The sequence below is a fragment of the Equus przewalskii genome, chromosome 23 (genome assembly GCF_037783145.1).
Source record: "Equus przewalskii isolate Varuska chromosome 23, EquPr2, whole genome shotgun sequence".
NCBI classification, from domain to species: Eukaryota; Metazoa; Chordata; class Mammalia; order Perissodactyla; family Equidae; genus Equus; species Equus przewalskii.
In genome coordinates this window covers 15,762,600-15,906,778 of record NC_091853.1, presented here as the reverse complement: position 1 = coordinate 15,906,778, position 144,179 = coordinate 15,762,600, and the positions used below count along the sequence as shown (strand labels likewise).

At 42.6% G+C, this 144,179-nt stretch overlaps 4 protein-coding genes and 1 pseudogene across 7 annotated transcripts in view; 3 read left to right on the top strand and 2 right to left on the bottom strand.

Annotated features, from left to right (window-relative positions):
• RNASEL (ribonuclease L) overlaps positions 1-8,827 on the top strand; it is a 16,856-nt gene extending 8,029 nt beyond the window's left edge. For both annotated transcript variants that reach the window (XM_008521579.2, XM_070590889.1), the window contains 5 exons: positions 1-76; positions 1,263-1,468; positions 2,234-2,366; positions 5,577-5,710; positions 6,647-8,827. The exon at positions 1-76 is cut by the window's left edge and continues 10 nt beyond it. In XM_008521579.2, coding sequence (XP_008519801.2) covers positions 1-76; positions 1,263-1,468; positions 2,234-2,366; positions 5,577-5,710; positions 6,647-6,776 — 679 coding nt within the window. In that variant the 3' untranslated portion in view covers positions 6,777-8,827. The remainder of the gene's footprint in view (positions 77-1,262; positions 1,469-2,233; positions 2,367-5,576; positions 5,711-6,646) is intronic.
• A 16,777-nt stretch (positions 8,828-25,604) lies between these two features.
• Positions 25,605-92,401, bottom strand: RGSL1 (regulator of G protein signaling like 1). 3 transcript variants are annotated; one of them, XM_070590887.1, is made up of 23 exons: positions 92,139-92,401; positions 88,981-89,063; positions 85,686-85,760; positions 84,329-84,458; positions 82,721-82,825; positions 81,585-81,746; positions 79,294-80,261; positions 65,576-65,638; positions 64,934-65,156; positions 62,053-62,160; positions 51,615-51,720; positions 46,870-47,063; positions 45,367-45,484; positions 44,821-44,935; positions 42,826-42,955; positions 39,266-39,440; positions 36,113-36,251; positions 35,744-35,868; positions 33,399-33,508; positions 31,260-31,352; positions 30,121-30,187; positions 29,000-29,190; positions 25,605-25,910 (listed from the first exon to the last, which is right to left on the bottom strand). In XM_070590887.1, exons 1-22 carry the CDS (start codon positions 92,149-92,151, stop codon positions 29,154-29,156), a joined length of 3,339 nt encoding a protein of 1,112 aa, XP_070446988.1. In that variant the 5' UTR covers positions 92,152-92,401; the 3' UTR covers positions 25,605-25,910; positions 29,000-29,153. The 3 variants fall into 3 exon arrangements, with proteins under 3 accessions (XP_070446988.1, XP_070446987.1, XP_070446989.1); XM_070590886.1 differs by having other exon boundaries at positions 85,686-85,863; positions 92,139-92,212; XM_070590888.1 differs by having other exon boundaries at positions 85,686-85,773; positions 92,139-92,212.
• A 9,904-nt stretch (positions 92,402-102,305) lies between these two features.
• Positions 102,306-103,294, bottom strand: LOC103552108 (transmembrane epididymal protein 1-like). The gene has a single exon (XM_070590890.1). It carries the CDS (start codon positions 103,208-103,210, stop codon positions 102,437-102,439), a length of 774 nt encoding a protein of 257 aa, XP_070446991.1. The 5' UTR covers positions 103,211-103,294; the 3' UTR covers positions 102,306-102,436.
• A 20,145-nt stretch (positions 103,295-123,439) lies between these two features.
• Positions 123,440-131,488, top strand: LOC103552101 (transmembrane epididymal protein 1A-like; annotated as a pseudogene).
• Positions 131,489-134,570: 3,082 nt separating this feature from the next.
• LOC139078821 (transmembrane epididymal protein 1A-like) lies at positions 134,571-135,972 on the top strand. Its single transcript, XM_070590885.1, has one exon. The coding sequence runs from the start codon at positions 134,673-134,675 to the stop codon at positions 135,576-135,578; it is 906 nt and encodes a 301-aa protein (XP_070446986.1). The 5' UTR covers positions 134,571-134,672; the 3' UTR covers positions 135,579-135,972.
• Positions 135,973-144,179: the final 8,207 nt, after the last annotated feature.

Here is a 144,179-nt window from a genome sequence, read left to right as displayed (position 1 = left end):
AGCTGTTTGCCTGGCAGATTTTGATAAAAGTATCAAGCTGTCTGGAGAGCCACAGGAAATCAAGAGAGATCTGGAGGTAATTTCTACAGTCAATGGACTTTTCCGTTTTCCTGCTTCCTTACGTTTTCGTTACCTTATTTGCTATGGCCAATGAGAGGCTGCTCCTATTTTATCTAGGAAGGAAAGACCTCTCAAGGCCTTCCCCTGGTCTTGCTCACGGACCTCCTTCCCTTGCAGACAATGGTGATTCTCTGGGTTGGTGTGGAGTTGCTTGTCGCTGTGGCTCCTTTCTGTGTCTCTTTGGATTTCTTCCTTCCAAATAAATTGCGCATGCTGCACCTCTTCTAGAATCACCTCCAAGAGGTATCTCCAAAATACCTCCAAAATTCCTGCGGGAGGTATTTTCTGCTTAATGACAAGGTAAATGAGACTTTTTTCGCCCACTCCATTCAAACTCTGAAGAGGGCAGACACTAAGCCCTCTGAGACACCTGGGAGGGATGGGCTCGATCCATAGCTCCAAAGAGACTAAGCCTGGTCCAAAAGGTTAAGACCCTGAAATAACTGTTTCTCCTGGGAAGAGACAGAGCCTGGCCTCTGCAGCCAAAGCTCCCAGAGCGGTTCCGACCCTGGGGGAGCAGATCTCTCTGGAGAGTTCCCCAGGCTGTTGAACTTTCAACCCAGTGAGCAAGAGCTCTGCATCCCTGTCCAAGCTTTGTGGTTCCACGGCTCCCGATTTCAGCTCCTTCCCTGACTGGTGTCTTGCGTGGTACAGGAGTTCCTATGTTGGCCTCCTTCTCAGCCTTTCCTCCCTGCCGTGGCCTACCTCCTGGGGCCGTTACTGTGTCCCGCTGGACCTGAACTGGCTGCTTTATCTGCTACCTGTCATATCCCCCACCCAAAGTCCCCATTCCCAGCCAGATTCCTGGCATTCCCCTTGTGTTTCAAAAAACGTTTTCCCTTTTCCCAGTTTATCTAAATTCTATCTATACTTTAAGGTCCATCTCGAAAACTTCTTCCTCTAAGCAGTCTTTCCTGCCAAGTTTGGCCCAGAATTATCTTTTGCTCCTTATAAACCGAAACTGTGGGGATCACGTATTGCCTTGAAGAGTTCTCAATGCACAAACCTATGTCTTTTCTTCCCCTGTGGACTCCTCGAGATTCCTCCCATTTTCCATTTGCTCGTAGCCTGCACCACACCCTCTAAGGTCACCCAGATAGAGTGGGTAAGCACCTTTGGCTTCATTTGTGGCTTTTGTGCAGGCCCTTGGACTGCTGGTCCTATATGTGGTAAGGAAGGGAGACACCCCTTTTGAGAAGCTGAAGACTAAGAGTAATGAAGAGGTGATTCAACTTTCTCCAGATGAGGATGCTCGGGACCTCATTTGTCAACTGTTGGACCCTGGGAAAAATGTGAAGGACCATCTGAGTGGCCTGCTGGGTCATCCCTTCTTTTGGAGTTGGGAGAGGTAAGTAAAACTTGAGTGCACCTTAGGGGCCTCCAGAATGGAGACAGTGAGTGTATTAGTCAGGGTTCTTATGTATTGATATTTATTATGAGGAAATGGCTCATGCAGTATTGAGGCTGAGAAGTTCCGCGATCTACCGTGCGCAAGCTGGAGACCCGGGAAAGGCAATGGTGTAATTTAGTCCAAATCAAAAGGCCTGAGACCCAGGGGAGCTGATGATGCAGATTCTAGTGAGGGTCTGAAGGCCTGAGAAGCAGGAGAGCTGAGGTCCAGAGAAGACTGATGGCCCAGCTGAAGCCGTCAGGCAGGAAGGGGCCAATTCCACCTTTTGTTCTACTCAGGCCCTCAATGATTGCCTGCCGCCCACTCGCGTCAGGCTTTGCTGAGTCAGCTGATTCAAATGCTAAGGACATCTGGTAACACGCTCACAGACACACCCAGAATAATGTTTAATCTGCGGCCAGTCAAGTTAACACACAACATTAACCGTCAGGGGGAGGTGGTGTGGGCAGGGGCATCAGCAGACCCAGGCTTTCCTCTCAGCTTGGCATTTCCTGGCTGTGTGTCCTTGGAGTGGTGACTTAACCTCTCTGGATTCTGGTTTTCTCTTCTGAAGAATAGAAAAAGAGAGAAGAGAAACCTGCTCCTCCCATCATGCAGAATTTTTAGAGAAGTGGTTTTACTACTTTTATCAAAACCCAAAATCTAACTGTTTTCTTTTTCTGGAAAGAGTGGGAATGACCATGTTAATTCTCTCATCTTCAGCCGCTATAGGACTCTTAGGAATATAGGAAATGAATCCGACATCAAAACGCGAAAAGCTAAGAGTAACATCCTCCAACTACTCGAACTTGGAAAGTCTGAACATTCCAGAAGTTTTGTCCAGTGGACTAGTAAGGTATGAACAATTCCTCTGCTCTGGGAGTTATTCCAGGGATAAGAATCTGTGTAATGTGGTAGGTTTTCTAACTTCTCAAATTCTATTGGCCTGGCCCTACCAAGAGGTGAGAGAGGGGGTTTTCCTTCGCTTCCTTCCCATCCCTGAACTTTTGGGTCTCTGCTCTCTCTTTCAGAAGCCAGGTCCTCCGAACAGCCTCTCATCTAGTCTCCTCTTTAGGGTGGCTTTGTCCCGTCCCATAAGCTTTTTCCTTTTCTCTGGCTCTTTCCCTCAAACCTTGTTTTCTGAGAGCGGCGTGGCTAATAATCCTATTACCATTGTGACAAGAGCAGCTGATTAAATAGAGCTTTTAACCCAAAGGAGGCACTCCGCTGTGAGGTGTTTCAGTCCGGGCAGAGACTCGCTGTCTCCGCTGCCTGTGAACAGCCCAGCTCCGAGGATCCACGTACACTCCTACATTCTGCCTGAGAAAACAGACTACACAAAAAGATCATCCTTCAAATTCCTCTTCTTCAAGGAAAGGTCCACTTAACTTGAACTAAATATGGTGGAAGATAAAAAATGAACCACCATCTAGATCTAGTCAGTACTATCACAACTTTTCGTTATTATCAATTGGCAGACATGTATTAACTACCAGTTATGTGCTAGGCCCATGCGAGGCCATGGATATACAAAGCAGAGTACGGCATGGTCCATATGGGGCCCAGAGACCCACAGAAACGATGGCTGTGTGATACCTGCTGGGCGCCCCAGAGACGCATGCAAAGCACTATGGGAGAATCTGTAATCTTCAGGTCTTTGAGACCAACAGCTTCCCTCTCTTAGGCCTGATTTAGGACTGTGCTTCTCCCATACCTTTTTGTTTCTGGGTCTCATTTTGTTTTCCTTCTTTCACTTGTCTCTAGACTACACGTCAAACTCACAATTGTTGGCTTAATGTCTTTCTTGCTACCCTGTAAGTTCCATGAGGGTAGAGACCATCCCTTCTCTGGTTTGTTATTGTATTCCTGGCATGGAGTAGGTGTGCCATGACTCTTTGCTAAATGAATGTCTATAAAACTTCAGCTTAAACTTAAATTTGTAGAATCAGAGAAATTTGAAACCAGAGCAGATGATAGTAATCGCTAATGATTATGTAGTGCTGACTATATGGCCTCTATAGTTCTCAAGACTTAGGTGAGGTACCACACTTAATCCTTGAAACAACGTCTGAGGCCATTATCTCCATTTTGCAGATGGGCAAAATGAGGCACAGGCAAATAATTTTTCGAAAGACACAGAACCAGGAAGGGTTGAGGCAGGATTTGAAGCTGGGCAGTCTGGCTGAAGAGGCCATGTGCTAAAGCCACTCACTGCGAAAAGCTATGATGCCCTCAAGTCCACCATCTCGTTTAATTGCTGAGGAAATTGAGGCTCAAGAGGTGGAACCCGAAATAGTCAGAACTGGAAAGTCGGAGATTGGCAGAGCTGGGAAGAGAATTCTGTTCTTTCGTTTCCCAATTCAGTGATTCTTCATTGACTTATGTTGAATTTTGATTGACTTTAATTCTTATGTTTTAGTTTCCATTTTAGGCTTGGTTTTCCTGTTGATTTTAGTGACTGGCCCATGTTCACAGCTGTACTACTGTTACCGAACCTGGAGTGAGTTCACTCACCCGTTGCACAGCAAGCCAAGCTCTGACACCGGGTGTAGTGGAAGAAAGTAGGAACTTTATTTTTGCACAGCGCTGAGCAAGGAGAGAGGGCAGCTAACACTCAAATCCCAAACTCCTTGAAAAGCTAAAAGGAAGGGTTTTTATTTGGGGTTTTAGCTGGTCGGAGCTTTCCCACCAGCCTGTCTTTGGCCTTGAGACACTTGCAGAGAGGAGGAAGCCTGTGACCTTGCTGGTCAGCAGCTTTTCCCCAGCCCATATCTCTTTGCGGGAGGAAATAGTCCAGGTGCTTGTCCTTGACAGTGTCTGTCTCCATGGAGAATAGTGGATTCTGGAGCCAGGAAGCCAGAGAGTAAGCCGGGAATGAGTGTTTTGGTTTTAACCCCATGTATGCTGGGTTTAATGTGGGGAAACTGATATCAGGGTCGGTATCACTACCAGCTTTTGGCAGCACAGGTCCAGAGCCCAAGTTCTCCAGCGTATACTCCTGCCTTCTCTCCATCAGCTGCCCCGTCCTGCCACGTGTGCGTTGCTCGGCATTTCTCACACGTGCTCTGCACAGCGTACACTCAGGCAGGCTCAGCAGGTCTTCACTAGTGTTGGTCTTGTCACCAGTTACTCTTCCTAAGGGACCCTTTGGCTTCATGGTTGTAGCATTTTGTTCTTTTACACTAAACTCTTACTAACTATGAGAGCCATCTACAAGGGTACACGCACAAAGAAGAAGGCACTCACATGAGAGAAGTTGCCCTGGGACACCTGGAGGCAACAAGAGACATGTAACCTTTGGAGGTATAATTAAAAACAAAATAAAACAAAAAACAACCAGCTCACTTTGGCAATGGCTACCAGGCCTGGTTTCAGTTTGGACAACCATCTTTGAGGAGGAAATGCAGGGGCTGGCCCTGTGGCTCAGTGGTTAAGTTCACACACTCTGCCTCTGTGGCCAGGGGTTTCACTGGTTTGGATCCTGGGCACGGACATGGCACAGCTCATCAGGCCATGCTGAGGTGGCGTCCCACATAGCACAGCCAGAAGGACCTACAGCTAGAATATACAACTATATACTGGGGGGCTTTAGGGAGAAGAAGAAGAAAAAACAAAAAAAAAGAGGAAGATTGGCAACAGATGTTAGCTCAGGTGCCAATCTTAAAAGAAAATTTTAAAAAAAGGATGAAATCAATCAAGTACGAGTTTGGAAGGGTGGCCATGAGGATAAAAATACTGTATATTACAATAAGCAAATTTCCTAGTATAGTAGCCAAAGATTTTCTAAACCATGTTTTAATATATTTAATTTCTTATAAAAACAATTCTCTTGGGAAACAGATACACAAATTTAAAGTTATTTATAATCCCACATCCATACACAACTACGGTTAGCAGTTTGGTGTATCGTCTTCACTTCCAGTCTTTTCTTTCTATTAATTTGTTTTATTAATTGGTGGTAATTTTAGCATATATTCAAATTTGTATTTTGCCTTTTTGCAGTAACATTCCATCAGGATTTATTTTGTGTTGCTCCTACATTTTTGCGTAATGTTTTGCTTTTTAGATTGACAGCTGTGTTATGCGACAGATGAATAAATTTTATGAAAAAAATGGCAATTTCTATCAGAACACAGTGGGTGATCTGCTAAAGTTCATCCGGAATTTGGGAGAACACATTGATGAGGAAAAGAATAAAGAGTAAGTATTGTTTTCGTTCCTGTAAGTTATATATGAGATGAGAATGATTTTAAAAATCCAATTCTAAATTTATATCTGCTATTTGATGGGAAGAACAAAATTTATTCTGATGAAAGAAAAGTAATTCCTCCCCTTTGTTCAGAAAAGGACCATCACAAGGGTCTTACAATGAACCATGGACACGCTCAGCAGGGTCTCATCTTCCTTTTTTCTTTTTTTTAAGATTGGCCCTGAGCTAACATCTGTTGCCAATCTTCCTCTTTTTCTTCTTCTCCCCAAAGCTCCCCAGTGCACAGTTGTATATTCTAGTTGTAGGTCCTTCTAGTTCTTCTATGTGGGACGCCACCTCAGCATGGCTTGATGAGCAGTGCTAGGTCTGCACCCAGGATCTGAACCGGTGAACCCCGGGCCGCCAAAGTGGAGTATGCAAACTTAACCACTTGGCCACAGGGCCGGCCCCTCATCTTCCTTTTTAGCTTATCCTGAGCCCCCTGTGAACAGAATGTTAGTGACTCCCTTGTGTGAAGAAACACAGAGGACTGGGCAGCTGGGTGAAGTGAATATAGCATTATAAAAGTCTAGACGTAGCCCCATGTTAGTTAAATCAGCTTTTGTTGCCAAAAATGTTAGGTGCAAATTCACAAAAAACTTGGTTTCCAGGGCTCTTTTGGATTTTGGAATTGTGGATGAGGGATTGTGGAATTGTATTATCTCCATTTTATGGGTGATAAAACCAAGGTTCACAAAAATTAAGTTGCCAAAGTTTGCATCGTTAGTTGAAGAGTCAGGCGATGAACCTTGCTCTCAGATTCCAAAGTCCGTATTCGTTTTGCCGTAGAAACCAGGGGGCAAAGAGATCTCTGGAACCGGGTGCTGTGGGGTGTGGGGGGAGAAGAATTTGAGGCAAGCATGCCAAAATATTTATGTTCCTTTCAGGATGAAGTCGAAAATTGGAATACCTTCCCAGTATTTTCAGAAGAAGTTTCCTGATCTGGTCATCTATGTCTATACAAAACTACAGAACACAGAATACAGAAAGCATTTTCCAAACACACAATCCAAATAAGCCTTGGTGTGATGGAGGCAGAGGTGTCCAGCACCTGAGTGTGGCTGAGTGCTGACCGAGCCTTGTATAATCCTGGGCAATTCACAACTCTCTGGGCCTCTTAACTAACCTGGTTGCTTGTAAGGAATGAGTTGAATGGCTGATATGTCAGTTCCTGGTACAATGGTTGGCGTTTCCCACATGTTTATGACAAAAAAAGTATATGCTCCAATTACTCTAGTTCTTTTTAAGGGTAAAACTTAGTGGCGGGAGCTGGAAGTGCATTCTGCCGATTCCTCTTGTCAATTGCACCAAAGGAGTGGGTGCCTAGACCTCTAAGGCTATATGTTTCACATCAGTTATCTCATGTAATTCTCACAATGACCGTGCAAGATAGGGTTGATGTCCCCGTATAAGAACTGACAAACCTGAGACTCAGAGAGTTTGAACTACTTGCCCAAGATCATACAACCTGTACAGAGCACTGTGTAAAGGGATGTGGTGGTATTGTTACCTCTTACTTGGGCACCTTAAAACTTAGTTACTATCCCAGGGCTCTTCTGGATGAGACCCAAAAGGAATGCCAAAGGGGCTCTGGGTGGCTCATTCATTTATTCATTCAATATTTGTTGAGCATGTAATACTTGTATGAATTCCATTCCTTCTAGAACCACTTGCACTGGTTTTCTATGACCTTAAGGCAATAGTTCTTAACTGTGGGCAGTTTTGCCCCTCAGGGCCATTTGGTAGTGTCTGGAGATGTTTCTGGTTGTCAAAGCTGGGAGGTAGGGGGTTGTTACTGGCATCTAGTAGGTAGAGGTCAGGGATGCTGCCAAACATTCTACAATGCCCAGGATAGCACATACCCTGCACCTCCCGAATTATCCAGCCTAAAATATCAGTGGTACTGAGGTTGAGAAACTCTGCCTTGAGAGGCTGGGACTCTTTTGAACTGGCTTGGGGCCCGGGACCCTGGAGTGTGCGGACCATCTCATGGAGGAGTGACTCAGATTTGTTTTCTTGCTTTTGGATCTGTAGTGAGACAGTTCCAGTGTCACCTCCTCAGGAATTGATCTGACCACTCTCACTTTCCACACCCCAGTGTGAGTCCTCTTTCTGGCTCCCTAGCACCCCTAGCCACATCAGAGCACGCCTCTCTCCACCTTGAGTGTGCTTTTTTCCCACTGGAATCTAAGCTCCTGAGGGCCAATAATATATATTTTTTTGATTTGTGTCATTACTGCCTAGTAAATTGTCTGCCCCACGGTAATGTTCAATAAATATTCATTGAATAATAAATGAACCATCTTCATAGATGAGTAATAATGGTACCTTATATTTTCATGGTCATTTATAATTTATAAATTACACCTGCGTATCTCTTTTAGTTTTAAAAACAATCCCGTAAGGTGTGTGTCATCATCCTCATTTTGCAGATGAGGAAACTAAGGTTAGAGACATGTTGGTTGACTCTAATACATAACTAGGAGGTGTCACTCTCTTGATTTGAACAGATTTTTTGGGCTTAAGTCTAATGTTCTTTCCATTACCCTCACTGTGGTGGTTAAGGTGGAGCTTTGTAATGGGAAGAGCTGGGAAAAAACCGTATCTTAGGCATTCCTGAAGAAGAGGTAGTCTAAAGTGGATGTTACGGAATGAAGTTAAGAAGTACTGGAAGAAACAAGCTTAAGGGTTTTCTTTAAGGGGCTGGCCCCGTGGCCGAGTGGTTAAGTTTGCGCGCTCCGCTGCAGGCGGCCCAGTGTTTCGTTAGTTCGAATCCTGGGCGCGGACATGGCACTGCTCATCAGACCACGCTGAGGCAGCGTCCCACATGCCACAACTAGAAGAACCCACAACGAAGAATACACAACTATGTACCGGGGGGCTTTGGGGAGAAAAAGGAAAAAATAAAATCTTTAAAAAAAAAAAAAAAAAGATTTTGGGAGCAGCAGGATTGATTTAGGTTTTAACATTAAGCTTTGGTTTTATGATTTGTAGTGAGTACCTGGATATGTCAATCAAAATGCCTATTTGTAAAGCATAGTCAATAAAACTTTGAATCATCTTATAAAGTCTGATTTTCTCCAAGTGATATTTCCGCTTTTGAGAGCAAAAGTAGATATAGTGATATCTGCTATAGAAAATGTTCAATGAGTAATTACTCAGTAAGTTTTAAGAAAGGGCATCCTTCTCAAGGCCATGGCTCTTGTGGTCCCCTCTGCCTGGAGTTTTATTCTGCCAATCTTTGCATGGCAGTTCCTTTTCATCTTTTAGGCTCAGCTACAGTGTTCATCCTTTGATGGCCTTCCTTATCCAAAATGTTTCACAGCTATCATTTTTTATAACATCAAGGCACCAATCACTATATGAAATTATCAGATTTATTGTTCACATTAAAAAAAGTCTGTTTCTTCCTCATGATGATGGGAACATAAGCTCCATGATAGAAAGGATGTGGTCTGTCTTATTCACCATTATAATCCATCTCCAATATCTAGCATGGTGCCTGGAACAAAGCAGATTCCAATAAATACTTATTGAGTGGGAAAATAAATGCTTCTATGATTGCAGTATCTCACTGAGTTATAATTATGTAATTAAAAGCCTTTCTTTAAAATATGAGCATCTAGAAGGCCAGGATATTTTTCTTCTTTGTTGTGCTTGGCATTGAATAGCTGCTCAATAAAATCTGTTGCATTTGGTTAATCCTCCCCCTCCTAGGGGGCTCTATCGTGTTAATATGGGTCTTTCAATGAATGAAGAGGCTTTAGGCCCTAATAAAATATAACTAAAAGGTGGGACTGCAGGTGTCATGGTGGGAGGTAGGGAAGGACACTTGGATGCTTTCTGGTGTCTCTCAAATTATTTCAAGGTGTTTGCCCATAAGAGAAGCAGCCCTTAGGTCCTTAACTCCCCCTGACCTGTAGAACATCCAAGAAGTCATATAGTCAGGCTCGTGGACTCACAGTCCATGGTTCCTCCCACCAGCCCAGCTCCCTCTGAAGTTTCAGTTTCCAGACGAAACTTTCTTTGGTGCCAGCTTGCTCACACTTAAGGCAACAGCTCTGCTCTATTCAGTGGTGGGTGGCGTTTACACCTGTTTCTGTCTGAGCCTCACACAGTGCCTGGCATGTTCTAGGTGCACAGGATATGCTTCTTGAATTCACTCGAATTGAGCAGAGCTTTCCAAATTGGATTTTTGGGGGGGTTCCTCCTAGACCTGCAGCGTGGGAGAGCATGCAGTCTTAGCGCTGACTCCTAGGGCAGCTTCTTCCTGTTCCGTGCTCCACTTTAGGAGACAGTGAGATTTCAAGAAGCTTGGGTAAAGCACAGCAGAACCTCGCTCCAAAGGAGATCCTGGGGGATCCATCTTTTCCTTTTTCTTTCTGGGGGGCTCTCAGGATTGCCAAAGTGCCCAGCACTGTGCCTGGCATACCGTGTCAGTTGTTGCTGCTGTTAATCACCCAGCACAGATGAGGCTTGCCGTAAATGTCTTATGCTCCTTCTCTCTCCTCCTACTACAGGAAACAAATATCAAAGAAAAAAAAGGATGGTGCAAAGTCTTATGTCCCCCATAGTGATTTTTACTGTGCCATGCTTTAATTGCTTTATCGCTTGTTTGCTTAGCTTAAGAACAAGAGAGGGTAATAACAAAAGGAGAGAAGTGGGTGGGAAACAATATGGGATTGGGTTTTTTGAGGCTCAGTGAACCATTAACAGGATTAGGTGTTAATAATATTTATTTTTATTGTTTTTGAGGAATCGTATGTGCACATCACTTTGTTTATCACTAATAGTGGCTTACGAAAATTGAATACAACAATCTTGAAATGATTTCATGTCCTCAGAAGGAATAGACCCAATCAGTGAAAAATACCCACCCAGAGATTTTTATTCTTTCTTCCTCCTGAAAATACTCTCTCAACCTGGAGTATTAGGTGGGATTTTGTTTTTGAGATTCTGTAAAATTGAGATAACCAGGTGGAGTTTTACTTAGTAGCTCTTTTAACAAAGACCAAATGAAAGTGACTTCGGCAAGATAAAAGTTTGGTGTTTCTTTCATGTTAAATCTTGCGCAGACCAGCAGTCCAGGACGGAGGCAGTTCCGCCCCACCAGTCACGTAGAGAACAGCGGTTTCCTGTCCAGGGCGATCAAACCACTAGAAATACTACAGTGAGCAAACCAGCTCAAGATCCCTGTCCTCGTGGGGCATTCAGGGAGGAGGGAGATGGAAATAAGCATCAATAAAGACATAGTGCACTGAATGGTGACAATAACGAGGCAGAAAAGTGAAGCAGGGTAAGGAGATCGGAAGTCAGGGAGGGTCAGTGAAGTTTAAATAGGGTGGTCAGGTGGACCTCATCAAGAGGGAGACGATTAAGCAAAGACTAGAAGGAAGTAAGAGAGTAAGCTTTGGGGATATCTGAGGGAAAGCAAGCAGAGGGAAGAGGGGGCTCAAAGGCCCTGAGGCAGGATCATGCGCAGCATGTTTGAGAATTAGAAACAGGGCAGCTATGTCATACACAGAGTGAGTGGGAGAGGAAGGAGGAAGGAAGACAGGAAGAAACAGGAAACCAGTCTGGGAGGGCCCTAAGGCAAATGTGAGGCCTTGGGTTTTTACTCTGAGTGAAATGGAAAGCCCCTAGTGGACTGTGGGCAGAGGAGTGACATGATGTGACTTAAATTTTAGGAGACTCATTCTGCCTTCTCTGTGGAGAAGAGGCTACGGGGGAGGGGAGCGTAAAGGCAGGGAGACCAGTTAGGACCTTGTGAAAGACTGGTGGCTTTGCGTTTAAGAGCATTAGGTGGACTGCAGGTAGTCGGACTGTGGACATGTTTTGAAGGTAGAGGCGACAGGACTTGCTGACCGAGTGAGTTGGGGTGTGAGGGAAAGAGAGGGGTCCAGGATGACTGTGAGCATTTTGGCCTCAGTGACTGGAGGAATGAGGCTGCCATTAACAGAGAAGAGCAGATTTAGAGGGAAAACCAGACGTGTAGTTTGGACACACTAAAAGCGGGATTGTTTTGACACATTTAAAGGAAGACATCATATCTGGTTAGATAGAAGTATCAGGAAGGAGTGCAGGGTGATACTGGCTGCAGATGACTTTGTGTGTCAGCTGATGACAATACTAAAAGCCCTGAGAGGGAGTATAGGTAGAAAGGAGAAGTGGCTGTGAAACTACTGGGGAGAAAAAATCTAAACTATTTAAGAGTCTAAATGTGCTAATAAGTTTCTCTTTCTGAGAACAGGAGAGTTTCCTTGTGGTTCTGCTAGCTCCTCTGTGAGAGAAACCTGGAGTGCACGCCCAGAGGGGCGGAGATCAGCCTGGGGGTGGGAGGTGGGGGGATGGGGGGAGGTCCTCCAGGCGCTCTCCAAGTGATGCGTTCATCTGGATTTGCCCACCAAGAGCTGCAGCAAGTGACGTCCTCATAGATTTATCTTCCCCTATTTCCTGCTGTTTAAATGTATTTGCAATGACTAAGAGAATTTAGAAAATAATGTCAACACCAATTGCAAATTCCAGCCCATGACTGTGTCTTAGCCCAGCATGTCTGTTTTCAGTTCTTAAAGCCTTTACCAGACTAGTGGCAGGACTATAGCTTTGAGAGGAACCAGAGTCCCAAGATCTGGGGTGGGGATGGGATGGGATAGGATGGGACTGTCTTGGATGTGGAACAAAGTGTGAGGATCTAAAGGCAGTTCAGGGGCTACTAGGTGTCTAAACCAAGCACTGACTCAAAAGGGACACAGAAAAGTGATGAAAAAGTGGCCTGAAGCTTTGGGTCTGAAGGTTTTTTTTTTAAGAAAAACCAAAAGAATTAGGCCAAAAAGGATAATACTCTGTATCTGCAGATGGGGATGGTATCTGTAAGGCACATCTATGTGAGTTGGATGGAGATGTCCCTTCCATTAAGCAGATGCAGTTCCTGAATCAGAGCTCACAATAGGACACCACTTGCACAAATGGACATAGTGCCCTGACCAAATAGGCCCCGCATTCCTCTGTTCCCTGACAACATAGAGGGCTTCAGTTGGCTGTTATAATAAATATCTTCCTCTTGGGCAGATCCCAGGAACAAAGTTGTCTTGGTTGACTGTGATGAGAACTGTGAGTTGGGGGACAATGGGACACTGATCATAGAGGACCTGAAGGCATCGCTATCTGTCCCAGAATGTTTTGTCACTGTGGTGAAAACCCTAGTCCTTCAAGTTGCCAGTTCCTCCCTCTCCTGATCCTTGAGGTTACCTCATTTCCTGTGGGTTTCCTTTCAACCTCAAGGCCGTGGCTGAGGGCTCCTTCTCAGTTTCTGGGAGCCCTGAGCAGACCCAAGTCCCTTCTTTTGGGCTTTAGGTTGAAGCTTTTTCTTTATTGCCCCCCAAGCCAGTGACATTCTTGAACCAGGCTTCCCCTGGTTTGGCAGACTCAGAGTCCTAGGTCTTCTGAGCAGGATATCCATTTCCATCACCATATCCGAGTGTCCCTCAGTTCCCTCTTCTCTTTCTGATCTCATGGGCCCCCAAGGAACCCCCAGATCCTTCACTTACCTGCTCTCCCCTCCATCACCACTCACCTGCCCAACCAGGAGCAGTCTTTGCAACCCCGGCATATGGCACAGTGCCTCCTTGCTCTCCCAGAGGCCTGGGGGCTGGGTCTGCCTTCAGAAACAGGGGCCTATGGAGAGGGGATCTTTTCAGGTTAGAAGATTGTGGCAATACCTCGGTGGAAGCAGTCCTCCTCAAGGAAAGAAATTGAGCCGCTGGCCCTGTACTCCCCTGAAGAGGCCCCGCTGGTCCCCTGGGGCCAGCCAGAGAACCCAGGGTCAATGTGTTGTCTTCTATCTGGTAGCCTTTTTAATGTGGAATCCCCACTTAGGGCAATGAGGAGGGCCTGAAAGAGGATGACAAATGCCTGTTTTCCTGAGGAATTGGAGAATGTGTCATAATCTATCTGATCCACAATATCTGCAACCGATCATGGAGGGACTTGCATACTCGCTGTCCTATAATTAACTGTGGGGAAGAGGTCTGACCTAAGTGCACACAGATTTTTTAGTTACATTCATGATATAACAACTAGTGTTTTTTGAGCCATCATTATGTGGCAGGCATTGTTCTAGACATTTAAAACACATATTTTCTTTTATTCTTGGCTCTCTGTGAGACAGATACCATCATTCTAGTTTTGCATATGGGGAAACTGAGGCTCAAAGAGGTGAAATGCACACCTGTGCTCACACAACTAAGGAAAGGGCAGAGTGGGGATTTTATCTTTGCTTCAAAGCCTGAGCCTGAGATCGACAGGCCTGTTGGGCACAAGCCAGGCCAAATGTTCATTATTGATCAGCAACAGGGCCCTGAGTATCTTGGGTTTTGGAGGGTACTGGTTAGGACTGCCCCAGTGTCCTGTCCATGTCACGGGCAGGAGTGTCTTGGGCCCAATACCTCACCTTTGTTTCTCTGCCTCTGAGCTGTTGGCTCTTTGTTGGCAGCATGTTCACCTGCCTTTTAGACCAGATGTAGAAAGTGATGTAGAAATGTAGATGCATGGTGTAGACAGTGATGAGTCTGGAAGTGATGTAAGGACAATCTCATTTGTTATGGCGCTTGCAAGGCTTGTCCTTCATGTGGCCACAAAAGGAAAGATTCCTTTTGTGGAAATCTTGGCTAAGATTGAGCATGACATGACATCAGATCGTCCGGGGGAAATGACTTTTGTCAGACTCAGGATCTCATCAAAATGTTAATCTTCCTTCCAAGAAGGTTAAACAAATGGTGGTCTCCCAGGTGAAGCTCTTCTAGCCCCAAGGTGAGAAGAGCACCCATCCTGCCCTTGCCCCCAAGTGAGGTGCTGTAATGCTCATCCAACAGATGCAACGCAGACTCAGACGTGTTCAGTACTTTGCCCAATGCCACACAGCCAGCAGCAAGGCAGGTCAAGGCCAGAGGCTTTCCACTCCTCAGCCTAGATTCTTGTCTGTTCTTAGAGGGGAAGTGAATCAAAATCAAAACAAGACACACTGGGTGACATGTTTTTAAAAATATTTATTTATAAATGAGGTGGCGTAAAAATAACCAGAATCAAAATAAACTTGAACTTTAAGACATAAACCAGACCTACAACTAGAATACACATCTATGTACTGGGGGCTTTTGAGGAGAAGAATTAAAAAGAAAAAAAGAGCATTGGCAACAGGTGTTAGCTCAGGTACCAATCTAAAAAAAAAAAAAAAAGATGTAAACCAATTTTTAAATAAGAGTAATCAAATTTATTATAAGAAGATTAATAGTAGTGTCTTGCGAGAAATTTAATTTGTATTGTAATTCGTATTATTTGATAAGTAATACCATGAGAGTATCAGAAATAAAAAAACACCCACACTCCCATTACAATAACAAACTATTTTAATTTTCTGCGTTCCTTCTCAGACTTTGCTTACACACATGGGACGGTTTTGTGTAATTGACACCCTAGTGTATTATTCCATTCTGAAGCCATTTTTGACTTAATATGTTACAAACATAATGTCATATTGATTTATAATTATTATTTTAAATGACCGCATAATTCTTTATCAAGTTAGAGTATTAAAGATTGTTTGAACATTTCCTTTTGGCTTGTTCTTAGTTTTCTTCCTCTTATTAATATGAATGACACTCCAATGAGCTACTTAAAGCATATAGCTTCATATAACTTTTAAAAATAAAAAATTATATTTGTAATTTGAAAGACGTGAGTTACGTGTGTATTGTGTGTGTGTGTGTGTTTAACTCTAGTTTGTTGCATGAAAGTTAATTTCAGAAGAGAAGAAAGAAAATAAATACCACCTTGTAATTCCAATACCTAGAATAATTACTGTTAAACCTCTGGTATTTTAAAGATGCATATTCATTATATAATTATCTTAATAATAATTGGGACTCATATATATATATATACACTATTAATAATAGCTTGGGTCATAGCATAATACTGCTTCTGCATCCACCTCCATTCATGAATATTTTCTTATGTCATTAAATATTTGTTTGTAACATGCATCATGATTTATTTAATTGCATCCCCCTTGCCAGACATTTAGTGTTTTCTATTCACTACAGTTAACAGCACTATAATTAATTTGAAATCAGTCTTTGCACCTACCTCTGATTAGTTCCTTAGAGTTAAATTTCTGGAACTGATTTAAGCATTTTCATATTTTTGAGTTTGATATATATTGCTATATTGCTTTCCAGAAGGGTTGTGTCATTTAAACTTCTTTCTCTGTATGAAAGTGCCTGTTTTCCTTCATACTTAAAAAGAGGCTGTCTCTTTACTTAAAAAGAAAAAAAAGAAGAAAAGCCTAAAAAAAAACTCTATCAGTTTGATAAGTAAAAAATGTGATTCTCTTGTTTAATTTTAGATTTCTATGACTACTTCTGATGCCAAATATTTACATCCTCTATTGGTGAATAGTATTTTTGTGTGAATGTTCATATTCTTTCTCCATTTAAAAAAATATTGAGGTGTTCGCTTTTTGTAATTTTTAAAAGCTCTTTACAGACTAATATTAATTCCCTTATCAAATATGTTCCATGTATTCTTTCTTTTTAAATTATACTTTTAATTTTATTTATGGAAAATATTGTTGAATAGAAACTTTAGATATTTAGGTATTATATTAGTATTTTTCTTCAATTTTATTCATCTTTGTGTTATGCTTAGAAAGTCTTCCCCCTTTCCAAGATTACGTCTTCATCTTGAATTTCTTTATTCTATTTTTTAAAAACATTCATTTCCTTAATTTAACTGAAATACTTTCGGTACATGGCCATGCTTCATTTTAAATTGTATGTGTGGGTTGAAGGTGGCTAAGAGTTTCCATGGAAATTTGTTAATGTCCGTTGTAAAAAAATGATTTGACCAAAATGTATGTGATTATATATGCCTGAGTATATATTTTAAATATATATGTATATATATGCTTATGCATGCTTATATATAAATGAAATGAATGACAGAAATGATACAAAGGGACAGGAGGGAAGAATTAGAATTATTTTATTATTATAAAGTACTCACAATACCCATGAAGTAATACAGTGTTATGTGAAAGTAAACTTGGATTAGGTGTAAATGTATATTGCAAACTCTGGGGCAACCACTAAAACAAAGATTTAAAAAGAAGTATAACTGATATGCTAAGAAAGGAGAGAAAATAAAATCATATAAAATGCTCAATTAAAATCACAAAAGGCAGAAAAAGAGTGGAAGACAAAAATAGGAATAAAGAACAAGGGCAACAAATAGAAAACAGAAACAAATATGGTAGAAATTAATCCAACTATATCAATAATCACTTTGAACATCAATGATCTAATGCATCAATTAGAAGACAGAGATTGTCAGAATGGGTCAAAAACCAAGACCCCACTAACTATATGTTGTCTATATGAAAGACACTTTAAATATAAAAACGCATATAGATTATATGAATGGAGAAAAATATACTATAGTAACACTAATCAAAAGAAAGCAGGAGTAACTACATTAATTCCAGACAGAACAGACTTCAAAGAAAGGAAAGTTATCAGGGATAAAGAAGGGAATTACATAATGATAAAAGAGATAATTTCCCTAGAGGATATAACAATCCTTAACATGCATGCACCTAACAACAGAGAGTCAGACTATATGAGTGGAAACTGAAAAACTCATAGAACTGCAAGAAGAAATAGATGAATCCACGCTCATGGTTGGAGACTTCAACACCCCTCCATCAGAAATGGTCAGATCCAGCAGGCAGAAAATCAGTAAGCACCTAGCTGAACTCAACTACACCATCAATCAACTGGGTATAATGGAAATCTATAGACTACTTCACATTCTATAGACTAAAATGCATTCTGCTCAAGCTCACATAGAACATTTGGCAAGACAGACCACACTCTGGATCATAAAACACACCTTAACAAATTTAAAAGAATAGAAATCATGCAGTGTCCACTCTCAGACCACAATGCAATTAAACCAGAAATCAATAATAGAAAGATAATTGGAAAATCCCAAAATATTTGGAGATTAAACAACACACTTCTAACAACACATGGGTCAAAGAAGAAATCTGAAAAATACTTAAAAATATTTGAACTAAGTAAAAATGAAAACACAGCTTATCAAAATTTGTGAGATAGAGTGAAAGCAGCACTTACCATTGAAAGCATATATTAGAAAAGAAGAAAGACCTAAAATCAATAACCTAAGTTTCCACCTTAGGAAACTAGAAAAAGAAGAGCAAATTAAATCCAAAGTAAGCAGAAAAAAAGAAATAATCAAAGTCAGAGCAGAAATCAATGAAGTTGAACAGGAAATCAACAGAGAAAAAACAATGAAACCAAAAGCTAGTTCTTTGAAAAGATCAATAATATTGATTAGCCTCTAGTCAGGCTACTAAGAAAAATAGAGAAAGGACACAAATTATTAATATCAGAAATGAAAAAAAGGACATCCCCACAGATCCTATGGACATTAAAAGGATAATAAAAGAATACTAACGAACATCTCTATGCCACAAATTTAATAATCTAGACGAAATGGACCAATTCCTTGAAAGACACAATTTGCCAATACTCACATAAGAGGAAATGGACAATCTAAATAGGCCTATATCCACAAAAGAAATTGTATCAATAATTAATAACTTTCCAAAACAAAAAGCAGCAAGCCCAGATGGATTGACTTTGAATTCTACTAAATATTTAGAGAAGAAATCATGCTAGTTCACTACAATCTCTTTCAGAGGATAGAAGCAGACAGAATACATCTTAATTCTGTGAGGCTAGCATTACCCTAATAGCAACACTGGACAAAGGTACTACAATAGAAGAAAACCATATTCGAATATCTCTCATGCACACAGATGCAAAAATCTTCAAAAACATACAGACATACCTTGGAGATATTGTGGGTTTGGTTCCAGACCATTGCAATAAAGTGAATAACATAATAAAACAAGTCAACCAAACGAAAATTTTTTGGTTTCCCAGTGCATATAAAAGTTACGTTTACACTATTCTGTAGTCTATTAAATGTGCAATAGCATTATATCTAAAAAAATGTACACACTTTAATCAATTAAAAAATACTTTATTACTAAGCCTGAGCCATCAGCAAGTTGTAATCTTTTTGCTGGTAGAAGATCTTGTAAAAAATGCAATATCAGTGAAGTGCAATAAAGCAAAGCACAATAAAATGAGGTATTCCTGTATTAGCAAATCTAATTAAACAGTATATAAAAAGTATTATGTACCACAACCAAGTGGAATTTATCCCAGGTGTACAAGGTTGGTTCAACATTTGAAAAAGAATTAATGTAATCAATCTCATCAACTGACTAAAAAAGAAAAACCACATGATTATATCAATAGATGCAGAAAAAGAGTTTGCAAAATCCAATACCCATTCATAATAAAAATTCTCAGTAAACTAGGAATAGAAGAGAACTTTCTCAGCTTCATAAAGGATAGGATACAGTCATGCATTGCTTAGTGATGGAGATAAGTTCTGAGAAATGCATCGTTGGGTGATTTTGTTGTTGTGTGACCATCATAGAGTGTATTTACACAAACCTAGTTGGTACAGCCTACCACATACCTAGGCTATATAGTACTAATCTTACGGGACCACTGTCATATATGCGGCTCATCATTGACCAAAATGTTGCTATGCAGTGCATGACTGTATCTACAAAAAATCTACTGCTAACATCACACTTGGTAGTAAGAAACTTAAGCTTTCCCACTAAGATCAAGTACAAGATAAGAATATTCCCTCTCACCGCTCCTTTTCAACGTCATACTGAAAGTTCTAGCTAATCCAATAAGAAAAGAAAAGGTATATAGATTGGGAAGGAACAAATAAAACTGTCTTTGTTCACAGATGACATGATTGTCTATGTAGAAAATCTGAAAGAATCAACAAAAAAACCTCCTGGAACTAATAAGCAATTATAGCAAGGTTGCAGGATACAAGGTTAATATACAAATATACAAACATCAATCATTTTCCCAAATACCAGCAATGAACAAGTGGAATTTGAAATTAAAAACACAGTACCATTTACATTAGCACCCCCCCTAAATGAACTGCTTAAGTATAAATTAAAAAAAATGTAGAACATCAATATGAGGAAAGCTAAAAAGCTCTGTTGAATGAAATCAGAGAAAAAAGTAAGTGGAGAGATAGTCTGTGTTCATGGATAGGAAAACTCAATATTATCAAGATGTCAGTTATTCCCAACTTGATCTTTAGATTAAACACAATCTCAATTAAGATCCCAGCAAGTTATTTTGTGGATATCAACAAACTTATTCTAAAGTTTATATGGAGAGGCAAAAGACTCAGAATAGGCAAAACAATATTGAAGGAGAACAAAGTTAGAGAACTGACACTACCCAACTTCAAGAATTATTATATCGGGGCCGGCCCGGTGGCACAGCAGTTAAGTTCGCACATTCCGCTTCTCAGCGGCACGGGGTTCGCTGGTTTGGATCCCAGGTGTGGACATGGCACCGCTTGGCGAAAGCCATGCTGTGGTAGGCATCCCACATATAAAGTAGAGGAAGATGGGCACCGATGTTAGCTCAGGGCCAATCTTCCTCAGCAAAAAGAGGAGGATTGGTAGCAGATGTTAGCTCAGGGCTAATCTTCCCCCCAAAAACAGAAGAATTATTATAAAGCAAAAGAAATCAAGACAATGTGATATTGGTGAAAGAACAGATAAATAGATCAATGGAACAGGCAAATTGATCAATAGAACAGTACACAAATAGATTAATTCTAAGAATAGAGAGCCCAGAAATAGACCCACATAAATATAGTCAACTGATATTTGACAAAGGAGCAATGGCAATACAATAGAGCAAAGATAGTCTTTTCAACAAATGGTATTAGAACAATTGGACATCCACAAGCAAAAAAAATGGATGTGGACACAGACCTTACACCATTCACAAAAATTAGCTCAGAATGGTCTACAGACCTAAATGTCAAATGCAAAACTATAAAGCTCCTAAAAGATAACATAGATGATCTTGGGTATGAAAATAACTTTAGATACAACCACAAAGGCATGATACATGAAAGAAAATTTGATAAGCTGGACCTCATTTAAATTAAACATTTCTGCTTTGTGAAAGACGATGTCATGAGAATGAGAAGATAAACCACAAACTAGGAGAATATATTTGCAAAAACACATTTGATAAAGGACTGTTATCTAAAATATACAAAGAACTCTTAATAATAAGAAAACAAATAACTCAGTTAAAAAATGGGCCAAAGACATTAACAGTCAACTCACCAAAGAAGATATACAGATGGCAAAAAGCATATGAAAAGATGTTCCATATTACATGTCCTCAGGGAAGTTCAAATTAAAATAAGAATGAGATATCATTAGACACCTATTAGAATGGCCAAAATCCTGATCACTGACAACACCAAATGCTGGTGAGGATGTGGAGCAACAGGAACTCTCATTCACTGCTAGTGGGAATGAAAAATGGCACAGCCACTTTGGAAGACAGTTTGGTGGTTTCTGATAAAACTAAACACACCCTTACCATATGATCCAGCATTCCTGTTCTTTGGTACTTACTCAAAGGAGCTGAAAACTTATGACCATATGCAAACCTGCACACAGATATTTATATCACCTTTATTCATAATCACCAAAACTTGGAAACAACCAAGATGTCCCTCAGTAGGTGAATGAATAAACAAACTGTACACATCCAGACAATGAACTATTATTCAGCAGTAAAATGAAATGAGCTGTCAAGCCATGAAAAGACATGGAGGAAACTTAAATGCATATTACTAAGTGAAAGAAGCCAACCTGAAAAGGCTACATATGATTTGATTCCAATTATATGACTTCTGGAAAAGGCAATACTATGGAAACAGTGAAAAGATCAATGGTTACTAGGGGTTGTGGGGGAAGGAGGGATGAACAGGCAGAGCGTGGAGGCAGTGAAAATACTCTGTGTGATACCATATTGATGGATACATATCATTATACATTTGTCTGAACCCGGAGAATGTACAACACCAAGAGTGAACTCTAATGTAAACTATGACTTTGGGAGATTATTATGTGTCAATGTAGGTTCATCAATTGTAACAAATGTACCGCTCTGGTAGGGGATATTGATAAGGGAGAAGGCTATCCGTGTGTAGGGGCAGGGAGTATACAGGCAACCTCTGTACCTTCCTCTCAACTTTGCTGTGACTCTAAAACTGCTCTAAGAATATATTCTTAGTTAAGAAAATAATTTTATAGAAAAAGTGAATTTTTATTCAACTATTAACAATTCAGCTGTTATACAAAGCAAAACATACCTATAATGCTGACCTCAATTTTAAGATTGTATAAGTTTCAGTGTTACAGTACTAAATGGAAAGACATTTTGCATTCATGGATCGGGAGACCTAGTAATATTAAGATGGCATTACTCCCCAAGATGAATCATAGATTAGTAAAAGTGTTCCAAAAGTAATTTGTATTGCTGACTGCCCAACACTATGAATATACTAAAAGAACATAAAGTTCTATGAATCTCACATGAACATCCCCTTTAATAATACTCAAAGAACCGGATCTAGCCCAGAGAAGGATGACGAGAGTGACCAAGAGGACAAAGTCCTCTGTGCTCATTCTCATTGTCTACCTCTCTCCTTGTTCAGCAGTAAAGTGTGTGTGGCACCTATCAGTAGTTCTCTACCCTGACTGTATGTAAGAAACACTTGGCTCCTCCTTGACCAATTAAGTCAGAACCCTGGTAGGGTCAAGGCTCAAGCCTTTTTCTTTTTTATGCTGAGGAAGATTTGCCCTGAGCTAACATCTGTTGCCAATCTTCCTCTTTTTTTGCTTGAGAAAGATTGTCCCTGAGCTAACATCTGTGCCAATCCTCCTCTATTTTGTATGTGGGTCATTGCCACAGCATGGCTGACGAGTGGTGTAGGTCTGTGCCCAGGATCTGAACCTGTGAACCCGGGCCGCTGAAGCAGAGCGTGCTGAACTTAACCACTACGCCATGGGGCTGGCCCCAGGCTCAAGCTTTTAAAAAATCTCCTTGAGACTTTGGGTTTCTGATCCAGCATGTAAGGAGCTTGGAAGTCATCATTCTGTCCTAACGATACGTACAAAGGTAAACAAACTGAAAAATCAACAACTCTTCTTAGATCTGTAAGAGAAGTGAAGTCACAGGGCAAACTGATGCTCCCCAAACGAGAGGGGCAGACAGGCGAATACAGAGAATCACAGCTTACCAAAGCAGAAACGTGCCTCAGTGAGAACCTGTACTGGGGTAGGAAAACCTAAACTGTACCTGGCAAATTGCTAGAGGCTCAGTGTGAACAAGTCTGAGAGATAAAAAACCCAGGGAGACCTAGTCACAGCAGGGCCCTCACACTCATGTGAGTTTTATCTACAGGAACTCTACCAGGTTCTCACAGTAAAGATCAGAGAAAAATCCCTTTGGGCTTCCAGCAGGGGAAGGGAGAAAGTAACCATTTTGAAATATACCAGAGCATTCTGAAAAAGGCCTGCCCAGGAAAGAAACTATTTTAACAGACCTAACATACTGGGGTCTCATCAGAGTCTAACCAAGCTAGGGGAAGGGAAATAATGAACTCCAGCCTCTCTAGCTTTCCATATGGGGGAAAGGAAATACTCAACCATGGTTCCCTCTAGCCTTCCAAGTGGAAGAAGGCAGATACCCAACTCCAGCCCCCTCTGGCCATCCTGTACCACCTAAAGGGGTGAAAAAAAGGAACAACCGAGAAGCACTTGTGAAGTTGACAGCCCAGCAGCACAGACTCACTGAAAGCCTAGGACCTAATCATAACACCATAGACTGCTCTGCTCCTCTCACACCTCAGCACTACGTTACAAAAGGCCAATGTATTTCCCCCAGTTCCTTTTACCAAGTGCATCACGTCTGGCTTTGAAGAAAAAATTACAAGGCATACTAAAAGGCGAAAAACACAGTTTGAAGAGAAAGAACAAGCACCAGAACCAGCTATGTCAAGGATGTTGGAATCATCGGACCTTGAATTTAAAACCACTATGATGTAAGGAGTGTAATGGAAAAAGTAGACAGCACGCAAGAACAGATGGGTAAAGTAAGCAGAGAGATGGGAATTCTAAGAAAGAATCAAAAAGAAATGTTAGAGATAAAAATAACTATAACAGAAATGAAGAACTTTGATGGACATATTAGTAGACTGGACATGGCTGAGGAAAGAACCATGAGCTTGAGAATGTGTCAATAGGAACCTCTAAAATTGAAAGTTAAAGAGAAAAAAGACTGGAAAAGAGAGAAAAGAATATCCAAGAACTGTGAGGTAATTACAAAAGGTGTAACGTACATGTAATGGGAAAACCAGAAGGAGAAGAAAGGAACAAAATAAATATTTGAAGCAATATTGACTGAGAATTTCCTGAAATTAAAGGTAGACACCAGACCACAGATGCAGGAAGCTTAGAGAAGACCAGGAAGAGTAACTGCCAGACAACTACATTCAGGAGCATCATCTTCAAACTGCAGACTATCAAAGATAAAGAAAAAATCTTGAAAGAAGCCAGAGTAATAAAACACCTTACCTATAGAAGAGCAAAGATAAGAACTACATCTGACTTCTCATCAGAAACCATGCAGCAAGAAGCAAGAAGAGACCTCTTCTCTCTATACCTCCATTAGCTTGCCTGTGAAGTAAGTCTTATGATTTCTATCCCTGCTGTCACATAGTAGGTGCTCAATAAAAGTCGTGAATATTTTAAATTATCTTTTAGCGGCTCAGGGTGTGCGTGTAGAGGGCACAGGAGGAAATCTTTTTACCTCCCATTAATAGTTAATATATAACATATGGAAATCCTCCAAATGACTACATACACGTTAGGAATTAAACAGTCTTATAATGTCCTGGCCACTCAACCCCCATGGATTATGTATCTTGTTGAAGGAAATGCATTCAAAATTTCCTCAGGAGTTAACTCTTCAACTATGCCACTCCTGATCAATCACTTCCTTCATGTTCTGGGAAGTTGAGAGAAAAGGTGGAAAGAGGGGCAGCAACTAATGTCCCTGCCCCCAACTCTGTGACTGGCCACATGCTGTGCACTTGGCCCACAAGATCTCAAGTTAGACCCCAAACAACTCTCTGAGGCAGACATTATCATCTCCATTTCACACGCAAAGGTGTTGGGACACACTAGGTTAAGTAATTTGATGATGATCACAAAATTACTAAGGAGAGATGGGATTTAAAACCAGCCTGCTCATGGAAGAACTTGAGCTCTGAAGGAATGGCAGCAGGGCCTTTAGGCCTGGGCTCTGTTGGTCAGGGGAGGGCCCATGTGTCAGAGCCACTGGAGGAGACCCGCTGGCCCATGGTCTTTTTTTTTCTTTTTTTTTTAAAGATTGGCACCTGAGCTAACAACTGTTGCCAATCTTTCTTTTTTTCTGCTTTATCTCCCCAACTCCCCTCCCCGCTGCCCCCGTACATAGTTGTATATCTTAGTTGCAGGTCCTTCTAGTTGTGGCTCATGGGACGCTGCCTCAACGTGGCCTGACGAGCGGCGCCACGTCCGCGCCCAGGATCCGAACCCTGGGCCGCCGCAGCGTAGCACGCAAACTTAACCACTTGGCTACAGAGCCGGCCCCTGGCCCATGGTCTTGATTCAGGATGGGAAGTAGTATTTCTGCTAATCTCTTGAATTGGAAATGACCTTGGGAGCCCTCTGGGGAGCAACATATTGTTTCCCTGTGCCCCTTCCTTTAAGAAGAGGCTGGGAGGCCCACGGATTGTGAATATGGACATCCTTTATTCTGGCTAATGACCTGCAGCCCTGGTTGAGGCACAGGGGTGAGGGCTGGCACCCCAAGGTGCTGCAAACATGAGCCTCCCCCTCCTCCGTGGCGACACTTGGGTCAGTTGGAGGCACTTAAGAAGAGGCACAGACGTCTTTTCATACTTCTGTAGAAAGAGGAGAGATTTCGTGTCGCTCCCTGACACACGTAGCTGAAAGGGCTCCTGGAAGTGGAAGGCAGGTCTCTCTTCTCTGCCTCTTTCTGTTGCTCTTTAGTCTGAATGGGTTGTGTGAGCTTCCTAAAAAAACAAAAAGTTCTTAAAGCATCAGGGTCTGTTGGAACATAAAAAATTTTGCAAAGAAAGCAGCACTTGATGTTTCTTCTTGACTGTGCTCGTCACAACTGTAATTGATTTCTGATTTGATTTTCTGATAAATAGCACTGTCTGCTCTAATCGACTGTAAGGTCAGTGCCCCAGAAAACTGCACGTTCTGTTTTCTTCACTACATTCCCAGCACCCGGCACGGTTCGTTTACTCAGGCATTCAATGCCTATTTATGGGGCAACTATTATCTGCATGTCACTGTGGTAGGTGTGGGAGGCACAAAGCAAAAGGAGACATGGTCTATGCCTACAAAAGTATATCCTAGTAGGTGAGGCACATACATGAACAAGCATCTCCAAAGAGGAAGAAAAGTGCGCCACAGAAACAAAGAGGAGAGGAGAGAGGAGAAAGCCAGCTGTCACCATTGTGGTGTCTTTTATCACCAGGTGGAGAAGAAAGGGAGGACGTTTTAGACAATTGTTGCTGGAGGGTGGAATGCACAAGGGGAAGAGGCAAGAGATAAACCTGGAAACCTTGACTGGGGTCAGCTTGTCCATGGTCTTGCATATGCCACTAAGGAGTTGAGGCTTTTTCAATCAGGCAAAGAAAGGCTGACAGTCAGCAAGGAAACAAGACCTCAGAGCTACAGCCGTGAGGAATAAATTCTGCCAACAACCTAAAGGGGCAGGAAATGGATCCACTCCTAGAACTTCCAGAAAGGAATGCAGTCCTTTATCTTGACATTAGCCTGATGAGTCTCAGGCCAGACTTCTCACCTACAGAGCTGTAAGATGGTAATTTTGTGTTAAGCCCTGAAGTTTCTGGTAATTTGTTACAGCAGCAATAGAGAACTAACACAGGGACTAGAATAAACCAGCTTCCTTACTGACCCTACTTCCTCGGCCTTTTCCTTGGATGTCAGTGGTCCCTATGGGTCTATTATTGGGATGCTTCTTCCTCCCCTCCCATATTTTCTGTCTAAGGTAGACCTAGGGCCCAAATATAATTTCAAGGGGAAAGAAAAAGCTTAAAGCAAAGATTGCAATTTGTTGAGCTGTGGCCCAGTCCTGTCTATAGCCAAATTTTGTTTGACTTGCCTGGTATTACAAACATTTTAAATTTCGCACTCTTTTTTCTTTTCTCCTTTTCCCTTTTTCCCTCCTCCCTCTCCCTCCCTTCTTTTCTTTCCTTTCTTATTTTTTTCCTAAGTTAAGAAGCTCTAGCAACACTGGGTTGGCAGGCTGGGGCTGTCACTGTCCCCTTTGAGATGTGTTCTCCAGTCCATCACAGTCTCTCCCACTCCCTTTTATCTGTCATGGGTTGCCTTACTCATTTATATTACCTGCTTGCATTCTTGGTGATTGACTTTGTGACATTAGCCTAAATCTGGTGTTAGAAAATGCTAGATCTGGGATCTCTGAATGGAGAGCATAAGAAACCAAAGGAAGCAATCAGCAAGACTCCACAAAAGAGTAGACTTTTTTTTTCCTATTCAGGTTGATCCTACAAAGTGTCGTGAGGCCGTGTAAGTAATATGTTTGTGTGTGCTTGTGTACCTGCACGTGGGTGTACCTATGGGTGAGTGTGTAGAGAGAGAGAGAATAAAGAAATGGGCAAAGATCACGGTTTCAAATAAGTCCATTGAATGATCTTTCTTTTCCTTCAGGGGGACCCACCTACTGTCCATCTGTAGGTTCAACCTTGCCTCAGTCCAATGTGAGGGTATGTAGGCACGTGACCCTGAGTCAATATTTTACTGGATATTTATCAATCACCTTGTTGCTGGCCTAACATCCTCTGATTCCATGCACGGGCTCTTGACTTATTCCTTTTTGACCAAGCCCTTTCCTGGCACCTCAATTCCAGCAATTCAGCTCTTCTCCATTCCTTTCCTGGCTTCTTGCCTTAGTTTCTTGCTTGGTTTTTAGGAACTGGAATTCTGTCTCACGCTCTCTCCTCCTTCTGTTAATTGAAGCCCTGTTAGGGGAGGGAAGCCTCACTCCCTTCTTCTAGTCCTTTCTTTTGCAGAATGCTTGCCTCGCTGGACCTTTTCCCAGTGGCTTGGGGGCCTCCACACCTCGCCTGCATCCAGACCTCCTCTGCCACATCTGCCTGTAGCCTTCCCAGACCTGCTACATCACAGCCCTACCCAGATGATTCACAATCGTGGGTGTTCGTGAGCCCTGGTCTGACACCACAACATTTTCATCCTTGAGAAAAGTCTAGGAAATAAAGAACATCAGCATGGCAGGAACCTTTGGCTGGAGATTCGAAAGGATTCTTCGATAAGCTTTCTAATCTTTCCTTGTTCTGCAACCTATGGAGCCAACCTCTCCTCAATTCTATCAAAGGAGTGAGGACTCCTTTAGGACATTCCGTCATTTTACTTCTGATTTTCGTCAAAGGACAGAAAATGGGCCTAGTTTCTCTAAAACTATGACAATAATTTAGGCCTTTAGGTCACAAATTTTCCTAAGAGTCTCTTTATCTATTAATTGGCAAATGAACAGAACTCCAGGGAAGAACTATTCCTTTAGTGCATGAAAGCTTGTGTAGATGGTCACCATGGAATGAGAACGAGCCAAGGAATCACAAGTGGTGTGTTCTAGCCCAGACTCTGCCATTCGCTACCTAGTGATCTTGGGAAAGTCACTTACCCTCTGTGTGTGTCAGTTTCTTTATCTGTTTAAAAATAAATTATTTCCGACATGGTTACTCACAGGGTGCTGAGGGTTTGCTGAGACAGTGGGTGTGAATCATTGTCCATATGGGAGATCCTAGCACTAAAAGACCCCATCTGTCACTGCTGATACAAACAGCACCTTGCTTCCCAGAGTGTTCCATACCATCTACCTACATTTGTCATGGGATTATTCAACAACTCTGAGCCACGAATTTGCTCAAGGCCATGCAGCTGCAGAGTGAGAGGAGAACCCAGGACTCCTGACCCCAAGAGTACTGTGTTCTGTTACATGCCCACTGTGGAAAAGTCATCTCTGAAGGACTGCCAGGCTCAGGGAAGGCAGAGGTACTTCTGCTCATGCTCTCTGCCCACATCTTACCCACTGCAGTCCGGTTCTGCCACATCTGGGCTGTCACCCCATTGATCTTTCCAAGGCAGATGGCGCCAGGGCATTTCACTTCTGACCAGAAAAGTTCTGTCGGTGTTAGGATGCTTCTGAGAGATGATGTGCCTCTGTTGGGGGCCTGACTTGCTTATTTCTTTTCCTTTTTGGAGCCGGGTAATTTTCGTCTGAAGGAAGAGAGGAGTGGCCAGTTACACAATGGTGATAAGGTAGCTGGCATCGTGTTCTCTGCTGGTTTGTTGCTGTCATTCCCTTTAGGAATGGTAATGGCCCAAACCAAAACCCTTTGCCTTCAAGATTGGGCCCCTTGCATTCTTACGCTCACCTCACTTCCCAAGAGCTTGTAACCTCTGAAGCCACGCATTGCCTTTCTGTGCAAAGAGCATCAGAGTCCCTGAGTTGTCTTCCAGGCACCAGCACTGGCAAATTATACCTGGGCAGCTCCAGGCCCTGGTTGGACTTGCAGCAGTCTGAGAAGGCGGCATGGTTGGTGTGGAAGCCAAGCCTGCCATTTACAGAGGCTGCTGTCTATAACCCTGACCTTCAAGCAGCACTTTGGCACTGCACAGCTGTGGTTTCCATGACCCCTGGAAATACTCCTAGAACCCTAACTTAGCATCAGCCTCACTCTGATGCTTGTACAGAGTGAGTTAGCCTGAGTCAGATCTTGACAGGCTCAGATCCTTTCTGTTCTCATTGCCAATATCCTGCCAAGGAGAAGACCAGCTTTTCTTTCTTTCCCATCTTATGCTGGAGTCCATCTGAAGGACTGGAGTATGAGGGAAGCTGGCAATAAAAGATCATCTGGGACACTTCCCCCAGCAATAGTGTTCTACTGGAAGATGGGTCAGGGGCTCTGACTTCCTAAAATTGCCCATTCTGGTTCAAGGTGGGCAAGGACACCCACAGAGAAACCTTCCCCTAACTTCCCAGACTACAGGCCTCTCCAGAAGCAGCAAGCTCAACTTCTTGGTTCTATGTGCTGAGGAGTGTCAGGATGTGGAGCTGGGTCTCTGGGGAGTTTCTTCCCCATCTCTCAGTGTACACTTGGGCACAGCAGCTCTGAACTGATGAAGAAGACTTCAGCTCATGCCTACCCTGGGACAGGATACAGCTGCACGGAGGACAGCACGTGTCTTGACTGGGTGAGGTTGGTAGATGAAGCTAAAGACAAATACAGAGAAAAACTGCGTCAGAACTCAAGGCACAGACACTCCCTGGAGGCCCCCAGCCTGGGGAGGACCGTCCCAGGACAGTGTCCAGGGAACACTTCCAGGGATGGAGTTGGGAAGTGAGGGTGAAGAAGTGATGCTCCAGGGACATCCAGGAGACCTGGTCTGGATGCTGCCATATTTTTTGTCATGGGAGACATTTCATCTGGATGCAAAGTTCATGATGCCAACCCCATAGACTCAGGGATGCAAAATTGGGAGATTAGGCCAGATGAACCCTAGAATCAAGACTCTAGGGCTGTTTGGACTCCATGGATCATGGGCAATGTTTCCTTGTGGCCTCCCCATTAAACAACAAGGGAACATATGCAAATGGGCAGGCCAGGCAAGCTGGCATTTCACGCCTGCAAGAAGCAGGGACGCAGCATCCCCAACCTGGCAATAGAAGCTGACAATTGGGATAGAAAGGAAAGGCTTGTTGGGAGAAACCACGTGGAAATGAAGGCCGGTTTAGTGCTTGGGAATGGGATTGACCCCTTGAAGATGAAGATGGGGAAGAAAAAGGATATAACATGGCCTCAGTATGGGGGGCAGGGACCAGAGTGTTATTCACAGGGATGAGAAGACCACTAGCAGGAGCTGCCAAGAAGCAGGAGGTCCTGTTCCAGCCAGCAGGTGCTCTCGGTGGGAGGGGAAAGGAAGAGTGGGGTGTGATGATTGTCTCTTAATAAAGATCACACACTGTACCTGGAAACGGGCAGAAGAGCCAGTGGGGATATAGAGAAGATTTAGGCACCCCTGCAAGAGGATATAAAAGAATCAAGAAGACACGATTATTCAAATGAGAGCTGTGCTCAGAGCCCTGGAAGGACAATCAGGAGACCTGCTTCTCATGCCATCTCTGTCACTCACGAGCTGTGTGATCTTGAGCAAGTCACTTCACATTTTGGGGGGAGGTCTCAGTCTCCTTGCGGTCAATAAGGAATTGGCCAAGCTGGCCTTAGAGTTGTCCTCTAATTGAGTTGTGGACTGTTAAGATCAGTGGGGTTCCAACTCCAACTCACAGTTTTGGATTGAACTTGCTACTGCTTCCCGCGGCTGAGGCCAAAGCCACTCAACACCTCTGAGCAAGGTGAATCTTAAGATGGCGTGGTCTCCTGGGGAAGAAGGAAGGGGAGCATTAAAAACCCTTACAGGGACACCCCACAAAATAAATCTTGTTATGTAAGTAAGAAAGCTCCGGTTTCACATTCCTTGGATTACAGGATGTAAATGCTAGACCTGACCTAAACTCAAACCTCTGTATTGAGATTCAGGGTCCGAGGCTGAGAGAGGGAAAGCAAGATGCTCCAGAGCCCTCAGCTCCTACATGATGACTCTCTAGGCCTGCAACCCCAGTGGCCTGACCTCTTAATTCAGGGCATCCTGCTGCCCTTTTCCAACTTCTGACACCAGAAAAGATTTGGGGATTTACTTCCCTGGAGCTCAGCAACAGGAAACGAACCGAAGGCTGAGGTTCTTTAGCTACCACAAAAGGCATTTTGTTGGTGCTCTGAGGGAGCATGGTTCCCCCCACCACCACCACCTGCCACCTGCCACCTGCCACTCCTCTGCTCCTTTTCCTCTTACTCCTCCTCTTCCCTACCTCCAACCCCCCTCCTAAATAAGCCCTTGCACCCACAGGGACATTTTGCCCCGTGTACTGAAAAGATTGCTGATTTCTGTCTGCTGATGCAACATTTCACAAGGCAGAGATGATGACAACGAACAACGTTCACTGCCCATCCGGGCGGCTGCAGCCGGGGAGGTCGGTGGTTTGCTGCTTACTAAGGTGAGGACGCTCTCAGAGGGGCAGGAGCTGGGCCCTACAGCCGGTCTGAGTTGCTTCTTCGACCATTCAGGCAAACCAGAGATGGATTCAGGTCTCAAGGGCCCTTGTTTGAACTCCAAGTAGGCGGTAGGATGCTTGTTTTGAGGGCTGGAGTGGGGGCGGGGGTAAGTATCTGGGAAAATAGGCATGAGAATTGAGCAGCTTTGAGCTGAAACAACAGAATGCTCAGCCCCATCATGGGACTGTGAGCTGCTCTTTTATTTATTTTTTTGAGGAAGATTAGCTCTGAGCTAACATCTGCTGCCAATCCTTCGTCTTTTTGCTGAGGAAGACTGGCCCTGAGCTAACATCCATTCCCGTCTTCCTCCATTTTATACATGAGATGCCTACCACAGCATGGCTTGCCAAGCGGTGCCATGTCCGCATCCTGGGATCCAAACCAGTGAACCCCGGGCCGCCGAAGCAGAACGTGTGAACTTAATCGCTGCGCCACTGGGCCGGCCTCTGGGGTGCTCTTTTTAAGACTTCTGCTCTATCTCTATATTTTGTTCTGACGCTAGTACTGTTCCCAGATTCATAGATCTGTTCTCTTTGGTTCCCAGAACTTTCCACTGCAGAGACATCCAGCCTTGCCATCGCCAGGCAGTGTCCTGTGCACCCTCCTCCCTCTCGGTAAAGCTCCCTGTTGCTCGGGTACCGATCCCAGCACAGGTGCTGGGAAAGGGACTGAGTTTAACTGCTCTGTGCTGAGAAAACACACACATATATATATATACTTACTATTTATTTATAAATATACTACTAATACACAATATATAAATAATATACATTAATAAAGTATAATTGATAATATGTTAATAATAAATATATAAGCCTCTCATAATCACCCCGCCCAGAGATAATTCTATTAACACTTGATGTTTACTTCTAAGTTCTTTCCCATGCTTTCATAAAAACTATATATATCCACTTATATATCTGCATCCACTTTTCTATTTTCTCATTTAACACTTTAAAATAGATGCTTTTCAAATGGTAGGGTGAATGGAGACAGTTGGAGCCGGGGCTCGTCAACAGCCATAAAGCAGGTCACCAGCTCCATTTACGCACCGTGGACACTGTGACCCACACACCCAGAGGCATCCTGGGAGGTCCTGCTGGGGAGCAGTGCATGGGTGGGTACCCTTTTGCTAGCACTGATAGCCACAGGTAAATATACTTTAATGCTTCTCTGAGGGCCAAGTTAACAAGATGCCTATCCCTCCAGCAAACACCCTCTGTGAAGTCTTCAGCTGGTCCTTCTTGGCCCTCACTTTGCCTTCGTGAGTCTCGTGTGCTAGAGAACGGGGCTGTGGGTCATGGTGGAACTTACCTCCACTCCAAGGAGGGTACTTGTACACAGGTTTAGGAGGAATTCTTATGTCCTTTAACTTCTTCCCCCTGTACTGGAAGTAAGAGCGGTTTGCCTTCCAGGAACAAAACCTGTGAGAAGAATGGCTTCTGGTCACAGGGAGAAAATCACCAGCCCAGGGGCTAGAACACTGAACTCAAGGGAACCAGGTTGGAACCAGTCCTCTCAGAGAGAGGGGTGTCCAACAGAGAAGAGGAGAGCGTTTGGCCTCAGAGTGGCCCTTCTTCTGAGGCCTCCTCTTTGTCCAGGCCCAGCTCCAGTGAGGGCTTGGCATGGGCAATATCTTGGGACTTCCTTCTGGAATCACCAGTGAACAGAGTCTGTAAAAAGCCTGCGGTACCCAAACCTGGGGTGGGGTTAACCTCTGGGGTGCTCTCTTCATCATCAGACTATGAGATGCTGCAGCCAGACCATCTGACTGGCCTCCTCTCGGTTCCTGATCCCCGAGTTCCATCCTATTCCTTACTGAGAGCTGTGACCCCCTCACCTTACTCCCAACAGCCTCTTCCCTGGAGTAGACCCTGGTTCCTCACATGAACTCAGACTCACATACTCACTGCAACCTGAGAAGCCCTCGCAACACTCTCCGTCTCTTCCTCCCTGGTCCCTAAACCCTTGCTATCCCTCAGCCCTTGGATTGGACCCCTTGGACGTTGGTCTTGGCTGAGACTGCATTTATTTTTTTTCCTGACTTGACTCTGGTGGTCTTGACTGCTGCCCTCCTTCCCCCTCCCCAAGAGGGACTCTATTTGATCACAGTTGGTTTCTCCCATTCCACTAGCTAAACTGGGTCTCCCTCCCATCATAGACCTCCCAACATGCTACGGATGCATTCTCTATGGTGCTTAAGAGGCCAAGAGACCTGGTTTCTACTCCCGGTTTTACCGTTTACCAAGTGATCCTTGGCAAGTCCCTTAACCACTCTGAACCTCAGTTTCCTCATAGGGACAATAATGCTTTGCCCTACCCACCTCACAGTGTTGTCGAGAGGTTCATCTGAGATAATATACATGGGCACAGTGCACAACATAAAACTCTTTGTAGTATATAGGAAAGCAGATAAGAGCCAGCTGCACGAGGATTAGGGATTCAAAGCCTGTCTGAAGCATCCCTATACTTTCTAAGGAGGCATGAGAGAGAGCTGAGTGCTGACTCAAACCAGGAGCAGAATATATTTCCCAGAGATTCCTGGTCCTCCAGAAAGTTTCGGGATGAATTCCCACTAAGTTCTGGTGTGGAGAACTAGAATCCAGTCTCGAATTAAGTGCTAGATAGCAGTTGGTGTTCAAAAGGCTAATCTGGTTATCTCGAACTTAGATTTTTGTATTTCCTTGGATCCTGTATTAAATAATTATCTTAGAGATTTTAAAGTAAAGGTTGGTGATTGGTAAGTAATCTTTACACTTCCATTTTCATAAAGTAACTTTTTGTGTGTGTTTGGGAGAGGGGAGCCCCAAAGAGCTGGACTCACATAATAATCTAAATATCCCAATTAGCCTGGTCTGGGGACATTGCAGCCACTTGTCCTCTGGTCACCATCACACAGGGCACTGCCATTCACTATGTGGAAGATGTGAGCTGGCGCCACTGTGGACCACAGGAGTAAGGAACCAGCTGAGAGAACCTAGGCCAGACTCTCAGCCCACACCTGGACAGGAAGATCAGGAACGGGCGGACCACACGGCTTGCATTTGTCATGCAGATATTTTGTTGGTTTTCGTTTTATTTTTTTGGCCTTCCCAGCTTCCTCACCATGTTTTTGTTTCGAGTTAATTGCCACATTTGCCACTTTAACCTTGGGAAATATGACACCAAAAATCTGAATTTCTAGCTCCTCTTGAAAACTGAAATATCTAGCAACTGTGCCTTTAGCAGTAAGTATGGGATCTGGCCTTAACAGGGCAAAACTTTTCTGGCTTTGCTGCTTCCATGAGGCTTGTTAAGCACTAGCACAGTTGTGTTAGCCTCGACAGAACCTCTCCCCAAGTAGCTGGGGTCCACCCTCACCCTTAGGCGAGGAATCTACACCTAAGAAAACCTAACGCCCTTGTTCCAAGCAAGTACAGGGAAGAGACGGGAAGCAGGCATTCTGATCCCCAGTCTTACTTGGCCTTCCATCCTCTGATTCAGTGTTCAGTGTGAGAGTGTGAGGGATGGAGGGCGGCGAGGAGAATAAGAATGCGCCCTCTCAGTTCCCACGAAACTAGAGACTGTGAAACAGAGGGCTAGAGGAAGACAGAAAACTCTCTAGAAAGTCAAACGTGTTTTCCTGACCTCGTGGTCCTCGGGTGAGGGGAGATAGTTACCTTTTCCAGAAGTACATAATGACGGGGAAGAGAGACATGACAGCCCCGTGGAAGGTGTTCCGATCTAGGTGGCCCTCTGCAATGGTAGCAAGGATGGCATCCCTCTGGGAGTCAGAGATATTCACCTATCCAAAGAATGGGAGCCTGTCACTGGCAGAGGCTCCAAGGAAGGCAGAAAACCTCTCTTGGCCCCCCAGGACCTTCAAGACCACCCCCTCCCCAGAAGGCAGAAGCTTTTCATGGGGCTGCTAGGTAAAGGACATCTGGCTGACCCACGGCTTAGGAAGTACCTGACAACTAGCTTTCAGGATTCTTGTGGGGGAAATGCTTCTTGGCAAAAGGCCAGAGAGGAGCGGGAGTCCCTCTTACCCTCAGCCTTGGAGGGATCTCAGAATGCAAGAATAGCTTTAGGATGATGTTAATTTTGGACCTCAGGAGGATCACATCATTCTCGTTGTATGCCCGGTTGAACAGTAGCACCTGAGATGAACTCACCAAATTGTTAAATCTAAAAAGAGGCAGGAAGTAGGAAATTAGCAAGGAGAAGATGAAAGCAGTGACTAAATAGGGTGGCTAGCCCAGACCTCTTTCTGGCCTAAAAGAGACAGGGCCAATCCTGGGCCAGGTTGTGACTTCATTCAGTCAATCATAATTCATCCATCATCAAATACCAATTGGGCGACAACCACATGTCAGATAATATGCTAAGTGCTTCTTCAAGTGTATTTCTGTACTACTAACTCCCTTATGTAGCCCATCCCCTCCTCTTTACCCATCCCAGCCCCTGCCCCAGTTTCGCCTCTGACTACTGCAAGGGCTAAGGGCTGTCTTGCTCTTTCTTTCCCCTCCTGTGCTGACCCTCTCACAATTACCACTACTCTTGGAAGCAACATTCCTTTTCTTAAAAATTCTTTTTGTTGTAGTAAAATATATATAACATAAAATTTACCAGTGTAACCATTGTTAACTGGTTCAGTGGCATTAAGTACATGCACATTGTTATATAATCACCACCACCATCCATCTCCAGAAATTTTTCCATCTTCCCAAACTAAAACTCCATGCCCATTAAACACTAACTCCCATTCCTCATCTCCCCCGGCCCCTGGTAACCCCTCTTGTACTCTGTCTCCCAGCAACGTATTCTTTTATTAACTATCAAGTATCTCTCAGTTATACCTTCTCTCGATTTAAGTACACAGCTTACTTCCCTCAGGCCATTTTAAATCCTAACTATTTTACATACCTGGTAACCACGGTTTTCCCATTACAAGCCTGTTTTGTTTTTTTTTTTTAAAGATTTTATTTTTTCCTTTTTCTCCCCAAAGCCCCCCAGTACATAGTTGTATATTCTTCGTTGTGGGTCCTTCTAGTTGTGGCATGTGGGACGCTGCCTCAGTGTGGTCTGATGAGCAGTGCCATGTCCGCGCCCAGGATTCGAACCAACGAAACACTGGGCCGCCTGCAGCGGAGCGCGCGAACTTAACCACTCGGCCACGGGGCCAGCCCCCATTATAAGCCTGTTTTGCATATCCATGCCTTTATTCAATCAGTGGACACTTATTAAGGGTTTACTCTGTGCCAGGCACAGTTCCGGGAGCAGGGGATCGGCAGTGAACATTGTAAACAGAGTCCTGGTTTCCAGGAGCTCACAAATCAATGAAGGGAAGGAGTTTATAAGTAAACAAACGAATCCTTAAATACCCAGTAGAGTGCTATGAAGACAACAGAAGGGGGGTTGGGAAGGGGATGGGCACTGAGACTGGAACAAAGAGAAAGAAAGAGACAGTCACTTGAAGACTTGAGGGCTGGGGCTTCTTCCCACAGCGGGAGCAGCAGGCGCAGGGGCTCTGAAGCAGGCAGCAGCTGAGCAGCAGCGCGGGTGGCGCAGAGTGGAGCCTCAGAGCCGGAGCAGGGGGCAAGCAGCGAGGAGCAAGAGGTGAGCTCCCAGCGGTAGGTAGGTCCTGCTCCTGCAGAGCCCTTTAGGCAATGGGAGGACCTTTGGACTTTATTCCAGTGGTAATCGGAAGCCACCGGAACATTTTAGGCAGGAGAGTGATATAATCTGGTTTACACTGTTGAAAGGCTGCTCCGGCTGCTGGGCTGAGAACAGGTTGTAGAGGGCAAGGGAGAAAGCAGAGACACCGGCGACGGGACTTGGAGCTGCAGAGGCTGTTCACTCTGGTATTTCTTCTGCTCCTCACTTGCCTCCTCCTTTCACACTTTTTTTTTTTTTTTTTTAATCTCACTAGCCCCTACTCATCCTTCAAAATGCAGCTACCAGTCTCCCAAGAAATCATACCTGAGGACTCACTTGTCTGTCTAAATGCACTTCCTGGGCCTGACTTGTCCATAGCACCTATCAACCCACTTCCTCACTTTTTTGTGTGTCTTTTCTGCCATCCCCATTTGTCTATGGGATCTTGGAGAGTAGAGAGCAATGTCTTAGTTGTTTTTTGTATCTCCAGTGCCAAATTCAGTGCCATGACAGAGAAAGCAAGCAACAAGTGTTTGTGGAACTGAGCTAAATCCCTTACTGGGGGCAGTGGAAGATCTTAACCAAATGCCCCTAGTGATGTGTTGAGTCACCAGGTGCTCTGCACTTCCGGAAGCACACTGACTGATGCCTGTGGCCCGCTGACGGTACACACTGGTGGTCCCTTCTCCAGTACACTCACATTTCTCCAACTAGTTGAGGCAGATATTTACTGAGTTAGTCATGTTTCTTCCCCAATATTTTTGCCTGTTGTGCTTGTTACTATAATTCACAATTTATGAAAATTGACAAAATTTGAACATGAAAAGAAAAGGTGTTTGTTGTTTCTGTGAAAATAAATCGGAATGCTTTGGAATGTTCCAATAAAGGCAAGTTGCTTTTTGAAAATTGCTATTGAGTTAGGTGTGGCAAGTCAATTCAAAACATTGAAAAACACGAGTATAAAAATCCAGAAGGATTAAATTGCTTTGCAGTAACCTTTAAATTCTCACTCCACTTTAAGAAGAGAAAAATTGGAATTAGTAGGTAACGTTTAGGGTATAGCTTACATAAGAATAATATGTGGACTTCCAATTAGTGGAATGGCTTTGGCTTTATATCAAAAGTTTGACAGGTGAGTGAATGTACATTAACATATTTTAAATTAAAAACATCTGTTTAATGTCACGCACACACATAATTTTTATTATTATAATTCCTTGCTTTAACTAAAGAACTATTGGTCCAATGGTGCGACAGAAGAGGACCCCTATCATATTAATAAATAATAGGAAAAAAAGTGCTCCCCTTCTTGAGTATAAGTAAGTGCATTTCACTATTGGGAACCCCAGAATACTGAAGAGCTTTGCAGACCCAAAGGAAAGAATGGTGGAAATGGATAGAGTGACAGCATTCAGTGAGATTTTCAGATGGAGATTTTCAGCCTGTCAGGGCTGAAATCACTGTGCCACTTATAGGCTACTCCAGTCTGCAGGGAGGTACTAAGAATGGAAAGCCATGGGGGGAAAGAGAGATGAAAAACTTACTTCTCTATTTCAGAAAAGAAATGTAAATCATTGACTGCAAAATTGACAGTGATAATCCTGTGGCCAAAGATACGTCGCTTCGAAAGCACTATATCTCCATTTTCAGGGTCCACACTCCGGACATTTGTGGGGTTTGAGACTGGGCGTCCTGATACGTTTGGTGATGGGGAGAGATCTGAAAGAGAAGAGGAGGCAATTCACATCTAGTTTGAGCAGCTCACTCTTAAGCCTGAAGCCTCTGACCTGGGCATAAAACTAAAATGAAGAAAGAAAACTGTGGACCCACCTTTGGTCTGATTGACATAGTGATTCCCTACCATTAGTCTCAATCTTTTACTTCAACTTGAAGGATTGCTGAAAAAACCATTTGATCAGATAGCATGACAACATAGATACCAAAAAAAAAAAAAAAAAAAAATCAACTGAGTATTGAAAGGCGTTTTCCTGGTGCTTGTCTAATAGAAATATAATCACACTATAATTATGCTAATCCCTAACATTTCTACAAAGACTAAATATGCAAATGTGACTTCAAAATGGAATGTGTGGTCCTGATGTTGATTATTCAAGGTTTATCAGAGAAGTAATTTAGAAGTAAACTGGGAAAGCAACACAAAGAAAAAGCCAAAACACGAAGAGCAAAGAGAAAGTTCGTCAAGGGGCTGGCCCCGTGGCCGAGTGGTTAAGTTCACGTGCTCAGTTTCGGTGGCCCAGGGTTTCACTGGTTTGGATCCTGGGCTTGGACATGGCACCACTCATCAAGCCATGCTGAAGCGGTGTCCCACATGCAACAACTAGAAGGACCCACAACTAAAAATATACAACTATGTACCAGGGGGCTTTGGGGAGAAAAAGGAAAAATAAAATCTTAAAAAAAAGAAAAAAAAAAGTTCGTTAAAGAAAGGAAAGAGGGTAGGAAGCTGGAGTAGAAAAGAGACAGGAATAAGAAGGAGAGTACAGAAGGTTCGGATTGTGTCTCAGAAAAATAAGACACTTATTTTAGAAAGTTTCTTGACTAGGTAACCCGAAGAAATCCATTCATAGGGATTCAGGGCTGAGAAGAGAACAGTTCGGGGTTAGATCTGACAAGTAGATCCTAGTTAATTGCCTGGCTGGATTTAAGGAAATTGTCAATCAGCTCTAGAATTTACTATTCTTCCCATAAATCATTTATTCTGGATATTTGTTCAGGAATAACTGATGTGGACGTGGTGCCCCCTATGGTGTAAATGGGATTCCTTTCAGTGCAGTGTTACATATAGGATGGGAGGGTCACCTCAACGTTCAATAAACACCCAGCACCTTTTATGTCCCAGACACTGTGTTAGGTGCTAGGGTTATAGCACTGAACAAGACATAAGGTCCCTCCTTACTATCTTACAATCTTTCTTTTTTTATCACTTAGATTTGAGTTTAAAGGAAAAAAAAGGTCTGGATAACAGCTGAAGTTGATATGATAGTCAGGGATTTTAGGAAAAGAGGGTGCTAAATCCACCCAAGAAATCTTGGAGCAGTGGATGCTTGTAGACTCTCTGTGGTAGGGGAGGGAGAGTCTGATTTGTATTATTTGTCGATTTCTATAGTAAACACTCCCACCATGATTGATTTCTGAAGCTATCGTTGGTTTGTCAACTTGCTCACAAAATTCCTGAATATCTAACAATCGGCTCTCAATTAGGCTAAAGTTGTCAGATTGATTTTGTTTTTTTTAAAGCAAGATCTGGCTATATGCTGGCTGTAAGAAAAGCACTTTAAATGTAAGCCATAAATGGGCTGTAAGTAAGGAATAGAAAAAGATACATATGCTAACGCAGTAGTACAAGGAAAACTGGAGTGACTAACATCAGAAAAAGTAGATTTCAGAGAAAAGAATATTACCAAGGATAAAGAAGATCCTTTCATAATAATAAATGGGTCAGTTAATTGGAGGATATAATGATCCTAGAAAAAGCTAAACTATAGCGATGGAAAGCAGACCGCTGGTTGGGTAGATCTCCGGTTGAGCTGCAGAAGCACGCCTGTTCTTGGGCTCTCAGGCAATGCAGGGGATGTGGGAAGTGGAAGGAGGGTGCAACTGGACTTCCTACATTCTGCAGCATAATGGTTTGAGCTGATTTTATTTAAAAGAAGAAACAAAAGAGCTAGAAATATTCCTAAACTCTAAATGTTTGGTTGTGAAGCAGTTGATAAAACATACGTTCAAAAACGTTTTGCACATTAGAAAACATAATAATAACAATAAAATTCCAATAGAAAAATAGACAAAGGACATAAACAGTTCAAAAAAGGCAGCAAATGACCAATAAAGATGTTCAATTACTAAAAATACATAGGAGTGGTACATTATTTTTTATCTACCAGATTGGCAGTTTTAAAAAAATGTATACTATCCCATGTTGGTGACAATGTGAGGAATCCGCACTCATTTATACTGTTGGTGAGAGTTTAATTAACACAAGGTTTTTAGAGGGCCAAAATTTAACTATTTTTAACCATTTACCCATTACTTCCATCTGGAGGAATTTATTTCATAGAAACATACAATTGCAAAATTTGTGTTTTACAGCCTCAACTGAGAGTTAGAACTGCTCAAAAGTCATCAGAGAGATGAGCTCTGTCGCTATCCATCCCTACTGTCTCATTTCAGGCGCTTTCCCCATCTCATTCATCTTTAGTCCAACTAGCCTGATTTCAGTTCTTGAATGGCACCGTCTTCTTTCTTATTTTAGGATAAATAAAATAAATCTTGTTGCTCGTTCCTGAAAACTCAACTTTACGTCATTTTCTGGGAGAAGTCTTCCTGGATCCTCCCCCTTGACTAATTAGGATCTCCCTGTGATTATCATTGGGGTCACTTGTCACCACTATATAATATTAGCAATAATACTAGCTAACCCTTTTATAGCCCTTACTGTTGCCCAGAATGTTCCAAGATGCTTTACATGTATTAACGCACTTGATCCTCACAACAACCCTAGGGAATAGGCACAATTATTACTTCCATTCTACAGATGAGGAAAAGGCACAAAGTCACTTTCGAAAGGTCTTTCAGTTAGAAAGTGGCAGATTCAAACCCAGGCAATCTGGCTCCACCATCTGTGGCTCTTAGCTTCTGTCTTGCCCTCAAAACTGTAGGTGCCATGAGGGAAGATCCTATGCTGCATGTTCACTACTCTATCCCCAGCTCCTGGCAAAGCACTTGCCACATAGAGGATTCTCACAAAGTGTGTTCAATGAATGAATGAACGAATGAATGCAGTAGTTGAATAAATCCATACTACAGACAAAGGATACAAAGACAGGTTTGCAGAATGTAAGATCTCGCAGTGCTTTAGACTAGTCATTCTTCACCCTTTCTGGCTCCCTGAGCAGAAGCCACTGGGCACATGTCCTCTCTAGGCAGTCCTGGGCTTGGCTTTGCACCAGGACCTGGGGTTCTTGCTAGACTGCAGCTAACACAGGCTTGACACAAAGCAATAAGCTTGCAGCTTCTAATCTGGGCTAACCCTTGTGGCTGGAACATCAACAGGGAAAGGGGGTAAATTAGACATGTGACTTACTTTCCTTGCTATTGTGTACTTCTAAGTGAAGATAGTCTTCAAATTCCTGGCGTTTGCTGGGATTAGACATAAATCTGCGGTACTTGCAAAAGCTCTTGATAAAGCTGATCATTCTCAGCCAGCCTCTTGTCTGGGGAAAGAGAGAGGGATATGACTTATTCATGAGTATAGCTGCTGTCCACTGAGAGTCTGTATGTGCCAGAAACTTGACATTCATTACATTTAATCCTCATAACACCTCCTTTATAAGGAATAATTTTTAACTCCAATTTAAAGGGGAGGAAACTCAGGTCAAAGAACTGGTGTAAACTTTTCCAGACTAAGTGGCTGGTGGACGGAAGATTCCGCTCCAACCAGGTGTGGCTGCGGGCATTGGCAATGCTCCTTCTACCATTGTCTTTCAACAGTGAAGATTTGAGGTGCTGTGATTGGGAGAGGCAGTGTGAGAGCTAAAAACAGGAAGCAACAGAGGACAGAGAGGAGTGTGACTCAGAAGAAGGGAATAATGGCTCAGGCAGATTTTGCCGTGTTGAAGAAATAAGGAAATGAGTAGAACCATTTCTAAGCAGTGAAAAAAGAAAAATATAATTATATGCACATTCTTACACAGCACACACCCACGCACACAAATGCATTTTTTAAGTGTCTTCATCCGTTTCTTAATAGATACCCAGTGACCATTCTCCAGTTCATTTGCCCTCTGAGAAATTGATGTTTAGAGCCAGAAAAAATCTTGTTGATCAACTAGTTCAGTTGTCTCATTCTACAGAGAGGAATCTCAACGTAAACAGTGGTGAAGTTAAAAACCCCACTGGATTTAGGATCAGAAACTTTGAGCGTGGAGCCTAGTTTTCCCCTCGTCGTGTAATTTGGGTCAACCTACTTGACCTGTGTCTTGATGGCTCCACAGGGAAAATAGAAACAACAGCTGATGGGTAGTGATGAGGGTCAGAGATTATATACATAAACCCCAATGCAGCGCTTGGCGCAAAGGAGGGATTAAGTACATTCGGTTGGTTTCTTCTTTTATCTAAGAACAAGGAAGACCTGAAATTAAAACAAACTGTCCTGGTTCTGGGTGCAGATTCTTTTTAATGTGCTTCATGATCATTCTTGGTACCTGGACATGGAATTGATTCATGTATGGAGGAAATAAAAACGAGAAAAGACAAAGCAGCACACTTTCATATCAGGAGTACTGGATCAATGGCCATAGACACTATTTTCAGAGATATCTTAGCCTGACCTTTGGAGTCAGAGTTGGGCCCCAATCCTTCTGATACTAGTTGAAATCTAAGACACATTGAGCAAGGGGTTATTTAAAAGGATTTTTAAATAATGTATTTTTTTTCTCACATCATATGGAGAGACTTTCCTGAATAACATTTCTGTCTCCTCTTCTCTTTTTCTCTCCTCCCATGGGATAAAGAATGAATTAGATAATTGACAAGTTTGGAAAAGGAAATGGGCATGCTTTGCTCTCAACTCTTTGCATTCTCTCTCTGGGAGACGCTTGTCTGCATGACACCTGTGTTCAGGCCTGCCCCTTGTCATACAGTAAGGGGCTCACCCCGGGAAGTGGAGGCCTGAGTTGTTCTGTGATGCCAATGATTGGACGAGTAAGTAAGTTGAATTTGGGTGCAGAGAAGATTATCAAACCATTTGTCTTTATGGCCAATCCATGTCCTCCAAGCTAGCTTTCAGCAGGAAAAAAATTGACATTTTGATCTCCATGCATCTGAGCCCTGTGCCAATCACTCAATGGGTTCTAATCACAGATAACGAAGAGATTTCTTTTCAAATTCCCACTGTAACAATTTCGTTGAGTCTCAGATTCCTCCTTCGCAAAATGGGGGTTTAAAAACCTACCTCAAAGAGCAGTTGTTCTTGGTGATTAAATAAGCTAACAGTGAAACTCTTTTGTATGGCCAGCAACGCCTAGGCAGTGGTTTTTCTTGCTCCTAATGTCTCGTCCTCACTGTCTTCCTCACTGACCTGGGATTCCTGTAGGTAAACTGCTGCTGCCTTTGAGGGTTTCCTAGGCAAAACTGGAACGTGAGGTTCCCCCTCCGGATGGCAAGGTGGGAAAAGCTCTTGGTAATCTTTAAACCTGCCAGAAGGAGACCAAGAATATCAAAGAAGTCAAAAGCCTGACACATACAAGGTAATAGTCAAGGCAAACCTATCTTAGCTTTTGGAGGCAGGTGAAGTGGGAATTGGAGAAGGGTGAGATACTCAGAAATACACATCTTACCGTTTCAATCTGTCTGTCTTTCTTGACCTCTGCTGTATTGTTCCTTGTTAAGTCAAATGAACAGGATGTGTGTGTGTGTGTGTGTGTGAGTGTGTGTGTGTGTGTGTGTGTGTGTATGTAGGTAGATAGGTAGGTAGGGGGTTCAAGATAAGTTTGGCTTTTCTTTTGTAGGCAGGCTCTGACAGTGAACTTCGAGAATAGATTGTGAGACTCCTTGAGTAACGTAACTTTCAGAAACCAATGAGCAGCTTCAGAAAGGATCACTGCATTCACCCAGCAATACTCACCACTTTTCTTCCAGAGATTTCATGACATAGCTTTGGAGCGTTAACAATGTGGTTGTGCTGACAGTATTCATGTGAGAGATTTCTTTGATAATAGGGGCATTGCACTGCAGCATTTCTTCTAAAAAAATGCAAGAGAGGGAGAAAAAGCCATCATCTTCTTGTCTACCATTTCTGAGGTAGCTGGTTTTGTCTTCATCTTAGAGTCTTATAGTCTCTTATTCTCAATTTAGTTAGATGGAGTTCTCCACAATTTGTTTGAAAACCCTCAAAAGCATATTTCGAACATTATGTGCAAGTGTATTTGTAGATCAAGTACTTTCCTGGTTTAGTTCCATGCAAATTTTAAAGATGAGTGCTTAAGGGGAAAGAAATGTATAAAGGACTCATTTCTGCAGCTAGTTTGAAGTTTGTGGTTTAGGAAGAAAGTAGAAGAGTAAAGAATTAAAGTTAAATTGCTGGGGTAGGCGTAGAGTTCAAGATTACAAATAAGCATCATAAGGGCAATATGATTCTCGGGGTGTTCAGAGACTATTGTGCTCATTAACAAGACAGGAAAACTTATAAAGGACAGGATCAGCATACTCTCATTTCTCTTCTACATCATTCAAAATGATGTATAGAACTTGATACCCTGAGACTCAACAAATAAATATTTCTTCCAAGTAAAGATTTGCCAATTTTACCTCTTTTTCTACTTTCAAAAATGAATAACTTTATCTTGGTTTACCACAAACAAAAAACAAACACACAGAAAAGCCCTGTCTGTTCATCTGTGTCAAAACAGGAGGCTTTATCTTTATTGCTTTGTTATAGATTTGTTTACCCCCCAGGGTGGAACCATGCTCACCCACTTGGTTTTCCTCTAGAATTATAGGTCAATGCTTTACTTGCACCTTCTGCTTCCAGCCAAGATGAATTTATATGGGTCAGACTTACCCTCCTGCCTTAAGCCTCTTGCCCCTTGCAAGAAAGCAAGACAAAACTTACGAAACAAAGATTTTTGGGGAGAGAGTTTTCCTTCCTAGCACAACTCTCTTTACAACCCATGGGTGATGGACGCTGCAACCTTGCATACAGCTCTTTCTTTTGTGTCCACCTCCAGTCTAATAGATTGGAGGGTCAAATGACTTGAGTTTGAATTCAAATTCTACCAACTGAACATTTGTTAACTTCTCTGTGTTTCACCTTCCTCATTAGTAAAATGGAGCTATTTATCCCTACCTTATAGGGATTAAATAAAATCTTATTTTCAGGGTTGAATAAAGTTAAACAAGAGGATGTATTTCACATATAAGTGCAAGAGTCTTGCACTTGGTTTCTTTTCCTACTATCATGCTTTGGATTCATTATTGTTTTTCTCTGCTTTCACTATGTCAGCTCTACCCTGGCTGCTGCTCTGTTCTGCTCTCTCAGGGGGGTCACATAAGACAAGCTCTTTCCCAAACTATTCTTATAAGATGCTAAATGGAGGAGGAAACAGTATCAGGAGGAGGGGATGCATACCAGCAGAGACTCTGCCACGGAAGAAAGTCTTGATTATATTTTCAAGGAGAGACTTGTAAACCTTTTCATTTGTCTCAATACTGATCTTCTGTACGGCTACCAGGAACTGCAATGGGCTTTCAGCCTTCCGTTCTTTGAGGAAATCCCTGAAGAACTCCAAGTGTTGTGTATTTAGAAGGACTTCTGTCAAGTTTCTGGAAAAAAAGAAAGCATCATTGGTGGAGAGAAGGGCATGGTCACCCTGGATTCTTCTCCAGTTAGGGAATGGGGAAGGGCATCTCCCAGGCTGTGGGCCTTTAGCCATGTGTGAAGAGCAGGGTGAATGAATTGGTTACTCTTCTTATTTCCTTGGAGATAAATTTAAACTTTTATGTATCCGTCCTGAGCTTGGTCCAATCATTTGACAACCACAATGTAAGAGGAGAAGAGATATCTTGAAGGGGATTTTTTTTTTTTCAAGGAAACCCTCTTTTTACATTATAGATTCAAAGCAACCCCTAATTGGTAGTCATTTCAATGAGGCAGAGCATGAGTGATCAGCAGTTATTGATCAATATTTCTAAATTTCCTTTGTTGATTTCTTCTTTCACTATTCCTTTAACTCAGGTGCCTCTAATGTTTCATCTTGAATCTTCTTTCCTTTTTCTTATGACTTTTTTCCCCCTAGGTCATCTCTGCCTCCCTGTGGTTTCAATTTTCATTGATATGAGGAAGTGGTTTCAATTCTCATTGATATAGTGAAACTATATCTTTAGTTCCCATAAGCTCCACTTTAAAATGTCAACTGCCATTTTTAACCTCATCTTTATCTCATAGGTATTATTTAAACCTCTCCACACACACCTGCAAGTTGTCCAACTTGTTCTTCCTCCTTTATATACTTATTTCATTAAGTATGACATTAGCTATAGGTTTTTATATATGCCCTTTATCAGGAGAGGATGGTTCCCTTATATTCTAATTTTGTTGAGAATTTTTACCATAAATGGATGTTGAATTTTGTGAAATGCTTTTAATGCATCAATTGAGTTAATCAGGTGAAGTTTTCTCCCTTATTTTATTAATATGACATATTGTATTAATTGATTTTGGGGTGTTAAATCAGCTTTTCATTCCTGGGATAAATCCCACTTGGTCATGCTGTATAATCCTTTTTATATGTTGCTGGATTTGGTTTGCTAATATTTTTTTGAAGATTTTTATATGTAGATTGGAGAGGGATATAGGTCTGCAGTTTTCTTTTCTTATGACACATTTGTTTGGCTTTGGGATCAGGATAATACTGGCTGGCTTCACAGAATAAGTTAGCAAGGGTTCCTTTTCCCTCAATTTCCTCAAAGGGTTCACGGACTATTGGTGTTATTTATCTTTTGAATATTTCATAGATTTCTCCAGTGAAGGCATCTGTGTCTAGACTTTTCTCTGTGAGAAGATTTTAAATTACTAACTCAGTTTCTCTCTTGTTACAGATTTATTCACAATTTCTAATTCATGAGTCAACTTCACAAATTTGGGTATTTCTAGAAATTTACCTATTTCATCTAAGTTGTCTAATTTGTTGCTTGAATTTCCATACAATTTGATTAATTTCTGTGGAGTCAGTGGTTATGTCCTCTCTTTCCATCCAGATTTTGGTGATCTGTGTCATCTCACTTGTTCCCCTTGGTCAGTATAGCTAACTGTTATCAATTTTGTTGCTCTTTACAAAAACCCTACTTGTGCCCGGATTTTCTCTATTTTTTCTTTTTCTTTTATTGGTTTCTACTCTAATATTTATTATTTACTTCATTCTACTTCCCTTGGGTTTAATTTGAATATATCATCCCACTACCTTTGGTCAATGTTTTTTCTGATATGAAGTAAACTTTAATTTTGTTGTAGTCCTCTTGAATATGATAAGCAATTTTTCTCTTGCAGCATTTAAGATTTTCACTTTGTTTTTCAGTGGTTTGACTATGATGTGTCTAGGTGTGGAGCTCTTTGAGTTTATCCTACTTGGATTTCACTAAGCTTCTTGTATGTCTTGATTAAGGGTTTTAATCAAATTTGGAAAGTATTCAACAATTATATATTCAAAATTTTTATGCCCCTTTCTCTGTCTTTCCTCTCCTTCTGGGACTCCCATTATTTGTATGTTGGTGTGCTTGATGAAATCTCTCAGGTCTCTGAGGTTCTGTTTATGTTTTTTTACTCTTTTTTTCTTCAGATAGGATAATGTCTATTGAGCTATTTTCAAGTTCATTGATTATTCTGCCAACCCAAATCTGCTGTTGATTCTCTCTAGTGAATTTTTCATTTCAGTTATTGTACTTTTCAACTGAAGATTTTTATTTGGTTCTATTTTACAATTTTTATCTTATTATTGCTATTTTATATTTGATGAATCATTGTCATCATACTTTCCTTTAATTCTTTAAACATGGTTTCCTTTAGTACATTGGACACATTGCCTGGAAGTCTTTGCTGAGTCCAATATCTGAATCAACTCAGAGATAGTTTCTATTGATAGCTCTTTTCCCTCTGTGTACAAGACATACTTTCCTGTGGGTTTTTTTGGGGGGGGGGTGGGGGGCTGAGAGAGATGTCTAATAATTTTTTTTAATTGACATTTTTGGATAACGTAATTTATAGAGTTCTGAATTTTTTGACAGGTATGTCCAGTCTTATCATTGTTTTCATGAGGAGAAAATTTGTGTGGTTCTTACTCCACCATTCCAGAAGTCTGATTCTTCCTCTTCATTGTATTTTAAATCTGTATCTTCCCTTCCATTTCTATTCCCACTTTTTACTTCAGGCCTTTGATATCACTTGCCTAAACAAGTGTAACAATCTTCCAACTATTATTTCTGTCTTCAGTTTCTGAGTCTCTTACTCCTTATACTATCATTGCTGTTTCTGCCAAAGTAATATTTTTAAAATCCATATAACAAGCATTTCTGCTATCCTTGCTCCAACAAATACCAATGAATCCTCATTGCCATTTAATCAATACAAATTCCTTAATAATTCACTCAAGACCTTCTTTCAGTTATTTGGTCTCAATCCAGCTTTCTGATCTTGTGTTTTATGTCCCTTCACCCTCTGCATTCTACTTAACACCATTGGACTCTTTTCAAGTCTTTGACTACTGCTTTCATATTCATGAGTTTATATCTTTTTGTCATTTCTTCAGCTTGGAAGTTTTAGCCCTACCCACAAAATACTACCATTTCTTTGCAATTGAATTCCTACATGCAGTTCAGGGCTGCCTCTAGTACTCCATTTCCTAATCCTCACCAAAATTTCCTTCACCTTCCACCACACTCTCACAGTAATTAGCCAACATTTTATCATAAGATTTTAAGGTCAGCTTTACATTTTATTTAGTTATGTATTAGATTAAAGGCAAGAACTATGCCTTATGTTTTATATCATTAGCACTCACAGAAGGTCTGGGACACATTATATGATAAATAACTGTTTATTACATTGAAAAAAGGCTAGGGACAAGATTTAAGAGAGTTGCAATTCTGGTATCCCTGGGCCATTCTGTTGTGGTTTTCACTGAAGCTAGACTATATGGCCCTGCATATTCCCTCTAGAATGTAATGACCTTGTGAATACATGATTTAGAAAAGACTTCTGTGATACTCATACTCAACTAAATTGGAAAATAGGTATTTTTGTAGACGTAGTGAAGAGTGCTGAGTAGTACAAATAGGAACAGCAAAGGTATAAATGATTGAATCTCCAGGAATAATTTCAGTTCCTTAAAGGGGAGTAATAACTATATAGAGTCTTCAGGAAAGACAGAGGACTTACCACCCCCAATAGATGTTATCAGTAACTGAAAACATACTTCTGAGAACTTTCTCTATGCAAAGTATTCTGCCAGTGACTTTGACTACCAAATTTCTATGTGCTAATATATCTCTATCATTTTAAGAGGATTTTCCATATAGCTAGTCATTAGTAGATAATTACTGAATAAAAAAATTAATGACTGGATGAATGATATGGCTTACAAGAAAATTATAGTCAAGAAAGTGGAAAACATACCTAAAAAATAAGGAGCAGTAAAAAATAGTACATGGTAAGTGCTTGGTGTTATGTTATAGAGATTTAGTGTCAGAGGAGAGGAAAGTCATAGAAGACATATATGTGGAGAATTTTTTGTGAGGTCGCACTCGTGCTAAGGTAAGTGGAACGAAAGGTGAGGGGGTACTCCTAAAAGAAAGGACCACAGAATCTTTGCCCATCAGTGGGAACTTACCAGAGGCTGACTCTAGGATTGATTATAAGGGAGAGAGAGATGAAGTAAGGAACCAGTTAGGAAGCTACCATAGTAGTACACAATCCAGAAAAACACAAATAGGCAAGGATACATATACAAAGATGTCTATTGTGGTACTATTTATAGCAATGAAATTTTAAAGATAGTGTAAATGTCCATAAAAATATATAGTTAAATAAATCATGCTACATCCATACTGTGGAAGGAGGTAAACCTATACACATTGCCATGAAGGGATATCCATAATAGTTTGTTAAGTTAAAAAAGTTATTGTATAATATCTATTGCAAGGTACCAACTTTAGAAAATGAATAATGATTTAAAATACAAAGTGTGTCTGTGCATGTATGTATGATATGTGGAAAAAAGTCTGGAAACCTTCCCACAGAAAGGTAAGTTCAGGATTAGAGATGTTGAGATTAAAGAGAACTTGTGCCTTGAGATGTTACTGTAGCCAGATCCTATGTCTTACCTGGGTCTTACTGAAGGCTTCCTTGCACCAACTCTTTTAAACAAAGACATCTTCCTATATGAAGGTGGAAGTATCTTTGGTTCTCTGACAATTTCCACTGTAAAATCTAATGATAAATCACAAAATTGGGAAATACCATGTTATAAAGGACACTGCAGAGAGTAAGAAAGGACAAAGTAGCAAGGCCATTTATCATACATTGAGTGCATGTGGAAAAACCACAGTCCCACAACTGCTGCCATTTGAGGCCATTAGTACTGAGGGGTGACTTAGGGATGGTTTTCACTCCTGATGTTAATATCAGTCCAAGCTCTGTTATCTAAGTCTGTTGGCCATTAGGCTGTAAGGGAGCATAATTTGCTACCCCAAAATGTCTCTTTGGCTTGATTATTTTTAACAACAGAAGACTCAGGAAGAAACTTTGACCTTCCCCTTAACTGCCTGAAAAGATTTAAGATAGAAGGCCTGTTCCAGAAAGGAGCTATCACCATAGATAAGTATAATATAATATAAACCAGGTGAGGTAGACAGGGAGGAACCTAGCAAGGCCCATTTGATCAAAGTCTTCTCCATGTCTCATTGTCTCTGCAAGGCATGGCAAACTTGTTTATGAAACATTTGCTTTTGCATCTCCATCTGAATTGCCTTCCTCCCCTTTGCAGTCCCAAACCACTATTCCCAACACCCTCTTTTTTTCTGTAGCTGAAGATGATATTTCGGGTGGTGGCTTTGGTCATTTTGGCGAGTTACTCAGTTTTCCTGGGTTTCTCCCATGTATACATATTATTAAACTTTGTTTCATTTTCTCCTGTAATTCTGTCTCATGTCAATTTAATTTTTAGACCACTCAGAAGAACCTAGAAGGGTAAAGGAAAATTTCTTCCTTCCCTACAAGGCCTAGAACCCACCTTCCTCAGAAAACTGCTGAGGCCGAGTCCATCATGCTTCTCATTCCAACACCAAATTTCATGCCTTCCCCAATCAACAATTTTTACTAGACCGTACTCCACATGACATTTGGTCTTCCTTGACACCTCTGCTATCCCATCCTAAACCCTTCCACTTGCCCTCTGGAACTACTGCTTTGTAATCAGCAAGCTCTCACAGATTCTTGACCTCTTTAGTAAGAGTTCCCTATACCATCTTGCTTTAACTGAAACCATTTTCTTTCCTGAGGACACTGCTTCCGCTACAAGCTTCCCAACTGGTATTCTATCACACCACACACAATTTAGAGTGGGTATCTATCTCATTATTGCCATTTAGAAACCATTATTTCAAAAAATGTATTAAAGCATTACTGTTAAAGAATAATAGATTCCAAGGGTCTCAGTATTGAGGAGCCCTTTGAGGTTAATATTGTAGAAGAAAATATAGATTATCAACTCATTAAAGGTAGGGATGGTATATTACTCATCTCACCCCCAGAAATTGGAACATGGCCCAGTAATATAGGCAATGCTTTAAAATATTTATTAAGTAGGAATGTACCCCCACAGGAATTTTTTGCATGGTTTGGTAACACTTTCGGTGACAGATAGCATACAAAAAGGATTGAAAACAATAGATATATGTACTGGATCTAAATAGTGTAATTAAATATGTTAAAAGATAAAATCCAAATTATAGAAGACTAGATATCAAAAACCCTCAAAGGAATCCCAAAAAACCTCCCAATAAAAAAATACTTAGAAATTTTGGATTAAAAAAACCACTTTTATCCTCATAAGTAAGCTTGTAAGAAATTGAGACAAAACAAAATAAAAACATAGAAATGAGAAACAAAGAGAATGTTAAAAACCAGAAAGGTAAGCCACACCAATACTTTAACTGCCCTTGAGGCATTTGCAGTGATAAAGCCACAATAGGACAGAAAACAAACTATAGGCCTTTAGAAAAATGGGCAAAAAAACTTTTGGCACTGCTTTTACTCTCAAGGCATTTGACAATTATGACAATTGCTACTGAGAAATTTAGCAAAGCTTTGGACAGACTCTCAGAGCAGAAGGAGAAAAAAATTGCAGACCACAAAGGTGAAGAGGCCCTGATAAACATCCCAGGCTTTCGATCGGAACCTCTAGGAATCAGGGAAACCAGAAATAGCTCTTTCATCAGAGAGAATAAAAACTAGCTTTGAGCCAACTCAATCCTAAAAGGATTAAGGATATCTGAATGCTACTAGTTCAGTGTATATCAGAGGTAAAATAAAATCCTCTCTGGAAGAAAATAACATCACCCAGAGCCTCAAATTATCTTTACAAATTTGTACCAACAATGTTCACAAACAAAGCAGAAATAATAAGATATCTAAAAAGACTTGACCGAAACCAAGGGGGAAAAATATGACATTTTAAATAAACACAGGGAATCCAAACATGGACTTTATAATTACTATTATTAATATAGTTCAATGAATTAAAGAGAAGAAGAAAAATATCAATATAGACTGAACACAGTAAAAAGAAAATGGAAATTCTAAAAATAAAAGATTTAATGACTGCAATTTAGAAAATTAAGAATTAATAAATGGTTTTATTGACAAATTATACACAGCTGAAGTGAGAATTGTTGAACTAGGAGTTGCATCAAAGGAAAATATCTTGACTGAAATGAATAGAGAAAAAAACATGGAAAAATACAGAAAAAAAGCATATGAGACATATGGCACATGATGAAACGTTGAAAATATGTGTAGTAAGATTATCAGAAGAAGGAAAGAGATCTAATGGAGAAGAACAAATATTTGAAAAGATAATAACTGGAATTTTCCTAACACTGACAAAGGACATCAAGCCAGAAATGCAAGGAGTCCTGAAACCACAAGTTGCATAAATACTTAGGCACATCATAGTAAAACTGCATAAAAGCAAAGACAATGAGAAGATATAGGGTGGAGGAAGAAATATTTTCTTCTACTAAGCAATGTCAGTGAAGATTGAAGGCTGATTCCTCAAAATGAACCAAGGAAGCCAAGAGACAGTGAAATAACATCTTCAAAGTGCTGAAAGAAGATAACTCCAACAAGAATTCTATATCCAGAGATGACGTTCTTCAAAAATAAAAGCAAAATAAAGACATTTTTTAGATCTACACTGCAGGAAATACCAAAGAGTGCCCTATAGCAGAAGGAAAATAATCCTAGATGGCCACTCTGACGAGCAGGAAACAATAAAAAAGAAAGGAAAAGTAAATATATGAGTAAGCCTAAGTAAATATTGACATAAAACAATAATATATATGCAGTAAAAGTACTAATTTACATTAAACTTTAACATGTCAAAGATGCATTTTGAAATCTATACAGTAACCACCTAGAGGAAGAAAATGTGTAAAAATAACACACTAACAGAGAGGACATACAGAATTATTAACCAAAAATCTCTTAATCTAAACCATAGATATATAGATTTATTTTTGGACTCAGAATTATGTTTCATAGATCTATATGTCTACCCTTATGTCAGTACCACACTGTTTTGATTACTATAGCTTTGTAGTGAGTTTTGAAATCAAGAAATCTGAGTCCTTCCATTTTGTTTTATTTTTTCAAGATAGTTTTGGCTATTTGGGGTTCCTTGCAATTCTATGTGAGTTTTTGGATGAGCTTTTCCATTTCTTCACAAAAATCACTGGGATTTTGATAGGGATTACACTGAATTTGTAGATCACTTTGGGCAGTATTGTCACATAAGTTTTCTAAGCCAAGAGCACAGGATATAGTTTCATTTATGTATGTCTTTAATTTCTTTTTTTTTTTTTAAAGATTTTATTTTTCCTTTTTCTCTCAAAGCCCCCCTGGTATATAGCTGTGTATTTTTAGTTGTGGGTCCTTCTAGTTGTGGCATGTGGGATGCCGCCTTGGCATGGCTTGATGAGTGGTGCCATGTCTGTGCCCAGGATTCAAACTGGCAAAACCCTGGGCTGCCAAAGCAGAGTGCGTGAACTTAACCACTCAGCCACAGGGCCGGCCCCATAGGTCTTTAATTTCTTTCAGTGAATTCTGTAGTTCTCTGCTTATAAGTCTTGCATATCTTTAGTGAAATTTATTTTTAAGTATTTTATTCTTTTTGATGCTATTACAGATGGAATTGTTTTCATTTCATTTCACATTGTTCATGCTAGTGTATAGAAGTACAACTTCTTATTGCACGTTAACTTGCACCCTGCCAACTTTGCTGAATTCATTTATTAGCTCTACTAGATTTTTTTTGGTGTGGATTCTTTAGGATTTTCTATCTATAAGATCATGTCATCTGTGAATAGAAATAGATTTACTCCTTCCTTTCCAATTTGGATGCCATTTCTATCTTTTTCTTGCCTAAGTGCTCTGGCTATTTTTCCCAGTACACTGTTGACTGGAAGTGGTGGAAGAAGGCCTCCTTTCTTGTTCCTGATCTTAGGGAGAAAGCTTTCAGTCCTTTACCATTGAGTTTACTGTTACTTGTGGATTTGTCCTTTATTATATTGAGAAAGTTCTCTTCTATTTTTAGTTTGTTGGATGTTTTCATTATGAAAGAGTTTTGGATTTTTGTCAAGCGTTTTCCTGCATCAGTTGAGAGGATTTTTCATTCAGTCTAACAGACTGGTGTATGACATTGATTGATTTTCATATGTCAAACCACCCTTGCATTCCTGGGATAAATCTCATTTGGTTATGGTACACAATCTTCTTAATATTCTTCTGGATTTGGTTTGCTAGTATTTTGCATCTATGTTCTTAGGGGATGTTGGTCTATAGTTTTCTTTAACTGTGATATCTTTGTCTGGTTGGATATCAGGATAATGCTGGCCTCATAGAATGAGTTAAAGTGCCTTCTCCTTTTCCATTTTTTGGAAGAGTTTGAGAAGGATTGGTGTTAATTCTTTAAATGTTATGTAGAATTCACCAATGAAGCCATGTGGTCCTTGGTTTTTCTTTGTTGGGAGATTTGCGATTACTGATTCAATTTCTTCTTATAGTCTTTTCAAATTTTTTATTTCTTCTTGAGTCAGTTTTGATAGTTTGCACATTTTTTGACATTTGTCCATTTATCTTAATTATTTATTTTGTTGGCATACAATTGCTTATAATGTTCTCTTATAGTCCTTTATATTTCTCTAAGGTTGGTAGTAACGTCTCCACTTTCATTTCTGATTTTAGCAATTTTGAGTCTTCTCTCTTTTTTTCTTGGTCAGTCTAATTAAATGTTTGTCAATTTTGCTGATCTTTTCAAAGAAAAAATTGATTTTCTCTATTAGTTTTCTATCCTCTATTTTGTTTACCTCTACTATAATCTTTATTATTCCCTTTCTTCTGCTAACTTTGGGTTTAGCTTGTTCTTTATCTAGTTCCTAAAGGTATAAGGTTAGGTTATTGATTTGGTATCTTTTTCAATATCTGCATTTACAACTATAAATTTCCCTTTGGGCAATGCTTTTGCTACATCCCCTAGGTTTTGGTATGTGATATTTTAATTTTCATTTTGCTCAAAATTACTGTACTTTTCAGTTCCAGAATTTCTTTTCATCATTTCTATTGTTTCATTGATATTCTTTATTTGGTGAGTACCACTCTCCTGACTTCCTTTAGTTCTTTGTTCATGGTTTCCTTTGACTCTTTGAGCATATTTAAGACAGTTGTTTTAAAGTCTTTGCCTAGCAAACAAAATGGCTGGGCTACCCGTGGACAGTTTCTGTTGATTTTTTGTTTCCTGCAAATGGGCCATACTTATTTTTTTTGTATGCCTCATCGTTTTTTGTTGAAGACTGGAGGTTTTGAGCATTATAACGTGGCAACTCTGAAAATCAGATTCTCCCCTCTGCCTGGGATTTGTTGTTTCTGCTTCTGTGGTTGTTGTCATTTGCTTGTTTGGTGACTTTTCTCAATTATTTTTGCAAAGTCTGTATTCTTTGTCGTGTGTGGCCACTGAAGTCTGTGTTCTATTAGTTTGTGGCCATGTAGTGTTTTGATAGTTTCCTTAGATGTCAAAAAAAAAAAAAAGAGGGGCCAGCTCGGTGGCACAGTGGTTAAGTTCACACATTGTGCTTCTCGGCAGCCCAGGGTTCACAGGTTCGGATCCCGGGTGCAGACATGACACCGCTTGGCAAAAGCCATGCTGCGGTAGGCATCCCACATATAAAGCAGAGGAAGATGGGCATGGAGCTAACATCTCAGAGCCAGGCTTCCTCAGCAAAAAGAGGAGGATTGGCAGCAGTTAGCTCAGGGCTAATCTTCCTCAAAAAAAATAAAAAAATTACTCTACTAGGCTGTGCAAATTGGCTCTGTGAGCATCTTTGCAAATGCTCAGCCAGGCCATTTACAGCTCTTTCTTAGCCTTAACTTTCTGCTTCCCTGGACCCTGAAGCTCAGCCAGAGGTGAAAGTTTTGGGTTTTCTCATGCCTTTTCTGAGTATATATCCAATTCTGGCCATGTGCATGGCTTTCTTGATTTTCAAGTATATGTGAGAGTTTTAAAAGTTCCTATTACTCATGGGGCCAGCCCTGTGGCCGAGTGGTTAAGTTTGTGTGCTCCTCTTCCCGCAGCCCAGGGTTTTGCTGGTTTGATCCTGGACACGGACATGGCACCACTCGTCAGGTCACATTGAGGTGGTGTCCCACGTGCCACAACTAGAAGGACCTACAACCTAAAATACACAACTATGTGCTGTGGGAATTTGGGGAGAAAAAAAAAAAGCAGGAAAAACAAGTTCTTATTACCCCATGTATCTACTTTTACAATCTCATCTCTCTCTTTTGGTCTGTCTAATGTTGTCCCAACTGTTGTCCCCAGGCCCAGGCTGCTGTGGCCAATACTTGTGCCTTTAAATGCTTTTGGCAAATGTCACTTGAGAATCCTCTCAGCCCTAAAAACACTCCAAGTAGGGCAAAACAAAGGCAAGTCCTTGTGCCAGTCCTTCAGGGAGCCAAGAGGCAACTTCAGGTTGAAACAGAGCACTACAATTCTTTGAAAATAAGTCCATATTGCTTTCTCTGGCACTAGCAACCTGCATCAAGAATGTGTGCTGTTGTCATCATGCCATCACTAGTGGCGGGGAGGGAATTAGGGGGTTGTAGATGGACAATGTGAAATGCCACAGCACTTGCTTATCACATTGCAGCCTCTTCTTTCTTCTCCAAGACTTCCCCTGGTTGTTGTAAGCTCTTGACTAGATTCCAAAGTTCTGTAAAACTCTGATTCTGACAATTTTTGCCAAATCTTTAGTTGTTTTGTGGAAGGATGGAGCCCTGAAGCTCCCTACTCACCATTTTCTGTGATGTCATTCCCCATTGTACCTTTTTTAATCCATGGATTCGGTATATTCCTCTATTTGTTTATGTCTTTAATTTCTTTCAATAATGTTTTATAGTTATCATGTAACATTATTGTATATATATTCCATTATGTTTCTTTCCAGGCTTTTGATGTTTTCTGATATACTTGTAAATGGCATGATTTTAAAGTTTCATTTTTTAATTGTGTCTGGCATATAGAAATATAATTGATTTTCATATATTGGCCGTGTGTTCCACAACCTCCCTAAATTAAGTTATTCATTCAAAAAGTTTGTCTGCAAATTCCTTTGATTTTTATACACACACAATTCTGTTCTCTGCCAATAGAGTTTTATTTATTGTTTTAGAATATTTCTACCTTTGATTTCCTTTCATTAATTCATTGCTCTTACTAGGTCCTCCATTACCCTTTTAGATGGAAATGGTGTTGGCAAGCACCTGTGTCTCAATCTCAGAGAGATATTTTAATTACAAATTTAATTTATTTAAAATATATAGGAATTTTCAGATTTTCCATTCTTTTCACGTCATTTTAGTTTGTTGTATTTTCTACAAATTTGTCCGTTTCACTTGAAATTTCAGTTATGTTGACATCAGGTTGTTTATGACATCCTCTTATTACATTTAGGTATCTATAAGACATGCAATGTTGGGTGCAGTACTCTGTCTTATCATTTAGGTGTATTTGGCTAAGCATGGTCAGATATTCTGTATCTTTGCTGAGAGTTTTGGTTTACATTTCTATCATTTCTCAAAAGAGAGATTTTTAAATCTCTCACTCTATTGATTTTTTCTATTTATCTTTTTAAGACTTTCAGTTCTTCCTTTATGCTATCTGTGCTAGATGCAAGCAAATTTGGAATTGTTATAGCTTCCTGGTAGAGTAACATTTTATCTCTATCAATGCTTCCTGCTTTATGTTCTACTTTGTCTGATATTATTATAGTCATCACCTTTCTTTGTGGCTGTGTTTGCTTGTTATATTCTTGTCCATCCTTTTATTTTTTAATATGTTCTTGTTTTATACCTAAGGTGAGCCTCTTAAGCAGAAATTTTTTTTTGTATTTTTGTTTGTTTTTGTTAAATCCAATTTGACAATTGCCTTTTAATTAGAATGTTTAATCCGATTACATTTACTGTAACTTCTTATATATTAGGTTTTAAATTCTACCTTACTATTTTCTATTTGTTCCTAAATACCATTGGCTTCTAAATACCATTCTCTAAGAAAAGAAAGCACACTCTTTGGAGAAATGGCTGAGCAAATTGATGACATTGGACTCCTTCTACTCTGGAAGGGGTAGCAATTTATCTTGACTGGAACTGAAATGTATTCCTACCTGCGAGGTTTCGGTCAGCATTGCTCTCTGGGGCCTTACAAGTGTTTGATTCCCACATAGCACTGCCTCTGACCAAGTGATACTTACAGCACAGGAAGTTGGCAACGACGGGCATGTGACAATGAGATCCACTAGTTCTATCACTTATGAGAGCTGTTGCCTGGTAGAGAAACAGAGCTGTTTTTTGAAGGTGTAGCTGTGAAACTAGCTTGGAGATGGTACCCTAGGACAATGGGGTATCATCCTCCCGAATAAATTGAAGACCATTATAAGATGTTGTGTCCTCAATAAGTAGAATACATGGGTATGGGAACCAAGGGATGAAAGTAGGAGCAATTCATTTACCATCAGTATCAGCGACTGACTTAGGGAAATTTCCAACCCTTACATCTTTAGGTTCTGTGGGTCTATACCAGCACTATCCAATAGAAATATAATGTGAGCCACATATATAATTTTAAATTTTCTAGTAGTCACATTAAAAAAACTAAAAGGAAAAGGGTGAAATTAATTTTAATAATATATTTTATGTAACCTGTTTGTACCAGCCACATTGCAAGGGTTCAATGGCCACATGGGGCTAATGGCTCCTGTATTGGATAGTGCCAATCTAGAGATCCTGGTGCCCAGAGTTGGAATGCTTCTACTAGGAACTCAGTTGGCACTCAGCCACTTCAAGCTTTTTATGCCACGAGGCCAGAAGACAAACAAAGGAGTCACTGTACTGGCAGGGTAATTGACTGTGATCATTAGTGTCATCAGTTACACAGCAGGGGCAGGGGAGAATTCATTTTCACTCTTGGTATTCTCCTGTCCGATTTTGGTGATAAATTGACAAGTGCGCAGCCACAGTCTGAGAAGTCATGATGACAGAGGCTCAGGTCCCTCAGGAGAGAGAGTCTAGGTCATCCTTCCAGGAAAGCCCCTCAAGACCAGCAGAGACATTAGCTGAGCATGAAGGGAATCTATGATGGGTAACAAAGGAGGGAGAAGGGAAGTGATCCTTGTGGTCTCCAGAGAGCTGTAGCAGTGTGGGTCAGTAAAAGTCCCCTAGGAAAAGAAACCAACCAGACTCCTGGAGGAGCTGTTCCAAGGTGCTGAAATTTCCATAAAAAGCAAGTGGACAGTAGTGGGTGCTGTGGTGCACAGCTCAGATCTTCCCTTTAGGACCAAAGCACTGATTCCCTTAGCTGCCCAGAGTGTTGGCTGCAGACAACTCATAGCTGAGACCCCTTTGGGGTGCTGCCGCGGCCAAAGGGCACTGCCTGACCCAAGGTTATATCGTTCCCAGGGGATCCACATCCGAGTCACTGTGGAGGCAAAAAAGTCCCTTTTCTCAATGAGAGACAACTCTGAGGGCCATCCTAGCTTTAGAGCTTCCTATGGGATCTTCTGAAACATATTGTACTTGCCTTGCAGTTCAGCATCTACCTCTACCCAGGCCTGCTTTCCTTATTCCCTTACAGCTATTACTTCTAAGAACATGCACCAACTAATCTCCTTCCACACATCTCTGACTCCAGGAAACTTGGCAGAAGAGATTTGCATAAATGCAAATCTGCATTATTTAAAACCCAAGAGTAATAACCAGGTAAGAAGGTAAGAATTAACAATTTTCATCATCACCCTCATTCATTTATAAATTGCATATCATTTTCATGATGTCCTTCTATGGCTTTGTAGGAGAAAAAAAAACCATGGTCATTCTCCCCTGACCATCCCTCATTTCTAATGGAGGACGATTCCTCTTCTGGCTTATGCCTCTTGAGTTTAGAGATTCTCTTACCTAGTTGTCTCAAATCTATCCCTGAGTTTAAACACTTACCTACTTTAGGTGCTTTTTCACAATATGTTTTGTAGTCATCACTGATCTTCTCTATAGCCACCTTTGGATACTTACAGCAGAGTTCTTCAAAGGACATTTTCTCTATGTCTATCAAGTAGGGAAAAATAGAAGTAGAGTCTAGTTGCCCACTTTGGGTTCAAAGATTTATAAACTTTTGTTGAAGGTATTGCCTTTAAAATGTTATTTAAGTAGGACAATAGTGTTTTAATGGAATGTTTACACAAGGAATACAAGTTCCCTAGGCCAAATTAGAAGCAGGGAAATACAGCCTGCCTTCCCCTCCAGAATGGGAGGATTCTGCCCTCTTGGGGCCACCCGACTCATGTAGATTTTCTGCCCGAGGGACACAAGGGTAACTGAGCTATGACTTTGAAAGAAGCACTAATTGTTAACATATATATAAAAAGTAATTCATTCAAATGAATATTGACCCCTTCCAAGCAGCCGTCTGTTGTGGGGAGGAGTTGCAAATGCATTTCAAACTTTCTGCTGTTGCTTCAAAGAATTTGATGCACTTAGGGATAGTATATGGCAAAGAACATGCTAGGAACTTTTTCTTGGCTCTGTCTTTGGGAATTACTTTCAGACTTGACAGCTAATATCAGTGAATATCATTAATGGTTGCAAATCATTGTCCTCTGAGAGTGAATTACTTTTTCTAGAAATAGCCATACATCATTTCTAGTCATGCATAATGAATTGAAAGGGAATACCTTTTTGTATCCAAAACGAGGTGGGACAGCATGACTGAGACTGAGCAAGGGAAGTTTTAACTGAGTTCTGGGCAATAAAAGCAAATTAGCAGCACCTTGCCAGCTACCAAGGTGAAAACACTCATTTCTGTTGTGAGTTTTGGGGTTTAGAGTAAGTCTAACTGCACACGGTTCTCCTGGAACTCTCCAGGGCAGTCCAGTGCTTTCTGAGGTTATGCTGGTAGAGTCTAGAAGGAATACTGGGGGTGGACCCACAAATGTCAGCCTATGTCAGCATTGTCATTGTCATCATTATCAACTCTCAGCTAGGGGAATCTGGCTATAAATTGTAAGAGCAGTGGTTCTGCAGTGGATCCAGCTTTCTGGTCTTGGATCAACCTCTTTCTTGCTAAGCAACCTCAGGCAAGTCTTTTCACCTCTCTGGGACTCATTTTCTCCATATGAAAGCTGAGAGTATTCTAGCTCTGGTGTTCTGTAAGTTTATGGTGTAGCCTGAGTGGAGGTATCAGCCTACCGGGAGTCAGGGCCCTGGGTTGGGTTGCACAGGAGGCCATTTATAAATCAGACTTGCCTTTCAAAAAAGCAGTGGTGGAGGAAGTAATAACATGTGCTGGGGAGAGGGAGGTGGCATCTCCATGGAGGGTGGTTGCGCTCTTCCTGGCCATCCCCCGTCCTACACAGCCACCAAAGACATGCCTGTTGCCTAGCATATGTGTGGTGAAATTTATCAGCCATCCTTTCTTCCACTTTTCTCTTGATTTCTGGAAGAGGTTCTGGAATGTTCCGGATACCCTGAGGAAAATCTACCCTGAGGTAAAATGGAGGGCTTGTTCATGTTAGAGTTAAATAACTCGTGCCCATGCATGGCTCCGAGAGGCAAGGCTCCAAGGCATTGTGTTTTGTATATGGAGTGCACATCAAAGTTTTAAAAGAGTTGAAGGTTACATTTTTTAGTGTAATCTAACATGTACAACTTATTGAGCACCTGCCTGCTCTGTGAGTGCATTACCTCCAATCCTCTGAAATATCCTGCCCGGTAGAGGCCGTTATCCTCGTTCTGTAGATGAGGAAATGAGGCTCAGAAAGATGAAGTAACTTATCTAGGCTCACAAAGCAAAGATGTGGTGGAAGCGAATTTTCAAAGCTTTTGCTTACTCCTTCTCTATCCGTGTTTTTCAAAGTGAAGGTCATGACTCAATAGTATGTCAAAAAATAAGCTGAGTTATCACTAGCTTTTAGAAAATGAAATAGAATAGAATAGAATAGAGAATATTGGAGTACACCATCTTATGTAATAAGGGTAAGTCTTGCTTTGTGAAAATTTTTTTCCATGTATAGGCACACGCATACATACAGGTATATGATCCCTGAAGTCAAATGTATTTACTGTGGATCGAAGTTTGAGAAATCCTGCATTACTCTGACTGCCTCAGCGTAGACAATTAAAGCGGTGTGTTCAATTTGAATAATAATGGCTAACATTTATTGGACTTTTACTATTGCCAAGCATTACGCTAATAGCTTTCAAAGATGATCTCGGGTCATCTTCACAACAAGCCTGTTATTATTCCCATTTTACAGTTGAGAAAACTAGGGCTTAAAGAGAGGTTCAGTACATTGCTCAAGTTCACACAGTCACTGGTAGAGCTAGACCTCTGGGACAGCATTGCCTTGTGCTCAGATCCACTTCTCTCCACTGCCTGGATGGACTGGTATGTGATGTTGGGGGCGGGGGGTGACTGGTAAAATATATTCACAGAAGTGCCTTAGGCCTGAGTCTGGTGGAGGTATGGCGAGGCAGAATATGCTTCTCAAACGCACGAAAAGAAGTATTCAGTGTAACTGTGGTGATGCTTTGATGGGCATGAGTCTGGCCAAACTTGAGTGCCAGTAGGGGCCTCTGCAGTCAGTCAGTCTGGATTCAGATCCTGGCTCTGCCACTGATTGTGTGACCTTGGGAATGTCGCTTATCATCTCTGTGTGTCAGCTACTCAGTACTTACCTCATAGGTTATTGTGAAGATCAAATGAGGAAGGCTTTGCATTGCACAGTGCTCACACAGAGTAAATAATCATTAAATTTTAAGTATTAATATTTCCCAGTTGCCTACACGTAAGGGTCAAAAAAATTACGGTGACTGCCCTTACCTGTCAGAAACACTGGAGACTTCAGTTGTACCTGGAGAGACCCGCCTTGTTTCAGGTCCTCAGTAGCTATCTTTTGCCACTGCATAGAATCCATTTCCTCCATGTTAGCCAAACCCTGGCTTAACTCCAGAGATTCCTCAAACCTCTTATAAAGAAGAATATTCTCTTCTTTGTTTATAGATTCTCTTCTATTCCACCTGGTGCTGATGAACCTAGTCTGAGTCTAAGAGAAGGAGGTGGGAGGCAGACAGCGTTTGCTACATGAACTAGATCAGAAACAAGATTTTTGAAACAGCCCAGTCCTCAGTGCTTCCCCGTCACGCAGACTTATGCAGATGGTTTTTAATTTGCTAAGACCCATTGCTCCGTTACACACCAAACCCTTCCCTCTTCTAATCAAACTCATTTTCTACAAAGGAGAAAGTCTATATGAATGACTTCTTCCAAGTCAGCTTATGCACTTGAGTCTTTTTCCTTGAGAGGTTTATCTTTAGAACGTCAGGGACCATGTCAATCCCCAGTTGCCTCTAGGAAAAAAATCAAAATCTCATTTACTTTAACAAAAAAGGCTTCTAAAAGAGCAATTATTTTCTTTTCTTGCCCCAACCTCATGATTCCTCCCCACCTCAAAGTCCCTCCTACTGTGAAATTGAGAAACCAGTAGTCCTCTTCCTCCAGGAATTCATGATAACAGTGGCTGAGCATCTGAAATCCAAACACGACATAAGCGTTACGAGGGGCTGCTCAGCTGACTGCGTCTCTCCTGCTGGTGTTCTCTTGAGAGAAGAGCAGGCTGCAGATCCTGGATTCTCTAACTTGGAGATATGACAGGACAGCAAACGCTAGCCATGACCAATCAGGAGGCATTCCTTTGCCTCTCTGAATATGGCAGCTCATGCAGCCTCCCTCTGAATCTCGGAGAATAGTAATCAATATTTACTTAAGAAGACATATGACAAATAATTTCCTGAAGGACAATTACTTGACATATGCATACTTCTTTGTTTCTTTTCAAAGTACTATCTCTTTGATTCTCAAAGTGGTCATGAAAACCAAGCATCTCCTTTTGATGTGTCTACTCTTCACATCCCCCACTTGAAGACCTTACCCATCTGTGAAGAATATTTCATTACATGAAAGCGAACAAACAAAAAACAGCACGCAAAAAACTATGAGTTAGTGCTTAGCTAGGTTTGTTTACCCATAATCTCGCTTTCATTCGTTCTTTGACAAATATTCTGAGTGCCTCCCACATGCCAGGCACTGTGCAAATGGCTGGAAATATACAGATCAATATGATACAAGTCTTATTCTTGAGGAGCTCGCTCACCTTCCAGCATGATGAATGACACATGCTGCAATAGAGGTATGAACCAAGTTCTCTGGGAGCAGAGAGGAGGGAGCAATTACTTCTGTTTTGATCTAAGAAATCCAGCAAGAATTCATAAAGGCAGAGAGATTTAAACCAGAGTTTGCACCTCGCAGGATAAGTAGGAGCTCACCATATGAAAGTTGAGTAAAGAGCATTCCAGGCAGTGCAAGAGCTTAAGCAAAGGCACAGAGATGAGAAAGGACATGTTTGAGAAAGATGAATATTCTAGCACAGCTGAGCGGTAACATTCTTGCTAAGAGCACAGAGATGGGGCAGTGGCAAGGAGGGTTGGTTGGGACTATACATGAGGGACTGGAATGCTTTGCTAAGGAGTCTGGGCATTATTTTGCAGGCAATGAGTCACTAAAATAATTTTTAAAGAATGTAAGATTGTCTCCATAAACCGCCCCAGTCATGTTCCCAAAAGGTGAGTTTAAGAGTATGAGTTTTAGTAACTTGATCAGATCTCCTGGGCTCCTGGGAAGTGAGTGAAGTATATTCCTAAGAGAATTCAGCTCAGCAATTAAATACTAGCAATATACAATGTAATATAATGTTATTGAGTAATGAGTGAGCTCTAAATATGTATTAAGCATGAATAACAAATAAAATGTGTGAAATGAAATGAGTACCCTACTAACGGCCCCTCTAGTTTAAACGATTTATGATTCCATCTAATAACTAATGAATAAATGATCAAATTGGTTTCTTTTCTTTTTGCTGAGGTCACATTGATTTATAACATTATATCAATTTCAGGTGTACATCGTTATATTCTGACTTCTGCGTAGACTACATCATGTTTACCACCAAAAGTCTAGTTTCCATCTGTCACCACACCCTCCCACTCTGGTAACTACCAATCTGGTCTCTGTATCTATGTGTTTGTTTGTTTATCTTCCACATATGAATGAAGTCACATGGTCATTGTCTTTGTCTGACTTATTTCACTTAGCATAACACCCTCAAAGTCCATCTATGTCATTGCAAATGGCAAGATTTCGTCCCTTTTATGGCTGAGTAGTAGTCCACTGTATATATATATCTATATACCACAATATCACATCTTCTTTATCCATTCATCATTTGATGGGCACTTAGGTTGCTTCTAAGTCTTGGCTGTTGTGAATAATGGTACAGTGAACATAGGGGTGCATATATCTTTTCAGATTAGTCTTTTCATGTTCTCTGGATAAATAACAAGATTTGGAATAGCTGGATCATATGGTAGTTCTATTTTTAGGTTTTGAGGAATCTCCATACTGTTTTCCATAATAGCTGCACCAATTTACATACCCACTAGCAGTGTACAAGGATTCTTTTTTCCCCACATCCTCTCCAACGCTTGTTATTTCTTGTTTTTTAATAATAGCCATTGACCAGTGTCAGGTAATACATCATTGTAGTTTTGATTTGCATTTCCCTAATAATTAGTGATGTTAAACATATTTTCATGGGCCTGTTGGCCATCTGTAAATGTTCTTTTGAAAAATGTCTGTTCACATCCTCTGACCATTTTTTGATAGGGTTGATTGTTTTTTTGTTGTTGAGTTGTACAAGTTATTTATATATTTTGGATATTAACCCCTTATTTGGTATACAATTTGCAAATGTCTTCTCCCAATTGGTAGGTTGTCTTTTCATTTTGTTAACAGTTTGTTTTGCCATGCAGAAGCTTTTTAGTTTCGTGTAGTTCCATTTGTTTATTTTTTCTTTTGTTGCCCTTGTCTGAGGAGGCATGATATTCAAAAAGATAGTGCTAAGACTGATGTCAAACAGTGTACTGTCTATGTTTTCTTCTATGAGTTTTATGGTTTCAGGTCTTACATTCAAGTCTTTAATCCATTTTGAGCTGATTTTTGTGTATACGTAAGATAATGGTCTATTTTCATTCTTTTGCATGTGACTGTCAAGTTTTCCCAATACCATTTGTTGAAGTACTTTGCTTTCTCCATTGTACGTTCTTGGCTCCTTTGTTGAAAATTAGCTGTCCATAGATGTGTGGGTTTATTTCTGGGCTCTCAATTCTGTTCCATTGATCTGTGTGTCTGTTTTTGTGTGAGTACCATGCTGTTTTGATTACTATAGCTTTGTAGTATATTTTGAAATCAGAGAGTGTGACACCTCCAGCTTTGTTCTTTTTTCTCAGTATTGCTTTGGTTATTCAGGGTCTTTTGTTGTTCCATAGACATTTTAGGATTCTTTGTTCTATTTCCATGAAAAATACCATTGGGATTCTGATTGAGATCATGTTGAATCTGTAGATTGCTTTAGGTAATATGGACATTTTAACTATGTTTGTTCTTCCAATCCATATGCATGAAATATCTTTCCATTTCTTTTTGTCTTCTTCAATTTCTTTCAACAATGCCTTCTGGTTTTCAGTGTACAGGTCTTTGACCTCCATGGTATATTTTGTCCTAGGAATTTTATTCTTTTAGTTGTGACTTTAAATGGGATTGCATTCTTGATTTCTCCTTCTGCTAGTTTATGGAAATACAACGGAATTTTGTGTGTTGATTTTGTACCCTACAACTTTATTGTATTTGTTTATTATTTCTAATAGGTTTTTGCTGGATTCTTTAGGATTTTCTATGTATAGAATCATGTCATCTGCAAATAGTGACAGTTTGACTTCTTCCTTTCCAATTTGGATCACTTTAATTTCTTTTCCTTGTCTAATTTCTCTGGCTAGGACTTCCAACACTAAGTTGAGTGAGAGTGGCAAGTGTGGGCATCTTTGTTTTGCTCCAGTTCTTAGAGGAATTGCTTTCAGTTTTTCACCATTGGGTATGATGTTGACTGTGGGTTTGTCATACATCTTTATTATGTTGAGGTACTTTCCTTCTATACCCATTTTATTGAGAGTTTTTATCATAAAGGGATGTTGAATCCTGTCAAATGCTTTCTCTGCATTAATTGAGATGATCATATGGTTTTTATTCTTCATTTTGTTAATGTGGTGTATCACATTGATTGATTTGTGGATTTTGAATCGTTCCTGTGTCCATGGAATAAATCCTAGTTGATTGTGGTGTATAATCCTTTTAATGTATTGTTATATTAGATTTGCTAATAATTTGTTGAGGATTTTTGCACCTATGTTCATCAGTCATATTGGCCTGTAATTTTCATTTTTTGTGTTGTCCTTGTCTGGTTTTACTGTCAGGGTAATGTTGGCTTGTAAAATGAATTAGGAAGCTTCCTGTCTTCTTCAATGTTTTGGAAGTGTTTGAGAAGGATAGGTATTAAATCTTCGTTGAATGTTTGGTAGAATTCAGCAGAGAAGCTGTCTGGTCCTGGACTTCTGTTTTTTAGGAGGTTTTTTATTACTGTTTCAATCTCTAACTTGTGATTGGTCTGTTCAAATTCTCTATTTCTTCTTGATTCAGTTCTGGGAGGTTGTATGATTGTAAGAATTTATGCATTTCTTCTAGATTTTCAAATTTGTAGGTGTATAGTTTTGCATAGCATTCTCTTATAATCCTTTTTATTCTGTGGTATCTGTTATAATTTCTCCTCTTTCGTTTCTGATTTTACTTATTTGAGCTTTCTCTCTTTATTTCTTAGTAAGTCTAGCTGAAGGTTTGCCAATTTTGTTTCTTCTCAAAAAACCAGCATTGTTTCATTGATCCTTTCTATTGTCTTTTTAGTCTCTATTTCATTAATTTCTGCTCTGATTTTTACTATTTACTTCCTTCTACTGACTTCGGGTTTTGTTTGTTCTTTTTCTAGTTCTTTTAGATGTAATGTTAGATTGCTTACTTGAGATTTATCTTGTTTCTTGAGGTAGGCCTGTATTGCTATATACTTCGCTCTTAGTACCACTTTTGCTGCATCCCATAGGTTTGGGTATGTTGGGTTTTCATTTTCATCTGTCTCCAGGTGCTTTTTATTTCTTCATTGATCCAATAGTTGCTCAGTAGCATGTTATTTAGTCTCCACATATTTGTGACTTTTCTAGTTTTTTTCTTGTAGTTGAATTCTAGTTTCATACCATTGTGGTTGGAAAAGGTGCTTGATATAATTTCAGTCTTCTTAAATGTATTGAGACTTGTTTTGTTTCTCAATACATGGTCTATCTTTGAGAATGTTCCATGTGCACTTGAGAAGGATGTGTATTCTGCTGCCTTTGGATGGATTGTTCTCCAAATCTCTATATATCTGGTCTAGTGTTTTATTTAAGGCCAATGTTTCCTGGTTGACTCTGTCTGGCTGACTTATCCATTGAGGTTAGTGGGATGTTAAAGTCCCCTGCTATTATTGTATTGCTGGCAATTTCTCTCTTTAGGTCTGTTAGTAGTTGCTTTATATGTTTTGGTGCTCTTATATTAGGCGCATATATATTAATGTTACATCTTCTTGGTGAAATGTCCCCTTTATCATTATATAATGTTTATCTCTTGTTATCTTTTTTGGCTGGAAGTCTACGTTGTGTGATATAAGTATGGCTACACCCACTTTCTTTTGGTTGCCATTTGCTTGGAGTATCATCTTCCATCTCTTTATTCTGATTCTGTGTTTGTCTTTAGGGCTGAGATGGGTCTTCTGGAGGCAGAATATTGTTGGGTCTTATTTCTTAATCCATCCAGCCACTATGTGTCTTTTGATTGCTGAATTCAATCCATTTACATTTAAGGTGATTATTGATATATGAGGGCTTAATATTGCCATTTTATCTTTTGTTCTGGTTGTACTATATTTCCATTGTTTCTTTTTCCTTGTGTTTCTGTCTGCCATTTCAGTTTGGCAGTTTTCTATGATGTGTTTCTCAGTTTCCTCTTTTTTTTATGTTTTGTGACTCTGCTCTGAATTTTTTTTTTTTTTTGTGTGGTTACTGTGAAGTTTGTATAAAAGATCTCACAAATGAGATACTCATTTTTCTTCTGGTAGCATCTTATATTCATTTGCCTATGCATGTTCTGTCCTTTCCTCTCTCCCTTCTGTTTTTATTGTCACAAATTATCCCTTTATCATGAGTTTGTTATCAAGTTGGAGTTGTTATAGTTATTTTTAATGCTTTCTTTCCCTTTAGCTTTTATGTTATAATTAAATGTTTACTAATCTATTCTGATATAGAGTTGCAATTTTCTGATTCTGTCTATTTATCTTGCTCAAAGTTTTACAAATCTTTGCCTTTTTGTTTCAGGTAGGAGTGTTCCTTTCAACATTTCTTGTAAGTCAGATCTAGTGGTAATGAACTCCCTTAGATTTTGTTAGTCTGGGAAAGTCTTTCTTTTTCCTTCACATCTGAAGGATAACTTTGCTGGATAGAGTGTTCTTGGCTGACAATTTTTATCTTTCAATATTTTGAATATATCATTCCTCTCTTTCCTAGCCTGAAGAGCTTCTGCTGAGAAATCTGCTGACAGCCTAATGGGCATTCCTTTGTTAGTTATTTTCTTCTCTCTGGCTGCCCTTAATATTCTTTGTCATTAACTTTTGACAGTTTCAATATCATATGCATTGGAGAAGGTCTTTTTGTGTTGAGATAATTAGGTTTTCTATCAGCTTCATGTACTTGCATATCTGGTTTATTCCCCAAGTTTGGGAAGTTCTCAGCTATTATTTCATTAAATAAGATCTCTCCTCCTTTCTCCTTCTCTTCTCTTTCTGGGATACCCATTATCCTTACGTTGCTTTTCCTAATTGAGTCAGATATTTTTCATAGATTTTCTCTATTTAAAAAAAAATCTTAGTTCTGTCTCCTCTTCCACCTGAACACTTCTAGATTTCTGTCTTCAAGCTTGCTGAGGCTCTCTTCCATATGGTCTGCTCTATTTCTGGGGCTTTCTACTTTATATTCTTCATCTCATTTATTGTTTTCTTCAGTTCCAGAACTTCTGATTTTGGGTTTTTTTTTTTTTTTTTTTTGGAGTTTGAGTCTCTTTCATGAAGTACTGTGCTTGTCCATTAATTTTATTCCTAAGCCCATTGAACTGTCCATCTGAATTTTCTTATAACTCATTGAGTTTCTTTGTGACAGTTATTTTGAATTTTCTCTCAGTTAGATCACAATCTTCCATGACTTCAAGTTTGGTTTCTGGAGAGCTCTCATTTTGTTTCTGTTCTACCATGTTACTGTAGTTCTTCACGATGCTTAATAAGTTGTTCCTCTGCTGGCGCATCTGTGGTAGCAAACATCGTTCTTATTTAGGCAGGGCTTTATTTACTTTGATTCTGAGCTGTTTCTGGTTGTATTTGAGAACTGTGGTTTCCAGCCTCCACTGCTTTTGCCAGAGGTGTTGTCAGTGCCTTTCTGTGCTGCTTGTGCCTCTGAGGTTGCTGGTGCCTCACTGCTTACAAAGTTACAGCCATGGATGTCACCACCAGGGTCTCCAGGCTGCAAGCACTTCTGTTGCTTCCAGGGTTGCCTGGGTCATGTGTTCCCCCACTGCAGTGGGGGAAGGAGGACAGTGGGAATGAGTCAGAGTTATGGGTGCCTCTGCCACATCCAGGTTTTGGGTCTGCAGGTGCTGCTGCTATGGGTGGGGGGCCAAAGCTGCAGGCATCTCTGCAGCTGGGGAGGGCTGGGGTTGTGGGCTCCACTGTTGCTGTTAGCCATCTCTCCACAGCCTCTCCTCAGGCTCAGGCACAGGAGACTGTGCTACCACTCCCAGGTTATCTGAGGGTATTGGCAATGCTGCTGTCAGAGCTCTGGGTTCACAGGTGTCACCCAGCTGCTGTGTGGGCTGGGGTTGTGGGTGACGCTGCCAGCACCATGAGGGGAGGTGTACCTCAGTCATGAGTGCTGCTGGGGTTCCCAAAGCATCTGGCCTCCAGCATCTGCATGGTTCCTGGAACCTCAGGCCATGGGTATTGCTGCTTCTGCTGGGTGCCTAGGGTCTTGTATGCAGCCCCCACTGCTGTCAGGGAGTTTTGGGAGTGCTGCTACTAAGGCTTGGGTTGCAGGCACCACTACTTTTCCTGAAGTCTCAGATCCTGGGTGCCACCTGCCACTGCTGGGAGAGGTGTAGGGGCTGAGCTGCAACTGCTGCTGTGACTCTTGCAGCCCCTGGTCTCTGGTGCTGGCGAGCTTCTTAGAACCTCATGTCATGGGCACCAGTGCTGCTGCCAGGGGTATCAGGGTCTTAGATGCAGCCCCCACTGCTGGAAGGGCCAGTTTCAGAGGTGCAGCTGGGAGAGAAGTGTAGCTGGGTCACACATATTGTCGTGGTTTCAGGAGCCTCTGGTTGTGAGCCTGTAGTGATTCCTGGTGCCTCTGGGAACATGGGTTGCCTGGATTCCTGGGGCCTCCATTCATGAGTGTTACCTCAGTTCCTGGGGCCTCTGGTGACAGGCACAGCTGCAGTCCCTGGGACGTCCAGTCTTGGGAGCTGCCGCCACTGCACCCCTAGATCTACTGCCTCCAGGATGTCCAGTCCACCCACCTTCAGATGTATAGATGTATGTATCATTCAGGCGTTCTGATGTGCTGTGCAGAGTCCTCTGTTGGTCTATGGATGTCCTACTGGTTGTAACTTAGAGGAGAGAGACAAAAGGAACAACTCACTCCACCATGATGCTGATGTCACTCCCTCCAAACTGGGCTCTTAAGAAATAATGTTTAATAGAGCATTTTCCATTCAAAGAAATAATCAGATATGCATCAAAATAATAGTAATAAATAAATATAATAAAACAATATCTAAAAACCCTATAATTGCTTTTTTTTTAACTTGACATACTATTTTTATTTTTTATATTGTCTCTTGTTTCCTATAATTGTTTTTTGTTAGAATGTATTAGGGTTTTCTTCAGAAATGAGTTTGTTCGTCACTCAGTAAACCCTCCTGGCCGCTCCTCAGAGTATTGGGTAAAGGGTCAGATAATAAATATTTGAGGTTGTGTGGGCCTTATGGTCTCTGTTGGAACTATTCAACTGTGCACTTAGCACATGACAACACATAAACAAATGGGCATAGCTATGTTGCAATAAAACTTTATTTATGGACACTGAAATTTGAATTTCATATAATATCGATGTGTCATGATACATTCTTCTTCTGATATTTTTCTTACCATTAAAAAAATGTAAAACCACAGACATTTCTCCAAAGAAGATATACAGATGGCCAATAGACGCATGAAAAGATGCTCATCATCACTAATCATCAGGGAAATGCAAATCAAAACTACACTAAGATATCGCCTTACACCTGTTAGAATGGCAAAAATATCCAAAACCAAGAGTGACAAATGTTGGAGAGGCTGTGGAGAAAAAGGAACCCTCGTACACTGTTGGTAGGAATGCAAACTGGTGCAGCCACTATGGAGAACAGTATGGAGATTTCTCAAAAAGTTAAAAATAGAAATACCTTACAACCCAGCCATCCCACTATTGGGTATCTATCCTAAGAACCTGAAATCAGCAGTTCCAAAAGTCCCATGCACCCCTATGTTCATCGCAGCATTATTCACAATAGCCAAGACATGGAACCAACCTAAGTGCCCAGCAACTGATGATTGGATAAAGAAGATATGGTATATATGTACAATGGAATACTACTCAGCTATAAAAAAGGACAAAGTCGCCCCATTCATAACAATGTGGACGGACCTTGAGGGTATTATGTTGAGTGAAATAAGCCAGACAGAGAAAGACGAACTCTGTATGACTCCACTCATAGGTGGAAGTTAACATATAGACAAAGAGAACTGATGGGTGGTTACCAGGGGAAAGGGGGGTAGGGGGACGGCACAAAGTGTGAAGTGGTGTACCTACAACATGACTAACAATAATGTACGACTGAAATTTCACAAGGTTGTTGAATATCATAATCCTAATAAAAAAAAACGTAAAACCATTCTTAGTTTTCTGGCCATGCAAATACAGGTGGTAAGCCAGATTTGGCTCCTGGACTGTAGTTTGCTGACCCGGCAATAGACTGAGCAGAAATCCGACATAGGCTCTGCGCTCACAGTAGTGAGAGCTTAGACCTTGGCTGATCGTCTGTACAACAAGAGAAGAGGCTGAGGGAACCTCAAAGTCCTTGTCCTATTCTAAGATTCCATGTGTCTGATAAAGGGTTGGAAGAGGATGGCATTTGTGTACTTATTACTTGCCAGATATCATACACACTGTGTCTTTTTCTGAAGGAGCTATTATGATCCCCATTGTACCAATGTGGAGATAAGGGTTAGAAGGACCCAGCAACCTTCTACCTAAGATCAAATGATTTGAAAGTGGGGAAACTGGAATTCAAATTCCCTGCTGTCTACTCTCTTCACTAAAACTCAATATCCTTTGTGTCTTTCTCTCTAAAAGTTTTTCTCTCTTAAAAAAAAAAAAAACTTTTTAATGTGGTAAAATACATATAACAGGAAATTTACCATTTCAACCATGTTTAAGTATGTAGTTCAGCGACATTAATCATACGCATAATGGTACACAACTATCACTACTGTTTATTCCAAAATCTTTTCATCACCTCGAATGGAAACTCTGTACCAATAACTCCCATTTTACTTCCCTGAGCCCCTGGTAACCTTGAGTCTACTTTCTATTAGATCTTCTCTTTATTCAATTAAAGAATTTTAGTTTAATTTCTTGTCATTCTAGTTGGTCTCTTGCCAGTGTCTGTGGGTCTCTTTACTGCTACCACTTTCTCTCAGTCCTTCCCTCGTTGGTTAGAACCAAGATCAGATTTTTAGGCCGATGCTCTGTCTTCCAGGTTCACACCCTTTTCTCTCTACCTGTTTGCCCTTTATAGTATAGTATCCTCAATATATCTATAAACTTATTAAATTCACAAATATAATTATACAATAAGATTTTGTCCCAATTCTCATTTTCTGTATGAGGACAAAGAGACCTGGGGAAATTTAAAAATTTAGACTTTGAGTTTGTCTAAAACCACATAGCCAAATGGTGACAGAGCCAGGACTTAAAGTAACTGTTTCCTCTACTCCATGTTTCCACGTCAGTGAGTGAGAAGTCAGGAAATAGAGAAATTGGCCGGCATGCTTTCAGCATTCAACAGAAGTTAGTTGGATAACTGGAGGATGGTTGAGCAGATGGATGAAAATCAGAGTTCCTACAGAGTCACTTGTCTCAAACTAGAAACGATAGTCCTGGGCAAGGTCAAAAGAGTGGTCATTTCCAACTGGGATTGATTGGTTCAACAAGTGTCTCTTGAGTATGGATGTCTATCAGCCCTATTGAACACTGAACACTACACTGTCAGGTAGTGTTCTAGATGCTGAGGAGACAGTAGTGACAAAACAGATGAACATCTCTGCCCTCATAGGGAGAAAGAAAATAAACAAAATAAGTTTAAAATATATAACATATATACATATTAGGTATCTATTTAAAATATAATACAAGTATATTGTATGTGTATATAATAGATGTATGTTGTATATACGTATGTATACATGTAGACTGTAAGGATTATACCTGTATTTTGTATACCCCCCCCACACACATAGTATAGGTATGTACTTATATATGGAAAGATAGATGGATGGATCTAGATAATGATAGGAGCTAAGGAGAAAAGTAAAATGGGGATAGAGTTGAAATTTGATAGGAATGGGCAAAGAAGGCCTCACTGAGATGACTTGAGTAAAGACCTGAGGGAGTGGGGACTCAGCCATGCAGGACCTGCATGTTACACACAGCAGGAGCAGCACGGATGAGCTGGCAGTATACCTGGCATGGCCAGAGTGATGAGCACAGGGGCGGAGGAAGATGGAGCCAGAGAGGGGAGGTGGAGGACAGATCATGTCTGCCTTGTTAGTTTTAGCAAGGGCTTTGGATTTTACTGGAGACAGAAAGCCATCTGTTTTTAAAGTCCTCACTGACTTCCTTTTGCTTATTTTCAGTTCAATTACACAACTTATGTTTTGGTGGAATCACTGTGGCAAGTGTGGAAATGAGCCTACTGAGGGCCTAGGGTAGATGCAGAGGCATCAGTCAGCAGGCCATTGTAGTAACCCAGGCAAGACTGGATGAGAATGACTGTGACAGAGGAGGGGAGAAATGCCAATTCTGGATATATATATATATTTTTTTTTCCTGAAATTTTTTTTAATTAAGGTCATGAAAATTAACATCCTTGTGAAATTATTATTAGTCATGTTGTAGGTGCACCACTTCACCCCTAGTGCCCTCCCCCCACCCCTCTTTCCCCTGGCAACCACCGATCAGTTCTCTTTGTCCATATGTTAACTACCACCTATGGGTGGAGTCATACAGAGTTCGTCTTTCTCTGTCTGGCTTATTTCACTCAACACAATACCCTCAAGGTCTATCCATGTTGTTGTGAATGGGACGACTTTGTCCTTTTTTATGGCTGAGTAGTATTCCATTGTATATATATATACCACATCTTCTTTATCCAATCATCAGTTGCTGGGCACTTAGGTTGGTTCCATGACTTGGCTATCGTGAACAATGCTGCGATGAACATAGGGGTGCATGGAACTTTTGGATTCTGGATATATTTTTAAGGTAGAACCAACAGGATTCACCAATAGATTAGACATGAGTGTGAGACAAAGAAGTGAGTCATGGAGGATATCAATATTTTTAATCTGAGAAACTGAAGACCAAGGCCCAGGCAGGGGGCTTTGCTCTGTGGATATCTGCTGATCCATGAAGCACAGCCCTAGCCTAAGCCTCTAGCCCCAAATGCCTCCACAAAGGGCAAGGGGGCCTCTGGGCTTCCACTACTCAAGAATTGTGCAAAGGAGAGCTCTGCCTGTGGATCTACCAGACTGATCTGGTCCTACACTACCCAGATGTGCAAGCCTGGAAAATTATGGTGTATTGGAAATTGTGTTGGACTTAGAACCAAAAACTCCTGGGTTCTGACCCTGGTTCCTCCACCAGCCTGCTGTGTGCCTTTGGGTTAATCCACTTACCCTCTCTGAGTCCATTTGCCACAATTATACAACAGTGGTAACAATAGCACCCTGTCTGCTTCTAGGAGGTGCTAAGAAGCCTGAAGGAGGTAATATGCATGAATATACTTTATAAGGTAGATACATTATAACGCACTAAATAATTTTGCTGTTTATATCCACTTACTCTTCCAGATCTACTCTCTACCCTTCTTTACCCTGTCTGTACCTTGGGAATTTAAGCTGTACGGACCATATCAACCAGCTCCCTTGAGCTCTGGTTGGGTTTCTCCAGTCAGGAGTCCAGGCAGGAGATGGGAAAACAGGAGGTGAGTGAGCTTGGTGTATCTATTCCCCGATCCCTCTTGGCCAGATCACTGTGGACTGGTTATACCTCTCTACTGACCATTACAGCTCCTGCCAATGTTTCACTTCATACAGCTGTTTCTCTCCTGGTTCTGATAACTGCTCCCTTTCCTCAACTCTTTAGGCCTAAGAGTCATAAAAGTGATTCCCCCTTACTTGCTCTGGGGTGTTGCACTATCCTCTATGGTTTCCCTACCCTTATGCCCATTCCTTTGTAAGTAGTCCCTTTTACTGGGATCTCATCTGTTACCCAACTTAACTCTGCCATTTGTTTTCTGCCAAGATCTCGATGATACAATAGTCAAGCTATGGGCCTTACTTCCTGTGAGTTTTCAGGATAGGCCCATGCTTCTATCTAATATTTTAGGGTAAGAGTAAGCCCCTCCCAATTCCCCATTTCCTTTCTGTCCAGTCTAGGAAGGAGAGACCTTGCATTTCAATACACAGTGTTTTGAACGGAGTTCTTAAAACTTCCCTCAATGGAATACTCCAAGGTTCATGGTTTTGGGAGACTCCATATAAGGGGGAATTGAAGAAGAAATAAAAGATGGATATTGACCACTGCCTCAGCTCCATTTTGCTTTGGAGTATTGGCTGGTTCTTGGGAATTTGTATGGTTTCTCCTAAGAGATCAACCAACTCTTCAGTATGTGAAAGGTTATGTGGATAATCATGTCATTAACTTAGCCAGTATAGATGACCAGATAAGATTTTTGGTCAGTCTTGACCTAATCTTACAGATACTAACCCATTTCTATGAGGTGAGACCTACCTTGCAGATCTCCTTCTGGGCTATGGGAATCCAGGGGCTCACATCTCCAGAAGGGAGGAGCTCCTTCAGGCCATCAATGATTTTGGATTTGAGTGGTAGGCATGGGCTAATCTGCTTATTCAGGTGGAGCTCACAGATTCGGTTGCCCAGCGTGTGCCGAAAGACAGCATTCCCAGTCTTCCTGTTACTCATCAGGACATTGAGGAAATGGTGCAGGTCCTGCCAGAGGTCCAGGAGTTGGGTCTCCACTTTCAAATTCAACTTCTTCAGGTGGTCCCGGAAGGGACTCCCTGCACAGGCATCAGCTCGCAAGGCCCAGTGGGTATACCCCAAGGGGAGGCTTTGCTTGATGGCCTTCTTGATTATCATCTGGGGAGAGTGACTGATGATGGGGGTGACAGTCCTCAGGTGGGCAGAGAACTTCGTTTCAAAGAGGCCCTCCATGTGGAGTTGGCTCTTGGCTTTATTCTTCGCGTTGGACTTCCTGGCACAGAAAATATCCTTTTCCAGGGAACTGATTATTCTCTCCTTTGAAGAGGTCACTTCCAGGGAAGGCATTTGTATAACCACCTTCTCCTGGGGACACATCTCTTGGGGGAACATAGTGTTAGTGTCGGGCTTGGTATCCATTTCCAGAGACCAACAGCCATGGTCTATCAACTGCCACATCTTCCTCTTGGTTTTCCTGCTTGAGTACCGCTTCTGGGGCTGATGGTGCTTCTTGATGCTCATGTTCAGAGGGAGCCCTCCTCCGTGGGTATAGCAAATACTGCACTGGCGAGTCTCATATTCCTGCATCAGACCTTGGCATGATTCTTCCTTGGCCATGATCGTCTTGGCGTGGGTGTAAAAGTTGGGGAGCCAATAGCTCTGGAGTTTAAACAGAGCCACTTTCTGCATGTGGCTCAGGATCTCCCTTCTGGTGGTTGACTGGTTGGGATGCCAGATGGAGAGGTTCAGGAGGGACTCTGGAAAGAATACAGAGAGATGAAGGATAAAAATGATGTGGTAATGGTGCTGATGCTGATGTTGGAGAGATCTGAATTTTTCCAAATGTTGTGTAAAGCATTTCATTTGTTTCTCATACAATCCTGGGGTGTGGACAGGTCGAACAGGGAGCCCACATTTTTAGAGTTTGCTCAGTGCACAGTGGCCCCTTTCTCTGATTACCTTCCTTCTTCCCAATAGAAATAAACATTTTTATGGGATTCTTTGAGTTATTTTCTAGACTGTTGAATGTTATTGTAAAGAAAAGCAAAAGGCACAAGAAAACATGCTTAAGTACAGGAGACATGTACCTCTGAATGGAATTTCTTAGGGCCAGATCTAACTGGAGGAAGGCATTTGGACTAAATAATTTGAAGGAATCTTTACCAGCCCTGACTTTAATGTTGTAAATTCTCAATTATCTATATGAATAGAGAGGAATGTGATTAATCCCAAACAGCAAATTTTTGGAACCACATTTTATTTGGGTTAGGAATGCCTCCTCACTTATAAACAAACAAACAAATAAATAAACAAATAAATTTGGATGCATCTGATGTTCTAGAGGAGGTATTGACAAGTTTTTTCTGTAAAGTGTCAGAAAGTAAATATTTTAGGCTTTGTGAGTCATACACAGTCTCTGTTACACAGTCCTCTTTTTTTTTTTTGTGAGGAAGATTGACTCTGAGGTAACATCTGTGGCCAATCTTCCTCCTTTTTTCCTTGAGGAAGACTGTCACTGAGCTAACATCTGTGCCAATCTTCCTCTATTTTATGTGGGACACCACCACAGCGTGGCTTAACAAGTGGTGCTAGGTCCGGACCTGGGATCCAAACCTATAAACCCTGGGCCACCAAAGTGGAGCATGCAAACTTAACCACTATACCACTGAGCTGGCTCCTTCTTCTTCTTTAACTCTTTAAAAACATAACAACATTCTTAGCTCATAGGCGACCTGTATTGCATTTGGCCTGCAGGCTGTCATTTGTTCTAGAGAATTCCAATTTAAAAAATGACAAGCAATGAAGTCTCAGAAGATGCAAGAGGTGTTCAATTACCCTGTCCCAATTCCTCTTTACTCCTTCCAGCCAACCTTAATCCGCAAGTAAGGAAGAGGAGAATACCAGCCTAAAGACAACTGGTCTCTCTCATCCCTTCCCTGTAAAGGGTTAGGGTTCCCTCTGGCATCCCTGATACAGAGAAGATGGAGAGGGTGGCAGTCTGAGGATCATCAGACACTGGCTTGATTTTTTTCGTTACATCTCCCAGGGATTTCACTTCAGACATGCTTTATGATTCTTACTGATGTTCATGTTGCAGAGAGTCAGCACCCTTGAGCCCTCCTGCAGATGGGTGGCCTTCAGCACATGGAGGAGGGACAAGTAGTGGTCTCTCACTTCCAGGTCCATCTCATCTATGCTCAGGATCTTCTCAGCAAGGATCCAGAAATCCACCAGCTCTTCACCTACAGATCAGATAGGGTAGGCACAGAGCTGCACCCCAATCTCGCCCCTTCAGTGGTTGCATCTGGGTGTAGCAGCTCATACCTCCCCCCCACCAGCCTTCTTTACTGCCTCAAACATCACCATTAGTCACCCCTCTTGGTTAAGGCATCGTCTCCTAATGTGGGGGTGGATGGGAGGCACGGGGAGAAGAGACTTAATGGATAGGGATCTTTTGTGACTTTTTTGTTGTTAGAAAAACTGTCGCTTTAGGTAAAACTGCAAGACTCTGAGGATAGGTCGTGAGACATTTGAGTTTTATCCAAAAAATAAAGATCAGAGGAAAAAGAACATTTCCTAGATCATGGATCTAGAAGAGCCTACAGAAGGACGTGGAGCCAAAAGGTGCCAAAGACGACATTCCTTGTTTTATAACTTCGCCAGAGCTGAAGTCTGGGTGACAAACCGAAGGATAGTCTGTCTAGTTCTTCCCCACCTGCTCCCTGGAGATGCAGGATTTCACCCTTAAACTAGGGTTTGTCCCCAGGTGAAACTTAACATTGCTGAATTGGTGTGTCAGCCAGTGCTGGCTGCCAGCCTCTCAGCACTATCAACTACTGGACCCGATAGAACAGGAAGCGGTGCTTGCCAACACTTCTGCCACAGGGATTTATTTGTTTACTTGTTGCTTGTCTGTCTCCCCATTGTCATGGCAGCCTTAAGAAGCGGGGACTTATGGCTCTTGTTCATCTTCGTATCCCCACCTACTAGCACAGTGGCTGCCGTACAGTGGTGCTCCATAAACATTTTTAAATGAATGAATGAATGAATGAAAGGAACTCTGATTGCTTTTTCCCTAACCTGCACTATGGACCCCAGTTTTCAAAGACTTTTACCCTATACATTATAAAACATTTTTTACAGTCACCGTAGACACATATAACTCTCAAGCTGTTAAGAACTTGCAAACGCCCCAGAAACAACTGTAAGAACCCACCGGCACTGCCCTTGAGGTAGGTGTAGAAGCGCCACATCCCTCTGACCCCGCCAATGCATTTCTGGAGTAGCCATTGGTCTGCCTTTTGCCATCTCATCATCTTGGCTGCCAGGAAAAGTTCATGGTGAGAGAGAGAGAATGAGCTCTTCCCCAGCCCCTCTCTCAGCCTTGCACAGAACCAGACCCCACGCGCTCAGTATGAGTGAAGAAAAATGGTGGCCAGTGAAATGAGTTGGGTCCTGATTATGTGGTGCTTTTGAAGCAAGGCACCAGAACCTCTAGTGACATGCAAGGGACCCACAAGCACACCTACAGTGCACAGATCAAAAACACCCCTCAACCAAGGCCCCTCACCTTATACGGTCCCCAACTGACAGTGATTTTGCCAGTCCAATTTTCCCAGTACGTATATTGAAGGAGGGAGATGAGTATAGTGGGTGATTTCTTACAACATTTTACTCCTGAATCTTAACTTTCCCTGGGGTGGAAAATAGTTTCCTTTGGCCAGTTGAACAAAGAGTCAAGTTACCAATTAAACTCTAAATGGAAATTTTATTCAATCATCCTTTCAGCAAATAATTATTACATGCCTACTAAGTGCCAAGTACTGGTTTAGGTGTTTGCGATACATCAGCAAACAGAAGAAAAATCCCTGCCCTCAAGGAGCTTATATTCTAGTGAAGGACATAGAAAATCAGCAATGAGCACAATAAGTACATTATCTAGGAAGGTTAAAGTCTATAAGCACTGCAGGAAAAAATGAAAAAAGTTGAGCAAGATAAAGGGTGTTGGGAGTGCTGGGGGTGGGCTGGATGAGTGGGCATTATGGTCATCAAGGTAGCCTTCATTGAGGAGGTGAGATTTGCACGGAGATTTGAGGAAGTGAGAGAAGGAGCCATGTGGATATCTGAAGGAAGAGCATTCCAGGCCGAGTGAACAGCCAGTGCAAAGCCCTGAAGTAGGAATGAGTCCAGCACGTTTGAAGAACTGCAAGGATGCCAATGTGTCTGGAATGGTGTCGGGGGGAGGGATGGGTAGGAGGAGACGACGGCAGAAAGGAAATGGAGCCAGATCTCTAGGACGTTGAAGGCCATTGTAGGGGCGTTGGGTTTCACACTGAGACAGGAACCATTCATGGTGGTGGGGAGGGCACCGGCGGTGAGCAAAGGAATGACATAATCTGAATTAAGTTTTAAAAGTCTCACTTTGGCTGCTATAAGCAGGAAAACAAAAGCAGAAACAAGGAGACTAATTAAGAGATGATTTCAGCAGCCAGGTGAGAAATGATGGTGGCTTAGACAGGTGGTAGCAATGAAAGGTGATGAGATATGTTTGCTTCTGGATATATTTTAGGTAATTTGGCCATGTTGGGTGACCACCATTAACTCTCTCGTTTCCGGCTGCAGTGAGACAAATAGCCCAGCGTATCCGACTCCTCCTTATTGCTCTGGGTACCAATTTTTCAGCCTAAGATTTCACCTACTGACGCAACATGGGCTGAGACAAAGACAACCAGTATTTGTACCTTACTGTAGGACTGATAGGCACAGGATCGTTATGTAGCCCGGCTTCCCATATTTCTCCACACAGCCCACTCCCCATGCTTACCTCCTTCTGGGGAGTTAATAAAACTGATGAGCTCCTGACAGAGAATGTAATGGAAACACAAGTTGGTTTTACAGAAGAAAGGTAACCGATATTTTTCCAACCAGGTCAATAATCCTTTGTACTTTGCAATCTAGAGTCCAAACAAAATAGGAACAGAAAAGAGAAATGGAACTGAACTGCTAAGAAATGCAGCTTAGCAAGGGGCAATAATCTCACACCTACGGTATCTGGCTCAGAGGAGAGATGTGTCGATTAAAAACAGTATCTAAGGGGAGGGGGGACTCAGGCTAAGGCTGCCAGAGGAGTAAATGGATTGGTAGGAAAGAAAAGCCTTGGTCTCCCACCAAAAAATCTTCCTTATTCCTGGGTGAAGTTGTCTAAGAAAAGATCTAGCCTTGCTTGATAGAAGGTAAGCAGAAGAGATTTTGGTCTGTGGTGTTGAGTCATAACTCTATTCAACTTACTTCTTTGTAAGCACATATAATTTCTCACAAGCTCCCAACTCATATTAACTGTATAACATGTACAAAAACACACACAGACTCAGACATAACATCATTTAGAGTACGGGATGGATTCCCCGAGAGACTGAGCCAACAGAGAAGGAAGAAAAAAATAAAAATGTTAAGTTTCAGGGTTCTCCTAGGAAAACCAAATATAAGAATCAGAGTGGAGTGGCTTGCTCAGCTCTGCAGAACCAGAGAAAAACAAACTCTTGTTAGCAGGGCTTACGGTGACCTTTCTGATCCCGCATACCACTGGTAGGGCATGTGGAAGCCACTGGTAAGTCTAAGGTCTACATAGTGGAAAAGGAGGACAGGGAGGGGGAAAAGAAGAGAAAGACAATCAACAAGGAAAAAAGATAGAGAAAGACAAGCCTCTGGAGGAGAAGGGTGGGGTAGTCATTAGGAACCAGAAAGTGGCAACTTCTCTTGCGCTACAGCTTGTAATCAAATAATCACTGTGTGGCCCAGGCACTGACACTTCCTATCCCACACCTGTGGCAGCCATTGCCAATCAATTCCAGACTCTTTCTTGCTCAGGTGTGGCCTCAGAGTTCTTAACACAGTGCTCCAAGCGTCTACTACCCAAGGATCACAGAAGATATGAGAGATGAATCCCATTTGCTACCCATGGACTAGATAAGGGAAAGAATTCAGCAGCAATTGCTTGCCCAAGTGGAAAAAATGCAAAAAGGAGAAATGTCTCCCCGCTTGATGTTGTTTCTCTACTCACCTGCTTTGTAGTTTCTTCCATAGTCACCTTTTGGGCCTCCTCTTCCTCTCCAATCCACACTTCAAATTTAGCCCCCCCTTCCCTCACCCCAAACGCTCTGCCCTTCAAGAACCTTACTCACCAAGTCATAAGGTATTTCAGGCCACAAACTCCACTGCGAATTTTCAACAGTATAAAATGGTGTCTGACCAAAGACCTGCAAAAGAAAGCTAGGAAAAAGCCAAAGGAGCAGAGCTTCTTTTCGTGAACACGTCACGGGCCATCTGCAGCCACAAGGGAAGAGAGCTTCCACCGCTTTCCTATTTTAAGGGACATTAATTCTTAAATTTATTCCACTCAGTCAACTTGCCTTGCACAAAAACATCCAAAATAGACTAAATTGCAAGATTTGTTTATATTTTGGCTCCACCCTGCCCCAACCTGGGAGTTATCTTGCCTGTGTACTGAAGCCAGAGCCCACGATATGCAAAGGTATGTACTTTGTGTATTGCATTGTTCATTTCTCCATGGACTTAGAGAGCAAGCAAAGGCTTGAAGCCTTTTCATCAAGAGAAACAGCTCTGGATTTGCCTAAACTCTTGAACTGGAGAAAGTAGAGAGGACTGAGGATGTGAGCATTAGGGGTACAAATTCCTCATGGGGGCAGTAAAAGTGTCCAAAATGGATAGATAATTCTCGGCTCCTGTTCTCTTTTGTCATGGAGAAGGGACTGTTACCTAGGCAACCAGCTTTGAGACTGATGGGAAAGGGTTTCTATGTTTATAGGTTTCTAAGCTTGGCAGTCTCACTAGAGGCACCAAATGTCTCAAAGTGTCCCCAAAGTGTTTGCGACAAACTAGAGGGGCTGAAACCCCAACTCCTGGCTGAGCTGTCAGCACAGCACGTCAGTCTGACCATCTCCCAAGACTAGCAACCCCAAACTTTTGTCAGTCTGTGGCTCCCTCCTTCTCTCTCTCCCCTTTGGCCTTGACTGTGAGGGATCAAAGGAAGGGGATGGTGCTGCCTGCACTTTACAAATGCCAGTCTAGAAAGGGCACTCGGTCCTTAGTGACCGCTCCCTGCTCTGCACTCAATGTTTGACATGACACACCCTGCCTGGGGTGTGGAAATACCTTTATGGCATGTGCAGTGGGACTGTGAAGTCATGAGATTATGTGGGAGGAGTGCGTGGAAGCAGTTTCACCACTGACATTTGCCCCATAGAGGGCACGAGGCTGATGTGGAAAACACGCAAGGCCTGGAGCTGGGAGACCGGGTCAGCTCCCAGAACTGTCCCAGATTTGCCACGTGATCTCAGGCAAGTCATTTAACTTCTGAGATCCATCTGTAAGAAGGGAACGATGTCAACCTCACAGGGTGATCGTGGAAATTAAATGGTAGAAATTTGTAAATTGACAGCAGTATTCAACATGAACTACCACTGTCTCTCTACAGAGACCACAGCTACCTAGGACTGGTAGGCCTTTCTTAATGGCCAGGACTTTCTTAAATGCTTGGCTGGGATTCCACATCACTCTCTCCATTTCTAGAAAATTATTGTGGGCTGTTGATGAACAGACTAACTAACATGCCTTACAATTACTTCTGAAACCTTTCATTAAGGCAGTGGCAGAGGCAATAGCATGAGTGAGGACCACGCAAAAGACCTTCTGTCAGAGGCCTCCTCGTCCTTCCTTTGACCACGTCCCTGGAGTCACCATCCGCCCAGGCACCCAAGGCACTCCTCCCTTCTTGTTACCACATATCCCAGATGTTCAGTGACAAGGTCCTGCGTTTTGCTTTGTAAAAACGCTCTCCCGTTTCTCCCATCCTCTTCATCCTTTTGCCTTTAGACTCTCATCACCTCCCACCTAGACTATTGAAACAATCACCTAACTGGTCTCCTGCCTCCACCAGGTCCCCTGACAGCGCAACCTATGGCCGGACTTCTGCAGAAATCATTTCCTCAAATGAAAGTCTGGTCATGTTACTCCTTTACCTAAAACCCTTCAACGGTTCTCTGTCACCTTCAGAATGACGTCCAAACTCCCAAGCACGGCCTGCCTGCTCTCAGCAACCTGGCTTAGCCTGGCTGTGCAGCCTTATCTCTTGCTATGTCTGCCTCTCACAACTTTTTCTTCAACCTTTCTGGATTACTTAGAGTTTCCCCCAAAGTGCCATAGGATTGTACTTCTTGGTACATTTACTTACTCTGTTCTGTCTCTCTGTAAGGCCCTTGCTTTATTGCTACTCAACCCCCAGGATTTTCTCCTTGCCTCCCCATCTTCTTCCCCAACCAAATGTCAAATACCTAGTCTTTTTTCAAGACTTGTGTCCCCTCTTTCAAGGCTTATGTCACCTCTTCACTGAAGCATTTCCCAACTCTTCCAGGTAGGAGCATAGGAGTGGCCTCTCCCTCCAAGGCGCTTGAACACCGCTGCCTCCAAGACACTTCTGTCATGTCACCCACAACCCTCTTTGCACTCACCTTAAATGTCAGTCTCTCACATTAGACTGGGAATTCCTTGAGGAGAGGGATGATATCATTGATATCCAAGGCCCCAGATTAATCCCAGTGGCTGGCACAAAGTGACCACCCCCATGTAAGTGTGGGTGGGGTAATATAGAGTGTTTTCCCAGTTGTATGAAATTTCGCCTTTCAACAGGTGGCATTCCATGGAAAAAGGTTCACTGAGATGAGCCACCATTAATAAGGCACCCGTGTCAGATGTAACCAAAGATTTAAACCAAAACAGATGTGGGAGTAGTGTAGGTTTGATTTAAGAATATTTTGATGTTTGAGGTTTGTTTTAGTTGCATAGATTGAGAAAATATATAGGTTTGGTTCTGGTTAACAACTCAACAATTGTTATGTGCTAAACACTTGGTGAGGGGAGTAGAGCAGAATGGATAATCAGTGGTCCTTGTCCTGCAGGAATTCACAATCTCACAATCCAGTGGGGGAGACACACACAAATAAACCAAAAGATTTGCAACATGCTCAGGAGCACAAAGGCGGGGAGAAATAAGTTTTGATTGGAAGGACCTAGGAATTCCTTAAGGAGAGCAGGATTTAGGCAGAGATTTGAAAAATGGTTGAGACTTTGGTTGGTGAAACTATGGAAACTAAGAACACAGCCAAGGAGAGGCGCCACGGTGGGAGAACGCCAGGTGTACTCAGTGAGGGCAGAGGCTGTGATGGGAAATAACCGTAGATAGGCAAAGGCCTTCCAGAAGCTGGGGGTTGGGGATTTATTATATCAATAATAGGAAGCTCCTAGAGATTTTAGAGATAGTTCTGGTTCATATTTATTTGCTCAACTTGAGATAGTTTTGATTTGGTAAGAAGTTGAAAGAAAAAAAATGGTACTCAGCTCAGTTACATTCATTATTCAGCTGTTGATGAAACATTTGGGTTTAAGTCTGAGAATACTTACCGGGAGAGAAAGAAATGTGTTGAAAAAATCAGCAAAGATTTCATCCTCTAGCAGAATTATAAGATTCGTAGAACCAATTATCTCTGTATGGGGAGGAAAAAACCCTCATGAACCAGGATTGCATTCAGGATGAGAAAAAAAAGCAATTGAGTGAATCGTTTCACATGGCCAAATCTCAAATGATGACAGCCTTTAAGGTTGTTTAATTCAATTTCTCCCCTTCTCCAGGACTCTCCTCTGCAGGATCTCTCCGCTTAAACACTCCTAGCTATGGGGAGCTCACTAACTAACAGGGCTGCCATGAAATGGTTAGAAAGACTTTTCCTACTGTGGACTGTCTTCTTTTATTTCCTCCCAATTGTAGAAATTTCTGCCCTCTGAAAGCTGATGGAATTCACCTAAGTCCTCTTAACTGGGACAATGCTCCCAATTTTTATGAAGACATCACAACCTTCTGCTTACCTCCAACCCCTCTGACTAGTCAGTAAGCAATTTTTCAAACAATCTTTGCACGGCCTCCTTTCCTTCTGGTCCTTTCCCATTGGTGGACTGGTACCCACAACTCAAACACTCCACATGCTTCCTAGGGAAGGGCATGTGACAACTATTGTCCATATCCTATGTTATATTAGTGTGGCTGGAAATGGGGTTAGCTTCGGGGGCTTTCATGGGACACTTTTAACTCCACCATCCTTTATTTATGCAGCCACTTTTCAGAAACCAAGGGCAGGAATTTACATTTACCCCAGTCAAATTTCACCCTATTGGTTTGCGCCCAACAGTTTTAAAATTATTGATTTGGTCATGCAACGTACTTATTATCCCTCTCAGGCTTGAACATTGTGCTGCCCAAGTTAATCTGAGGAGATAAATGTTGAATGTCACAAAGCCAAACATGGAGACCACAGGTGGACTAGGTGGCCCCTCTAAGTTTACTCTAATTCACTGTCGATGCTCTTTAGAGGACAATGTTCAACCAGTTAATAATAAGCTAATTGTTTTATCAATGGCCCAACATTTTTCCATCCTACCCAAAGCTTACAATGAAAGACGTAAAATGAGCAACCTAAATATCATACACGAGTCCATTCTCTCAGTCTAATTAAAGGTCTGGTGAGAATAGTACATGCCACTCGCAATCGCTAGAGTGCAGTTATGATCATAGGAGAAAACTAAACAACGCCCTCCATCACTTTTTCTGATGATACTTGGTGGTTATTGTTTTCGTGTAACAGAAATAGAAATAGAATCCCAGATAATCAAACACTATCGTAACAGAGCTGACGTCATTCTTGCCCTCTCTTCTACAGATATCTTTGTTTTTGCTATCTAGTGTTGTAAATTTTTATGTTTTCTTTCTGTCTCCCTCCTCAGCCCTCTGCTCTTCTTTTTATGAGCATTCCCTGATTTATTTAATCCATTCCACATGGATGATTCCAAAGTCTATGTTTTCAGTCCAGACTTCTTTCCTTGGCTCCAGTTCTAAATGTGCATTGAGTTTTGGGACATCTCTATGTGGACATCCACCAGCATTTTCATCTCAACATTTTCAAAGCTGAGCTGATTCTTTTGCTTCCCAACCTGCTACTTTCCCTGTATTCCCAGGTCAGTTACTGGGAACGCCACTTAGCCAATTGTCTAAAGCAGAAACTTGAAAATCATCTTTGATTCCCCTCTCGCTCTCTGTTTCTCTGTCTCTCTCTCGCTACTCCCAGTGGAGGACCATGCTATGTCTTTTCCTTTTCTACATATCTGTGGAATCTGTCCTCTCCTCTCCATCCATAAAGTCACTCTTTTCTTTCAGGCCCCTATCATCTCTCCCTAGACTACTGCATCGATTTCTTAAAATGGTCTAGCTCCAGTCTCTTTCCATTCCAAACACTCTCAACACACAGCCACCATAATCTGCTGATGCCATTATTGTTAAAACCCTTCAAAGACTCCTCAGTGTCCTACCAGGTAAAGTCCAAACTCAGTATCTGAGGCTTCCCTCGATCTGGCTTTTGGGTTCCCTCCCAGCCTTATCTCCTGCCACTCTCCATCAGGCTGCCTCCTGTTTGCCAGCCAAGACATTGCTCTTTCCTGCACATGCTATGCACTCTCACTCCCAACCTCCATGTCTGTGTTCCCATATTCCCATCACCTGAAATGTCCTCTCAATCCCAGTCTGCTTCACAAATTACTAGTCATCCATCAAAAACTGATTTACATATCATCTTCTTGGTGAACCAAGAATGGTAGAATCTACTACAGTGGTAAAATGGATCACTAGCCCCTGCACGTCGTGTATATCTTCCGTCATTACGATTAACAAGTCACTGTTTTCATCCCTTGATCGCTCTGTCTTCCTCACCAGACTGAGCTCTATGTCTTTTCACCTTTCTTCCTCTAGGCACTAAAAGTGTTTGCACCGTGTTTAAGTTCTAAAAACGTTGAATGGGTTGTTCTTTCGAGAGAAGATCTTCCATCTTTTGGGCTTTTGTTTGTTTCCTTGCTTGTCATTCACAGAGCCTGGCATGGATTTGTTGAATAAGATTATTGAGATGATCCGACTGTAGGAAAGTGGACTTTGGCAGAAGTTTCCCACTCGGTTGTTTTCCATGGATACACACACTGCTGGTGACAGGGTGCTTGACTATGACAGGGCTTGGCATTAACAACACAGTCTTTATGGGGTATAGGAACAAGGCTCCCCACATCCTCCCCTTCCCATCCTATTTCTTCATTCTTGTTTTTCCATTCTCACCTGTTCTGCCTTCAAACTTCGTAATAATCTGGGAAGGCTTTCAACACTAATTCAACACAATAATAAAATTGACTTTGGAACAAAAGAAATCATTGGATAATCCCAAACTTCATGCTAGTCTTCTCCCTGGAGGAGGTATGGCACGTGACGGCCCCATCTACATTTTACTTCCTTCCTCTTAGTTCCCTTAGTTGTCTTATGAGTGGGGCCCTGTCATTTCCTGAAAGATCTGTGGCATAAGGTGGAGGGTGGGGGAGAAAAAGAAGTGACAAGGAAATCAAAGGGCATGAACAACATAAAAGCTGAGTGTGTTGTCCCCGAATGACTCAGATCTGCCATGGATTGGGAAGGTGAGTGGTCTGCCTTATTTGAGAGGCTCAGAGCCTCAGACGCACCCCTCTCAGAGACTCACCAGCGTTGCTCATGTTGCCATGCTCTTCTTGCCACCGTGATTGATTAGGAGAATCAGCTCGCAGTCAACAGAACTCTGCCCCCTGTGAACACACAGTGATACCTCCTCTAAGAGGTTCCAGATTCCATCGGGAAGCGGCCTAAATCTGTAGTGTAGACCTCAACCTGAGGATAAGTCTTTATCATCTGATCTCCTGGATCCCCTTGAATTACCAGACTCTTCCAATACTTAAGGCCTTTAGGCTGTACTGTTTTCTGTGCACTGACAGATTCTTTATAATCGACCAATTAAAGATCCTGAGTTTAAGTTCTGTCTCTTTAACTTGACTTTATGCTTCAGGGGAGCAGGGATCGGGGATCATTTATTTCTAATGCATCTTTTGGATCTAATATTCTTCCAGAAATTTAATAGGCACTCAATGAATGTTTAATGACTTGACTTGTCCCTCCGATAAGGTGGAAAATTCAACCTAATATCCATGATTTGTTTTCTACCCCTTCTCCTCCTTCTCAGATAATTTCCTCTGGTTGGCTGTGGGTTACTTCATTATCCATTGGGTTTGAAAAGGAATAGAATAAATATTAGCTGAATGCCTTCCATGAAGAAGAAGCTAGACTAAGTATTTATACTTTATTCTCATTCAGTTCTCAGCCTTGCAAAACAGAGATTATTATCACCCCCTTTTCATTGAAAGATAGTAAGTACAACACTGAGATTTAACTCTGCCTATTTCATTCAAGAGCCAATGTTATCTTAAATATGCCAGTAAATCAAACCTCCTTTTTACATGAAAAATGCATTTTAATGGACTTAAAAGTAAGCCTCTTGGAATTCCTCACAATGATCTATTTTTCTGTATAATTCCTCCCACCACTTCTCGTGTGTATTATTCTGTGTTTAATTACACTTTCTTTCCCACAGATGTTATAAAAGAAGAAGTAAACAATATCTATATGGAAAGAAGCTACTTGGAAAAAGGTATCCCATATATCGAAGAATTTTACCAGAAGATTGAAACAAAGCCATTTAATATTTTCATCAAATTGTGGTGTACATAAGAATTGGAGATTTTCTCTAACCAATTTTGAACAAAAATTCTCTAATCCTGATCACTTCCCATTCATCTAGACCCATCACTCCGGAAAAGATAGAAGCAAGCAAGAGACAATATGGGAAATAAGTTATAATTGTCTTTCATTTTAATTTTTCTCAAGATGGTATAATGTTTTTCTCAGCTGTAAACTGGGCCAGGTCCACTTATGGACAATCAAGCCCAGCTCAAAGAAAAGAGCAGAAAACTTTTAATCCACATGGAGGCAATCCTAGAAATGAAGAACAATCATAAGTGACAATGAAGGAAACAGAAGAACTTTCTAGAATATTTCCAACTTACCAAGGTCTAAGATGTTTGTTCCAAGTTGGAAGTTTGGGACTCAGCGTCAGTTTACTCACAGGGAACAAGCAGTGGTAAGACAAACATTCAGAATACTTTAATATGGAAATTAACTTTTGTTACTCATTTTTTATTGCCTTAAATGGGTTTGAAGACTAGGCTCTTGCTCACTTCAAGGATAGGTAAATGATTTTTGGTTAGTCCAGTCTTTGGGTTTGATTAAAATCATTGTGTGAGTCTTGGAGGGACTGTCTGCCACTTTGGATGCCAGAGGGGGCCAGACAGTCGCTCTCCCTGCCCTGGCAGTGAGGACATGGACACCTGTCCTAGACTCAGAATCAGACCTGCCGCTCAGAACTTTTCACCTTGAAGAGGTGGCTCAAAATTCAGGGGCAATGAGAGATTAGGCATGGTGGTGCCTATGACCACAAATGCTCAGTGGTGGTGACACCAACAATAGTGTCACAGTGGGGAGAACCACAAATGCTGAAAGAAGATGCCAGAGTTGAAAATGAGCTTTGATGTCAAGGGGAGGTGGTGCTGACCACCGAAGACAAAGCGTCTGTGGATATCATAATAGCAGCTATGCCAGTGTTGCTATCAGAATGATCCAACCCACAAATTCTTTGTAGTGGCACATAGTTGGTGTTACTCAGAGAGTCCCTTGAAAAAAATGTGTGGGCAGCCACTAAGATTCTACTTGAGAATATGAGCTCCACAATGGCCGAGATTTTGACTGTCTTATGCAATGATGCATCCCAAATATCTAGAGCAGTTTCTGTCACATGAAGTGCTCAGTAAATATTTGTTGAGTCAATGAATTAATATAAATAGGAGCCTAAAATGAGCCAACCTGGCAGAATATCAGGTCCCTCATCCAATTTTCAGTCCTGAGCCAGAACTAGAAGCTCTTAAATAAAAAGAAAGCATTTTGCCCTTTAGAATCTTGCAATATTTTTACAAGAACTTACTGTGAATCTGTTTTCCTAATCCTTTGCCAAAGCTGCCATTTCCAGGGTAACTGTGCACGGGGGTAAGGGAGACGCCCAGAGCTTTGCACGCTGGATCTGACCCAACACACAGCTGGTTAAGTATCAGAGTTGACATGTGAACTCAAGTCTATCTAACTACAAAAACCAGTATTTCCTCTATGTGCCTGATGATGATAATCATCTGGGGCACTTGTAAGATATACGGATTCCTGAGCCCCCCCACAGTCCTTCTAAGTCAGAATTGTCAGAAGAAGGATCCGGTAACATGCGTTTAACAAGTACCACTGGTGATTCTTATTATCACCGGAGTTTGTAAGACACCTGCTTCCCTTTCCTTGGAAACTAAAAGGTCTGGAAAGGGTCAGGGATCCAACCATCATGCAATTCAAGCCTCTAGCCAGGGGTACTTGCTTTTAGTTCTTGTCATCAGTGGAGTGACAACACTCCATTTGGTTGTTGTTGGCTCCCATAGTCAGGCTCTCCAGCTGTAGAGGAGATGGCGGGGCAGTGATTAGGAGCAGCGAGGGGCTTCACACAGATCGTCACACAGATAGGTGTGAAGGCACACTATCGTGAGGAATGTGGCTCTACGTCAGTGCTCTCTATGCCATTCTTTTAGGAAGAGACCTGGAAGAATTTCTTTTGCCCAGGTTGTGATCGTTCTTTCCAAAGAAGGTGATAATCCAAGGAATAAAATGAGATTATTAAACTATCCAGAGCTTTACCCTGAACTCTCTTAAGAGGTGTGTGTGTGTGTGTGTGTTACACTGACTAATGAATGAGGGAACTGATAATTGATTGAAGAAATATGTTAGGCTACAAATTCATCTTGGCACACACAAAACATCAAGAAGTAAAGAATCTCTTCTCATCAAAATCACTTTAAAAAACAGCATTTGGTCTTTACACATACTAAAGAAAGTATAACACTTTTTCAAATGTAAGTGATATTTTATTGGCAATTCACTACTAACCACATTCCTTCCAGCTTCTAACGTTCTTTCATGGGACAAGGTTTTTTTGGTATAAGAAAGCTTTCCAACAATCCTAGGGCTTTTAAACCCTTTTAACCCTCTCTTAGGTGTGACAAGGAACAACTCTCTTCTCAGTAATTTTTGGCTAAAGTATTAAGGTTTTTTCTCGTTTTTTTTTTTTTTTTTTTGAGGAAGATAGCCCTGAGCTAACTGCTGCCAATCCTCTTCTTTTTCGTCGAGGAAGACTGGCCCTGAGCTAACATCCATGACCATCTTCCTCTACTTTATATGTGGGACTCCTGCCACAGCATGGCTTGCCAAGAGGTGCCATGTCTGCACCCGGGATATGAACCAGCGAAACCCGGGCCGCTGAAGCAGAACGTGCGCACTTAACCGCTGCACCACCGGCTGGCCCTAACGTCTTAAGGTTTAAGGGCTGATGGTCTTGCTCTTAATAGTCGCTTCCTATGAGAAGAGGACAATAGAAATGGAAGCATTGTTTAATGAGAAAACCAAGGGCCTGACAGCCCTTCAGAGAAAGGAAATTCAAGCCTCCTAGAAGTTGATGTTTTAAGTGGACAGGACATCTGGGAGTTATCGCTTGTTAAATTAACAACAAATGTAATAGTTTATAAAACCCTTGGGAGTTAGCAATGAGTTTAGCAACGCGAAAGTCACCCAGGGTTGGAGAGGATGGAGCAGTACGGAGAGGGACTCAGAGGTTATTAAACAAATAGAAGGTTGGATGGCAAAAAACTAAAGTCGCTGCTACTTCCCCGATCTGTTCCCTCAAACTGGTGTCCTATTTTAACAGTAGAAACATGAACCACAATAATTAGTAGCTGAATGAGCTCAGCTGAAAGGAAACGGCAGGAAGGCGGTGGGAGTGCATGTCTAACTCATCTTTGTGCCTCTAGTGCCTGGCACAAAGTCGGTATGCAAGAATGCTTGTTAATTCAGCCGAGAAAGGAGGTGAAGGCGATAGGGAAAGCTTTAAGTCCTGCACAAATATACAGGTCTAAAAATTGTCTGATGGAGGGCTTGGGACATTGAAAGAGGGTGAGGGACACAGAGCAAATAACAGAATGACTGTCCCAGCGTTAACTTACAAAAGCTCTAAATATAACATTGACAGTCCACAGACTCCTCCGGGGCAGAACTGTGTCTCCTGATTCAGAACTTCATGTTTGCTCTCACCTGTGGTGAGTTACGTAAGGAAAGACATGGCAGATAGAATTTCTACCTTGCTGCTAATTGCTGTCACCTTTGCCAATATAATAGATTTCAATACAAAGACTTCAGAATACAGGGCCGGCCCAGTAGCATAGTGGTTAGTTCCCGTGCTCCATTTCAGCAGCCTGGGGTTTGCAGGTTCAGATACCGGGCACAGACCTACATATGGCTCATCAAGCCATGTTGCAGCGGCATCCCACATACAAAAGATAGAGGAAGAGTAGCAATAGATGTTAGCTCAGGGCCAATCTTCCTCACCAAAATAAAAAACAAAGACTTCATAATGGTGGTCAATGCAATACATACTATTTCTAAAAGTCAAGGAAGGTACAATTTCAGCCTGAATAAAGAGTTCAAAATGCTTTTGGTACATATTACATCTTGGTGCAATTATACTACCATAGTAGTACAGAAAGAGAAGGAAAACCAGAAAGTCTTCCACTAAAATAGCCTATCCAATTAACGGTTCATTTCAGGGAAAGATAGTGAGTTAAAAGTAGTAGAATCTTTTGTGATTGGCAATTGATTAAGTCTTGGCCAAAGATTAAAAAAAATTAAACGGGGGCTGGCCTGGGCTTCTTGAGTTCAGATCCCTGGCACAGACCTATTCCACTCATCAAGGCACACTGTGGCAGCATCCCACATACAAACTAGAGGAGGACTGGCACAGATGTTAGCTCAGGGCCAATCTTCCTCAAGCAAAAAAAAAAAAAAAAAAAAGAGGATGATTGGCAATGGATGTTAGTGCAGCATGAATCTTCCACACCAAAAAAACCCTCAAAAAAACAAAAACAAAAACAAAAACTCATCATGGATATGACGATACAAAGGAGTCAACTCAATAGCTGTAGGTTTCATCTTGGGAGGTTCCTGTTGGCCAGATACTCTTTGACCAAAAATATGTGTTAGAATTCTGAGTTTTGGACAGAGAAGCCTCAAGTGATTCAAGATGCTAATTTTCTTTGGGTTGAGTGGGTATATTTAAACCCTTTAATGTAGAAAAAATGTTTCCTTTGGTTTAAGTTTTATTCCTGGAAGTGTACTTTTAAAACTGGATGCTATTTTGTGTATGCTGTTTTTTATAAAATAGCATGCTTAAAATTTGTTTTACTTTTATTTGAAAATTTCACTTACTAAATTTATAAGAACCTCTTAAGTTCTTTGGAGGATTTTCTTTGTTAGATTTATAAATCTGCCTTGTTAGCTATTTCAAAGAATCAGATCTTTTAAATTCATGAATTGAAACATCTAAGAAACTATTATTAATTAAATATGGAAGTGGTATCTGTTTAGGAGAATTTGATTTACAACATGTAAGGTTTTATTGAAAAATGAAGAAATAAAAACAATTTTTAAATAAAATTACTAAATTTATAAATAATTCTATATGTCAAGTGTAAAAGCTTAACAATTAGTTTATTAAATATGTACCATAATAAATTGAATATTTGTTACCATACAGGCAATTGCAAGCCTTGCTTTTGCTGGCACAACATTCCCCCTCAATTAGTAAGAGCCCATTAATAATTTTCTGCTTTCAAATTGAAAAGCAAATTATCAATCTTTCCATAAAACAATTTTGTGTGGCTCTTCCTTAGCCACCCTTCGTAGGGGGCAGGAACTCAACAGTTTTCTCTTTTACAACTGGGCCATGAAATTCCATCACTAGGACTGCACTGCCAGGGCATGTGGTTGCCAAGCTTCAGTGTCTGAGTGCAGGAACAGCCAAGACCTCAGGATGCCTGTCCTGAATTCCTTCATCTAACAGACTCCTACTTATCCCTCAAAACCCACATCAGAATTAAACCGACATTCATCTGTGCTACACTTGTACTAGATACACACTTCATTTACTCATTCACCAATTATTTGTTGCATGCTTATTATGTGATGGGCTAAACAAGGGCATTTTGATGATTTTTATAGAGTTGCTAAAAATCAGTCATTTTAGCTCAAAGGACGTTTTGACACGAATGTGTTCTGGAGATACACACACATATTGATATATAGATATCTATATCTATCTGTGTATGGATGGAGATCCAAATAATCTATATAATCTATATCTATCGATTGAATTCTGTGCTTATTCATGCCTGCACATCTAGTTTGACAGGAAACAGACGGATCTTCATCATGTTTCCTGGATGCCTGGACAACACTTCCTTACGTATTTTTCTGCCCTCCTCCTCATCTCTCCTTCACTTTTAAATTGATAGCACAAGGAGAGCAAGTGTCCTTTCCCTGCTCATGTGAAGATGGTGCCCTCTGGTGGATGGTGGTAAAGATTACACCTTTCTTTCCAAAACTATTTAGGTGGTTTCTGTTTTTCCTCAAATTTACCTTCAATTGGTTTTACAATCCAAAGTGATCAGGATTACCGTCAGAGTGCTCGTACCCACCGTGGTGTGAGGAATATGAGAAGGCCCTATCCAAACGGTAGGCTCATCCATGCCACCATTAAATCAGGCTCAGTAATAATTCTTTGTGGCTTAGTAGGCCCCTGCTAGTATTTATTATTTTACTTCGAGGATACCTGTTATGAGACATAATAATATCTGGAGGCATTAATTCACAACTAGAGATGAGTCCATCAGTATCTAACAGGACCTCAGAAGTACTCAGAAACGGGACAGACTTGTCAACAAGTGTCTTTGGTAGCTCTTCAATTTTTACCTTTGTAGACAAGTAATATCTTGAAATGCTAATACTTTGGCTCTGTTCTTCCACCCTAGATGCTTTTCCCTGACTTAGAGAAAGATATTGCCTCAAGATGAGGTCAGGTTTTAATAGCAAAAAAGGGTAAATTTTTAGGTTAAAAAAAATCCCAAATATGCTCTTAATATCAAAGAGGGGAAGCCTGAGTGAAGTAGAAGATAGAGTTTTGCCATGTCATTAGAAAAGAATCTACAGGAACAATAGAGTCCACACCACCCCAACCTCAGGACACTAGAGGGGGTTCAGCCAGGCTTGGAGAGAGGGAACTGGCAGGCTGGGCAAGGCCTGAAAAGACCCCCAAGGTTGTGGGGGAGGAACAAGGGGTTGGGACCTAGGGGTGACAACCAGGAATGGGGCAGAACCTACCGGGGAAGCTGTGGAGCCCCGTTGGTCACCAGGACCATGGAGAAGCACAGAATCTGAATTAATGCCTGAGGAATATTTTATCTCCACACCAGGGACCACCGCTCATCTCTAGTGGAGAGCAGCATTGTCACCTGATAGTCCCACTGGGGGAAGTGTAAGCTTTCCGTAAGAGCTGCCTGCTGGTCACACACTGGATGTCCTGCACACGCATGCCATCCTGCATTCTGAGACATTGCTGAGCCCCACCTAAATGATGCTGGGAAGCACCTCCCTGCTTTGCAATAATTCAGAATGATATCGACCCTGATATCAGTTTCCCCACATTAAACCCAGCATATATGGGGTTAAAACCAAAACACTCATTCCCTGCTTACTCTCTGGCTTCCTGGCTCCAGAATCCACTATCCTCCATGGAGACAGACACCGTCAAGGACAAGCACCTGGACTATCTCCTCACGCAAAGATATACGGGCTGGTGGGAAAGCTGCTGACCAGCAAGGTCACAGGCTTCCTCCTCTCTGCAAGTGTCTCAAGGCCAAAGACAGGCTGGTGGGAAAGCTCCGACCAGCAAGGCCATATGCTCCCCCTCCCCTACCTAAAACTTCAAATAAAAACCCTTCCTTTTAGCTTTTCGGGGAGTTTGGGATTTCAGCGTTAGCTGCCCTCTCTCCTTGCTCAGCACTGTGCAAAAATAAAATTCCTACTTTCTTCCACCACATCCGGTGTCAGAGATTGGCTTGCTGCGCAACGGGTGAGCAAAGTCACTTCAGGTTCGCTAACAAGAATGTTCACAAGCCCCCAAAACCAGAGGGTAGAGGCCCTTCACAACCAGACAACAATTCATGCGTGCTACACCTTAACTTTTGAACAAGAAAATTAACAAGGAAGAGTGAGGCCAGAACCGAAGGAAGAGGATGCGTCCAGTTCTCCTAGGAACTAGAAGCCAAAGGGAAACTAGGGGGCTGATGACTCTCTAGAATCCCTGCCAGCCTCTCTCTACCCTAAGCCTCGGTATTTTAAGCATGACCAGGAGTAAGCGAAGTGTGATGGGTTCTCCACATCCTGGGGGCAGCAGGGAGAGGAGCAGAATGGGTGGCAGAAAGACATTCTTTGGCAAGTCCCCAATAAGTTAACTCTATCCTCAGAATTCCTCCCCGCCCCTTGACACCCAGCTATAGCCTTCTGTGACATAGTTGTCTCTAACTACCTTACGCCAGTTTCCTAACCCTTTAGAGTTTTAGACGATCATCTCTAAACCTTCCCGTTAAGATAGTTGTGAGGATTAAAAAGAAAAGTACACAGAATAAACAAGCCATTGGACTTTATTATACGTGAGAACCAGAAAGAAGTGGGTCCAGGTGAGTCTACCACTTGGAAATGGATTGCGGTCTATAGAGAGCGATGGGCTGGTCTATCCAGGTAGAAGAATCCGACAGACTCTACGCTTGGAGAGACAGAAACGGAGAAATTCTGGAAGCAGACGACCCCTTTTGAGTCCTACATTAGGGTGTTGCTCTGTCCTACTAGACCCTGGAGAGAAATTGACTTTAAGGACTGTGGTGATAGGATCACGGTATACGTATGTCCGAACTCATCAAAATGTATATATTAAATATGTGCAATTTTTTGTATTTGATATACTTAATGTGTACCTCAATAATATACTTAATGTATACCTCAATAAAGCTGAAAAAAAAGGATCTGACTTTCTCTTCCATAAATCCTAGAGTAATCAAAAGAAAGACCTCAATAACACTTCCGTGAGTTCTATATAGTCAAAATAACAGTTCAGGGGCTGGCCCTGTGGCCAAGTGGTTAAGTTCCCACACTCCACTTCGACAGCCTGGGGTTTCACCGGTTCAGATCCTGGGCACGGACACGGCACCACTCATCAAGCCACGCTGAGGCGGCGTCCCACATAGCACAACCAGGAGGACCTGCAACTAGAATATATGACTATGTACTAGGGGGCTTTGGGGAGAAGAAGAAGGAAAAACAAAAGATTGGCAACAGATGTTAGCTCAAGTGCCAATCTTTAAAATAAATAAATAAAATAACAGTTTGGGTTTACTATGAGTACTGAAGCAATCCAGAAAGACAAAGAATGAGGAGGTGGTTCTTATGATGGGTAAGTTATTACAATGTCCTAAAGAATGTAAATTATTATGCTGTACTAAATGCGACTAGTGTCGCTATTCCACGTGGTGGGTGAGGGACATTTATAAAGACCCAAAGGCAGGATACAGTACATTTATTTCACATTTTCCTGGGAGGGGAGTGAGGAGTAGAGAGAAGGGTGAGAAGATGGGCTTGGCTGGAGCTGAGGCGACTCAGAGGAGGCGGGGAAAAACTTGCGGAGTGGAGAGGGAAGGTCACAGTCACATGCCCCTCATGTTTCATTTGCCTTTCCTCTGTACACTGCTCAGCACATGAGACGGAGCAAAGCCAGAAGGGGAGAGAAGAGGATGCCCACCTCAGCAGAGTCTGCTGCCTCTGGCGGGACCTCTGAAGGAAGGACACCTGGTCCTCCTCTCTGACAACGCCACTTCCCACAACGTCTCATCCAGGTGTCCCAGAATGCACAGGTGACAGGACCCAGTCTGGGCTCAGCAGGTCCAGACATCAACAAATGTAACAATACCACCAAAAGGAGAAGCCGTAGATCCAGATCATCAAAATAGCAGTGAAAGCCACATGCCAGCAGAAGAAGGTGGTGACAAACATAATGTCGTTTTTGTCATCGTCCATCCATTTATAGCCAGAGATTGGTTTGAACAGCATAAACCCTATCTGCATCAGCCAAGAGCCTGTCATCAAATAAAAAAAGGCCTTCATCACCCACAGCTGCGGCATATTGGGAGCCCACAGCTCTGCAATCACCACCAGTGACAGCAGGAACATGGCCTGGGTGAGCAGGATGTGAGACTGTAGCTCCACTCCTTCTGAGTCCTGCACATGAGACACCATCAGGGGCACAAATAGAAATATGCCCAGGGCTTGGGCGGCTTGCTCCAGAGCAGCACACCTCTGGGGCAGCAGGTTCTGGCTCACCACATCTACACAGCCACTCAGGAAGAAGGTCATATAGAGAGTGAGGTGCTGCCACTGTTTGCGGTACAAAAAGTTTCTCTGATGATATATCTTGCTGATAAGTACAAACTGTCCATGAACGCTATGCAGCTCTTGGGCTACTAAAATGCCGGCACTCAATATCTTCACCAACCCAACATAGTATATTTGCCGCAGCCTCGCCCATCTTCCTTTGCTCCAGGGACGGCTTGGCGGATACTGGATAGGGTAGTTGCATATCAAAGCCTTGGAGACGAGTCGTGTGTGATAAAGTCCATAGAAGAAGAGAGACAGCCCTGGGAACAGATGACCCTCGAAGCCCCCCATGGAACTGAAGGTAGGTCTGACCAGAGGCAGAAGCCAGAGGCTCAGGAATGGCCACTTCAGGCTCTAGAGTGTGGAGGGAGCTTCCTGAAGCCCACTTTTATCCTCTAGCCAGCTCACTGCATCCACATACAGAAGGGAAATGGCTCTGGAGGCAAGCCAAACTTATGGTGGGGTGGGTGTCATGGTTTCCGTTCTTCAGCTCTGGTTCGTTGATGCCTAACCAACCATTGCCAAACAATGGAATGAGCACATTCTCCAGCACAATGCCTGGGCATCTGCCATTCTCAGAGACTGTGCTTTAGGCCCCCACTTGGCTCTCCTCCCAAGTGTCCTTGATGCCATTGCTATCTTCTTACTTCCCTCTCAAATTCACAGAACACGAGGGGGAACTCAGAGAAAGCATGGAGAAACAGACAATGTAGGGCACATCCCTTAAGAGTCCTCACATACAACGTCAGAGAAACACTAGGCACAAATGCATTCCCCTGGCGTACATAGTCTTATGAGCCACAAATAAACATACACAGTGCCCAATTACTCTGATGTTGTTTGAGGATTGCCAGAAAAATGTTTACTCCCGGGAATCTCTCTCCTGTTGATCTCCAGATGGAAGTGAGATGCCACCATCTAAGATTCCTTCCTTTGGGTCGAAGCAGTGTTTTTTCAACTTAAAATGCAGGTGAATACGTTCTACTCAGAGGTACTGATTTTGAATCTCCTGGGGTGGTGTCTTACAATAAGCATTTCAATAAACATTCCCAGGCAATTCTTACGCACGCTAAGTTTTGAGAATCACTAAGTAAAATGTAGGTACCTGGAAGAAAGAAGATCCTCTTAAACTAGTAACCTTAGTGAGAATTAGCCATCAAATATTTTCCCTCATGAAATAAGCATTTATTTAGAATGTAATTCCCTCATATTATCCTTCTTGACAGTCAATCAAGTATAGGAAATGTCTCAAATTAAATTTGTTCATTTTGAGCCAACAGATTTTCCATTTTGGTTTATTTCTTGGTAAATTGTCTTTTGTTGCTACTATGAACGGACCTTCCACTTCATTTTATAATTTTTACTGATATAAGAAACTGTAATTGTATATTGATCTTCATATTAATCATCTTGTTGCATTTACATACTGTTCTTACTAATTTTCAAATGATTTTATATAATCATATTATTTGCAAATAATGAAAAAATGATCTCCTTTTAGATATACTTCTGACTTTCTAATTGCATTGGCATGGTAGAAATTTACTGTTGTTTCGACTATGAAAGCTCCCCTCTTCTGGGAAGTGCCCCCCCAAACCACTCGGGTTAAATGGGAGCTGTCATCTTCTAATAAATACTACTTTCCTAGTCACAGAACAGTCAAGGGCTGGGTACCTGAGCCAGCTAGGCCAATCTAAGCCCTTCTCCAGAATTTTTTGTTTTTTTTTTAAAGATTTTATTTTTTTCCTTTTTCTCCCCAAAGCCCCCCGGTACATCGCTGTATATTCTTCGTTGTGGGTCCTTCTAGTTGTGGCATGTGGGACGCCACCTCAGCGTGGTCTGATGAGCAGTGCCATGTCCGCACCCAGGCTTCGAACCAATGAAACACTGGGCCGCCTGCAGCGGAGCGCGCGAACTTAACCACTTGGCCAAGGGGCCAGCCCCTCTCCCGAATTTTTTTAACCAAAGAAAACAGCTCTCAGCCCTTTCATAGAGTATATAAATACTGTTCATTGCAGAACCAAGAAGTGTTTTGGGATTATATTTCCTTCTCCATGGATCCAATATTGTATTAGTTATCTGTTGCTACACAACTAATTAACACAAATTTAGTGGCTTAAAACAATATACATTTATTATCTCCATTTCTGGGGGGTCAGGATGCAGGCATGGCTTTCCTGGGTCCTCTGCTCAGAGTCTCACAAGGTACAGTCATGGTGTTAGGCAGGCTGCGTTTCATTCTGGAGCTCATGGTCCTCTTTCAAGCTGACATGGTTGTGGCAGTATTTGTTTCCTTGTGGGTACAGGCCTGAGATCCCCATTTGCTTACTAGATATCACTTCACTCCTACCAGATTGATAAAAATGAGCCTGACAATAGTCTGACAATGGGAAAGAAACAGAATAATTAATACAGTGCTGAGGGAATGTAAATTGATACAACCATCTGGAAAAGAATTTGTCATTATATGGCGTTATATAGTAAAGTTGGAGATACACATCCTTCCTTGTATGCACTGTATAGTAACTCTCAGGAATGTCTGTAGCAACACTGTTTTGGTAGAGAGAAAGAGGAATGTTCAAAATGTCCTTCATTAATTAAATTTTTAAATTATTTTTAAATTTTTAAATTAATTAAATTATTAAATGTATAGATAAATTTGTAAAATTCTCATAAAATGAAATACTATAGAGAAGCAAAAATGAAAATTACAGCTACATTCAACAACATCGTGATGGTTAATTTTATGTGTCAACTTGACTGGGCCACAGGGGACCCAGATTAAACATTATTTCTGGGCGCAACTGTGAGATTAGCATTTGAATCAGAGGATTTAGCAAAGCAGATGTCCCGCCCCAGTGTGGGTGGGCCTCATCCAATCTGTTGAAGGCCTGACTAGAACAAAAGGCAAAGGAAGGAGGACTTTGCCTCTCTCCTTCCTGCCTGTCTCCTGAGCTGGGACATAAGCCTCCTGCCCTCATGCTGGGATTTGCACCTTTGGCTCCCTGGTTCTTAGGTCTTTAGACTCAGACTGGAATTACACCAGCAACTCTCCTGAGTCTCCAGCTTGGAGAGAGCAGATGGGACCTCTCTGCCTCCATGATCGCATGAGCCATTTCCTCATAATAAATCTCCTTTGTATATCTCTCCTATTGCTTCTGTTTCTCCGGAGAACCTTGTCTAATACAAAACATGGAATCTCAAAAATATAATTTGGGGTAAAAAAAGAATATCACAAAATAATGCATACCATGTGATTCTATAAAGTTCAAGAACACACAAAAGTAAACAATGTGAGCACATGTAGAACTATAAACAAAATTCAGGAAAATGATTACCTCTGAGAGGGGAAGGATAGGATGGACTAGAGAGGGATACATAAGACATTGGAAATAATGACAGTGTTTTTCTGCTCTTACAGTTGGTGGTGAGCAGAGTGTTCATTGTATCCTAACTCTGTATAGTTTACGTGCATTCTGTCAATGTTATTGTGCATCTACTCACTATTAAAATGTTTTTAAAGAGATAAGAAGACTAAGTAGAAGTGTGGGTGTGTGAGACTTGACGTCTAACAAGTCTGCTTCAGGGTGAGAAGGTGGGAGGCCAGCTGTCCACAATGGGGCTCTCCCAAATGCCAAAATGAGTTTTTCGCTAGCACATCAACGCTTCAATGTATGATGCCATAACTGGCTTTTTTTCTCTCAGTCAGAGAACGCGTTGGAGACAGAACCATTTTGTTATATAGAGGTGCTGCTCATGCCTTTGAATGTCACATTCTTTATCCAGTTCCTTATTGATGGACGTGTTGGTCTATCTAATTTTTAACAAACATGTTGAAATATCCTTCTTTAGAGTAGCTAACTATAAATGACATTTCTGAGTCATAGACTATTCCCTTTTCTAATTTTAATAGATAATGATAAATCTCCCTTCAAAGTGGTGGTATCAGTTTTCACTCAACCCCACAGCCTATTCATCAACAGGTTCTCTGGATTTTCCTTCCGGAGTAACTTTTATGGTCAGGTCCTTCCGCTCCATCCCCACCCACTGCCCTTGTCCAGGCATCACCGACTCTGCCTTGTTGCTACGTCGCTTAATCAGGTTCCAATCCGCATACATTCCTATCCACGTTGCAACCAGAGTGAGCTTTTGGGAATAGAGAGCTCATTATGCCACCGGCTAATTTAAATTCTCCAGTGGCATCCCATTGCTTTGTGGATAAAACCCATGCCCTTCTAATAAGCTTCAAGGCCCCTTGTACTTTGGCCTGGCCTCATTTTCAGTCCCTTCCTGGGTGTGTCATTGTCTCTAGGCACATCAGAAGCTTCCAGTTCATTCTGGAATGGTCTTCCTATTCCACATTCTTTATCTGGGAAATTCCTCCTTTCTCCTTCAAGGCTCAGCTCAACCACTGCCTCCTCCCAACTAGTAAGGATATCTCTTTATGCAACTTGTACATGTTTCTACCGTTACACTTGTCACCCAGTTTCACCACTCTTTAATTACCAGGAAGTTTTTGAAGTCAGAGACCATGTCCTGTCTTGTCTCTTTAGAATCTAGCGCCATACCTGGAGGTGCTCAGTGAATATTTGATAGACGAGTGAATAAATGAATGAACTATCAAACGAACACATGGTCTCCAACATAAAATGCTTTATAATCTAGCTATAAAGACAGAACAGATACATGCAAATGACACAAGGTCACTAACGCTAAGAGCCAAATGCCAAATGAGTGGAACAAATGACCAGAGCTATGCAATGAGAGGAGAGAGCTCACCCGGGCTGTGAAGACAGAGCAAACTATCATCCCCAACGAACAGCTGGAGAAACTAATACAGGCGAGCTCAATATCTTTGATTCCTTCGTCCTTGGACACAGGAGAGGCCGAATGAAAGGGTCTGGATGACTTGGCATAATTATACCTTCTCAGCCAGAGATACCAACCCCTTTGCATAAACCAGTGTTTCTCAACCCTTTAGTCATTTTTATCCTCCCTAAGGAAGATTTTCAACACGTGTTCCCTTATCACCTTCGTCCCATGAAAATTTAATACTGTAGATATACTGTATATCTGTTTTATGTCCTGTGGCCCTTTGGAGGGCCACAAACCATTGTAGAATCTAAAATCATAACTTTTCACCCTGTTGGGGGCAATATTGCCCCCACTGAGAGTACATGGTATAAACCAAGGGCAGAGTGTTATCCCAGCAAAGGGCGTGGGGATGCAGCACCGAGCTCATCTTCAGAGGTCTGCCTTTCAGCAACAGGCAGTGAGGGTTCATTAGTGAGGGGTAGACTAGATGGCTGAAAGATGCTACCAAATTCTGCACGTGTGGCCATCAGACCCCAGAGATGTCATAGGGGAAAGTCCTGGTATTTAATTAGGAAACTAATTAAATTAATTTGGAAACTCATGTTCCTTAGAGGGACTTGAGTGAAAACTCTCCTCTTACTCCTCTCCAGCTAATAACAACTGTATGAGAGAAGGAAGTGTCACCTAAAAGGATGAAACGAAAAGACGTATCTCTGGTTTGGAGGCTCGTAGCCAAAAATAGACAGAATGTAAATCAGAAGACTGCTTGCCTAAATCTGGCAGAAAAAAGGAGCTCTCCCTGTTGAGCCAGACGCACCACTGTTGGGGCAACCACCTAGGATGGGGAAGGAACAGATGCCAGACTCACTAACTGATGTTCCATGACCCACAAGCAAAGCATCCACCTGAGACAACCCTCCTGGTACTACCGTGGCCACTCTCTGGCTTATCCATGAGGACAGGATCTGATGGACACTGGTCCCAACAGTAAGGTACACACCTTGCTATGCATCAGAATCATCTCGGGAGAGCTTTTGAAAATAGCAGAGTACTAAGTTTTCACCCTGACCCTACTGAATGAGGTCTCTGGGTTGGGGCCTAGGAATCTACATTTCGAACCATACCCCCTCTCTCCACTGGCAGTGCAGGCCATCCTTCACCTGATGCTTGGAAACCACTGCACTAGACTAGAAAACACCACCCTGGTTATTAGCCACACCTAGACACCGTCTTCCTGCCCTCACCAACCCACAGATCCACCCAGGAGTGTGGGGCAACATCTTCACAAAAGCAGAACCCAGTGACGTTTCCCAAGAGGGGCTGGCATGCGGGAGGAGGAGAGGGTGGGAGGGAAGTAAAAATCCTCCTTGTCAGGGCCCCAGGAGATGTTATCAGTTAGCGATTAAGAAAACCAGGAGTCTGCTCTGTCTTTGAGATCTAGTTTGGCCATTTGCTAGGTGGATGTTTCAAGACAAAGTATTTATCTTCTCTAAGACTCCTTCTCCTCATAGGTGAGTGTGGAGTTGTGGGGACTCCATGAAATGTCGTGCTTTAAAGCAGGATATAAAGTACTTTAAGTTGGTGATCTTAGAGCTGGATGAGACCATAGAGCCTATTTCTTCCAAATCCCTCTTTTCACAGAAGAAAAAACTGAAGCCCAGAGAGAAGTGACTCACAGGATGTCACATGGTCAGTGGGTTAGTTGGTAACAAAGTACATGCTGACATACTCAGTCATAGACTGTCAACAAGTATGAGAAAACCCCAGCTCAGCATGAGGCAAATGTAAGTGGGCCAAGCCTGTGAGCCTCCCTGCCCAGCTAGCCCCTCGGCTTACGGGGCCGGGAGGCCACAGGAGAGCCCAGCACGGGATCTGTCCCACTCTGGCCAATCCCACTCTGGTATGGTCAGGAGGAGAGGCCAAATGAGGTGTCCTCAGAATTGGGGGACGGGGGAGTCAGCATCAAATGAGCAGGATCATCTCTGCAGAAGTGTCCCATTCTAAGAGCTACTTAGTGCCACACACGCCCGCCACTAAAATGCCCGCTTTGAATGTATCCTCAAGACCAGAACACACTCGGAAAAAGTTGTGAGTGCATCGGTTCTTTTGAAGCTGCACTTCCTGATAGAAGGATGTGTTGGCTGAAGGGGGAGTGGTTGGTCAATATGGAGTCCAAAAACACAGACACTTAGAAGCAAGAATTTATCTGTCTTTCTCCAGTGCCACCCAAGAGGAAAGCCTGTAATCTGGGAGAAAATAAGTACTCTATTGCAGAAGTGAAATCTTTTTGGAGAAGGGACAATTTGTCAAGCATTTCCTTTACCTGCTTTATTTTTCCCATAAGTTAATTTAGTTATCCACGCTCTGAGTCAATGTTTTGAGCTAAGCTATTCCTAGCTACCTCGATCCCAGGGCGAGGGGCAGGGTTTTAGTGGGGAGCGTGGATGGGTGGAGGGGGCAGGAGTGTCTCATAAGCAGGCACGATCATTTCAGCCACTGGAAAGACATATCCTTTAATGTCAATGAATAAATTAGCCTTCTGGTTTGTATATTAGTGTCAATCAGTCCTTCAGAACGTAAACAGACTGGTAAAATTGAGTTTCTGGATCTGTAAACCTGAGGTCTTGGTCCTCTCAGGATGTATCCTGTCTTCCTGTGAGCCCCAAGTCCTGCCCCACCTCACCTTCTGCCATCCCAGTTACAATAGTTTTCTAATACTGCCTGGATCACGTATTTGCAGTTAAAGGAGACACCCCAGAAACACCGGTGCCTTGACCCACTTCATTTCAATTCAATGAATGCATATTAATCACCTATAATCAGCCAGACACTATGCTAAAAGCTAGTATTACAAAGATGAATAAGACATGGCACCTACTCTCAAGGACCTCAAAGCAGTAGCTTGCCGCTCAAAGCGTGGCCCAGAGGCCACCAGTGTCAGCATCATCTGGGAGCTTGTTAGAAAAGCAGACTCCCGGGCCCCATGCCAGACCTACAGAACCTGAATCTCTATTTTACCAAGATGTCCAGGATTTGCATGCATCTACAGTTTGAGAAGCACTGATCTAGTGGAAAATACCCAACTAAAGCTGTTTTGAATTACATTTTACGATGATGGAATAAACTGAGTATGGTGGGAATGTGGAGGAGGGTGTGGTTAACTCTTATGGAGAGGTAGACATTTACACCGAAATTTAAATTGAACCTGCCAACCACTGGGGTGGGGAGCCGATGAGAGTAGGTAGGAGCATTCAGGTGCGGAAAATGGCACGAAGAAAGCCGTGAATGTACATGGTGTGTGGGGTTGGGGGTCGGGGGTCGGGGGTCGGGGGTCGGGGGTCGGGGGGGCGCGGGTAGGCCACGTGCAGAGCCAGACTAGGACTGGAACAAAGGTCTTCCTAGACCTCACCCTGGGATGGACGGCGCCGCCCAGCCTGTGAGTGCTGTGTTCTCCCTTGTTCTGCCCCTCACTGCCCTCGTTACCAGCCCTCAAGCTAGGAGCTGATCAGTGTGTGGACAGGCATAGGCCACTCCCAACTCCTGACCCTCAGTGACCCCTCGGGGATGAGGGGCTGATGTTTGCAGTCAGCAAAGGATGCCGAGTCTCAGATCTCCTGCCAGGCCACCTGGTCCCTGGCAGCAACTCTGTAGAATGACCTTGGTAGAAAGTGGATGCACAGATTCCCATGGATCCCGGCAGCCCGAACAGCCTCCAGGGAAAGGGCTCCGCCCTTATTCGGGTTGTAAGGGAAGTTCGACTCTGGAGCAAGTAATGACAGATAATGAAAGGGGATGGAGGAAGAGTCTGGAGGCTGGGTTCCAGTCCTGGCCTCCAGCTCTGTGACCGTAAGCAAGTCTCTGGATCTCAACTGTAAAATGAAGATGGCGGACCAGATGATTCGCAGGTCCTTTTTAGTCCGATAGCCTGGGATTCTGGCACCCTCCAGTTTTAGAAAGATCCACCATCTTTTGCTTTTTCAGACTACTTAGATTCTCTTGGAATTCACTTCCCAGTGGCGAAATAAAACATTCTTCTCTGGGACAGTCTCCACCAACCTCACAAGGTCATCTGAGTTAGACTGTCTATCAGGGTTACATTTAGGGAAAAAATACATTGATTGATCATGAAATAGATATTAAACATCTACTATGCGTTTTGTTTGGCAGCTGAGTTTGGTAGCAGAAGCTTGGATTCTGGCCAAAAATGTTCTCATATATATTTGGAGAAATATCACATATCTTAGTAAAGAAGAAAACACTATATAATTCCATAATAAATTGTCCTGTTAATGATCATTGTCAACATTTCATACTGCTAAACACTTTATAGGCATTACCTCATTTATTCCACACAAATCTATGAGGTGATAAATCATTTAGCAAGTTTCGGGCTGTAAAAAAGAGAAAATCCTAATTCTGCTGGCTTATGCATTAAGAAATATATTCTCCCGGCCTGGTGGCATAGTGGTTGAGGTTGTGCTCTCCACTTTGGCAGCCCAGGGCTTACGGGTTCAAATCCTGGTCTCAGACCTACACACTGTCCATCAAGCCATGCTGTGGCATCCCACATACAGAATAAAAGATTGGCACAGATTTTAGCTCAGTGACAATCTTCTTCAAGCAAAAAGAGGAAGATTGGCAACAGATGTTAGCTCAGGGCCAATCTTCCTCATCACAAAAAAAAAAGGAAATTTATTCTGTCACTTAACAAGCACTCCAGAGGGAGTACAGCCCCAGAGCTGATTAATACAGTGGCTAAATGAAGTCATCAAGGATCCAGGTTATTTCTAGTTTTCCTTTCTGTCACTCTCATTGGGCCTTATCCTCAGATTAGCAAGCATCATGGTTTCAAGATGCTGCCACACTTCCAGATACCACATCCTCAGAGAACGCCCAGAGGCAGAAAAGAGAGCTTTGTTCTTTATATATATATATATATATCCACCCAGCCTGGAGATGCATGTATACAGTCATCTCTTGGAATCCTTGGGGGATGGGTTCCAGGTAAATTGCAGAATCCTCGGATGCTCAAGTCCCTTATATGAAATGGTGTGGTATTTGCATATAATCTACACACATCCTCCCATATACTTTCAATCATCTCTAGATTGCTTATAATACCTAATACAATGTAAATGCCGTGTAAATAGTTGTTATACTGTATTGTTTAGGGAATAATGAAAAGAAAAAAAAAAGTCTGAACATGTTCAGTACAGACGCTACCATCATAGGCCTTTCCATTCATGGTTGGTTGAATCCACAGATGTGGGACTTGCAGATGTGGAGGGCTGACTCTGTGTGTCGTGTGTGTGTGTGTGTGTGTGTGTGTGTGTGCGTGCGTGTGTGTGTGTTTCTTTAAGATGGAGGAAGACCTCGCTGGAGCGGGGTTCCCCTTCCGTCTCCCTGACTGGACCTGGATTTCACGCCCACACCTAAACCCAGCACCAGCAAGGGAATCACTCCCAAACTCAACCCGCTTCACTCTGCAGCTGTGGCTGGCCGCCAGGCCCACCTCCCCTGACACACCGGAGAGGGAGGAGAGTAGCCAGCAGGAAAAAAAAAGGGGTGGGGGGGGGGTTCTATAGGATAAAAGTAGAGGCAGGTGGCTCTTAAGAAGGCAAACAAGCACTTCTTTCCATTTAAGTTTAAGAAATGGAAGCTTAGAGAATTCAGTAACTTATTCAAGGTCATACAATTTGTAAACAGTAGAGCTAGGATTCAAGATAGAGCCCCTACCCTGGCGCATTCCAAACAAGGGTGAAGTTGCCTGCCCCTGGCAGCCTTCCCTGCCTTCCTGGCCTCCGCCTCCAAGAAAGTTACTCCCTCGGGGTCAGAGGCTGCTTGCTCTCTCCGAGGCTGCAATGCACATCTGATATTTGCTCTCCCAGCCTCCTCCAGGGCAGGAACTAGGTCTCATTCATCCCTTTATTCATTTATTCACTCAACACCGTGCTTACTGGCTTTTAAAATATATCTCCATCTACTCTCCTCACTGGACTGGATCTTCCCTGTCACTGCAGAGCGCATCTCCTTCCTCCTGCATCTTCCTCAGCCTCACTACTCCCCGGAACTCAGCCCTAATATGGGGAAATGTTTGGAATAGCTAAGGGCTCAGACTTTGGACGCTGACAGTCTAAAGTTTCAATTCTAGCTCTGCCACTTACTAACCATGTGACTTCAGGCAAATGACTGACCCTATCTCAGCCTTAGTCCCCTTACGCACGAAATGAGGATGTTCACCACACAGGGTTATGGTAAGAATTGAGTGAGATAGACTTTAGCACAGCCCTCAATAAACGGGAGTTATTATTTTAATTAAAACAATAGAAATGAAAATTCACACCCTCCCACTTTGTGGAGCTTTCTCTACTCTATCTCGTCTGACCCTCATAGCAGCCATGTTAGTGAAGGATGCTCCCTCCCTGCGATGGCTGAGGAAACTGAGTCTGACAGCAGTGAAGAGCCTTGTCTGTTTCGGAGTCTTCTGTTATGTGACGTGGTACATTCTTGGGTTGCTACTCTACCACCACGCCTATTAGCTGACCCTCCTTGTTGTGGGTCGTCTCTGTTACGGGTTGAGTTGTGCACACTCCATTCCCCAGATTCATACTTTGAAGTCCTAACCTCCAGCACCTCAGAGTGTCACCTTATTGGGAAATGGGGGACTGCAGATGCAACCATATAAGTCAAGATGAGGTCATGTTGGAGTTGGGGGGTCCTTAATCCAGTGTGACTGATAGCCTTATAAAACAGGAAATTTGGACACAGACACACACACAGGGAGAAAGCCACATGAAAATGGAGGCAGAGATCGAGGTCATGCTTCTATAAGCCAAGGAACGACAAAGATTGCCAGCAAACCACCAGCAGCTGGGGGGGAAGCTTGAACAGAAAGGTATAGTCTCACAGCTCTGGAGGTGAGGAGTCCGAGAGCAAGGTGTCGGCAGGGTTGGTTCCTTCTGTTCAAGCCACTCAGTTTGTGGTCCTTTGTTACGGCAGTTCCAGCAAACTAGTACAATCTCCTTCAGCGGGGGGTCTATAAATTTGATTATGAACCCACTCCAGCCGGGGTTGATTTTTCCTCCAGGAGTCTCACTCACTTCTGCTGGGCACCCAGAAGTTTCACTAGTCCATGCTAACTATATTTTACATGAACGTCACGGCTTGAGATTCTGGCATCCCCTAAACTCGAGTCGTGTGAATTCAGAGAGGATTCTGATTCTCACTTGTGCCTTGTTTTGTCCTCTACGCTGAGCTCACAGCAGACAGCAGCTCCCCGACTCCCTGAGCGGTTGGGAGGAATTTGCTTGGTCTCCCTCACACTGAAGCAGACGCACTTCCAAACCCAGCCTTTATGTAGAAATCTATGTTTTAGCTCCCCCAGTGTCTGAGGCCAGGGCCATACCTCCTGTCCCCCTGTTGGCACGGAAACCTCAGCCAGGAGGGCCTCTGTCTTGGTCCCTGTCCCACCCTACCTGCCGTAGGATCAACCCATGGGCCTGTCATCCAGGGCTGAGTTAGTTTATATTTTTATCACCTGGAGATTTGGGGTTTCTTCTTTAGATCTTAGGTAAAAATTAATAATCTTGTTCTGCTACAACTTATTTGTTTTATCCAGCATGTCTTTTCCCATGGGGGTGAGATGAGGGGTTTAGGTCAGTCGGCTATGCTGCCAAAAATGGAAGTCCTTGGAGTAGTTAGTAAAGACAAGCTCATTTTCTTGGGACAGTTCACACATCTAGGTGGGTGTTTTGCTTTTCTGGGGGGTCAGAATTGGCCACCCCAGAATGTGTCTCTTTGGCTTAATTGTTTTTAAGAACAAAAGAGTCAGGAAGAAACTTTGACCTTCCCCCTAACTGCCTAAAAGAATTTAAGACAGAGGGCCTGCTTCAGGAAGGAGCTATCAGCATGGATAACTATAGTATACTATGGACTAGGTGTGGCAGACAGGGAGGAGCCTAGCAAGGCCCATTTTTAGCGAGATTCTCTCTCACTGTCTATAGATGGCCCAGCAAACATTTGTTCACCAAACATTTGCTTTTTCATCTCCATGTGAACTGCCTTCCTCCCCTTTGAAGTCCCAAACCACTGCCCCCAACATCCTCCTTTGTCTTTAGCTGAAGACGGCATTTAAGGTGATGGCTTTACCACTTTGGCCAAGTTTTCCTAGGTTTCTCCCATGTATACATGTTATTAAAATTGTTTGATTTTCTCCTGTTATTCTTTTTCATGTCAACTTAGACTGGCCAGAAGAACCTAGAGGGTAGTGGAACATTCTTCCTCCCCTACACTTTCTTCTCAGGGCACGGTGGCACTGGTCCAGCCACATGGTGTGTGCATGCGGGCAGCAGAGGGTGTCCCACGTTCTGGAAGGAGCCTCCTCTGGGGGCCGAGGTTGCTCACAGGACAGCCTTGATGTAACCTTCTTCCCCGCCGCATCCATTCCTGTCAGGAGCTTTCAATACTCATGAGAAATCAGAGAACATTGCTGCCCTGAAACTGAGTCCCAAACCACCTGAAAAGGATTTTGATTTCTTCTCTCCTTGGGAGGACAGACATACGGGAGCCAAGTACAGAAAATCCTAATGACTAATGTCAGGGTGAGAGCCATCAGAAATAGCCCACTAAACCCATAATCTGTGTTAACGATCATAATTAAGAGGACCTGCCCATTCTCATTAGCATTATTTCCATCATGAGTTTAAGATACCGAAGCCCATGAGGCAGCCCAATTTCTCATGTGAGGGAAGTCAGGGGTCTGTGAATTGAAGGCTGTCTGAGAACCTCAAGTTCCCCTCAAGTGTTCTTAGCAATCCCATCTGCATCTGCGAGATTGGCACTGTGATGCCTCCACCAGCTAGTTAGCCAGACAAAGATGTATCAGAATGGCCTTGAGTCACAGCACAGTGAAAATCAGGTCTGGGCCCTGGGTGGGCCTCTGAGAGAGAAGACTTGTTTGAGTTTCCCATCAGGAGAAGCGAGAGCTTCCTTACTGCTTTGTAGGTGGCAGGGTCATTCTGAAAGCTGACCCAGGGACGTCAAAATAACTCAGCTCCCTTGAACAGCCGTAAGAAACAATGGTTTGGTTATGGGAACATCAGACAAAGGAGGATACAGCCCTTGTCCTGGTTTCCTATCTATGCAGATGTAAAAAATTACACATTAATAGTTTCACCCTCGCTGGACAGAAGTAATGTCACTCACTTCTGAAGTGAAAATAGAAGTGGCTCCAGCCCCAATCTCCCAGGTTGTCAGGAAATGGATCCTTTGTCATCCACCACAGTCCATCTCTCTCTTTCTCCAAGAACCCCACGGCTAACGCAGTCCCAGAAGATCTGTCCAACAGCCTTTATCAGAAAGGGAAGAGACATGACAGAGCACTCTTGCTGTAGATACAGCAATGACGTCCCCGCCCCTCCAGCTTCAGAGGGGAACTGGAGCTCAGAGTCTCCAGGGCTGCAGCCCAGTGAGGTAGGGGCTGCCACAGCCTAGTGCCTGCTCAAGCTAGCAGGGGCTTTTGAAGGAGGTCCACTCTGAGTGGCCACAGTCACTCTGTGCTGCCTCAGACACCAGTGCTCCTTGCACAGGTCCCGGGACCTGGTTTCTCCAGTTGGATCCTGTCAGACCCCTGCTGACCCTTCTGAGGCCCTGCTCAGAAGGCCTGATTGCATCTACTCCCAGCTAAACCCTGAGTCTCATGCTCTTCCCAGTCTCTGGGATTCCCTCCAAAGGCTGAGCTGCTGCTAGCTTTTTAACTTCCTGAAGCCCAAAGGGTCCGTCCTGACCCCTTCTGCTTCAATAGTTTGAGCACAGCAGGAAGGTTCTGCATTTTCAGGACAAAGAGAGGGCCGCCCACCCTCCTGAGAGACAAGGAGGATCCAAATTTCAGGAACACCGAGGCCTATGTGCCACCCTGGGAGGGTATGTAGAACAATACCTTTCATTCCTCCTTGATGCGTTTCCATCTCTTTTCCCAGGAAAGAAAAGGGAACTTTTACTGCAGCAGGGACACACAGACACATGGGCATGGATGTTAGCTCAGGGCCAGTCTTCCTCAGCAAGAAGAGGAGGATTGGCGGCAGATGCTAGCTCAGGGCTAATCTTCCTCAAAAAAAAAAAAAAAAAAAGAGAGAGAGACCTGTAGTTCTGCGCTGCTGATAGAGCCCAAAGTCACCGATTTACAGACATTTTCTTTGCCTGCTCATTTCCTCCAGCTATGCATCTGCCCAATCTCTCTATATGAAAAGCCCCAGGATCAAAAAGGATATTGAGTCGTAATCTAATAATTTAAAGAACTCAGAAATGACTGCAATCTCAGTTGAGCTTTCCTTATAACCTGGACCATGTGAATAAAGCAGGATTGCCAAAGGGTGGACTATAATTGGAGGCTAAGAGGGGCTGCACTGGGTGGAACTGTCACATTCCCGCCAGAAAATACTGCCGCTTCTCTCCCATAGTTCTCCACTGACTCTATCACTTATTGACTTGCCAGGACTGGAAGGCACTTAAAAAAACTAATGGCAGTAATAAACATTCTTTTTAGGTGATAAACAATGGGGGTAGTAAATCCTCACAATAAGCATCATCACTGTTTGACAGTAAAGTAATTGAGATTCAAGGATTTATCAAAGGTCACGTAGCCAGGAGGTGAAAGGTCAGGATTCAAACCCGGGTCCAGCCAGGTGCTTGCCCCTGGGCCACACTGCCTCTCAGAGCCACCGTCTCCACTCATTTCCCTGGGTAACTGGGCTGTGCCCACCACGCCTGGTCATAATCTCAATACCATACGTGACAAGATGAATTACCATGACTCTGAAACACCCAGCCAGGTCACTGTTTTCTCATTCTGATTCACAGAAATGGGAGAGGCGTTGTTAAGGCATACTCACCCTCATCTGGGAAACCAGAGCCTGCCACCAACAGACCTCTGAGATAGCAGTGCCTTGCTTTCCGCAGAAACAGTCTGTTTTAAGGCCAGCATCAAAGGCACTCACTCAGCAGACCCATTCTCCCCGCCCCTCCTTAAATCTCTAAATTGAGTTTCTATTTCCCATTGATCTTTATCCCCAGCATTTTATTCCCAGGATTGTCCTAACTCAGGGAAGAAACTGAGGTTGGAGTTAGCATAAAAACATATGCTTCTCATTAGCTTGTCTGGAGCATGAGTTGCAACCTGCCCAACTTCAACACTTGGAACAGAAGCACAGCACGTAGTCTGAAAAATATAATTAACGCTATATTCCCGTTATGTTCCTGACTCCTCAAGATCTCTGGCTCCCTACTGATTCATTAGACCCAAAATAAATGCCACGATCTGGCATTCAAGGTCTCCTGTCAGCTGTGTCTCCAGGTCTCTCTACTCAAGCCCGGCTGCTCCCTAAAAGCTCCCAGCTCTGCAGGCAGGCTGCCCCTCCTCCAGCCCCTCTCCTTCTTGGTGCCTCAGCCCGTGTCTGGACACCCTCTCATCTCCATGCTCCTCCTCTAACTCCATCATTTCTTTTAAGACTCAAAAGGAAAGACTCGGAGAAGCTCCTTCCCCACCAGCCCCTGTGCCTACGTTTCTTTTTATTAGCACTTCTTCAGTAGGCCACTGTTTACTGAGCACCTCCCAGGGTCCTCAAGCCCTTCTTGGGCCAACATTTACTGAGCCCTTCCTGTGTGCTAGGCGCTGTGTTAGGTGCTTCGCATTTCACCCTCTTGTTTGGCTCCCCTTTGCAGGAAACCTCCTCAAAGAAGTTGTTTACCCTCCTGTCTGGGTTCCTGGCCTCTCGTGCTCTTTTGAACCAACTTCAAACAGACTCTTGCTCCCACCTCTCCCCTGAAATTGTTCTTTTCAAGGTCACTAATGATTTCTGTGCTGCTAAATCCAGTGGCCAATTTCCACTCCTCTTCTCCATTGACCTTTCAACAGTATTTGATACAAGCATCTGACTATATCATATCTTCTTATAATGAGTAAGTTTTACTTAAGAGAAGTTAGATAGTATTCCAAAAACATTTTCTTCGTGTTTGACCTTATAAAATAAAGGCTGAATAAATATATATACACACACATAAAATCACTATAATTGTGTCAGCTACAATTGTAGTCTGATATACGTGTGGCTTCTCCATTAACCAGTGTTGCTGCTAGCCATGTATTTTTTCATCCGAATAGTGACTCTTGATAGAATTCTGAACAAAGTACGATGTTCCTTTGATTTAAATGATTAAAGAATATTTTGTACCAAATATTCTTTCGTACTAAGAATATTTTGTACAGTGGAAATAGAGTCTAGGCTTAAATAATTCAAATAATTATAACTTTTTTTCACTTAAGTGAATGCCTGACAGGACATTAAAAGTTGTGTGGCCCATGACATTGCTATTTTTGTGTGATACTGTCCCCTATATTGCAGGATGTCTGCTATCCCTGCCTCTGCCTGTGAAATAACAGTAGCACCCCCTGATCATTGAAAAACCAAAAATGCCCCTTAAAATTTCCACAATGCTCCTTTGAGGGTGATACTGTGCGGTGAGACAATTCTCCAAGGTCTCTTGCATTTCTGCCTGGCTCATGAGCAGAGACGCTAACTGGCTTTATTCTGGACTGTCTTTTCAAGGTTGTTTGTGTAGGAAGCAGCTTTGGGACACAGAGATAGTGTCCACCTCAGAGCAAAGAGCTTTTCGCCCACTACAAAATGTTCAGGTTTCCTCAGCCTGGGTTCCTTTCCTGTCATAAAATGCGCAGCGTGTGCAGGCATCTCTGGCCCTCTCCAGGCTGCCTTAGGGACTTGAGATTCATGGAACTGGGGAGGGAAAAGGTGGTTACTCTGGCTACAGCCATTGCTGTGAGTAAAAAAGGCCTCTGTCTATGACCCAGAGGCTCATGTCTTCTGCCGGCTTCCATGAGGCTGTGGTAGGCTGACTCGTTGACTAGTAAATAAGGTAAAACTCAGATTCTTCACACCTCTTGATAAGCGCTCCATTGGAAATCACCAGAACTATATGCTAACTCCCAAATCTATATTCTAGTCTTGATCTCTCCCGGAACTCCAAACATTTATAAACAACAGCCATCAATACTCAAACGTCAAACAGGCATCTCAAACTTAGCATGCCCCAAAGAAACTCCTTTCCCCCAAACCCTTTTCCTCCTGAAGCCTTTGCCATCCTCAAATAAAGGCATTTTCATTAATAGAATGCAAATTCATCTTTCCAGTTCCTCAGGCTGAAAATCTTGGTGTCATTGTTGATGCCTCTCTGTCTCTCAAGCCACACATTGAATCGATCTCTCAATCCTCCTGACAATACTTCAAAAAATATACGAAATCTGACCCCTTCTCACCATCTTCACCTCTCTCATCCTGGTCTACACCACCGTCAGCCCCCATCTGGATAACCGCCGCAGTCCTAACTGGTCTCTTCCCCAGATGTTTGCCGACTCACTAGCTCACTTCACTTCTTTCGAGGCTCTGCTCAAATGTCACCATTATCACATAGGCCTTCACTGATGACCCTATTTAAAAGAGCAACCCCTCACAGGCCTGCCACAGCCTATTCCCTTTCTCTGCTTTATTTTTCTCTCTAGCCTTTACCAGCATCTAATATATACATACATTACTTGCTAATTTTTTTTATTATCTATCTCCTTCTGCTAAAATGTAATTATTTGTTGAATGAATGAATCAATTAATACAATCTTCACAACACACCCCTATAATTCCAAAAGTAAAATTTGAAATAGTCTCCAGAACTGAATTGCTTATAACATTTGTGGAGGGACAGGAACAAATGCCAGGAAACAACTAACAGACAGAACTTGAAAGCGGGAAGCCTGCGTTCAGATCCCAGCTATGCTATTGACCAGCCCTGTACTGCTGGGAAAGACAATAATACTCACCCACGGTAACTTCAATTGTCAAACAAGTATTAAGAGCATATTCCCAGCCTAGCCCAGGGGTTTGGTCATTGTCAAACGAAGTAAGATATCCGAAAGAGCTTTGCAAACGGTATAGTGCTGTGAGAATTTGTTTTATGGTTCCTATTTTTAAAACATACCACATTTTTCATTCCCACTGCCAATCACAGCCTATGTGATCTTGAACTCAAAGCATTCCTGCACTTTCTTGTACACCTGTCTTGTCTCAAGCAGTTCTGTGTGTATTGAATGTCTTTGCCCCACCTCAGATACCCTTCTACAAATGCTCCCAGGTCCTAAGATGGAATTTCCTTCCCATTTCCCTATACTTTTTTGGAATGCTACTGGCAGGCTTTTCAGGGTGTGCCTTTTATTAAACTGCTCTTTAGCAGCCCCTAGACTGCAGAAATTGGGCTGTATTCAGCTCTTAACAGTGTGGTAATGGTTGAATGCGTGTGATCTGTCCAGGCGCAAGCTGGAAGCAGTTTATTCTTTCTCACCATGGACCCGCTACAAACCTGCTCCGTGGAACTGATTTTTTTGCTCCCAGGCCAATATCTCACTCACTCATATAATAAAGGTCCAGTCTGGTATAATCACCAAATAATCCAGCCCAACTCATATGTAATATCTAAACCCTAAACATTTGTCTAGTTTAAAACTCCCCGTCTCCTAGCTTGGGCTGCTCTAGGCTGAGAAGTCCACCAAGGTGGTGGAGGTGGCTGCAACAGGGCCTGTGGTCAGCTTCTCTCTCTCCCTTGCTTCCCCTCTGCCCACTCTCTAGCTGCCATTTCTGATCCCTCCCTGGTTAGGCCCAGGGAACACTCCCCTCTGGGGTAAACAGCACAGTCTTATGAGGCTGGTATATCTGTCCATGCTCTCTGCTTGATGCTCTCTCTAGAGATGCCTTTGTGGCTTCCTTAGAGATGGTGCACTGAGGCTACCTTAATACTGGCAACGCCTCTCCTCCAGATGGCCACTTTGACTCCTCCTCTGAATCCCTTAGGTCCTTTCACACCTCCATGGGGTCCTCTTGGGGAAAAACCCTTGAAGAAGCCCAGTCCTGCTGGCTTCCACAGGGTTCATTGCAGATCCTGGACACAACTGCCATTGTCCTTCTGTCAGTGGGCACGCACCTCACCTCCACTGTACCACATCTCCCCGGCTGTGCACCAAGCAGGGGCAGCCCCATGAGGGCCTCTTGCCACAGAGTCAGACACAACCTCTCTGTCCCTCCAGAGAACACATACCCTGCTCTCCACATAGCACCCTTGAAGCCCCTCTCACTTGGCTAAAGGTGAGGGGACTGCACATTCATCCCTCCCACTGGCCAGTGGGGATGGTGTATAGAGAATGAACAGGACATGACAGTTCTCTGCAAAGAAATCCCCGCTTTCCAATCTCCTGTCAACCTCAGCTTCTTACATGGGCTCGAGCTGGCTGCTGGGCAAAGGCCTGCGGCATGACTCCAGGCATTCCCTTTGAAAGTCTTGAAGGAGGCTCCAGCACCTCGCCCTGGAATGACAACGCGATTTCCCACCAACAGTTTTATTATTGGCCTTTGAAGCCTCTGCTGAAACTCAGAGGCAAAAAGATGATTACAGTTAAGATCCTGTTTCAAATATTTGTTGAATTGAATACCAAAAATGGAAATGAGAATTAAATATCAAAAATACCAAATGAGGTCTACTACTCTTGAGACAAGTCCGGAAGACCAACTCTGCTAAGAACAGAGCATCGGATGAATTGTTAAGCTCCTTTCTGGGAAAGTCTTCAACTAGAATACTGGGCAAGCAGTGAAGGAAATGTCTTTGAAAGAAGAGATTTTTGGTGATGTGGAGGTGACAGAGCACTTGGAAAAGATGACCATATCTTGCAACAAGGACGGGAACGGGGGGATAGTGAGTCTAGGATTGGTTCTATGCAGGACACGAGGGCCCTTTTATGACGGGAAGGGACTGTCTATTCTGGGGACTGCCTGTGGCAATCCTAAACTTCCTTACTTAAACATCAGTATTGACCTGCAGATGCCTTGTTTTTGCTCCCAAACTCCATATTCCAGTAGAAATTCCTGGGGCTCTGCTCTCACCAGCTTAGGGACTGGAATAAAGTGTAGAAACAGAAACAGGCATGAGGGACACTAACTACCATTATTCAAGCACATATGATGATCTACACACTTGCCTATTACAATACAAGTCATCTAATCTTTACAATTATTCTGAGAAGTATATAGAACCAGCCCCATGGGGAAACTGAGGCTCAAACTGATTAAGAGAGTTTCCCATGAAAACACAGAGAGAAGAAACAGGGTAGGAACAACTTACTATTCCCAGAACGTTCCCTGGACTTCCCTGCCAGTCCTCACACTGTGTGCTCCACCAGAAAGACCACTGCTCTCCCCTGCACCCCCCCCAACCTGTCCAGATCCTACTATTCTTAAAGGGCAACTCCCACCTAACTTCCTGCATACAGCAGTCTTGGTTCCCTCCAAGGTGGAAGCAATTGCTCCTTCCTTGATCTGATGAAACTTTGTACCTCTTTTATGACATATCAAAGTCCCCCTCCTAACTTGGTTTATTTCCTCTACTAGAGCATAAAATCCTTGAGGGCAGTGACAGTGTCTTACTCACCTTGGTATTACCCAAAGCATATAATAAAAGCCTCAGAGCAAATTTCTTGCTTACGGTAGGTATTCAACACATGTTTGCTGAATGTGGAACACAGAGGCATTGCAAAAGATGAAATCTCAGGTATTCTGGTACTGGAGCCCCTTGTTTGCAGCTCAAATGAACAAGATCTGAGGGTTCGCTGTCATCAAAAGCAAACGCTGGCCTGTCTCCAGAGGGCATCTACCCCATCCTGGCTTCCGCTTCAAAGTTTCCCCTAAGTCCCCGTCGCAGCCCTCTTGATCTTTCCCTGTTTGCTCATTAAAGTTAATTTGGGACATGAAAGGATCCAGGAGTGAATATTTCATTAAGGCCAGGTCTTCTTAATGCAGCAACTGCAGACAAAACATAAAAATAGGGCAGATGTTGCCAGTATGAGGCCAGCGCATGCGGCGCCTTCTTAAACCCAGGACCCTCTGTTCACAGACTGACACCTTGAGTCAGCGTTGGGGATGCTGAGAATATCAAGAGAAGTAGATTATGTCTCTTCATAGAGATATCATGTGTCTTCAAGGAGCTCCGCAGCTCTCCTGGTGCCAGGTGGAGGGGAGGAAGAGGGGATTAGGGAAACGACAGTTTGTATGAAAATAGTCATGTCTAGAGTCCTGGGTGTGGACTAAGATAATTATGAACAATATCAGCTACCATTTTCTGGGTTCTTCCTGTGTGCCCTGGGCTGCCCTGTCTTTACACGAATTATGTCTTCTGATCCTCACAGTAACCCGCTAAGTGGTGCCGCTACTGACCCCAGGTTACTTACGAGGAAGATGGGGCTTGGAGAGGTTAACTTACTGGACTGAAATCTTATAACCATCGAACGGCAGAGACAGTGACAAAGCTGAGTTTCCAACCATGGCACAGTATTCCTGCAGTCATTCTACTAACCACCTCACCCTGTTGTTTCTTAGGATATCTCAAAATGTCTTTCTTAGCAGGCAGAAAAGACGCTAACCAATAACGCTGCAGTATCTGTGTTGTTCTGAATGAGGTACCCATGAGGGGAGGCCTTCATGTTTATTAAATTTCATATATAAAAATTCATTTATTTGAGGAACCAAAGAATGGAGGTTGTCACATAAACCGCTGTGTTGTGAGAACCCAGGCAAAACTCTTCTATGTGGCATGATTGTATGGCATGTCAAGGTTCCAAGATCCAGCAGGATTGTTTGCAAAGTTTTACAAAGACAGAGCTGGATGGGTGAGGAAAGTTGGAGAACATGGAAACACAGTAATGTGTCACCGACCTCAAGTTCCCACAACCTTTAGTTCTAGCAGACATATCTTTATTTCCATGGAAGTCTTCATTCTAGTAAATGTAAGTTACTCATTCCTACGGAAATATTTTTAAAGGAGGAACTGGGGTCAGGACCGAGAAAGGAACAGAGAAGCATAAAATAAAATGTTAGAAATAAGTCTAAATATATCAGTGATCATGATACATTTAAGTATCTTAAATTCTCCTGTCAAAATAACACAGAGTTTTAGAACAGGTTAAAATACAAAGTCAAGCTACCTGCTGATTACAAGACATGTGCTTAAACAACTGGGCCCAGAAAGGTTGAAAATATAAGCATGAAAGTACGCTAGAAAATAATAAAGGAAAGCACATGTTATAATGCTAATATCAGACAAAAGTAAACTAAAGATGAGAATCATTAACAACGAAAAGGGACAAATATATTTTCTTCTTTCTATTATATTCAATTCACCAAGAACATATAACAATTATGAATTTTAATGCATGAACTCTGTGGCATCTATATGCTAAAATAAAAAGTGGTAGAAATAAAAAAAGAAATGAACAAATCCAGAGTGGTGGACAAAGAAAATAACATACTTATCTCAGAAATCATCACATCATTTAAAATTAATAGGAATACAGGATATTTGTATACTTCTCATAGAAGATTTATGAAGAAAAACAACACTTTTTAAAAAGCAGAAATAACATCAACATAAAAAGGATAATAAAAGAAAAAAGGAGGGGCCAGCCCCACGGCCAAGTGACTAAGTTTGCCCCCTCTGCTTCGGCATCCCAGGGTTCACTGGTTTGGGTCCTGGGCACGGACATAGTACTGCTCATCAAGCCATGCTGTGGCTGCATCCCACATAGAAGAACTAGAATGACCTACAACTAGAATGTACAACTATGTGCTGGGGCTTTGGGGAGGAAAAAAAAGAGGAATATTGGCAATAGATGTTAGCTCAGGGCCAATCTTCCTTACCAAAAAACACAAAGAAAGAAAGAAAGAAAAAAGGGCACAGTTTATTTGGAAATTAAAAGATGTTCTTCTAGATAACTTTTGGGTTAAAGAGAAAATAAAAATAGAAATGGGAAAGTTATTCAAAAGTGAACGATAATGAGAGCACTCCATATATCATAACCTGCGGGGTGCAGCCAGAGTGGACTCAGATAAAAGACGCAGTCATTTGCCATGCCACTGAGCCTTCAGAATCCTTACACCAGAGCTGTACCATTCCATACAATGGCCACTATCCACATGTGGCTAGTCAAATTTAAATTTACTGAAATTAAAAGTTCAGATCCCTAGCTGTACTGGCCACATTTCAAGTGTTCAATAGCCACAGGTGGCTAGAAGTTATCGTATTGGACAGCACAGGTTATAGCAAACTCCCATCTTTGCAGAAAGCTCTATTTGGCAGTGCTTCTGGACTCAGTGGTGGCCAGGAAAGTTCCAATATGCCATCTTCACTGACTGTAGGCCATCACTGAGTCCTGGTTTCAACTGGCCAACCTAGCAGACTATTTACACCATTCCCAGATCCTCAAGCCACATATTAAACCTAGAATCGCAGGCAAGTAAACTCATATTGATAAATGTGGCTCAATCAACTCTTTGCATGGTCAGACACCTTTAGAATTCGTTCATATCCATGCTCCCCACACGCTTGCCAATACTAACTGGTGAGGTCTTGTAATTCTTTTGGTGTATTGATTTCCTCTCCCACTTTAGACCAGGTCTTGTACATCCTGGGCGATATTGGGAAATACTCTCGTTATGGACAGGGAGGTGATAAGAGCGGTGAGAGTGGGTCCTACAAAGACTGGTGTACCCTTGTGATGGATGTCCCCCAGGTGTGATCATTGAAAGGTATTTATTCAGAGGAAGACTTTTTCCTCTCAGGTGGGAAGAGGGATTTCCTCCAGTGGAAAGGGAGGTCTGGCGGAATTGGGGAGTTCAAAGTTCTCAGCCTCACCTGTTTCCTTGTCCCAAACTCAGGGTCTCACTCTTTCTCCCACAAGTATCGCTGTCCTAGCATTAGAGACTGGTAGGGCAAGCATTTAATTGGTCCTGCTGCTCTACAATCTATATAATACAGCACTGGATTCTTAGTCATAAGCGCCCCTGCAATGATAAGAAATGAAGGATTCCTTTAAAGCTGGTATAAAGGCTTTTGAAAGAACTTGACACTAAAACTTTCCCTGAGTTACTAACCGTTTTCTAGGACGTACCTAGGGATGATTCTGATTAACCTTGAACTTCCCCCATGAACAACTCCCATCATTGAAATCTTCTAAAATGCACTCTACACATCACTCAGCATGCCATCCTCTAATTCTAAATAATTCTCTAACTAATGCATATTTGTGTATTTCATGTGTGCGTGTATGTCTGCGTATAATACACTTTTAACTATATTATAAGCTTTGTGAGGACAAGGTTATCTCACAGCGCCCAGTAAATTCATGTTTACAAAATTTCTGAGGACTTTCTTGCTCACGCTGGTATTTCATATCAGACAAGTGGCAGCGGCTGTGCCAGGGGCCCCTGGAGAACGGGGAGGGGCTGTTGCGGGGCAGGACTAGGGGACTCTCACAGTGGAGCAGCCAGGCCATGAAGGGCCTCCAAGAGCTCCTGCGGTCAAACTAAGTTGTCCTCATGACACAGGTTTCCAGGACTCGGTGTCCACAGGCTCCGGAGCTGTTTGCCAGTTCTGCTAATCATTCACCACCTTCAGCTTCCTTCTCAGCTACTTGTGGGCAGTGTCTGGTTTGGGATGGATGATTCCTGTCTTCAAAGTCTGAGATCAGGATGTCTGTGTTTTAATGAACAACATGTGGCTTTGGTGCCAGGCCAAGGTGGGGGCCCGAGCATCCCAGATGGGAGCGTAAGTGGGGCTACTTGTCCTCATACGTGTCACTTTCAACCTCACATTGCTGTTGGGTCATTGCTGCTGTTCTCTCTCCTCCTCTGGCGACTGGCTCACAGCTGCCCAGAGTGGCCAAGAGATGGAGATAAAGGTGGTGGTCAGGAGAAGAAGGATATCTGTTTGTTCCTCAGTGTCCACTACGTCCCGTAGACCCACAGCTCTGAGGTGTTGGAGATGATGTTACTACTGACCCAAAGCAACCTTTTCAACACCTGCAGTCATTCTCGGTAGAACTGTGCTACTCAAAAACATGCACTTGCTCTTTGCTGATGACGAATATTTAGTGCAGCAATGGACTTTGCTGCATAGAGAGCCGCTTCCCCTCAGAGCAGATCAATGACTTCCCAGAGCAAAGGCAAGGACCGAAGAGAGTAGCAGAGACTTCCCCCTGCTCCACTCATCACAATGTCAAGCTCACCGCTTCTCTTCGTACCTCCTCTGCCTGAGCATTCAGCACTTTGAAGTTTTCTGGATGTTTTGACCACTAGCTAAAAAGGAAAAATTGCGGTGTAACAAAATCACTCCCTTCTATGCAACAACGCCCATGTTTCCCTCTTTCCCACTCCCTCCCCCTCATCCTCTACCTCCCTCTTCTCTCTCTTTCTACTTAGAGAACGCAGACACCAAAGCTCTTTCCAATCTTTAATAGAGAAACTGAAGCTCTGTTAATTAGGGGGAAATTGGGACTGGAATCCTGGTCTCTCAATTTCCGGTCATTTTATTTTTTCATTTCACAACCCCGCCTTCCTAAAGCTTGAGTTCTACAGCAAAACATGAACAGTGGTTATCATCAGGTTTGGAACTGCAAGTGCTTAATTTTTTCTCATTTTTTTGGTTATGGATTTTTTTCCAAATTTTTCTATAAAGACGATGTCTTAATTTTGCATTCTCTTGGGTGAACTAGCTGCTATGACAAACAACAGTGAAAATTTGCCCCGCTTTACCAAAATAAGTTTATTTCTTGACCACACATAGTCCAAAATGAGAGTTCCTGAACAACGTATGGGACTCCTAGAAGGAATCCAGGAAACCTCTTCCTTCCGTCTTGGGGTTCCTCCATCCTCAACAACATATGACTTTCAAGCAAGCTGTGATATTCTGTATAAAGCCAGAGGAAAAGAAAACAGCATGGAAGAGTATGTGAGGGAAGATTTTGTGGGTGAGACCATCTTTTCCATCACACTCCATTGGCTAGAACTCAGCTGCAAGGCTGTATCTAACAGCAGGGCATAACAACATAACTTAGCAAATGATAATTAAAGAGAGAACAAAGTTAACGAGCTAACTCAATATAAGTAACTCCCTGAATCTACTTGTCTCAAAATATCTGCATTTTATTAAGAAATTACCCCTTAACACCCTACAATTGATCTCAAAAGGGAGCTTTTCAGGTTCATCTACTATTCATTGGAGAGAGAATTGGAGGCAGGTGAGGGGCTCTCTTGGTGGTTCCCCAAATCTATCTGTTACAGAAAAATAAAGAGGTCAGGTAGGTGCTCAATATGTATACATGTGAGCATACTCCCAAATGTTGGTAAACTTTTATGTTCGGGAAGAATATATTTGCTTTCAATTTATGACCAGAGATATGAGTAAGGAGTCTTAAAAGATGTGCAAATGTTTGTGAGTAGCCTAGGCCTTTTCTGGGTGGTCTCCACGTTTATGCCCCTCTCCACTGCTCCTCTAAGCACTGGACAGGGGAAGAAGAAAGCAAGCCATGGGAGAGAGAAGTGTGTCCAGACACATCTCAAGGGCCCAGACGTAGAGCTCACGAAAGCACACATTCTCACAAACGTATATTAGGAAATATTCATCCTCCTTTGTTGGCAGAAGTCAATTAGTTCTTAGTGTATCAGAATGGAATGGAACAATGAGCCCTACCTCGCCAAAAGTGTGGGCTTCTGTCCAGAACTTTCCATTCTGTCTGGGAGCAGTGGGCAGAGGGAGATGATAAAAGTAGGTACAAGTTAGCTCTGTCTACGCAGTCAAAAACTTGAGAGGCCCTAAGGGGGAGGAGGGCAGAAAGGGCCTAACTTCTGTTCTTCACTCCTTAATCAACCAGACCTATAAATGCATGGGAAAGATCAGTGGTCATTTTCACCCAGGGCTATATCTTTTCTGTTATAGACTGTATCAGGCAACATTGTTCTTTAAGGTCCCAATAGTCAATGACTCTCTCCTGTATCCTTCATGCCCTCCCAGGAATAAGGGAAGATGGGCCAGGCTGTGGAAAATATCCTATGGAGGTTTGTTGAAGATGGTGACTAGTCCATCTTAATGGTTTGTGTGGTCCCCTGTCTGGATGATGGGATGGTGTTGATGAACAAGGGGCTGCTGCCAAGATACATGTACCTCAAACAGTGGCAGTACCACATCATGTTCATCCTCCTCACCCTCAACAGCTGAGTAGATGTCATGGGCAAGAACTCGCTGCCTCAGAGATGTGTACTCCTAGAAAAAGGTACCCTGGTCCTGACCTTCTACGTGCTCCTGCTGCTGCTGGTGTCACATGTTCAGGACTCGTCAGGGGTAGAGCTGAAGATTCATTCCCTGCTTATCTTGGTGGTCTTCCTGCTGAAAGGGTGTTGACCGTAGAGTTGTGGGCACCCGACACATTTCACCTCTTGCTGATTGAGACCTTGCTGTTTCTCCTGATGGGCTCCTGGCTGACACAGGCAGCCTTCATTCTGTACAGACCTTTCATGAGCTACCCATGGCAGGACGACGACTTCAGTGACATCATTTTCATCACCACCTCCTTCTGCTGGCATGTGACAATCAATGCTTTGTGCCTGTTGGGAATCTATGGCGTCTCTTCCTTTTGGTATCCTTATCACAGTCCCAGCTTGAAGGAAGGAGGTGTGCAGTTATCCCAGGCTCCACTCTGACCTGTACCCAGAAATGTAAGCCTCAGCCAGGCGTGCAGAGGCCCATCAGCCTGTCCACACTCTAGGAAACCTGCAGGCAGAGACAGGAAGTGCCTCTTTAGGACAAGAACTATGTCATATACATTTTTATACACCCTGCCATAGTCAGTAAAATCTAGAGGAGTTACTAAATTCGGGTTTCCTGAACTCCTGAAAACATTCTTGCTCACTCTGGTATTTCATGCCAGACAAGTGGCAGCGGCTGTGCCAGGGGCCCCTGGAGAATGGGGGGGTGGGGCTGTTGGGGGTCAGGCCTAGGGGACTCTCACAGTGGAGCAGCCAGGCCATGAAGGGCCTCCAAGGGCTCCTGCGGTCAAACTAAGCTTTCCTCATGACACAGGTTTCCAGGACTCAGTGTCCACAGGGTCCGGAGCTGTTTGCCAGTTCTGCTAATCATTCACCACCTTTGGCTTCCTCTCGCCTGCTTGTGGGCAGTGTCTGGTTTGGGGTGGGTGATTCCTATCTTCAAAGTCTGAGATCAGGGTGTTTGTGCTTTAATGAACAACATGTGGCTTTGGTGCCAGGCCAAGGTGGGGGCCCGAGCATCCCAGATGGGAGCGTAAGTGGGGCTACTTGTCCTCATACGTGCCACTTTCAACCTCGCATTGCTGTTGGGTCAGTGCTGCTGTTCTCTCTCCCTTCCTCTGGCCACTGAGAACCAGCTCGCAGCTGCCAGGAACTGGGGGGGAGCGCGGGAGCTGGAGGAAGCTCTGCCGCCCCTGCCTCACTTGGACCACAGCCTCGAAGGACTAGGAGCAACATTAAGAGTGATCGAACGCAGCTCCTCTTGAGGCCTGCAGGCCACGTGCTTCCCAGCCCGGCCCTGCTGATGCTCAGGGGAGCAATGGACCCTGTGCGTCTCCCAGAGCAACCCCAAACCAAAGGAACCCCTAGGCTTCTCTCCTCCCTGACTCACTTCAGAAATGTCGCTCAGAGTTTCCCCTTCTCAGTCCTGAGCTCTGCAGTGTGCTCCAAGGGTTTGGATAATACACCAAAAGGGGGAGAGAGACAGGAGATAAAGATGCTCACTACTGTGCAACCACATTCATGTCCTTTTATTTTCACTTTAACAGAAAGTTCAACCCCAACTTTTCAGCTAAGGGGTATGACAATCAGCAATCAGCGGGAACTGGGATTAGAACCCAGATTTCTGACTCCCAGCCAATGCGTCTCTACTTCCTCATGCTGCCTTCCTGAAACTATGTTTCTATACCTCAGTGGCGATAATGGCCACCTCTCGATTATGGAATTACAGATGATTTTTAATGTTCTCCTTTTTGCTTATATGTTTCACTTGGTTTTTCTACAAGGCCTATACATTAACTGAATAAAAACACCTAAAATTAAAACTGAAAATAAGCAAATTCCTGCAGACTTAAGCTTTGTCTTTGCAATCTGCGTTCACACTCAAATCTCCAGCCCCACTAAATCTCTCAATAGTAAGAAGTAATCTGAATTATTGTCACCCTCAAGGGCAGAGAAACTTAATGTCCCTGGAGTTCAGTGGACTTGAGAAAGAGTTGGTCTCTGTATGGGAGTGAGGGCTCAGAGGCAGTGTTGTGATCTGGCTAGAAATGCTCCTGCCCACTAGGGGCGCTGTCAGCACATAGGTCCTGCCTCTCTGCCCCACACCACTGCTGGTACTGTGAGGACAGCTGATTATGCAGATGACTGTGACGTCAGCATGGTTCCAGTGGAGTGACGAACTCCCTCTCCCCTCACCACAATTATCACCAACAGAGAAACTCCCAGTCCATGTAGCTCCTGCAATAAACCCAGAAGCATTTGTGGGCCCCGGGCATGCCTCCCACTCCCTGTACCTTGTTCTCCACCATCCTCTCTGCCTTGTACTCTGCTGGCTGCTACCCAATACCCAGGACACTGTCTTCTGAGGGCACATTAGACGGTAGTTAAGTGATAGATAGATGAATCTGATGGGCTAATTCTCATGGCCAACACCAGTTCACTAGAGACACTCCTCTCAACAGTATCTAAATGTGAAGGATTACACCTTAATCCCTTGCATTGCTGAGAGATGGATCATGGGAGCAGAGTGATACGGAATATGGATTTCTTATGGCTATCAGAACTTACACATTTGTAGTGAAGAAGTCTGTGGAAGGCTGGTTCCTCTCTGCTGTAGAAGGGGCCTCAGATCAGCAGGCAGGAAGTGAGGGAAGAGCAAGGACATACTGAAAGCCATGAGGACCAACTGGAGCCCGTGTCTGCCTCTCACCACCTCATACTTCAGTGGCAGGTGACCTGCAGAAGCAACTGGTACCCTTCACACTAAGAGAAGCTGAGGGAGCTGTAGGCCTCACCAAGGAAGTGAGCCAGCAGCTCAGTGACGGGATGCGACAGCTACAGTGGCACCTGGCACCCTACACCCTCAGAGAATGCTTAGCTTGCTGCTTGACTTCCACCTTCAGATGCTCAAGTAAATTTCTCTGGTAGCCAACCTAACCTGGAGCCACACAGGGAAGCAAATTCTGGGAAACGAGGCTCAAGCTTAGTTAGGTTGACATACTATGAAACCACCATAGTCCCTAAAATCAATATCAAAGGGTAAATTTCACATCCATTTACTGGCCAGTAGAGATGCTGAAGTGGAGGGAAGGGAGTGGGGATGTGAAGAGGTAAAAGGAAGAGGTGAAGGGAGCTTTCTTGGTGATCTTCAGAATGTGTCTATAAGAGAAGAACAGACGTCAGATAGGCAGGAAGTATGAATTACATGGTCACATAGCCAAATGTTTATAAATATATGTGTCCAAAAAGAAAAACTTACAAGTGAACCAAAGTTATGTCTGAGAAGTACTGAAGGATACTCAAGGGTTTGTAAGTATCCAGGTTTCCTCTGGACACCATGACAACCCCTACCCCCATCTCATGCTCCCCTCCCCTTCTTCTCTGTGTGCTGGGCAGCACAAGGGGAAGGAAGCCACGGGAGAAAGGGACAAGTGTGATCAGAGCACCTCAAGGGCCATAGAGGGGAGCCCCTGCAAGCACATGCACCAGTTTTCTTCTTTGGCAGAAGCCAGTTAGTTTCCAATGTACCAGAATGGAATGGAACAGTGAGGCTTTAGGCCATCAAAGGCGTAGGCTTGTTTCAAGAGACATTTCCTGTCTGTGGGGGAGCAGTGGGTGGGGTAAGATGATAAAAGTTGGTGGAAGGCAATTCTTTCCAGAGCCCAGAACCTGAAGTGGCTCCAGAAGGTGTGGACGTGTCCGAGCTTTGTCTTCTCTCCTACGTTAGCAAGATCTGTAGTTCAATGGGAACCTTTGCTGGTCATTTGTACCCAGGGCTGTTTCTAGTCTTCTATGGACTGTATCAGGCAATAGTGGTCTCCAAAGCTGCGATATTCAATGACTCTCTCCTGTATTCTTCATGCCCTCTCAGGAATAAGGGAAGATGGGCCAGGCTGTGGAAACTATCCTATAGAGGTTTGTTGAAGATGGTGACTGGCTCCCTCTTGATAGCTTATGAGATCAGCTGTGTCACAGGAGGGTTGAAGCTGATGAACAGGGAGCTGCCACCGAGATTTATGTTCCCCAAACAGTGGCAGCACCTCACCATGTTCATCCTCCTCAGCCTCAATGGCTGTGTAGATGTCACGAGCAAGAACTTGCTGCCTCAGAGATGCGTACTCCTAGAAAAAGGTACCCTGGTCCTGACCTTCTACGTGCTTCTGCTGCTGCTGGTGTCACATGTTCAGGACTCATCAGGGGTGGAGCTGCAGATTCATTCTCTGCTCATCTTGGTGGTCTTCCTGCTGATGCTGGTGTTGACTGTAGAGCTCTGGGCTCCCGACACATTTTACCTCCTGATGATCGAGACCTTGCTGTTTCTCCTGATGGGCTCCTGGCTGATACAGGCAGCCTTCATTCTGTACAGACCCGTCACGGGCTACCCATGGCAGGACGATGACATCAGCGACATCATGTTTATCACCACTTTCTTCTGCTGGCATTTGATGATCAATGCTTTGTGCCTGTTGGGAATCTATGGTGTCTCTTTCTTTTGGCATCGTTGTCACAGTCCCAACTTGAAGCTCATGGTGACTAAAGAAGCTCCATATGCCACGAGCACTGTAGGATCCCTCTACAACTTGCTGCAGGAAGGGGAGCAGGCAGAGAAAGAAGAACAGGCTCTTCTCCTTTCAAAGAGTTCGCCCTGAGACAGAACCTAGATGCCTGGCACATGGTCCACTCCATCTTCCTCGTTGTGGGTTCTCTCAGACACGGCCATTGTACCCTCTCTGGTCCCCAGAGAAGGTAACGGCCATGAAGGAGAGCAGGTGGTCTCCCCATCTGCTGGTACATCTCCTGTCCCTGGAACCTCTAATCGCTGAGGAGATGAAGAGAGAGAGGCCTGAGAAAGGGACACTGATGGGGTTTGCGGGGGGGGGGGGGGGGGTGGTGGGGGACCAGGGGAATAGGTAAGTGTGCATGAAAAGCCCTGGTGGGAGAGAATGCAATAAAAGGAAAAAGAGTGGAATCCAGCAGTCATGCTGCCAACAGCTGCTTCTCCAGTCTTTTACTCCAAGAATAAAGACTTCTCACAAATCAAAATTGTGATGGTGGGTATTTCTGTTTGCCTTCGAAAGTGACACCACCATGTGGAAACAGATATAGTACAATTCACTTTCCTACCTGGTTGAAGTGATAAGAATCTCATATACGTTTTTTAAACTTGGGTAAATTACCATGTTTCAAATTTTGCACATAAAATGAGAATTAATACTTTCATATTACAATTTTTCAAGTTTCCATAAACCGATTTTTACTAAATGCTGTCACATTTTTATTCCTGACTTCTAATCCAGCCAAAGCAAGGTGCTTAGCTACTTGTTTAACCACCGCCAGCCCCACCAGCAACTTACTACATCTTAATTTACTACATCCTAACTTGTGCCTTTGCCAAAGGACATGCTGTACAATTTAGAAAATGCTATTGCCAGTCACATATTTACTGCACAGTGCTGTTTTCTACCCAGCATTAAATCTCCTTGCACTACTACCATCAAGAAATACTCCTCCAGAAAATTCTCCTCTACTTCTTTGATCTGGAACTTTTCAGCAACTCTTCTAAATCTGCTGTTACTTTGTCCATGCTGCTGTTATACTCTGCTTTGTCCTGTTTCTCATATTGTCTTTCGTGGGGAAGTTTTGCCTCACCAACTAAAACATAGGCTCCTTAAGAGCAGAGAATTTGTCACATCCTAGTTACCGAATTTGCTCTGCGTGTTCCAGAGGAATAAAACGTTGTCCTCTACATGGTTGATGTTTAATAAAGTCTCTGCTTCCAGAGCCTTCCTTCCTGTCCCTCCCAAAGGTAACGTCTGACTGCGCCGTGAACCTTCAGGGAGGCATCCACGGTCTAAAGTCTGAATCATCTAAGCAGCGGGTCCACTCTCTTCCTGGTCTGTGTGCAAAATAAACTCCACTGGCCTGTTTAAAATCGTTTCTCTGTATATCGTTGTTTAATATATCTACACAAGGTACACACTGTTGGCTTTCCAAAAGTCTCCATCACTAAGGCTCCAAAGGGTTCATTTGTCCAAAGACTCACTGCTGGTCAGAGACATGGCGACAACTTTAGCTGGTAGGTCTGAAAGTCAAGCCCTTGCTTCTGTCGTCTGGGTTGGAGTGACTGATCCAGAGAATAAAATGGGTAGAAAGCGGGCAGCACGGAGACCTAGAGCGCGTGAGTAGAACAATGCACTATCCCACATCCTTCTAAAGAGCATGTGCACATCACACTTCCTCTCTCTATATCCCCAGGCTCACGGGGGTGTGGAAAGGCTGAGGGGCCTCCTCACGCCTGGCTGGGGCTTACATTTCTGGGTACAGGTCAGAGTGGAGCCTGGGACAACATGTTCCTCTGACTAAGTATTTCTAATCCTCTTGTTTCTCCTACTACACCTAGTTCCTAGGCTCTTTCTTATTATTTTTCTTCTGGGCTTGCATCTTTTTATTGCAATTTTTGAATACAGTCATGGTAAATGATGAGGAAACACAGAAAACACTTCCTCATTGCTCTTAACAAGTCTTTCGTGCCCAAGTTCTAAATTGCTAAGCAAATCTCTGATAATTAATGAATTTCTTCCAGTGTAACACAGTCGGCCCTCCAGCGTCCGTGGATGCACCCACAGATACAAAGAGCCTAAGATTCTTGAGCATCTGACAACTTTGGTATCCCTGAGGGGTCCTAGAACCAATCCCCCGCAGATACTGAGGAATGACTGTCCCTCATAAAACATAACTTCTGGGTAACATACTTGCATTTACAGAAACATTCTTAAATTAAATGCACTCCCAATAAAAAAAATTCTCAATATGACAATTTAACAGAATTTAATTTTAATGGAACTCAGCAAAACCGTTCTAAAATCTGGGAAAGAAATACAGAGAGGAGTGCAGGTCTTTTTTTCCCTAGAAGTAAAAATGAGGAATAAATTGCTTCATCAGCTTTCATAATACTTTATAAATATTCGATAATTAAAACTGTGGTGTTGGAAAGAACAAGTATGATGGGTTCATAAATCAACATAGTGTAATATAATAGAGACTCTAGAAACAGAAATAGGTAGTGTAGGAATTAAATACATATTAAGGATGGACTCTTCAATTAATGTGAGGAATAACTGGCTCTCCATTTGGGGGAATAAAAATCCACTTAATTTCTAACTCACAGAACTCATGAAAAAAGATTTATAGAGCCTGCGCTGGAGGTCTAGTGGTTAAGATTCAGGGCTGTCACTGCTGAGGCAGCTGGGTCGTTTCCCAGTTGTGGAACCACACCACCCATCTGTCAGTTGTCACACTGTGGCAGTGGTTACACAGAGAACTAAACTAACAACTAGGATATATAACCATGCACTGAAGCTTTAAAAAAAAAATTATACGTGGATTGAAAAGTCAAACATGAGCAACAAGGCTGTAAAAATGTTTTAAAGGAAATCAAGGAAAATATTTTACAGCAGAAGACATGAAAAACTTTCTTGAGCAAGAAAAAAAACTCTGAAATGATTACCCATTTTATTTAGATATCACGTAAGTAAAAGACACAAGAAAAAGAGAAAAAAAAAACAGACTCTGTGAAGAATATTTTCAACATGTGTAACAGGAAAAAAAATTAATACCCAGAATATATAGAGATGTTCAAACATAAACAAACAGAAAGGCAATTAATATAAAGAATGGGCAGATGATATAAATGACTGTCTTAGAAGAAGAAGGCTAATAAACATAAAAAATATGATAACCTAACCAATTCTGAGAAAAAGCAGATTTAAATAAGGTAGGATCTTTTTTTTCACTGTCAGTTTGTCAAAAACTGTGAATAGTGTTAAGGAGATGGTATTATCCATTACTGGAGAAGATGTAGGGAAAGGGAAACTATCATGCACTGTAGATGACACTGTAAATTGGTCTATATTTTCTTGCAGTCAGTTTGGCAGAGTGTGCCAAAATTTAAAGTGCATATATCCTTCAAGCAAATAATTCCACTTCTTGCGATCTGCAGAGGACATGTGTCATATGAGCCTAACAACATTTTTGAAATATCCTCCCAACATTCTAATCAGTTTCCACCCTGTTGGGCCTGCCTTCTTGGTAGGTTTTGACTTTTAACTCCTGGCCTCCCCCGTAGCTACCTAGGGCACAGACATGGAACCAATTACTCACCTTCACTTGAGACGTCAACTCAGAAGCAAGCAATGGAAGGAAAGTGGCTCTGCATGGGATTTCTATTCCACAAAACAAGTGGTGGCAAAGATGGTAACCTCTGTTCTCCTCATCAAGCTGGTTTGCCCTGTAGTTCTCAGGTCAGTGCCAGAAGCAGCAACCTAAGCCCATTTCGACAGTGAAGTTCTAGGCATTGGTCCTTCAAACTTAACACTGAGTCTCTTTCTCCAGCCCCACTGATGATTCTGTGAACGAATTCACCTATTTTAATACACCCCTTTCTCTTAAGCTAGCCAGATGGATTCTTGTTGTCTCCAGCTAAGAACTCTAATACAGTATCAATTCTACAAATATTCACACATCTATACAAAGAGCATGTACAAGAATGGTCACGGAGGCATTGTTTCCGTAGGGAAGTTTAAATAACAAATGTTCACCAACAGAGGAATGGTTCAATAAATGATGGAGTACTATGAAGGAGTTAGAGGGACAGGGCAGAACCGTATGCCCTAACATGAAAAGATCTCCAAGATGAGGTGAAAAAAGCTAAATGCAGAAAATATGGAGTGTATGAGCCAGGTTTTGGAGACGGGCGTGTTCTTGTTAACTCCAGAAGGTGTTAAATTTTCACACCTGTCGAGAATGGTCAGGCTCACAGGGCGATCAGGAGAGAAGGCCTCTTGATGAGTGCGGTGACTTGCCTCACGCAACACACGCTACAGCAAACTCTATCTCCATTTGAATAATGATCCAACTGGAATTTAACCTATAGTTAAGTGACCATATAATTTATCATTCAAACCTAGATGCTTGAGAGGGAAAAGAAGCAAAATTAATTCTTGCCCTGGGACAACAGGTAAAAACCAAACTGCTCCAGACAGATGGGGATTTATGATTACCTTACCTATAACCTAAAAAGAGTTGTGCTGTATATCTTGAGTTTGCCCCTCCAAATCCATCTTTCACCTCCATGCTGCTTGCTCTCCCAGGAGACTGCTCTAGTCTGTAGCACATCGCTGAGCTCCCTTATCCTCTGGCTTCAGGCAATGTTCAGCCACTGACAAGCCCCAGCAGGAGGGTGGAGAAGACAGTAAGAATAGGGTTTTTATTCTCTTAGCACCTGCCTCTGTGGTCACCTCGGGCTGGCAGTATCCTGCCACCATCAGTATTAGTTTCCCAGGCTGCCACCACAATCTTAGTGGCTTAAAACAACAGAAATTTGTGCTCTCAGTTCTGGATGCCAGAAGTCCAAAATCAAGGTGTACACAGTGTTGCTTCCTTCCGGACTCTGTCAGGGAGAATCTGTCCCCTGCTTCTCTCTTAGCTTCTGATGACTGCTGGAAATCCTCGGCATTCCTTGGCTTGTAGATGCATCACTCTAATCTCTGCCTTCATCTTCATACTGTCTTCTCTGTGTATCTGTGTCTCAAATCTCTCTCTGCCTTTCTCTTTTAAGGTCACCTATCATTGGATTTAGATCCCACTCTAAATCCAGGATGATCTCATCTCAAGATCCTTAATTATATCTGCAAAGACCGTTACTCCAAATAAGGTCAGATTCACAGGTTCTGGGCATTAGGAGTTAGAAATATCTCTTTAGGGCCCATCATTCCACCCACTACACCATCCTTACACATCCACAAACTTCTCCCCTCCCATTTCCCTCGAGGCCTTGAGGTAGTAAGAGTGCCAACTGTTACTCAACTATTCTTTATGGTTTCCTTACAACCTATGCACATCTAGGTAAGAAGTCCTTTTATTAAACCCTCCTTGAATTATTCCCATTTGGATTGCCATCTATTTCCTATTGGGACTCTATCTGCAACACCAGTGGAGCAATTGCACAGGAAGTCAGAAGCCTAAAACAGAATTCACCCCCAGATTTGGAACAATGACCAGAGAAGAACTTTTACAAGTGAATTTCACAAAAGTGAAGACACAACAAAAGGGACTAATTTGTTAACATGTTGGTAATAAATTAAGAGAATCTTCTAAATTCAATCGAGGTGACCAAAGTATTAATTCTTTCATTCGAAAATCCTAAATAGCTACTATTTTCCAGGGAACCACGCAGAGATTAGCAATATGATAATGAGAAAGATACAAAGACAGACACAATTATAGTGCAACTTATAGTAATGATTGAAAAGGATTGGATGGTGAGGTAAGCAGTGCTCTAAGATGGCCCCCAAGGTTCCTCCCCCGATGTACACTCTCTGTATAAGCCCCTCCCCTTGAGCGTGAGTGGGACTGCTGAATATAATGGAATATCACTCCCATATTAGTTACTAATTAGTTGAGTTTGAATTAGTGAAAAAGGGAGATTGCTCTGGATGGATCTGACCTTTGAAATCTTTACAAGAAGAGGAATCATCAAGGAGATGCACTCCTGTTGGCCAGGAAGAAAGCAAACAGCCATGCTATGAACTCCTATGGGAGCCACATGGCAAGAAACTGAGAGCAACCTCTAGTTGCTGGAGCTAGGAGCTCCAGTCGTCGAACCACAAGGAGCTGAATTTTGCCAACAGCCAGTGAGCTTGCGAGAGGACCCTGAGCCTCAGGCGAGAATCACAGCCCTGGCTGACACCGTGATTTCAGCTTGGTGAGATTCTGAGCAGAGGACTCAGCTAACCCAGATTGGATTTCTGACCCACGGAAACTGTGAGATAATAAATTTGTGTTGCATAAGCTCCTAAATTTATGTTAATTTGTTATGCAGCAAGAGAAAACTAATACAGGTGGTATGAGTTTTGGGAAAAGGTTCATCGAGCTCTGGTCAGTGATGAGAAGCACTCTATCTCATTAAGATATGTGGCCCTGTTACTGGAAGATTGTATCCAAAATGAAGCAGAGATCCTAATGAGAATGAGAAGCTTCAGGACCATCAAGCTCTTGCACTCCGTGTCTGTAATCATAAGGCAGCCTTTGTGGGTTCAGTTTCCAGGGCCCCAGAAACAGTGGTGTGGACAGGGCTGATGAGAACTGTAGACTTGGAGATACTAAAGGCAGAGGAGGGAGCTGGGTGGAAGTGATCAATTGAACCCTCCGTCCGGGTGGTTTGTCACATCAAAGTTGATGACCAGGAGTTGAATTTACATGAGCTTCCAGTGGGCCTCTTGGAGGCTTGGTAGACAATGTATATTAATTAACGGATATAAAACAGATAAACCCTTCAATCTTATTGGCTCAGCACAACAGGTTATTTCTGTCACACTCATAAAGTCAAATGTCAGCATGCCTAATTAGTAGACAGCCTTTCACCTGGTCTTTCAGAAGCCAGACTCCTCCCATGTTGTGACTTTGTCCTCCTCTAGGGCCTCAAAGTCCTCTGTATTCAGCCAGCAGATATGGAAAGAAGAGGTGAGGAATAGGAGGGAGGTTTCCATGGTCCACATCTTGAAGTGGTGTACATCACTTCCACACGTATCCCACTGGCCCAAACTCAGTCACTGTGCGGCTGAGAAATTTGCTCCCTGTAGGGGCAGCAATTTCCTAGGAACACTACATTGTGGGAGGGGAGCAAGAATATTCAGTGGTCAGATAGCTGTCTCTCCCACAAGGAATTTTGGAATTTAGAATGGGGTTCTCAAATTACAGAATTAAGAATCCCGAACAAGAGGCAGCAGAGGGTAACACCTAATTTGGGGATGCATATTCTCGTTTGGAAGAGAAATGATCCATGGAAAAACAGACTCAGGGTCCTTGAGTTCTGTCCTCAGCCACAGGTATGAGTTCATAGTGTAGTATTAGGGCAGAACTCAGTACAACAGAGGTAAGGCGAGTACGTGCTTCCTCCTTGCCCAAAGTTTCCAGAAGAAAAGAAATTTGCAGCTGTTGAAATGTGATTGTCAAAAAGTACCTGATATCAATTATATAAACTGTGAAACGTAAGTCACGGTTATGCAATGAGGTAAAAAGCTCACATTATAGAAAATGCCAGAGGAAAATTATGAGCTGGTATGCCAGGAGAGATAAAGCATGCATGTCCTTTGACACTAAGAAATTAGACTTATTTTCCGTCTCTTGGGAGCCTTGTTTTGGTAACTCAGTGACAAACCCTAAGGCTTAGTAATCTTTACTTGAAATAAAATCAAAGTTTGGTGCATGAACAGATGGCCTGTCTGTAACCTGGTCCCAGTTTCTAGGGACCTGCTCCCTGTGTGGTTCTGCTTGTGCTCTCACCTCTGGCTTTCTCTTTTCCTACAGTGCATTCCTGCCTTGCAGCAAGGTGAGTTACAATCATTTTTTGATGATGATGATAATGCCTTTAAACAGAAAGGAGGTAAATTAAGAGAGGCTTTTGGGGGCTGGCCCCGTGGCCAAGTGGTTAAGTTCGCACGCTCTGCTTCGGCGGGCCAGGGTTTTGCTGCTTCGGATCCCGGGCACGGACATGGCGCCGCTCGTTAGGTCACGCTGTGGTGCAACTAGAAGGACCCACAACTAAGATATACAACTACGTACTGAGGGGATTTGAGGAGAAAAACAAAAGAGATGCTTTCGGAAAGCAACATACTAAAATCCCACAGCCTGACAAGTTGATAGTGTAGCTCTCTAGATGCCATTTCTGACCAAACTTCGACCTTCTCCATGAACTGCTCTTTTCACTAAAACTTAAAAGTTCATTCAACTTGTCATTCTATACTGTCTAAATCTATGCAATCCAATAGACAGCCAATAACTACATGGAGCTATTGAGCACTTGAATATGGCTTGTCTGAATTGAGACGTGCTCGAAGTGCAAGATATGCGCTGGAGTCTGAAGACAGTATGAAAGAAGGATTACAAAGTACTTCATTGATAATTCTGAGATTAATTACTTGTTGAAAAATATTATGGAAATATATGGTTACCCATCTCATTAAAAGTAATTTCACCTTTTTAGGCTTTTTTATGTTGCTTTTAGAAAATTTAACACATGTGACAATCTCCATGGAACAGAGGTAGTCTAAATAGTTCTCTAATGTCTGTGTTTTGTGCATGTGCAGAGGTGTGTGCCTTCAACTAAGTTGTAATTCTCTTTAGGACAAGAACTATGTCACAAAATTTTTTATACACCCTGCTACCCTCAGTAGAATCCAGAGCAATTAGTA

Bases quoted from the DNA above. Each gene is read 5' to 3' on its own strand.
- RGSL1 (XM_070590886.1), bottom strand. From the start codon at position 89,024: ATGAAATCTTTGCTGATTTTTTCAACACATTTCTTTCTCTCCCG. The intron at 82,826-84,328 runs GTAAGCATGGGG...TTTTCCTGGCAG, and splicing joins TATTAACTCCCCAGAAGGAG to CCAAGATGATGAGATGGCAA. The intron at 62,161-64,933 runs GTAAGGGCAGTC...CCTACTTGATAG, and splicing joins GTCTCCAGTGTTTCTGACAG to ACATAGAGAAAATGTCCTTT.
- LOC103552108 (XM_070590890.1), bottom strand. From the start codon at position 103,210: ATGGGGGGCTTCGAGGGTCATCTGTTCCCAGGGCTGTCTCTCTTCTTC.
- LOC139078821 (XM_070590885.1), top strand. From the start codon at position 134,673: ATGGGAACCTTTGCTGGTCATTTGTACCCAGGGCTGTTTCTAGTCTTC.